This window comes from Vipera ursinii (assembly GCF_947247035.1).
Source record: "Vipera ursinii genome assembly, chromosome: Z".
NCBI classification, from domain to species: domain Eukaryota; kingdom Metazoa; phylum Chordata; class Lepidosauria; order Squamata; family Viperidae; genus Vipera; species Vipera ursinii.
The window spans coordinates 68,851,382-68,973,604 of record NC_139517.1 but is presented as its reverse complement, the minus strand read 5'-3'; the positions used below and the strand labels follow the sequence as shown (position 1 = coordinate 68,973,604).

Genomic DNA, 122,223 nt, shown 5'->3' with positions numbered 1-122,223 from the left:
GGTCATGCCACAGCATTTCAATCTGATTGAGGTCAGGACTCTGACTGGGCCACTCCAGAAGGCGTATTCTGTTCTGTTGAAGCCATTGTTTTGTTGAATTACTTGTATGCTTTGGATCATTGTCCTGTTGCATCACCCATCCTCTGCGGAGCTTCAGTTGGCGGACAGATGGTCGTACGTTTTCCTGCAAAATGTCCTGATAAACTCTGGAATTCATTTTCCCATCAATGACAACAATCCGTCCAGGCCCTGAGGAAGCAAAGCAGCCCCAAACCATGATGCTCCCTCCGCCATGTTTTACAGTGGGGATGAGGTTTTGATGTTGGTGTGCTGTGCCTTTTTTTCTCCACACATAGTGTTGTGTGTTTTTCCCAAACAATTCAATTTTGGTTTCATCTGTCCACAGTATATTTTGCTGTGGAACATCCAGGTGCTCTTTTGCAAACTTCAAATGTGCTGCAATATTTTTTTTTGAACAGCAATGGCTTCCTCCGTGGTGTCCTCCCATGTACTCCATTCTTGTTTAATGTTTTCCTTATTGTAGATGTGTCAACAAAAATGTTAGCATGTGCCAGAGATTTCTGTAGGTCTTTAGCTGACACTCTAGGATTCTTCTTTACCTCATTAAGCATTATGTGCTGTGCTCTTGCAGTCATTTTTACAGGACGACCACGCCTAGGGAGAGTAGCAACAGTGCTAAACTTTCTCCATTTGTAGACAGTCTGTCTTACCGTGGACACATGAACATCAAGGCTTTTGGAGATACTTTTGTAACCCTTTCCAGCTTCATGCAAGTCAACAATTCTTGATCGTAGGTCTTCTGAGAGCTCTTCTGAGAGCCACGGTTCACATCAGACAGTGCTTCTTGAGACCAGTAAACCCAAAACAGGTGTGTGTTTTTAAAGGGCAGGACAGCTGTCAGCAACACATCCAATATCATCACACTGATTGGAGTCAAGGTTGGCTCACTCCTGGCTCCAATTAGCTCTTGGAGAAGTCATTAGGCTAGGGGTTCACATACTTTTTCCACCCTGCACTGTGAATGTTTACATGTTACGTTCAATTAAAACATGACAACAGCTAATGTTTGTGTAGTATTATTTTAAGCAGACTGTGTTTTTCTATTGTTGTGACTTACATGACGTTTAGAGTGCATTTTATGGCCAATTCATGTAAAACTCCACATAATCCCAAAGGGTTCACATACTTTTTCTTGCAACTGTATACATACAATAGATAGGTAAGTTTTTTTAAGCCCAGTTTATTAATGTAATGAAATAGACCTAAGGAAAAAATTAATTTCAGTAAGGCTTGATAAACACAAACTGTAAAAGTGACAATGTTGCAAGCCACTGAGCACCATATGCTCATCTGGGCTAACATTTCATTCTTGCTTACTGAACCAGATTTAGCGCTTTGATACAATGAACCATGTATGGTGAAGAACAATAATTTAGTTTAAGGCCAACGAGATGTGCCATAGAATTTAAAAGATGCTGTGCTAATATGTATGAGCATATATAAACATTGAGCTTATGGAGTTGATCATATATTTATTTAAAATGACGCAACACTGAAAAACATAGTTACAGATGTCTTTTTGATACACAATACATGATATTTTGGGGAATTGTTGAATATATATTGGATAAATGCATACCGTGAAAATATCTTAATTCAGAAATGTATTTATTCATCTAGCCATTTTGAAAATACAAAATCTACCACTATAGTTTCCTTATCAGAATAATTTCAACTTACCTATAGTAGATAGATAATGTAGATGTGAACAAGCCATGCCTTCAATTGTGTTTCAACTGCTTTGAAAATGAGTTTGGTAGCTTTTTTGTAATGCTTGAAATGATAATTTTGCATTACAAATGCATATTTTACTATTCAATATTTTGGTAATAGTGCAGCTAGTTTCCTTTTGTAACAGAATTCTTTACTGTAATACCTGATAATAAGAGCAATGTCTGAATGAACAATTTTACATGAAATGACTATAAGTAGGTAAGATATTCGCTAATGCATAAAATCAGTGACAGCCAACCTTCAAAAGTGATAGTGATTCTAATGCATATTACACTCCCTTTTTAATAACTCTAGTAGTCTCCTAAGCTTAACAAATACAAATGTTCTCCAGTTTTTCCTGATTTCATGTCAAATGTTTGTTATTTATGTCACCAATCACTTGTGCTACAGGTTAGTTTCTTAGGATTTTTATGTGCTATGTATGCATACAACACATATGTACATACATACGGAAGAAAGTAACATGGAAAATTTTTGTGGCAGATTTCCCCCCCCCAAACACATTGAAAATAGAATACTTTGATTTCAGTACTACAGGATTACTAATGAAGTCTTCTGCAGTGCATCAACTCAATTCAATACAGTTAGTGCAGAGGAGTTAAGGTTTGGTATTGAGGAGCCTACTCATTTGGATGGGGAAAGATCAAGTTACAGGATCACCATAGCTCTGACAAAGTACAAACAAACCTGTTGCCATATATATGTGAACAAATAAGTACTTTTTCCACATACTGTTTCAGAATATGCTAGCTTTTAATTTCTTGCAATCATGCTCATTTGATAAACTTCAGTTGAATTTTGTCTGAAGTGATAGCTCAACTATGGACTCCTGTATGTTGTAGATGTTCAAACTGAGCTTTCTAGAAGAGGGTGTTGCCTCTGGAGATGGGAATTACTCAAAACGGCTGGTGAAATTTTCAGGGAACAGTCCCTTGTATGTGGATACATCTTTGTATTGAAGCCAATCACATTCCTTAATGCCTGTTAACCAACCTGCTTCCTGAAAGAAAAATAAAACTTTAGTTTTCTAATTATATTTCCATAAGAGCTTCTCATATGTACTGTGTGCATGTAAAAATTATCTTTAGCAATCCTTTTAAAAAAGAGTTAAGTTTAGCAATGCTCCTCCATCTATATTGTGAATGAAAATAAGCTTTTACAGTATGGCCTGTAGTAATTTTAATATACTTTGTTTTTTCACTACAAAACCCTTCTAAAATACTTACTCCTATGAATAAAAATATTCCTGACAGCATTTCAGTTTGCAGTAAAAAGCAAATTTACTTAAAAACTTAATAAAGCCTCTCTGCTGTTACCTGATCTGCTTCTGCTGCTGATGGGATTACCAATACAATATCGCCTCGTTGCAACATAAGTTCATCACTGTTGGCTGCCTCAAAATCATGTAGAGCTTCAACCTAAGAACAGAAACAAGTGTCTATGGATTAATTATATGTGTATAGATATTTTATTTCATCTAATGTTACAAGGCACAATATATCTAAGTACTGTACTGGCTAAGTAAAATATTTCTTTTGTTTCCCTTCTTTGCTATTGAAACAGAATGCTCCAAAAGAATGGACACATCCTAAGCAACCAAGAGTGGCTGTTCATATGTCTCCATATAGGTCCTTTTAATGTTTTTTGGCAACATTTCATGTGTGAGGAAGCTTGAAAAACAAAACTTATAACATTTTGTGGCTACTGTAAGTAAAGGCTATGCAAGTGTTTCTCAACCTTGCCAACCTCAATATGGGAGGCCTTCAACTCCTAGAATTCCTCAGCTCATGCTAGCTGGAGAGTTCTGGGAATTGAAATTCACCCATCTTAAAATTGCCAAGTTTGAGAGATCTTGGTTATATTACAATAAAAAGCTAATAGCTGGTTTTGAGCATGCTACTGAAAATTGCAAAATTTCAAGACAGGAAAGTCTAGTTATAATTACACATTGATCAACAACAATTGTATTGGTACTGAAGCCTGAAGGCTGCATTAAGCCATTGGTATTCATCCCTGGACTTTATCTACATTCTGTGCTACAGTATAGCACGCACGCACATACACATGCACACAGACATGGAATTAATAAATCCTGAAAAAACCTTATAGAGGAAGCCAGGAGGCATGTCATCTGCTGCTGCAGGTTGTTTCTCAGAAGATTCAGGCTGTACTTCTATTATATTTGTTGGCTCACTTATATCATCCGTAGTTTCAAGTGTGGGTACTTCAGTGTTCTGATTACCAACTTCTTCCACAGATTGAGTAACTTGTATCTCATGATCGTCTCCATCTTCATTGTTTGATGCAGGCTCTATAACTACTGAAGGGATGTTACTAAGGTTGTCCTTTGAAGAAAAAAAAGGAAGGTGAAGGGAGGAAGAAAGAAAGGAATATTTTAAATAAAAATATCAATTACTGATACTTAGAAAATGTTCTGGACTTTTAGAGCAACCACTCAAATTCAAACACAGAATGAATTTTTTAAAAAGATGGATACAAGGTGCTTTCCCTATGTGATCCTACCGCTCACTTACCTTTCAAAAATCTCCAGAGCTTGGGTTAGTGAAGGAAGGAAAACTGTTCCATTCCTGGGCCATATGGCATGATCCCAGAAGTGGCCACCATTTTCTGAGTAGCTGCATTGAATTATGATCACTCTGAAAATGGAGGCTACTGACAGGATTCTGCCACATGGCCCAGGAATGAAGAGGCTACTCTGTTTCTTTAACATAAGTTCTGGAAAGGACTAATGCAGAGCTTTCTGCAGTTACATTAGGGAAGCAGAGCAGACCTTTATATTCCTGGCCACAGGATGTGATGCTTTAAGCAGTCATTTTCTGGACAGCTGCATTGAACTGTGGACCCTGAGGAGTGGGAAGGAGAGCATGGAATGTCTCAGTGGGTGAGGAAGGCCCTGTCAGGTCTGGAGAAGAGCCTGCACTAGGCTTTTCAGGGCCTTTCTGGGGAAGGATGAGGGGTTGTAAGTGAGGCAATCACATGGATACTTCATGTAACAGCCATCAAAACCACAATGAACAGGTCCCTTATGGTTGTCTTGCAAGTTTTCCCTGTTACTGGGTGGGTGATTTTTCTTCCTCTGGATTTAAGGAGGAAGCCTGACTACTTTAAAGGAAATATTTGGTTTATTGGCCAATGAAGTGCTTGAATTTTTTAACTCTTTACTGGAACCAGAACCTATTATTGATGGCAAAGAAATCACTCTGGAAACAACTGAGATAGATTCACTGGATTTATAAATGCAATAAATGAATAATCATTTAAAAATGGAAAAAGACATTGTGGATTCCCCTTTCAAATTGGATGTGTAAGAGATTTATTGGTATTTCATAAAAACTACAATTGGACTTGAAAGATTATAAGAATTTTTAAAGAAGAAGAAAAGATACTGGAAGAAAACAAGTTAGAATTTTATTTATGGAACTTAAATATAATTGGGAAGAAGAAGAAAAAGATATAAAATTGTCTGATTATGGTTAAAGAACTAATTCTTATTTCTGGTGATATTGAATCTGGGTTGGAAATGTCTGGTGGAATACTATTACTTTCTGATATCACAAAAAGGTGATTATGTTTGATAAATGTTTAATAGTTTTTAATTTCTTTTTTTTGCAATGTTTAATCATTAAGAGAGATGAGGGCAATTCACACTAAATGGAACAGAAGGCTATATAATTACGTTATTAGGTACTTGTGTGAATTTTTTATGAGAATCTAAGAGATGTAATTGTGTTTTTGAGATTTGATAAGTTGTAAATGAAGCCACTTTTGGATTTTTTGGTGACAAACTAATATAAACATAATTTTTATTTTAGTATTTGGTATTTAGAATTGTATGAGATTATAGATGTAATGTAGACTAAGAATTAGATGTATTTTTTATCTGTATCTATATCAAAGAAAGTCAGAAGCCATTCTTTTTCTTTTTTCTTTACTTTTTTCATTCATTTATATTTCGTCTTTCATCTGATTCTTTTTTTCTATTTTATTGCTTGCTTACTTTTTATTGATGTTTTCAAAAGATACAGTGGGATGGGGGTGGGGAGAGAATTGTACTTCAGTGCTTGCAAGGTTCTGTCACTGTAGCTTTTCAATAAATATAATTAACTCATTTGGCTGTGATTTCTATATTATCTTGCAAGGCCAATAAATAGTTTGATTCTTGCAAGATTGATATTAGCCTTGCTAGGTAGTCTAGGCAAGAAACTTAATCAGAAGTACCAGGTCCATATTTATTGTATGGTTGTAAGATTACATTAACAGACTTTCAAGTCTGAAAGTACCTGTTCACTTTTACTTTCCTAAAAACTATCTAATTTTCATGCTTTCAGCAACCTCAGACTCCAATTTCATTTATCAGATTATTGTGTAAACTGCAGGGTTTTTTCTTGACTCACAAGGTCATTCCCACATATTACAAATACTCAGCTTTGTATAATAAAGATGAGATCTAATAATATAGGATTCACAGGATTTTACTAGTTTGGGGCTAAAACCCCACATATCTGCTTAATAGAAAGTTTATTTAATATTATAATTTTTGCTAAGACAAAGATTTCAACTCTATAAAATACACAGTTTTAAATAGTACATTATGTTTGCTGCTTTGAAGATTTTGTTAGAATGTGAATGGAAATATAGGAGATAGAACAGTAATATTAATTTTTTGGTTCTTAACACAGGATTTTTAAGGTAATATTTCTGAAACACACATATCACAATCATTATACATAGAAGCATTATTGTAAATTAACCTGAAATATTACTTTTACCTTATAGACTTGTTACCTTATACTATTGATTTTTAAAAAAACGGCCCTAAAGAATTTTTGTTACCTTGCTAAAATAAATGTGTGTCATGTTGGACTTGAAAAATATTCTGAAATCTAAACAACACAATTTAAAATAATACAGGCTATAAACTTGATTTTTTTTAAAAAAAAAATCACAATTATTAGCTGATTTAATTTTTAAAAACCTTCAGTTTTAAAACACATTATTACACCATCATGCATAAATTCAGGCTAGAGTTTAACAGTCCTAATTGCACAATTATTCTAAAACTACTGGAGTGATTACAGAGGAATGTCGAAGAGAATTCTCAACACCTCAATTCTCAATACCTCACTCAATAGTTCCCAGAATTCTTGAGGCAGGCCATGATCAAATTTGGGGATTTGTGGCAGAGTTAAAACCATGAATTTTCAAAATTATGCTGGAAGGGAAAGAGGGAAAAAAGGTTTGTCCTTTGGTAGTACCTGGATGTCTTCTGCTTTTCCTTCAATGTAATCTATGCTGCTTTCAATAACTGCTATTTCATCAGTAACAGCAACTTCACCACCTTCATTTGTAGAAGTGGCATCAACACACTCAGTTTCAGTAGGATTTTCAATTACTGAGTCCATCTGCAACTAATAAGAAAGGTAAAACTTTTTGTTATTCACATAGATCCTTTTTAATAATATATCCAATCCTATAATAAATAAAAGAGCTTTTAAAAGAAAGTGCAGACAAAATCCTGGGAGAAAGGTTTACCTATGATTTTCAGTGGAAATATGTCTTTTGCCATCAGTATACTAAGAGGATGCCTCTCAGTGCCAGTTGCTGGAAGCTATAGCATATATTTCTCCTTTGCAACACTAAGGTACGATTTGCTAGATAGTCTTCTGGAGATTTATTGATTCATTTATTTACACATATATACACATTTCAATTTATCCTACAATCCTGGTATTTCCTGGTGATTCAAATATTAACCACAACCAACTCTGCTTACATGATGTGCAAATAAGGAGATATCCTATGCAGTTATCATAAGCAACTGATGTTGAATTGTAACATGCTATGGATTAAAAACAAAAGAATGGTGAGCAAATTAGGAAGCAAAGGATATTTCATATTGTGAAATGATTTTGATGATTTATGGTAATGCAAGAAAAATACCATTTCTTTAATTCTCAGAGTTGCTGTTTATGTATAAATCCCAGCAACTATGAAGTATAAAACAAAAATAAAAGAAAAACTTTACACATGTTTATAAACAAGTGGGTTTGATTATGTGGTTTTGCCTACCATCCTGACTTCTTTACCCTACCCAATGCCCCTGATGCTTAGAATGAGATTTGAACATTGGTCTTGGTGGGACAGGTCCAATCCTCTCATCAAATAGTAAAGACCCAAGTGAAGATTTTCCCTACTGGTTGTATCTATAATAATTAGTGATAATCAATTCTAAAATCACTTCAGAATATGATAGCGAACCAAGTAGATGAAATGAGAAGTGTAAATAAATGAAAACAATTACATGGATTAGCATGACGGTACATAGAATGCCAATTACTCACCACAGTTTCAGCTGTGGAGTTATCAGCCTCCAGAGCCTGTGCTTCTGGCTTGGTATCAGAGGCAGCCATATTGATGTCTTCCTCTGCCTGAATTTCCAGAGGTGGAGCTTCTGCTTCAGCCTTTAATTAGGAAAAGCAGATAAAGCTTAATGTCTGGATTCACACTATCTGATGAATCCTAAACCTGGAATAATCAAATATAATTGCAGTGCTGATCATCATGTTCTGTTCTAACAATCAAATCATACATAATAGAGGAGTACAGAGATGGTGCTGAAGAAAATACACAACAGTTAATGAAATATGAGCTTAGCCCAGAAAACAGAAAATTGTAAGAAAGAAACTTTATATTGCTCCACCTTAATTCTATTTGATATAGTTTTTATCTATTTTTATCAATAGAGTTCTAGTATTTCTATTTCCTATTTGAAAGGAGAGACAACTATAGTGCGATTGAAAATGAGTGTGTAGTGTTTTTTCCTTCAAATCCAAAACAGTGTTGGAGGACATGGGAATGTACAAAGCAGTTGCTCAATTTCTGAAAAAGGGATAAATGATTTTCAGGAGTGCTGTAAACATTAGCAAATAGTAAATATTGATGGTAGTGACTTAACAGGTTCTTTCATATTAATATAACTGCTTTGTCAGATATTCTGGAATACAAGCAGGCAGGGTTTTTTAGAAGAACTTAATGGCTACTCTGAATTTTGACAACTGCTGGGATAACGCTGATTAGTTATTGCAAGGGTCATGAAAGCATATAAAGAAATAAGGATGTTTGTGAAATTGTGCAGTAGGGCCCAAATAAAATAACTTTTTCTGTGAAACACTAAGAAACATAACAGAATATTCTTAGATTAAAACAAAAAATAAAGTTCAGTGGAGCATAATGCTCACTGGAATAGCAGTTTAATGTGCTTATAAGTAAAGAAGCAATGTTTCTTGACTACAAGTCTAATGGGTAAGCTCAAAAGCTTTTGAAGTACTATAGTCAATGCAAAAACCTCATAGGAAGCTGACACAAGACTAGGGATACATTCAACCATCTCTTTAAAAAAATCAGCAGCTGAGAAAAATGAGAAACTATTTCAGTAAAAACATGAACAAAATAAATTATTGCTAAATAAATCCAAAAAGTCAAACAGATAAGGGAAACTCAAAACTCCATATATGTAGATGGCATATTCATGAAAATCTATATTTCTTGCTGAAGTAAAATTAAAAATTCGACAACATTTACAATTATTCATCTTCAGGACAGAACATTTTGGTTGCAATATTTCAGACAATTTACCCTCTGATAGATTCTCCAAATGGTGTATTTAGAAATTAAGATGCTGGATTTCTCCCAATATATCATGAGATGATCTGGTCAAAATGAAATATGATGAAGTTCTTGGGCTCAAAGAAAAAGGGACACAAATCCAGGATTAGGTGGCAGAGCTACCAGGAAGAATTAGAAGGCCATCCACGCTGGTAATTGTCAAAAGAACAATGAGCAGTAGAAACAATGAAAATAAATATAGAATGATGAGGAAGCACAGAAATTGGAAGACATTTACTGTCTCCACTGAAATAGAAGAAAACAGTTGATGGCCCACGTTGCAAAGAGATTCAGTCTTAGCCGATCCTCTCGATGGACATCTGGAAACTACAGCTGGATATCACTCCCAATCATGGGGCAATGAGCCCATATCAGCATCCACTTGGATGTGCACCTGAATAACCAGAAATTTTATTGCCAGATGCAGTTCCATAGTCATATAGGTTTTGGCAAGAGAGTAATAATTTGGTAATACATTGGTTATTCAGATATCATAACTTAATTCCAGTATTCTGAAAAACATACAGTTCATATTTATCAAGTTAATACCAAAATATTTTATTTTTATCTCAATCCTGAAACCCATTTTAACACTGATTCTAATTGATCGTATATCATGATGTTTTTGTTAGTATCTTTGGTTTTTTGTTTATTAATCCTAAAATCAGCCTTGTAAGCCGCCCTGAGTCTTCGGAGAAGGGCGGGATATAAATGGAATTTTTATATATATATATATAGTAGGAATCCTTGTTGTGGGGTCTTTTGGGGAGATCGTACACAGTGTTGTTAAATTTCCATTTACAATAATTTGTGCTTTCTGTAACATTTATCAATTTTTCTCATTTTAAAAAGTTCTCATGAAAATTGAAAGCTTCTAGAACTGTAAGTAAAAAGGGATAACCAACATTATCTTTGCATCTAAAAAGATTAATGCAACTTGTTTTTCATTATGCTGTTCCAAATACTCTATAAGGTCAAAAGCTGTGTTCACGTTACTTTTTAGTTGTCATTTAGGTAAAAATCCATGATGGTTTTAATAAATAAATCTTGTAAAATTATTTTCAATCTATTTATCCAATATTGTTGTAATCTGTCTTTGCATGTCTATGAATCATAGGAAATTTTATTTTTTGATGTCACACTGGTTTTTTTTCCAGGGAAATGTCTTTTATAGAAACATGAGTAGTACTGATGGAAAGTTTTTCAACAGCCATGTTATTTGATAAACCATATCTCGTTCTTGGAGCTTCAGCCAACCATTTCCATGGTTTATTTATAAATTTAAAATTCTTTTGTTTGGTATAATTCAATTTAGGTTCCATTTCTTTTACTGTAGATAGATAACTGCTGCTGTACCGGTAAGAGTTTAATTTGACATGAAATTCAAGTCTTTGATGGCAATTGCGGGTGTTTTCTCTTGTGCCTTCTTCCTCAGTTTACTACAGTATTGTACAAAATAGCCCCTAATAACAGCTTTATTTGTATTCAAAATTGTTTTTAGTGCTATTCCTTTGTTTTTCTCAAAAATACTATTACAGAAATTATTACATAAAAAATGGGGTTGTATGTAGCTTTGGGGGTGGGGGGGTTGTCATAAGTTTAAACAGCGGTTAAGTGACTGGTCATATATGAAGGACTATCTGTATAAAGAAGTGACTTCCAACCTCATCACAACAAGTATAAAGAAATTTAATAATTTTTCGTTTCCTATGCAGTTGCAGGGAGATACCTCTTAATTTCATATCTCATTCCTCATTTATAAGCAAATTCATAAACATAAACTTTTCACTCCAGGTGTCAGCAAAAAGTCCATAAAGTGTTTGATATCTCTTCAATTCTTCTTCATACCATCATACAGATTTATTCAAGGCTTTAATAAGCCTCTTTTGTAGATACAACAACAAAACATTTTCCAGATTATTTTCTTGGTTTATCATTTATTGTTGTCTTTTTAATTTACATTTTAAAACTTTTACCAGGTTTTATTTGGATATCCTTTTCCAAATGATTCTTTTGGCATTCATTTGTACTTTCATTATTGTCTTGTCAGATAAAATGTGTTCCATATCTGTCATTCCTTCACTGACATCTTTTAGATATAGTCCATCCATAAAAGCAGACGTTATTGCTGGAATTACTGGTATTGTAGTTACCGGTACTAACTTCTGGGTCTATTCTTCAAATATTTTCTTTAATATTACTGTTATAATGTTATGTGTCATTTTGTAAGTTCCAGTATTAACTCACACTAAGAAGAGGCTTGTATTTTTTTTCCTGCTTAGAATCTTTAGTCTCCTCTAGTATCAAGTTTTTAAAATTATCACTTCTCTATGTTATTATGCAGGATAGCCAAAATTTCACAATAAAAGTAAATATTCCAAATTTATCTGGACTAACCCGTTTATAACTTTCTTAGATTAAAATTTTATTTAGCTTTTTACTAAATACTTTAAGCTATTAGGCTTAAAATTAAGTTTCTTTGTTGAACACATCCTATGAACATTTTTTAAACTTCTTGTTCTGAAAGTCTCTAATAACTTTAAGATGGCTATTTCCAAAAATGATTAGAAAGTGAGTTTAATACAAGTTGATACAAAAAGCAACAACTTACCATACTATCTGTAACATCCTGACTTGGCTGCATTGAAAACAGGGAGGTGTCCTGAGAACATACATATACGTAGAAAAGATAAATCCAGAAGATTATTTAAGCATCAGCATTTAAAAACCTACTAAAATTTATGTACAAAAACTATGACAAAACTATTCCCCAAAACATACAATTCTAATTTTGTCTTCTTATTTAATTTAACATTTTCCCAGCATTTGATAATCGACATCATTTTTTTATGGTTCTTGGTGAGTTTAGCAAGCTTCTAGTATGGAAGCTGGGAGCTGAGATTTGCAAAAACATTCCTTCCAGAATTAAACTGACTTTGTAATCAAATGTGGCACTCTAAATTAATACTATAAAGCTTGTTGTAGGACATTAAAACTTTTCTATTATATTTTTTTATTAAACAGCAGCTTTAATTCAATGCCATTCATTATTATAGCATTTTTACATTAATGTTTCTTGGGTAGTACTTTGAGTTGCTTTTTCATTTATAAGGCATCTATTAAATATAATACTGCATTTCATATGTCAATGATCATTGACTTCAGTACACGTAGTCCTTGATTTACAGTATGACTAATCATTCAGTGACTATTCAAAGTTACAGTGGACCTCCCCAGGACTACATTCGACTCAGATTTGAAGTTCCAATGGCCACCTTCTCCTATGGTCACATGATCATATTTTGGGCACATGGTTTGAATTTATGGCCATTTGCAATATCCTGCAATCATGGGACTGCAATTTACATTTATTTTTACAGAAACTAGTGTTTGTATCAAAAAAAGGTTTCCAGCAAAAAAAAATTCCCATTGCAGACAGCACATTTTGCTAACAACTATGGTGTTTGCTTAACAATGGTAGCATTCACTTTATGATTACCATGTTCAATTTATGACTGCTGCAAAAAAGTTGTACAAGCAGGCATGGTCATGTGGTCACTTACTTAATGATTGGCACAATTTATAACTGTAATTCCAGGCTCAATTATGGTCATAAGTTAAAGATTACTTATAGGGTCTTCATATGATCCTAGGCTGAGTATCTTTAATCAAATTGCAGTTTTTATGAATAATGTTAAGGGCAATAATAGCTGACTGGTTTGCATAACCTGATACAGCATCTTAGCTAAGATTTGGAATCTGATGTAGTCCAATTTGGAGGCCTTAAATTTAAAGATGTAGTAACAGCTTATAAGGCAACAAGATAGCCAAATTTTTGTTTAACAAGACACCAAGCTCCACAATACCTCTCAGCTTGACTGTGATAGCCAACTAATGCACATTAATTTAACAAAGAATAGTAGTGTTAAATAGGGGGGAACACATTAAATATTTGTATTTCCAGTGTTTTTATGGAAGCAAATTTAAAGCAAAGATTTTAAAAATTCAACCATATCAGAGGTATGTAATATTTGGATTTGATGTGAGCATTTGCAATGATTCCGACTTCTTAAAGAAGTGGTATCTTTTCCTGGATCAGCAGGGCAGCCACACAGACTTAGGGCAATAGATATTTGAGACAGTGGCATGAAGGCAGACCACTGTTGCTTCTCTACTGTTTCTTAACCCAGATAACGTTTTTTTGAGACTGTCCAGGAAAGTCCAGGAAAAGGCAGGGCCTTAATGAACTCCTAACAGGTGCAGTTGAATTCAGCCATCTCTCTGCTGGACTCATGCCTTTGCTGGTCAGCTACGTCCTGGGAAATGGCATGTCACTGGGTCCAACAGTGGCTTATGCTTCTTTGAGGGAGAAGGTGGTGCAACCTGCCTTGAAGAGGCAGTACTGTGCTTTTTTCTCAAGAGGCCATCTTTGGACCCAATTGTATGAGAAATTTTTCACCCAGTCCAATCTCTCTTTTGGGGGAAAATTTGTTGAGAGAGTCATTGGCGCTCAGTTTCAAAGCATTCTGAATGAAATGGTTTATCTGTAGTCTTTTTAATGTAGGTACAGCCTGGTGTACAGTATTGATACAGAATGTCATGCTTGCTGATGACCTTTGGGGGGCTCAGGATGAAAGTGATGGAACAATTCCACTTCTGGATCTCTCAGAGGTTCCAATATCATCAATCAGGGTGTCCTTCTAGACAGGCTTTGGGGGTTGGCAGTGAGAAGCACTGTTTTGCAATGTTCTCCTTTCTCTGCAGCTGGCTCCAGTCAGTGTTATAGGGAGAGATCAAGCCCTTAGACCCTGCACTGTGAGGTGCCTCAGAGGTCTCTCACTTCTCCTCTTTAACATTTACATGAAATTGTTCACTGAGGTCATTTGATGGCACAGGATAGATATCTTCATTCCTGGTAGGGCAAAGGATTCTATTGCAGTGCTGACCAAGTGCCTGGAGTCTGTCTGGATAAGGAAAAACTAACATCAACCCTGTGAAGATAGAATATTTGTGGTCCCACCCTCCCCCAGGGTTTGGTGATATTCATGTTTTACTCTGATAAGGTAGCGCTGTCTTGGTTGAACTTCTGTGCAATTTGAGGGCGTCCTAGACTCACAGGTCCTGCTCAATAAGCAATTGGCAGCCATATGTAGATTCATCTTGAGTCCAAATTGTATCCTTTCATGGACTGGGAAGCCTTATATCTTAGTCATTTCCTGTTTGTGTTGCTCCAATATATTTACATGGGGCTGCCCTTGACGACTACCAAAGAGCAGCAATTGGTCTAGAACATGGGCACACATAGTGCTGGGTGCTTCAAGATTTCCCTATGTTACACCTGTGTTGCCCAACAGTTTCCTTCCAGGTGAAATTAAAGACTCTGATATCACTTTTATAGCCCTACATGGCACAGGAACTGTTTGTGAGATAGCTTGTCCCTGACAGTATCTGCTGATAAAACAGGATAAGCACTCTCCAGGTGTGTTCCCTGAAATCTTTCTATCTAGGAGGACATCAGAAAGGCACTTTTCCATGGCTTCGCCTACTTTATAGTACACCCTCTTTCCAGGAGGCCCCAACCTTTTTAGTCTTCTGGGAGTCCATCAAGATCTGACTTTTTACTCTGGGATAGAATAAGGATGCCTTGGGTTGGTTGTTGAGGCAAAGACAATCACTGAGGTGCTAAGTTTTTGTTTTATTTTTTTAAAAAAATGGATCTAGGGTTTTATTGTTGTTGTGAGCTCCCAAAGATGTGTTTTAAGATGAATGGCTATAAAAATATTTTAGATAAATAGATATATAAATAAAACAAAGTTACTCCTTACCTGTGCAAATCCATTAAAAGCATTGCTTGATGCCTAGGCCAAATTAGAAGAATAGATTTTAATATCAAAGTTTTGTTTGTACATGGCCCAAACATAAACATCTTTTAAAGTGAAGGGAAAGAATGACAATAAAATAAAAAATAAAAAGAAAGCACAATGAAACACATTGATAATTGGAAAAGATGCCAGCAACATAAAACTGTCTAAAAGCAATATTCCAAAACAAGATGTAGTATAAAATAAGATGGCATATTCAACAGTCAACTTCTTTGTGGTCAACCTAGCATAATTACATGCTTGAATTATGCCATGAATGCATGACTACACAGATTAGCAAAGGAAAGATAAGGACTATTCATAAAATACAAGGTTAAATAAAGGTAAATATCACCTCCTAGGGAATCTCTCTTTTCTAAACTATGCTATATAATAGGGTAGGTACCTCTTCTTTATCAGCCTCAATTTCTTGGTATAACACTCCATATCTCCGGTTAGCAATTTCATCTTCAGATAAATCTGAGCTGTTGGCCTCATTTTCTTTGGGACTAGTGAAGTTTCCGGTGCTAGCCTTTCCAGAGTTTCCCATTTGGAACAGAATTAATGGGCTATTTATCTTGTTTGATCCACAGGTGCTAATGTTTGTCTCTTCCCCGGATGATCCTTGCTGTAAAGATGCTTCCTTATTCTGCTGACTGGTCATTGCACAAGCAGTCCCCCAGCTATTGTTTAATTCTCCTAAATCTTGCATGAAACCTGGCCATAGGTTGTCCAAGTTTCCATCTAGAGAGTCTTGTGTGGGAGGAAAGGGACAGGAATCATAGCTATTTGACTGGCTGAAAAAGGAATCAGAACTAAATGTAGGATCCCAGCTGTCATCCCAGGGTTCTGTCTCCAACACCTTGGGTAAACCAAAGTTAGCTTCTTCAGGCACACAAAACATTTCCCTATCTGCCAATTCACCTTCCATACTCTCTAACTCAGAACTACTGAAATATGCATTAGTTGGATTCTTAAACCTATGCTGCAAAGTCATATCCTTGTCAAGGGATATAAAGGTAGCTTGACATTCAATATCTTTATTCTCTTGAGAGATATTGAGGCCACAGTCTTCATTTTTTTTGCAAAGCTCTTCTGCCTCTTTTGCTTCAAAATCATTCCCAAGATTTCCAATCTCAAATTTATCTTTGACTTGGAGGTTAAGAATTCCTGTAATACTTGTCATATCACTTTCCTGTGTGCCTTTTATGGCCCTCTTACCCTCACATATTTCTTCAGGATCCTGATTCAGTGAACACGAAGCATTTTCCATTTCAAGTCTATTATGTTCTAGAGCTGTAGAGCTGCTCATGTTCTTGAAATCTCTTTCAACTATCTCCTTAACCATATCAGCCCTATTAAATTCTATATCAAATTTCTGGGGACAACTATCAGTTTCACGTTGCCCATTGGTGCATTCTAAATCTTGTCTAATTTCTACCTCAGTCTTTTTTACAGCATCATTATCCAGTTGTCCTAAGGCTTTAAGACATTCAATTTCATCTAAAGATTTACGGAATTCCTTGAGTTTAGCACCTCTGATGTCTACCTTTTCACATGGGTCCGTATTTGTCCAGAAAGAGTCTTCTAAGCCCAGATTCGCCTCTTTTGTCATTTCCACACTAAATGGCTCTGCATCCGAAAAGCTGTCAATTTTCACTGAAGACTTCTCAGACAAAGTTTCGCTCACTAAAAGCTGGTTATTCTTCACCAGATCAGTGCCATCATCTCCACTATGACTAATGTCCAGGCATGGTCTTAAGAAAGTGGCTTCACGTTCATTTGCATAAGCTGTCCATGATGCACCATCTTCATGCTCGCCTACAGGAGGCAAAATAGGAGTAGCTAGCATATCAGATGATTCTGCTGAGATTTCCTCTGCCTGAAGAAAAGGCATAGGACCATCAGCAGTTCTTTCCTGGCCCTCACTGGCTGCCTTCTTGAAGGAATCTGGCTCTAGGCCCACATTGAGTGAACCTAAATCAGTTTGGGGCTTGTTAAGATCTTCTGCTGACCCACTGTCTGGATTTTCCTCCATGACCAGGTTATACAGGGAAAGACTTTTTGGAGAGTCAGGCTTTAAATAGGTAGGAAAGTAAAGAAAAAAAACAAGATGAGCAAGATAAAGATGATCTCAGGGAGAAAAAACATATAGAACTCAAACTTAACTGACTCAATTAAGGAATTAATACAATTTATAATATCTGTAAGGGAAATCTACATTTGAAGAAAGCAACTGCTTACCGGCTGCACCATCTCATTATTGGTCTGTGAGGAGAGAATATTTGAAAAAAAGATAAGAGAAAATGGAGAGGATATTTCACCATGTTACTGAAAAGAAATATGTTAAATGAAGTGAAAGACTCAGAGTGCATCCAAAAACACCAACTAGCTGTCAGAAGACACAATGAAAATGCCTTAATTTCACAATACATGAACAGAACCATATTTTCAACTGGGAAGCTATGAGCATTCCAGTTCAATCCAAATCCAAAAATGCTGAGAAATTCCTAGAAGCTTGGTACTCAAAAAAAATCAGTCATCAACAGGCACATAGAAATAAACAACATTTACACACTAGTCAAAAGATTTTAAAAAGCTAAAAAGGAAACAAAAAGACCAGAACATGTCTTACCAGCAATCAATCACCCAATAACAGGATAAACCCAGTATTAATTCCAGACAAACAATCAAGCAGGAAACAATACCTTAAGGAACTATCAAGTCAGTCAAACAATCAAGCAGAAAACAGACCAAACAAGGAACTACCAACCAGAAAACAACACCCCCACCATTACTAACAGAGTAATCTACTGTATATAAACAAAGCAAACCCTTCACCCTTTTTATATTGAAGATGCTACTTAGTTGGGAAACAAATGTCTGCAAAGAATCAACTGAGCTCAAAGAACATCAAGAAGGTATTACAAATTGAGACAATGGAGCAGCAAAGCCAGGACACAGTCCATGTTAGAGAGAGGGATAATGAGCATCAGCCTTGCTCTGTTCAACCAGTAAAATGACTTTTTAAGCAATGGTGGGATTTAAATATGTGAACAACCGGTTCTCTGTGTGGATGCTGCTTCTGGAAGTCCATTCTGGGCCTGGGCAACAAAAAATTAGCTACTGGTTCTGCCAAAGTGGTGCGAACCAGCTGAATCCCACCACTGCTTTTATGGCATTTCTAGATTTGGTGTGTGTGTGTGTGTGTGTGTGTGTGTGTGTGTGTGTGTGTGTGTAACAGAATAATTAAAATGTTTCAAGTTTTTGTTTCATGGTCAGTCTGAAATGCAGATAAAGATGGTTTCCATTGGGTAGAGACTATTCAGTGAACTAAAGCAATAAAACCAATTAATCTAATAACATGATCTTCCTTTGAATTACGTTTGTTTAATATTCATTTACAAATTTATGGTACAGGGCATCTGTATCAGTAATTTATGGATAATATTAATGTAACCAAAGAGTCTGCATCTTTCCATCAGTGTGGAATTCATTAAATTGTTTTCTGTAATTCTTAATAAATTCACAATAAATTCACAAGCAACAGTTGAATTTCCATGTCAGCATAATTTCTGTCAGTATTAAAATTGGTATCTACAAAAAAATTATTACAATACTCAGAGCTCTTTAATATTAAAGCAGTTTATATTCTTAAATTTTGTTATCACATATTAGTGGAATAATTTATAGTTTAAGAAGGTGATGTAAATATTATTTATAGATTATCAACAGATACTATTTTGCCTCTATTAAATAATCCTGTGTGGCATATTTAATTTCTTGTTAAAGCAAGATAATTTCAAAATGTTGAGGCTACTACAAAAATACAGAAGGTGTCCTCGTAGATTTCTCAAATTAAATTAAAATCTGAGTACAGAAAGCAACTTTTAACTGTTATTTATTCCTTCCTTCCTTATTTCTTTCCATAACTTGTCTCGCAAAATGTAGTCAACTTTTTTGAATTGACATATTTTGAACATTGAAGTTACCACTGAAATGCAAAACAATAATAAGATAAAAAGAAATAAAAGCCAACCATACCGTCCACAGATCCCAGGGTAGCGTCTGAGAAGGGGAAAGAAGGACAATGTTCAAAACCTCATTTGTACATCTTTTTTATGTGCTGTAAAGTATAATTAGATAATAATGTGATTATACATGTGCTTAACCAAAGTTGGCAAAGGAGTAGTTATAGATTAGAGCAATGGATCTGGATGCATACTAGCCCACCCCACACCATATTCCAAACATTTATATTTGTTTTATCCACTGAAAAGGAATTCCAACTTTTATCTCTTAAAAGTGTAATTCTCCAACAGGTTTGCCGTTAAACCCACCACTTGTGGCAAACCACTAGTTCTCAAAAGCATAATCTACCAGACTGAACAATCACATTCCTTATTTTTAATCATTTTTTTTAAAATTAAGAAAATAAAATAATAGCAACAAACAAAAAAGGAAAAGAATACACAGGCATACATAAAATGAAATTTACGCTACAGGTAGTCCTTGACTTATAACAACAACTGAGCCCCAAATTTCTGTGGCTAAACAAGGCAGTTGTTAAGTGGGCTTTGCTTCATTTTATAAAATTTCTGCCCCAGTCATTAAGTAAATCACTGCAATTATTAAGCAAATCATGGGGTTGTTAAGTGAATCTGGTTTCTTTGCTTGTTGGAAACCATCCAGGAAGATTACAAGTGAAACTCGAAAAATTAGAATATCGTGCAAAAGTTCATTTATTTCAGTAATGCAACTTAAAAGGGGAAACTAATATATGAGATAGACTCATTACATGCAAAGCAAGATAGTTCAAGCCGTGATTTGTCATAATTGTGATGATTATGGCATACAGCTCATGAAAACCCCAAATCCACAATCTCAGAAAATTAGAATATCGTGAAAAGGTGCAATATTCTAGGCTCAAACTGTCCCACTCTAATCAGCTAATTAAGCCATAACACCTGCAAAGGGTTCCTGAGCCTTTAAATGGTCTCTCAGTCTGGTTCAGTAGGAATCACAATCATGGGGAAGACTGCTGACCTGACAGTTGTGCAGAAAACCATCATTGACACCCTCCATAAGGAGGGAAAGCCTCAAAAGGTAATTGCAAAAGAAGTTGGATGTTCCCAAAGTGCTGTATCAAAGCACATTAATAGAAAGTTATGTGGAAGGGGAAAGTGTGGAAGAAAAAGGTGCACAAGCAGCAGGGATGACCGCAGCCTGGAGAGGATTGTCAGGAAAAGGCCATTCAAAAGTGTTGGGGACTTTCACAAGGAGTGGACTGAGGCTAGAGTCAGAGCATCAAGAGCCACCACACACAGACGGATCCTGGACATGGGCTTCAAATTTTGTATTCCTCTTGTCAAGCTGCTCCTGAACAACAAACAATGTCAGAAGCGTCTTACCTGGGCTAAAGAAAAACAGACCTGGTCTGTTGCTCAGTGGTCCAAAGTCCTCTTTTCTGATGAGAGCAACTTTTGCAACTTTTGATTTAAGGTGCTGATACTTACCTTTAAAGCCCTACATGGCTTAGGCCCGGGATACTTGCAGGACCGTCTGCTACCGGGGACGACTTCCCATCGCCCAGTGCGCTCACACAGAGAGGGCCTCGTCAGGGTGCCGTCGGCCAGACAATGTCGGCTGGCGACCCCCAGGGGGAGGGCCTTCTCTGTGGAAGCACCAGCCCTTTGGAACCAGCTTCCCCTTGAGCTTCGGATGGCCCCGGACCTCCGGTCCTTTCGCCGCGACCTCAAAACTTTTCTCTTCCATCAGGCTGACCTGGATTGATGATGGGTTTTTAAATATGTTTTAATTTTTAACTGTAGTTAATTTATTTTGGGGCTGTTATTTAATTCATTTTTTAATTTTTGTATTGTTTTTTATTGTTGTAAGCCGCCCTGAGTCCTTTGGGAGATAGGGCGGCATATAAGTCCCAAAAATAAATAAATAAATAAATCTCATTTGGAAACCAAGGACCCAGAGTCTGAAGGAAGAATGGAGAGCCACACACTGCAAGATGCTTGAAGTCCAGTGTGAAGTTTCCACAGTCTGTGTTGATTTGGGGAGCCATGTCATCTGCTGGTGTTGGTCCACTGTGCTTCATTAAGTCCAGGGTCAATGCAGTCATCTACCAGGAGATTTTGGAGCACTTCATGCATCCTTCCGCAGACGAGCTTTATAGGGATGCTGACTTCATTTTCCAACAGGACTTGGCACCTGCCCACACTGCTAAAAGCACCAAAACCTGGTTCAACGACCGTGGGATTGCTGTGCTTGATTGGCCAGCAAGCTCGCCTGACCTGAACCCCATAGAGAATCTATGGGGCATTGCCAAGAGAAAGATGAGAGACATGAGACCCAACAATGCAGAAGAGCTGAAGGCCGCTATTGAAGCATCCTGGTCTTCCATAACACCTCAGCAGTGCCACAGGCTGATAGCTTCCATGCCACGCCGCATTGAGGCAGTAATTGCTGCAAAAGGGGCCCAAACCAAGTACTGAGTACATATGCATGCTTATACTTTTCAGAGGCCCGATATTGTTCTATGTATACTCCTTGTTTTATTGATTGCATGTAATATTCTAATTTTCTGAGATTGTGGATTTGGGGTTTTCATGAGCTATACACCATAATCATCACAATTATGACAAATCATGGCTTGAACTATCTTGCTTTGCATGTAATGAGTCTATCTCATATATTAGTTTCCCCTTTTAAGTTGCATTACTGAAATAAATGAACTTTTGCACGATATTGTAATTTTTCGAGTTTCACCTGTATATGATGCAACTCTCAGAAATACATGCCAAGCAACCCAATTTCGATCATGTGATCATGGGGATGCCACAACAGTCATGTGCAGTGGCATAGCGTGGGGGGTGCAGGGGGGGCCGGCCGCACCGGGCGCAACATCTGGGGGGGCACGCTCACACTCGCAGGTCTCTGCCCCTGCCTGGCTGGCTCACTCTCTCTCACTGCAGTGCTGGCTGTGCGAATCCGATCCGAGCCACCATGTCGCCGCCCACCGCCAGGCGTGTGGTGCAGTGCTTGCCTTGCCCCGGGTGCTGACAACCCACGCTACGCCACTGATTAAGTATGAAAACTGGTCATAAGTCACTTTTTTCATCACTTTTGTAACTTCAAACAGACACTAAATGAATGGTTTTATGTCAAGAATTGTCTGTATCGCAAAAGTTGAAATAAAAATCTGATGGCTAAAAATAGATTGTAAAAACGTTTAAAACAAAAACAAAAAAGATAAAGAAAAAAATTGTAAGAAAAAAGCATTTTAATCTCCTCCCCCTTCCCTTCTTCCTCTCCCCCCCCTTAGCTCTAATTGTTACTTAAATATTTTCTATCATACTTTGGTCATCTGTGATTATTGCTCATTTCTATTTGGGCCATTTAGATTTTTTAAAAAAATATTTTCTCTTTTTCTTCAAAAACAGTGTCTAAGTGCCCTAGGTTTTCTTGTTATATGGTATGTTTTATTTAAGGAAACTATTCCTGCTTGAATTTTTAGATTTCTTCTGTGAATATATAGTCGGTTTTTCTGTTGCCACACATTCTTCAATTTTAGTTTCTCAATCCTATCACAGTTTCATTTCTAATGTGTACTCTGTATACTTACTTACAGAGTACAAGATAATCATAGTGTATGTAACCAAGGACATCTATCATAAAAACAACCTTTTCAAGAACAGCTCTTTCTATTTGGGATCATGTCAGGGTAAAGTATTCTTTTCCTGGATAATATGAAATATTTCATTTACTAAAAATCAATTTATATATGCAAATTAATGATATTAATAACTGTGGCCTGTTTTAATTCTGCCATGATATCTTTAAACTTCTCAAATACTTCTTTACTGATCTCAAGTATAAGGGGAGGTTTGACAGTATAAGACCATTTACTATAACAAGCTTCAGCTTATTTATAGTGCCAGCTCAAATTGCACTCAATGTTTCTCCTCCCTGTCCCATATATCAAGTTTGAAGGCCTTTGCTAATTGACACACCTCATTCTCCCTTTGGCCTTCTTGGTCCTCAAGGTCTTCAATATAAAGTATACAGATACATGAAATAGAAAAATGGCTGGTTTTAAAAGGGAAGCTATCTTATTGCACTGAATATTTTTTTAGTTTGCTTCCCTAGTAGGTCTATGCTTGCTTTTTAATGATTTATAATGTTATGAAGATTTTGTAGTTTTCAATTTTCTGTAAGCTATTTTCCGCTTTCATTTTATACCAAAATATAAACTATAACATCTCAAATCAATAAAACTAAAAAATAAAATAAAATAGTTATTGGCCAGGTGGGAAATCGTAATTCAGTATAAACTTTTATATGCAGAGGTGACTTTTTTAAAAAAGTATTATTTTGAAATTGTAATCTATTACCATTCATGTGTACGAATGGTATATCTTGTTTTAGTTCTCTACAAACTTTTCTATTACATCAATTTGCATAAGCCAAATTGGCATTATAGAGTAGAGAGCAAGACTGGTGTAGTACCTACGCAATCAGACTAGAAATTTGTAAGTCCTAATCCAGTCTTAGGCACAAAGCTCTAGAAAGGAGACAATGGCAAACCACTTCTGAAATTTTACCAAGAAAACTGCAGAGATTTGTACCCAGGGAGTTACCAGGAGTCAAAACCTAATTTGATAGTATGCATGCATGCAGGTGCACAAGCCCACATCCACACCTACACAAAATATACATAATATAAGCAGAAAAAATTGCAATCATTTTTTAAAAAAATATCAGATGTAAGTAGAGAATAAGATCTTTGGTCAAACCTATAGAAGTCTACTTTCTTACATGATTTGTGAAACAATGTACAATAGTGCATTTTTAAATGTCAGTGGCTCCAGGTCCCAGAAACAAATATTTAATTTAAACGTATTGTTAATGACAGGTGTTTTGTTAAGACTTCTTTTAACACTTGTAGGATTGAAATATTAGCTGTCCATTAATAAAATATAAAAGTGAAGTGCTTTGAGAAACCTGGAACTTGGATTGACTAAATAGTTAATCTGCTATGTTTCCAAATAGCCCTACATGGCCTAATCTCACATTACTCAATACTTTCTGTTACTCACTTCATTTCAGATGTATGTTGCTAAACATTAAGAAAAGTTCTGAATTCTGTAATCAGCATACATTTTGTAAACTGGCTAAAATTTTGCATATTTTTCATTGTTGATTTTAAGCCTATTTTGCATAATTTTGTCTGCTTCTGCAAGACATCACCTAAGCCATTGCCAATCACTGCAAATTATATTAGCCAACCATATCAAAATTTTCCTTTTAATTATTACATTTCTTTATAGCCCTTAACATAAGAGTCAGCCAGTTGCTTTTAATAAATTAAAACTGCATTTGTAGGTTCCCACAGGATTGTGGTATAAAAAACTCTGATTATAGGGCCCATAATATCATTATCACACATACATACACACACATATATTAATAATACCTGAGACATTGGGGAATGGGCTACCACAGTAGATGCATTATCAGGCTTGAAAGGATCAAAGTCCAAATCTAACAAAGACTCTTCTTTTTTAGCATCAGGAGCTTCATTCTGTTGGAATTACAACATCTTTTAAACATTATGTTTAGTTGGAATGTACAAATAATTTACCTCATTAAATATACGTCAGGGCAAATAATAAGGAAAGAGATTGGAATCCAGTGACATAAGTCAGTTCAGAACATAGAAAGTTGCCATGGATATAACAGGAAATGGATAGGACAGCAAACTTTTTCCGAATTAGCTTTCAATTGTTTCATGCAAACCATTTTGAGAGGAATTCATGAATGATTTTATTAGCCCCAAGCTCAGATTCAGTTAATACTTCATCAAGTGTGTATTTTCCTTTAAATAAATACAATCTGTTAGGACTAAGGATCATGGACATTTACATAAACAGTGCTCATCTTGAACAAATTTTAATCATGCTTATCCAAACCCAGAGTGTTTGTGGGATTCACTACCAAACTTCACCAGGTTTTTGTGAGCATTAACTAGAGGTTTCATCCCTAAATGTATAAAACAGTTTCAAATTAATGGAAAATATTTTGTCAGTGATTAGAACCATGTTTCCCAGCCTGTATGCACCATATATTCAACAAACCAGTAAGCTTTTCAGAAATGAAAGTAATGAAAGTAATCATGGACTTTTATTTGGATATTCCATATCCCTATGGAACCAACTCCCCCTTGAGCTTCGGATGGCCCCGGATCTCCGGTCCTTTCGCCACGGCCTCAAAACACTCCTTTTCCATCAGGCTGGCCTGGACTGACAGGGATTTTAATTATGTTTTTAATTTTTAACATAATTTTAATTTTAATTTATTCTACTGGGGCTATTAATTTAATTTCTTTTTAACTTTTGTATTATTGTATTTTATTGTTGTTAGCCGCCCTGAGTCCTTCGGGAGATAGGGCAGCATATAAGTCCCAATAATTAATAAATAAATAAATAATAAATAAATAAATAAATAAATAAATAAATAAATAAATAAATAAATATTCGAGCTGGAGGTTGACACTATTCTTATCATCTCCATTCAAAAAATGTTTCCAGGGTTCCCAGTCAACGTTGCCAATGCCTTTTGTTTGGGATGAACAAGTTGTACAAGTTGAATACATGATGCTGGAGAAGACTGATATCATTCAATCTTGACTCACCTGTGAAGGAGTTGTCACATTTATTTCTGGAACGAAGTTATCATCAAATAAACTGATGATATTTTCTTGTTGCATGTCTGCCGTTGGTGTGAGTTTTGGCAGTGGTGGGACAGGAGGTCCTTTCCTCAGCTGAAAGAAAAATATGTTTGAAAGATTAAATGATATATCAAAAGTATACAACACAGTAATAATTATTTTTTCAGTGTTTCAGAACTAGGACTAGCAGTTTCTATATCATTTAGGTGTAAAACATTACTGTCTTCAAGCTTTCTTCAAATGACATTGTTTCTTGGTTCACAGAATGTCACAGCAAATAAAATACATATTTTTTCTGGTAATAATCATAGATGGAAACTTTAATGTGCATTTTTACCTTCCTTTTATTTCCCAAATTGGGAAGGGTTCTTTTGCAATTCTTCAATTACTATCTGAAGCATTGATGCACACTCTCTTTGTTTTATTTATTTGGTTTTTATTATTCTATCATATCTAATGGTGTGTTTGTTTTATACAGGTAGTACTTTATTTATGACCACAATTCAGCCCAAAATTTCATTGACAAGCAAGACAATTGTTAATGTTTTTTGCCCCATTTTACAACCTTTTTACTACTGTTGTTAAATCATGCAGAAAACCATGCAGTTATTAAGTAAGTCTGGCTTTCTTCATTGACTTTGCTTCTCAGAAGCCAGCTGGGAAGGTTACAAATTATGGTCACATGACCCTGAGATAGTGCCATAAATACATGCCAGTTACTAAGCACCTGATCACATGATCATGGAAACCAGTCATAAATATTTTTTTCAGTACTGTTGTAAGTTCAAGTGGTTGCTACACAAATGCTTGTAAGTCAAGGTGTACCTGTGTAGCATAAAAGATGAATAGCATAGCATAGCACAGCATAGCATAGCATAGCATAGCATAGAATAGAAACTGTATTGTCACTTTAAATATACACTAATCAGCATACATTAAAATGAAATTTCATTGCATTAAGCTCTCAAAAAAAAATGCCATTATGCATATACCCACAAACACACACATATATGACACAGAGAAACATCAGTTTAGTTCAGAGGTCCCCAACCTTTTGGGCACCAGGGACTAGTTCCATGGAGAAAGGTCTTTCTACGGACTGGAGAATACATCCTACAGATGGGACTTTGCTTGTTTGTGTAGACCAGTTGCTGGCATGTTGCAGCCTCATACCAGTCAATGGACCGGGGGTTGCAGACCCCTGGTCTGGTTCAAATGTATACATATACATGGCCAGAAAAAAAAGTGAATTTACAAGACAGATGGCATAAGGAACAATGCTGTTACTGCTATAAATACTTTGAAACCTCCTCACAGAGAGGAGCAACAGAAACAGACTGTGAAGTGGGTACGTGGGGTCTCTAACACATGTGGGGTATGTTTGAGCTCTAAGCACATTGCAGTTATAAACAATATTCTGAATAAAGGGAAGTGAGCTTCCTATAATCTTCTCAGCTGTCCTTACCACTCTCTGTATGGACCTTCTATCTGAGGCACTGTTACCATCAAACCAAACGATGATGCAGTTTGTTAAAATGCTCTCAATTGTGCCTCTGTAAAAAGTGGCCAGGACAGAAGGAGAAAGATGTGCTGTCCTCATCCAATGCAAATATGCAAACATTGGTTTGCATGCTTCACTGAAGATAATATATGAAGAGACCAAGACTTTTCAGATTGTTAGTTATCTGCACCCCTAGGTACTTAATACTATTGGCCATCTCCACAGTGGCAGCCTTGATACAAAGTGGAGTATGACTATGCTAGCTCTTTCTAAAATCAACAATGATCTCCTTTGTTATATTAACATTCAAAGCCAAGTTATTTTTATCACACCAGTCCACCAAAGCCTTCACCTCTTCCCTATAAGAGCCTTGGTGGAGCAGTGGGCTAATGCCTCCTTAAGTAACACCAGCTGCCTGCAATTAGTGCAGGTTCGCATCCCACCAGGCTCAAGGTTGACTCAGCCTTCCATCCTTCCGAGGTAGGTAAAATGAGGACCCAGATTGTTGGGGGCAATTAAGCTGACTTTGTAATAATGCCGCTTGGGGTGTGTGTGAAAGCCCTAATAAGCAGGCATATACATAGAATGAAGGCTACTGCTAAGCTTGTAAGCTGCCCTGAGTCTTCAGAGAAGGGTGTGATATAAATGGAATTAAAATAAAAAAAATAAAAAAATAAGAATCCTCATTATCATCCCAGATAAGACCCATCCCTGCCATGTCATCTGCATACTTTATGATATGATTAGTAGCTGACTTAGCACAGCAGTCATGGGTCATCAAGGTGAACAGTAACAAACTCAAAACACAGCCCTGTGGGGACTTGTACTCAAAAAGATGGAATTGGAAACTTTTCTTCCGACTCACAAAAAATAGGGTCTAACAATAAGAAGTCAAGTATCCAGTTAGGTAAGGAAGTATTAAAACCTAATAGGCCCAGTTTATTCACCAAATGCTGAGGAATTGCTGTGTTGAATGCTGAACTAAAATAATCAAACAGCATTTGCAAGTGAGTATTCATCTCTTCCAGGTGCACCAAACTAAGATGAAGCACACAAGAAAGTGCATCATTTACAGAGCAGTTCTTCCAATAAGCAAACGGTAATAAGTCAAATGTAGGGGGAAGGCATGAAACAATATCTCTCAAAACACTTCATCATAACGGAAGTGAGTGCAACTGGACTGTAATCATTAAGGCATATAATAGTAGTAAATAGTATCAAATTACACAACAAATACTTTAAAATATCAAAATTGTATTCATGTATCTCTGAATGATTGGAAGTTCTGCTAAATAGCTCCAATTTCACTATACTCTTCAAAATGGGCAGAACTGGTTTGTGCTGACAGCAGAGAATTTCACATCATAAAGCTCCCAAGTTTGAAAAAACACTGCTGAACTCTTTCTCAGGAACAATTTGGGTGTTGGCACAGGACTGCAGAGCAAAGGGGAATGAAAAAGAGTTTTCTATAACACAAAGATGGTCCATTAACTACAGTAGTTGCCAAGGAATATACGCTCACAGATGGCGTTCATCTTGCAGTACTGCACCAATGAGGCAGACAGAAATTGGGCTATCGTTAGGGGTAACGCTTTCTATCTTATAGCAATAGCACTTAGACTTATATACTGCTTCACAGTGCTTTACAGGCTTCTCTAAGAGGTTTACAGAGTTAGCATATTGTCCCCAACAATTTGGGTCCTCATTTTCCCAACCTTGAAAAGATGGAAGGCTGAGCCAATCTTGAGCCAGTCAGGATCAAACTCCTTATGCCAACACTGGATTTCCCATCTGGACAATTCATGGCACACAGAAGAGTTAGCTATCTGCTGAATTCCTACCAGCATGTTGAGGGACTACCCTCTTCTGGCACTATATCTTCAAAGCAAGGCTGGCTTTAGCAGAAAGCCAGGCACGCACTGGTCTAGGGTGCCAAAACTTAAAGATACACATGCTGCCCCTCCTTTTAAATCATTTTTAAAATGAAAGTCTTTATTATGACTGAAGGAAATGCCAGCAGTCAGTGTGGGCACCACATAGCCTTGAGTCAACTATCCTTTTTTGTGCAGGTATTTTCTTCTCTTTTTTGCAGGCATGATTTGCTTACAGGGATAGAAATCTCCTGGAAACCAAACATGAGTCTTCCATGAAGTTAATATTACAATTGGTAAGGAGAAAGCAGAACCTCACCTAACAGTGTGGAATAGGGATGAACAGCTGCAGAGCATTTTTTTATTGAAAAGTTTTACAATACATTTTAAACATAAATTGACCCCACCTCCCCCAAAAACCCGCCCTTCCCACCCCCTCCCCCCAACTTCCCCCCACCTCCCCATAAAAACTCTGCCCTACACTCCCCCTACCCGCCGACTTCCCAGAGCTGAATACAGGGTACTGCATCTAACAAACCTAAGCTAGAATATGCTAACTATCTATGAATACACTTTAAGTCGCACTTTAACTCCCATTAAGCATAACCAAGTAATAGTACATCTTATTAAATTCTAATATTCATATGCTAAATAATCAATCCATCTTATCCATTCTGAAATGTATCTTTGTTGTGATTGATCTTTCAAAGAGCCTTGGTGGAGCAGTGGGCTAATGCCTCCTTAAGTAACACCAGCTGCCTGCAATTAGTGCAGGTTCGCATCCCACCAGGCTCAAGGTTGACTCAGCCTTCCATTCTTCCGAGGTAGGTAAAATGAGGACCCAGATTGTTGGGGGCAATTAAGCTGACTTTGTAATAATGCCGCTTGGGGTGTGTGTGAAAGCCCTAATAAGCAGGCATATACATAGAATGAAGGCTACTGCTAAGCTTGTAAGCCGCCCTGAGTCTTCGGAGAAGGGCGGGATATAAATGGAATTAAAATAAATAAAAAATAAATAAATATGCTGAAATTTTTGCCATTTCTGCTAGGTTCGAAACTTTTAGAGTCCACTCTTCTATAGTAGGCAGATCCTCCTTCTTCCAATATTGCGATACCAAAAGTCTTGCTGCCGTTATTAAATTCAACATCAATTTAGTTTCTATAACAGTACAATCTGTAATAATACCCAACAGAAATAACTGCAGGGAAAACCTTATCTTTTTCTTAAATATCTTCTGCATGTTCCACCAAATTTTAATCCAAAAAGCTTTAACTTTTTTACAAGTCCACCATATATGATAATACATTGCATCGTCACCACCACACCTCCAACATTTGGCCTGGCAGTTTGGATACATACTTGCTAATTTTTTAGGATCTAAATGCCATCTATAAAACATTTTATAAAAGTTCTCTCTTAAATTTTGTGCTTGTGTAAATTTAACATTTCTGACCCAGATTTTTCCCCAAGTATCCATCATTATTGGCTCCTCAATATTCTGGGCCCATTTTATCATACAGTCTTTAACAAGTTCCATTTCTGAATCTATTTCTATCAATGCATTATATATCCTTCTTATATGTGCTTGACTTTGATCTCTAATTTGTTTTACCAAATTTTCATCAGTTGTTGTAATACCAATTTTCCGATCTTCTTTCCCAGAGCGTTTTTCCCCATTGATACCATGCCATTAATATTTTATCCATCCTGGAATGGTGAAATCCTTAGCAGGACAACTTTTACACATTTTCTAGATCAATTTTTGGATTACGAAATCTTTGAAAATTTTTGGATTACGAAATCTTTGAAAATTTCCTTTTAAGTATTTTTACAGTCAGTTATTCTGTTTAGATAAGCACATATTGAGTGTAAGAGAGATAACACTGGCTCTCATAATGTTACTATAAGTAGCATTTCCTATAGGTAAAAGTGGCCTCTGTTTGGCTGGCAAGGAAGAAGAAATGGGAAGACATAAAAGAAAAATTATTCTGGGAAGAAGAAGTGAGAAAAATAATGGCTAGCAATCAAAGGTGAATCTATGTAGCATTGGCTATTAAAATTTTGTTGATCTCAGGAGAGCCTGAGTCAGGATTCTTGAAATCATCATGAGTGAAGAGGAGCCCACAGATCCACTGAAGGAAGAATGGACTTGCCATGGAATATTTCTATCCAACACAAATAAAGCATGTGTCAATAAACCAGAAGCTACAGAGACTTCTGTTGTGGACAATAACAGTCTTCTGTACTAAGAATCTGAAAAGCAATTTAGTGTTTGTGCATTTTGGATATTCTAATCTATGAAGGGTAATTTAGTTGCTCATCTGCATATTTAGCCAAAATTTCTCCAATAGCCACTAGGACATAAAGCTGACACAGATTAGTAAAATACCAATGACAAAGGAATAAAATCACATTCAGCTACAGGAGAAGAAATTATATCCCTTTTATATCAGTAGGATAAAAATAGACATGCTAAGTTTGCTGCTTGGACCGATAGCAGAGGCAACTGGAAGCTTTTAGCTCAAAATATTTCACCATAGCAAACTTACATTGTGATTATGCATGCCAAAATATTGTCTGAATTGTTACCTGTGAAGGAGATTTGGGGCGTGCAGGTGCTGGAGAACTTGGGGTTGCCAATGTATGATTTGCATTAGCTTCAGGACTAAGTGGTGGGGAAGCCTCTTCAGGTGGTGATGGAGTTTTTGCAATGCGGAGTGGACCAGAATCGCTAGAAGAATGCAAAATGTTAATATATGTATAAAGAAAATAAAAACATTTAACTTATTTATGTTATCTATAAAATACAATAAATCCTAGAAACCAATACTATATTTGCTTAGATTTTGATCTTTTAGGCTCCTTGTTTCCCGAATTCTGTTCTAGCTTAATATTATGAACATCTACAAAGATACACCTACTTTCTCATTTTTCATGAGCTGACATGTGAGGAATCAACATTCAGATTACATCTCTGAGCATAATCTTTGATTATACAGTATAGCACTGCTTACTTTCACTTCTGAATATCAACATCACCAGATTTTATTAGAAAATATCATATCTCTATATGTCTCCATACTACCATTTATATTTCATGTCCTATTTTTAATATACATTTCATTATGAAGCACATATTATAGCCCTTGGCTTTTAAGCTAATAATAAGAAATATATTTGAAGATGAAAACCATTGAGTTAGTCACTTAATTAGTCAAGTGTCACTGGACTATAGTTTCATTGTTAAAGAGCCAAATATTTAAGTATCATTTTGCTATCTAAAACCCCCTAAGATTTATAATTTATAAAAATACTAATGTTACATTTTGAAGGTACATGCAGCTATTATATTCTAAAAGCATCACACTCAATAAGAAGAAACATGGTTTTCAACATCTTTGTGAAGCACTAGAGTAATACATGATTGTTCAGATTTCAATCATGTTTTCTGTACTAAAGCAGAACAATATCATTTTTAAAATACAAAAAACCTTGGTGTTCACTCACCACCTTTTTCTATGGAAAAAGAAGAAATGTAAAAGAGCAAGTTTTAATAAAAGAAAGAAGAAAATGTTATCTTTTTTCTTATCTCTAATTTTGAAGGAAGTTACACCTATAAGAGACTTCATAGGATTTATAAATATTTCTTGTGCAAACATGCCTGGTGCAAAAGAGATGTGCTTTCAGAAAGTACAACACAGTTCTGAACTCATTCACCTTCAAGCCTTTCAATGATTTACTTAGAAGCTGCTTTAATGCCGTTTCCTTGTTAAAAATATTTGAATGGTTTCCCAATCCCAGGCAATCAAGATTTATATAAGCCACTCTTCACCTAGCCTGCCAATAGAATAGACTTTATTTCCCATAATCACAAGCCAGTCTGAACAATCCCCATAGTCATGCTGGTAGGCATCAAAGTAGTTGAAGACCAGCCCATCTTGGTTGAGGAAATATGATGCAGCCAGTTAAATAGTATCAATTCACTGTAATTCAGCAAACCAGTCATGACACAAAAGAAATCCATAATGAATGTATCCTGCAGAGTTCCCAATATTTATTTATTTATTTATTTATTTGTTTGTTTGTTTTTATATACCGCCCTTCTCCTGAGGGACTCGGGGCGGTGTACAGAGCAAGGTAGGTATACAATTAAACAGTAGTAAAAACAAATGAAACCCCAAGAGCTATCAGGCCAGGCCGGACTGCTGGAACAAGTTTTTAAGTCGCGCCGGAAGGTGCGAAGGTCGGGGGCCATCCGGATTTCGGTAGGCAAGCAGTTCCAGAGGGTTGGCGCACCCACTGAGAATGCCCTCCCCCTGGGGGCCATCAGCCGGCATTCTTTGACCGGTGGCACCCTGAGGAGGCCCTCTCTGTGGGAGCGCACAGGACGGAGGGGTGTTGACGTTGGCAGAAGGTGCTCCCATAGGTAATCCGGACCCATGCCATGTAGGGCTTTGTATGTCATCATTAGCACCTTGAATTTCACTCGGAAGGCAACCGGAAGCCAGTGCAGCTCACAGAGGAAAGGTGTGATATGGGAGTAACGGGAGGCTCCCAAGAGTGTTTGTGCAGCTGCACTCTGCACCAGTTGAAGCTTCCGAGTGGCTCTCAAGGGCAGCCCCATGTAGAGAGCGTTACAGTAGTCAAGGCGAGAGGTCACAAGTGCATGGGTGACTGTATGTAAGGCATCGAGGTCCAGATAAGGTCGTAGTTGGCGCACCAGTCGAACCCGAGTGAAGGCCCCCCTGGTCACAGCTCCTATGTGCTCTTCCAAGGATAGCTGTGAGTCTAGGAGGACACGCAGGTTGCGGGCCCTGTCAACCGGGGGTAATAACTCACCCCCGATGTTAAGGGAAGGGATGCTCTGAGTATCCTGGCATGCCGGTATGTACAGCCATTCAGTCTTGTCCAGGTTGAGTTGAAGCCTGTTCCTCCCCATCCATTCCCAAACCGCTTCCAGGCAACGGGACATCACGTCGAGGGCATCACTGATGTTGTTTGGGGTTGAGATGAAAAGCTGGGTGTCATCAACATACTGATGGTACCCTACTCCAAAACCACGAATGATCTCACCTAGCGGTTTCATGTAGATGTTGAACAGGAGAGGCGAGAGAACCGACCCCTGAGGGACTCCACAAACGAGAGGCCTCGGAGTCAACCTCTGTCCTCCTGCCAACACCGACTGCAAGCGTCCCAGGAGAAAGGAGGAGAACCACCGTAGAACCGTGCCTCCCACTCCTAATCCCCTGAGGCGCCGCAGCAAGATACCATGGTCAATGGTATCGAAAGCCGCCGAAAGGTCTAATAAGACTAGGACAGAGGAATGGTCCCTGTCCCGGGCCCTCCAGAGATCATTCATCAGAGCGACCAATGCCGTCTCCGTGCTGTAGCCCGGCCTGAAGCCCGATTGGCATGGGTCTAGATAATCCGCTTCATCCAGGACCTGAGGAAGCTGATGCGCCACCACACTCTCAACAACCTTCGCAAGGAAGCGAAGGTTGGAGACTGGACGAAAGTTGTTCAATGAAGCTGGGTCCAAGGTGGGCTTCTTGAGGAGAGGTCTCACCACCGCCTCCTTCAAGGAGGCGGGGAAGTGGCCCTCACTCAGAGAAGCAGAGATGACCGCCTGAAACCAGCCTCATGTCCCCTCTCGAGCTGCATAAGCCAGCCAGGAAGGGCACGGGTCCAGTAAGCATGTGGAGGAGCTCAACCTCCTCATAATCCTGTCCACTTCCTTTGGAGTCACAGGATCAAATTCCTCCCAGATGACGTCGACAAGACTGCCCATGTCCTGTTCCTCAGACTCTGCCCAGTTGGAGTCCAGGCCGGTTTGAATCCGAGCGATTTTATCCAACAGATATTGACCGAATTCCTTGGCTCGACCCTGTAAGGGTTCCTCCCTCACCTCTTGGTTCAGAAGGGAGCGAGTCACTCTGAACAGGGCAGCCGGGCGATTATCTGCGGACGTGATGAGGGTGGAGAAGTAATTGGATCTCGCCACCCTTATCGCTGCGAGATAAGACCTGGTGTGGATTCTTAGTCACAACCGGTCGGATTTGGATCAACTGGATCTCCAACGGCTCTCTAGGCCCCGTCTCCGACGCTTCATCTCCCGGAGCTCCACGGTGAACCATGGGGCTCGCTGGGATCTGTACCGGGTCAGGGGCCGCAGGGGTACAACTCGGTCAAGTGCTTCTGTGGCTGCCGTTTCCCAGGCTTCCACTAAGGCATCCGCCGAGCTGTGAGCAGGGAGTGCAGGTGGGTTCCCAAGCGCTGCCTGGAACCTATCAGGGTCCATTAGGCGCCTGGGGTGGTACCATCTGGTTGGCTCTGCGCACCCACGGCGGGGGGTGGCAAAGCAGAAGTCTAGCCGTAGGAGGTGATGATCGGTCCATGACAGGGGCATAACGGTTGGGGAGCCCCCACCAATATCATCACGCCACCGTCCAGATAAGAACACCAAGTCGGGGGTGTGGCCTCCCTCATGAGTCGGTCCTGAAATTATTTGCGACAGGTCCATGGCCGTCATGGAAGCCATGAACTCCCGAGCTATTTCGGACGATCCTCCTAGGGACGGTAGGTTGAAGTCGCCCAAAACCATGAGTTTGGGGAATTCAACCACCAACCCCGAGAGGACATCGAGTAGCTTAGGCAGGGCTGCCGCTGCGCGATTGGGTGGAAGGTACGCCAGCAGCAGGCCCAACTGCGCCCCAGGACCGTATCTCAGAAAGAGAGACTCACACCCGACTATCTGAGGGACGGTGGTCTCCCGCGGGCTAAGGGTCTCCCTGATGATTACTGCCACTCCTCCGCCCCTACCATGGGCCCGAGGCTGGTGCAGTACCTGGAAACCAGGCGGGCAGAGGTCAATATGTCTAATGAAACTACTGCAAACACTTTTCTTGGGGAGAAATTTGCAAGATAGTTCCCATTTTGAACCTGCCCTTAATCTTGTTAAATATTCTACTGCTAGTTGTGCATTATATCATTTAATAATATCATACTTAGACATATAAAGAAATAGAAAACCAAACGATTAAGAAAACATTTCCGTTTTTTAATTAATTTCCTTTGTGTTTTTTTGAAGACATTCACCTCCTCACCCCACTTGCAGATTTGGAGAAGGAAGGAAAAGAATTAACTATTTACTAATAGTTAAAGTTATGATATCAATGAAACTGGTCTAACTTTAGATATTCTCACAGCATATCAATAAATAAAATAACATATGAAAGGACAAATTGTTTCAGTACTGGTAAAATTTCATTGAGGAAATAAAAGCTTGTCTCTAGCTAGCACCTATAAATAACTACATTTTGCCTTGAGTAGGTAGACACATTGTATTCCTTTTAAACCTTGTCTAATGCAGACCGTTAATGCCAAGTTTCTTCTGATTCAGCTTTGATTCCTAGCGATTTCATGAATACATTCATCCAGTTTTCTTGGCAGCTTTACCAAAATGTCATTTTCCAGATGATTTCTGGCCTCCCAATCTACAGTTGATATTGATCAGAGCCTAGATACCCCCCATCCCTGTAATCATATGACTAACCACAGTCCTTACCAGGATCTTTCAGTTCTTAAGACTAATTGAACAAACCGAGGGAACTATAAAATTACTGTCTTAATTAGATGGCTATATTGCATGAATTACAAAATGATCATCTCAAGAACTGCAGTCACAGGTAAGTTATTAGTTCTTTTTTTATTATGAATGAGTTTTATATCTAAGGAATATCTGGTTGCTATCAAATGACCAAAGAAAGGAGCATTATCCCTCTAGGAGCCGTATCTCTCTAAGAAGTCCAGATTATAAAGATGGATTAGGGTAGAAGATTGAGCCTCCATTGACAGAATAACTTAGAACAACTGTCTAAGGAAGGAAATTTGCTGAAATTACTGTTGATAGGAGCCATGCCTAGAATTTTGGCTGTGTGATTCCCACCAAACTCTAGAAGCCTTCCTGTCCAGGCACAAACTCCACATTTGGAAATCAGAGACCACAATCAGGAGAAAATATAACCTCAGTGAAAGAAAGCAGTAACTGAAATGCTTCCTCAGCCTGTAGGTTACGCTCATTTCCCAGGAATATGAAAAATTGCATTTCAATATGCATTTTACAATTATCTTTTTAAGAAAACAATGCATTATTAATAAACTATCTCCAAACATAGTACACATATATAGCTTTATATTTATTTTAGTTCCTTTGAGCTGCCAAAATCTGGGGAACTGAGAAATCCAGATAACTGCATACTGAACTGCACATGTATTGGAAATTACCAGTGAAATCAGTTTGCAGTGGAACTTGCAAAGAATGGTCCCTTAATTGTCTCTAGTAAACATCCAACCTCTTTCCAGTGTAACACATAATTTACTTTTACAAAATTATATTGAATTTCTAACAACTAGTGTCCTTTTAAGGACTGATATAAAAATGAACAGTTACTACTCACTGATTTATTTTACTCTGTCTAATAATCAGGTCATATTATTTATACATTTAGCTACAGTTTGATAAAAGATTTTTACCTGGGTGCTCCAAGGATTGTGAAGGCCTTGTCAGCATGCTGCTCTCCCAATTTAGTTATCACCTCATAAAGTTTGTGGCAGAGCTGAGGAAAAAAACCACCACAACAAAACTGTCATTTTAACAAAGCTATTTTAGTAGTGATGGAGAGAACCAAAACTGTTATTTTTTTCATACAGTAGAACTAAGTTTAAACACAGTTTCAAATATGGGACATCATCACAGTCACACAAATTACAAATTACACAAATGCAAAAATTCACACTTAATACTTATAATGTACTGAACAAGAGTTTGTTGTTTGCTGGGTTAATTCAATGAAAAAAGGAAGGAGAAAAAATATTTATAAAAATCAATTAATGCTTTGTGTCATTTACATAAATCAGAATAAAGACATTTTTCAGGTTTAGCACCTTAGAGTTATGAACCTCAACTTTTGGTTAAATATGATGCTTTAATCAACTCTAAAACTTAACAAAATCTGTTATGTTATCTACAATATATAGGAAAGGCTAGAAAAAACAGCTGTCTGAGAGTCCGTAAGCATGGGGATCCCACTGGGCTCCCTCTTGCTGCTTAGTTCCCACCCCACACCTTCAACAAATCTGACTGCATGAATGGCAAAATCCAGACAACCAATAGAGTGCATTAAAGGGCTATGAATTTATATTTCTCTTTGCTGCCACATCAAATGTTCAGATATTTGTAGCACAGATACAGTAGCCCAGGCAGGGATTTGGAGCTATCTCAGAACAGCAGCAGCATAGAAAAAGAGAGAGAATGATAGGGAATGAGAGAGTGCTGGCACTATCACCTCCTCTTCTTCTAGCACTAAATTTATTGTTGCAATAATAGCCTGAATATGCACTAGAAATGGAGGCCTTGGATACCTTTCTAGGAAACTGCTGCCAATTGTCGATTCATTTTCCTCCTTCTTCTTTGTGAGGTAATAAGAGGAAAGAAAATTGGCTTAATAAAAATTTGAGCAGCAACTCCAGATGATCAGTAGATGGCAGCAAATTAGACCATGAAATTACCGTTGCCATGTAGTATTCAAATATTTACAGCCCATATAATTAGTATGGAAGATTTCACACATCTGAAATTTGAGAATAGCTTGTGCTGTGCTCATTAATGTATTTTAATGAGAAGAGAAAAAAGAGAAATACTTGGAGTGACTAAAAAGGAGAGGAGATATTTTTATGGGGTTCAATTCTTCTGATGCAGCATAGAAGGAACAGCCATATTGCACTCCGATTACCTTTCTCCCACTCATCCTGAAGTACCATATTCCAGAGGGACCTTGTTAGGTGAGCCTTTTCACCATTGGAGAGATATGCTTTTGGGGGCCAAAGCCCCAAAAACTTTACTTACTATTCAACCTCCTATATAGACATACAACTGACTTGAAGAAAAAAATTAAGGCCAACATAATAAATGTTACAGCAGTGAAATTTATTTGGAAAGATCTTCATTGCATCAGATTTAAATATGCCTTCTTCTCCAGGGTTGAAATCTGAAAATACAAAATTAAAATGGCCAGCAGAAATCAACTATGATTCCTTGTTCAGTTGCTTACCTGATATTTATAAAACTGCCTTTACAGCTATTAATACTGTGCAATATGTGTGGCATCACTTCGAAGCTGAGAATGACTCCAATTTAATATTCAAATAATTAACATTGAATCTACTAAGATAGAAAATATCTTAAAACCAGTACTTTTTTTGTAAAAAAAAAAAGGTGCCGGAACTCACACATGTCATACAACCCGCCTTGCCTACCCTACAAAGTTCCATCCAAAAAAGGTGCCGGAACTCCGTTCTGAGCGTTCTATGAGAAAAAAAGCCCTGCTTAAAACTACACAATCTAGTTAATTTGGTATTCAGTGAAGGACAAACTTGACCATTGATCAGCGCTGATATTAAGGCCTACCTTGTAGCAATAAAGGCAGTTTAGTACCAGTACTTTTCTACCCTTATTGCATTTGCAGATTGCCCCCCTGCAGCCCTACTTTGGATGACACATGCCCTGTTGGGCATAGAGAAACTCTGAAAGAGGCATGTGGAGGAATTTTGTAGCTTCTTTTGATTAAAATTGACTGGATTTGTTCCTAGTTGGGTGTTGGCCTTGTTCCAGGTTCAGAGATGATGTCTGGAGAAGAGTCCTGCCAAGTTATCTGGGAACAGTTTGAATCTGAGAAAGTGGAGAACAGTAGATAGCAGTATTCCAATATTTGAGGGGCTGCCACAAAGAAGACAGGGCCAACCTGTTCTCCAAAGCTTCAGAAGGCAAGACAAGAAACAATGGATGGAAACAAAGGAGAGAAGCAACCTGGAATTAAGGAGAATTCTAGACAAATTTCCTAAGTGGGGAAATTTCTTCATCACTGGAGATTTTTAAGAAGAGCCACTTATCTCAAACTGTATAGGGTCTCCTATTTGAGCAGGGGGTTGGACTAATAGACGTCCAAGATCCCTTCCAGATCTATTCTGACTGATTGTAAGATAAACAGCTAAACCAATCTGATGCAGCACTAACAATATATTTAAAATTATCAACTAATATCTGCAACTCCCAGGTTGAATCTAACTAATCTGTCAATCTAGATTACCCTAAATCAGAGTTCCCCAACGTTTCCGTCAGTGGAGGGGGAGAGGGGATGGTTTTGCACAAGTGGCAGGCAAGCACACATGTACATACACAGTTCCATTGCATGAGTGGTGGGCATGTACACCCGCTGCTTGCGCAAATGGAGCATGTTTGCACAAGCTCGGCCACTGCTTGTGCAAGAGGGGATGCATGCATGAGCGTGCTTGCCACTTTTGAGCCCAGTTCCGATTGGCTCAGAGCCAGGTAGTGAGCAGTGGCCCAGGGGTTGGGGACCCCTGCCCTAGATTACCAACATATATTGTGTATTTGCAAACAAAAAACTCTGTTTGTGACTATTAAACACAGAGCTTCATTTTACTAACTACATTAATCAAAAAATAGTTTATAAATTATTGATTTATTATGTCCCATCAAATCTGTATCAACTCTTAGCAAGCACACAGATTGTCTCTGTGATGATTTCAGGCCTTCTAATAGTGTGCCAATTGCCACTGTAACATAATCCAGTCATTTAGAAAAGAGAGCTATAGGTAGTCTTCAGTCTATGACCTTACCAACCATTTGAAGTTACGATGATGCCTCAAAAGCTATTTATGACCCAGATCCCTCTCCCACGAGGTCTCCACAGACTTTGGGCATGCTTTCCACCTTACTGGATCCCACACCTTTCCCTCCACCCCTCAAACACCGATTACTTTTGGAATATCTCTGGAGCTCCAAAACTTGCATTAATGTGTGGCACAGTCCCAGAAGTGGGCATCATTTTCACAGCAGCTGCAATTAATTATGCCAACTGCCTCCAGAACCATGCCATGCAGCTTGCAGGGATTCCAAGAGGGTGGAGTGGCATGTTTTCCCTCTTCAACATGAGTTCTATCCCTTAGTGTTCCTGAGGCTGCATGGCGCAGTCCCAGAAAATGGTGTTTCTGGGACCATGTCACACAGCCTAGGGAGAACAAAAGGTGGAGTGGCCTGCTCCCCTTCTCCAATATGAACACCAAAGCTCTGGAGTTCTACAAAATCAGGAGTCCTGCACTCAGTCATTCAAGTCCTAATCATCTCATGGCTGGACTATTGCAACAGTCTCTACATGGGGCTACCCTTGAAGAGCATTCAGAAGCTACAGCTGGTACAGAGTGCAGTGGCACAGGCAGTGCTTGGGGCCCCAAGGGTTGGCCAAAATAACACCACTACTCTGAGAGCTGCACTGGCTGCTGGTTTGCTTCTGGATGCAGTTTAAGGTGTTGATAATCGCAACATCTTGGTAAAGCCTTTTATGGCATAGGTCCAGGTTACTTGAGATTGGCCCATCCCAACCATGCAAGCAGAAAAGGCATACTGTAGGCCCCATCAGCTAGGATATTCTGGATGGTAGAGTCCAGGAGAAGAGCCTTCTCTGCCATCGCCCCTGCACTTTGGAACACCTCGCACCTTGGAGTGAGGTCTGCTCCAACTCTCCCAGTCTTATGCAAGAGCTCTGCCAGTTGTCTTGGGGCTCCAAATAAGAGGCTTCACGTTGGAGATGCTTGGCAGATAAATATCGGATCCCATCAGCTCATCCTACTGCCTCCCTCCCCAACTTTTAGCTATTGTATTTTATATTTTTATATTTTTGGAGTATTTTATTTATATAGTTTTATCTTTTGATATTGTAAACTGCCCAGAGTTACCCTGTAGTAAGATGGGCAGCTAATTAATTATTAAATAAATAAATGGTGAGTGAGAGATTGAAGGTTGGGGGTGTAGGCCACTTGCCTTCTGGAGAGCTGCATAAGATAAGTGCATGGTGGGTAATGGGGGTGAAAAGGAAGGCATGGGATTTGGTGGAGTGACAAAGCAGGCCTAAGGCTGTGGAGACTCTGAGGGACAGGAAGTGCAGCACAGGGTGCCTCAGGATGTAGAAAAGAGACTTCTTAAGTGAGGTGATCATGATTTGTGACCATAATGGGCAGATTCTACTACAGTCATAAGTCAAGGTCCACCTGTAATCTAGGCTGACATTTATGATTATGCTAATAAGCTCATCTTGCTTTATTGTACGACGTACAATAGGTTGTTGTTGTTGTTTGGCTTGAGAAGCATAACTCTTCTCTTAAAATCCAATTGCTGAAAGCTTACTTGTTTTATTATTATCATATCATCCAGTAAGTTCTCATTCATTCATTCATTCATTAATTTGTTCATTTGTTCATTCATTCATTCATTCTAAATGAGTGTCCATTTCAGTCATATCACTCTGGTAGCTAATAGAAAAAGAACCAAGAAAAAAACAAACAAACATAGGAATTGATATAAAAAAAGAACCAGCACAAGCAAGATACAGGGATAACCACACAATCTGGGCAACAACAAAGTCAAGGGATCAGCTTAACAAATGATGAATATTGCTTTAATAATTTTAGCATTAATCTAGTCTTCTTCAATAATTATAATTAGAGCAATAATTTTTACTCACAAAAAGAGACTGCTGCAGTTACAGATTAAATATGTACTTGTCAGCTTTATATTTTAATCCAATTCATATCTTTTTTCTATGTTACTTCTATTGTATTTCTATCTATCTATCTATCTATCTATCTATCTATCTATCTATCTATCTATCTATCTATCTATCTATCTATCTATCTATCTATCTATCTATATCATCTATATATCTATATTACTCACCAAAGCTATTTCTTTGTGAAATTTGGCTTCCAGACTGGAGATATTTTTAAATGTGTTGACGTAGAAGCCCACGCGCCTAAGTAAAAATGACAGGTAAAGATGACAAGTTTGTAAAGAAAGAAAGAAAAAGTGCTTATTGTATGTGACACAGCATATTTATTCTTATTCAAAGAATCCTGAAAATGAAAAACACATATAATTTACATATACAACTTGAATGGGCAAACAGCCTCCTTCCTTGCAAATTTCTAGTATGATACTAAGCTTAAGTTAAGCTTTCTCTAAATGCATTTATCTCCATAGGGTAGATCCCTATTGCTTGGGCTTGCTCTACACAATGGATATCAATGAAGTAACTATTGGAAGCACAAGGTTCGCTCTTTTGTTTTCATTATTTTGGCCATTGAGTTAGATCTAAGATGTCTCCAACACTTAATGAAAATACAGTTAAGATTTAGTTTCTCAACAAGCTCCACTTTTGAAGCATGGTTACATAGGGTACAAAGATGCCACTAAAAGGTCATAGAGAAACAACAATTTAATTTTTAAAAAGCTTTTGGGAAATAAAAAGATGAAGGACATAACTTTCCAAACAATATACCTTGACCATAAAGATGGTAGTTCTTCTTGCAAATCAGTGTTAAAATCTTCAAATACCTTCTGTGCTTTCTGAAACTCTTCTTCTGCCTACAACAAAGTGAAATACCTAGCAAACTTTTTTTGGGAAAAAAACAAAACAAAACAGTTCTGAACAATGCAACATATTGTTTCTGGTGGGATTTCTTTGGGTTTGTTAATCCAGAGGTTAACTATTTTTTCAGATGCTAGGGACCAAACAAAAGGGAAAAGAAAATTAAAAAATCTGCCAATGTCATGACAGCATTAAACCTAATGAGATTTTTCTTAATTTTAATACTGAGATCTAATGAGTTTCCAACTTCCTTACTTTAGATCTGAATGAATTTAAGACTTATTCATTATTGTATGAGGTCAATATTTTAATTTATTTCTTAAATAGCTGATAATTATTATAAGGGGGCATATTGGAAGCCACCTGAATGTGACTCAGAATGTGAGTAGCATGATACTGGCTTGATTACACCAAACCTAAATTCTAGGGACATCTTACAACCAAATCTTTAAAAAGAAAAGGTTACTGTTGTAAATGAGCTGACTCAGAATCACACCGAATTTGCAATTGTGCATATGTTAGTCACTTATCCCTTCTTTCTGCACCCCTGATCCCTCAAAATAACTGGATGGTAATAAAGCTTTAGAGAGAAACTTTCATTTAATACCTATGGGAACTTTTTAAAAGAAAGCTTACAGCCCTACCAAATGCGATTTTCTTTCTTTCTTTTTTGCAGGCAGAAATCATAGCTGTAAAGGAAAACATTAAGCCTTCTCTTTCCGTGTGCTACTATATTATAAACACTATTCTCTTCACAACAATAACTATTTAAAACAGGTCAGATCAAGAAATTTTGTCTTCTAAGGCTGCACAGCAAGTGATGCTTTTACTTCCATTACCAAAGTGAAGAGCATCCTAAGTCAATCATTTTGAACTCTGATACAGAAATCTTGAAGCACATCTCTATTCCCTCCCTGGCACAACTTTAATTACTTAATCACTTAGTAGGAAAGTAGAGCGAAAATAAATTGACAATTTGCAAATTTCCTCTTTCATGTAAGGGAGATCCAGTGTTCTGTAATCTTATCTGAAAATGGCAAAAAATAATAATTCATGCTATGCTAAGGTTTTCTGTCATTAATCTCTACAGGTTTTATGAAGTCGTCAATTATATTTGATTTGATATGTGATGGCATTTTGATATTACTCTAAGAACTTTATCAGTTTTCGCTAACATGTTGTCTTTTGTAAGTGTTGGATTGTAACTGTCATACTTTCCCAAGATTAAACAGAGTCCTATTAGCATTAGGATAGAAGATCACAAAAGTATTCCAGCAATGTAGGCTGGGCTGAAAAGTTGAAAAACAAATCAAAAGTTTGTTAAAACTGAAGGCAGTAACAAGCTATTTGAACCAGGAGTAAAGCTCCTTTATAATTTAATATATCCAGGAAGCATCACACACAAAATTACATCTGAATCTGTTTAAACTCAGAACTCAGCGATGTGTCATCCACATTCTGTATTGATTTTCAGTGCAATGTTGAAGAGAAAATGCTACTTTATTTCAAAATACTAATCCTAGAGGCATGATCTAGACATCATTGAGGACCCAGATTGTTGGGGGCAATTAAGCTGACTTTGTAATAATGCCGTTTGGGGTGTGTGTGAAAGCCCTAATAAGCAGGCATATACATAGAATGAAGGCCACTGCTAAGCTTGTAAGCCGCCCTGAGTCTTCGGAGAAGGGCAGGATATAAATGGAATTAAAATTTAAAAAAATTTTATCTTAATCATTGGCTATCAATGATATACTATCAATGTACTGCAACTAGTGATATTTAACCTGGTTGGCTCACACTAATCTCTTATTCAATATATGGTTTACTCAAGTGAAGGCTTGCAGTTATCCTCCTGCATTTCTGAATCAATATCCTCCAGAATTTGTCCCTTGGCCTTGACAAGCATCTGCCCAATACTAAGATAACAGTTCTTTCTACCAGTAGTGTTCCTATCTCACCAGCATCATTCCTTGCAATATTGGTGGCCCAAGCAAATGATACGACACAACTTAACAGCATTTAATGTCATTCACTCCCTGCATATCTTATAAAGATTATAATATTGTTCTATCTCTTTCTCTCTCTCACCTTGGAAATTCTCCCTTCATCTTTTCTTTTAGAACTTTGCAAGGCTTCTAGATGATGTCTTGCACTATCATAGTCCACTAGTTTCCTGCTCCGCTTTGCAATGCGATTCTGTAAATAATGACATCCAAGTCAAAAATCCAATCACAATATAATATAAGGTATCTGAAAAGGAACTTTTCTGCTTTAAAAATATTATGAGTTTTCTTCCATCACTTAAAAACTAACCAGGGTGGTGCATGTGAAGTGGAACTAAGGTGACCTAGATTCAAGTCCCTTTTTGTCATTCAGACACCTGAACTATCATTTTCTCTCTCTCCCTAACATGAAAAGTTGTTGTTATGAAATTCAAATGATAAAGAGGACCACAAATGTAGGGGTTTTTTTAAAAAAAAAATCCAGGGATATAGACTGTATTTTTCAAATTGAAAACTTGACTAAAGAAAACATACATTTTAAAAAGCTGCAGACTTTGTTTCCCAGCCTAGGCTGAACTTCTAAAACTTCATATCATATTTAACATGCAATTTAAAATTTGATGCCCCAGACTTTAATGAAAACATATGAAATCTTCTCCAAAGATGAAATAAAATAAAATAAAACCATCACTAAAGTATTCGGGTCCTAATTTTCAGCAATGTGTATAAATCAACAAAAATAAGCAAAAGAATACTTCAGCTGTTAAAATAGTACTTTTATTGCTATTACCCATTTGTTATGATTAAAATAGTATTACACATAAAACATGCACAAGAATGGAAACAATAGAATGCTCATAATATTAAAAATCAAACATTTAATTCCAAAATTAAACTCAAACAGAGCAGCAGAATGTTTTAATGAAAGGTCTAGGTGTAATAATATGTGGGAATGACCTTGGCAGATAGGAGGAAAAGCCACAGAATAGGCAATGGTCAGAGAAGAGGCAGCTGAGCCCATAGAAAGAATAGAAGCATACCAAACATTTCAGAATGGATCCTACTTAGTTTGGACTGTAAAAATTAGGGAGGAAAAGTGTATTTTCAGACTTGCAACAATTTGTTAATGTAGCCTTGCAATACAGATGGAGCTAGGATATGCTTCTTGCCTTGCTCTACCTCAAAGTGCTCATACTATAATGACAACTTACTACTTGTCAGATTAAAAAAAAACCCAAAGACATTAAACATAAAACTCAATGACCAATCTTTGTGCTTGGATCAGGTTGGTGAATACACTCATTAGCCAAATATATAATTAAAAGAAAAGAAAGAAAGAAATGTACTATTCCAAATGTTAGGAGAACATAAAGTAGTGTATGCCTTGACAAAGGTATGTAGTTAACAGGCTAAAGATTTAGTAATCCTAGCACAAAACACTAGCAAATCCCTTTATCAGTTTTGTTCCATTAATGTTCATGACAATCTAGAAAGTTTCTATGCAAAATGTTATTAGATAAATCAGAGGAAATGTATAGCAGTCCACAAATGGTTTATTTGGACTTAAAACAAGTCATCTTCCATTCACAAAACACCCCCCACCTCCAAAGAAATAAACAGTATATAAATCAGATTGTGGTTTAGCATAAAGAAATCCAGATGATTTCAGCTTTGATCTGGCTCAAGAGATAAATGTGATACACCTGGAACTGGTACAAGGGGTCCAGAAATATAAGACTGCTGTGTGTGAGTGGGGCAGAATCTCTGCTGCAATTTCCCACTCTTTGAAGTCACAAGAACTGAGTGAACCTCAGGTGCATTACTAGCCTTATTTAAGTATTTCAAAATTTAGTCACATCTTGTGCAAAGACAAAACAAAACAATAAAGCCATTTGTCTCCATCCTACCTAGAACCCCCAGTCTTATCAACATTTAATGTTAAGGGTACGTTTCTAAGGAAACGCCTTTTAGCCAAAGGGATCAATACCCATTTCTCCTTGTCTGTCTTCTGGTAATTTCTTCTGGAAGAAAGCTTTTATAGAGTATTATGATGCATGAATAGAGGCTGGCAAGTCTAAGGCTCAAATGATCTGCTTTCCAAATAGAATATTTTGCTTCTATTTCTAAGTATTTAACCTAAGACACATAGTGGCATAATATACCTTTATATCAGGAAACTGTCCCAAATATGTATCCAAAGTCAGTAGTGACCCGTCTACTAGCTTTTGGTGAAAATCTTCCCAAAGTACATCACATTTCTGTAGAGAAAGATGAAATACACTGAAAATATGGATTAAAAATATATTAACATATACAAACCCAAATAGGCATCTATATGAACCCCAAAGTCTGAAATTGAAAGAGAAACTCTGTTTATTTGAATTTTAATAACTCCCACATTTATGTACCTAACATCATCAAAACAGTAATATGGTTCACTGTTTAGGCCTGAATATATTATATATAATTGGGGAAAAAATCTCCTTTCATTTTCCTAAGGAGATCAAAGTTTATTTCCAAAGTCACTTGTTCAAGCATCAAGAGGTACACTGGTGGATGCCTAAAAGCTAAAAGGTTTTGTTGATTATTGTTGCATCAATTCTTTTTTCAGTAAAAATAAATCAAATTGTCACCTAAGAACTTCAAAATTAATGATATTTTACATTAGTTTGAACATTAGAAGATCCTGTCTCTAGAATATATCTTAATTGTCCTCAACAACTAGTCAGTGAAAAAGACATTTTGGCACTATCAATGCTTGGTTGTAAAATGATAGCTAGTCTCTATGAAAATCTGTCAGAAAGCTGATACAAACCACATAGCAACTCAGTAACTCTATACAGACATTCTTGATGCAGAACTCAGGCCCAGTTGAAATACAGAAGCAGGGTTATATTGCTGCCTTCAGTCTCTTTTTTAAAAAAAAATAAATAATTTTATTTAAAATTAAAAATTCAAATGTTAAAACTAATACAAACTAAAAACAAAGAAAAGAATAAAAATATAAGGTACAGAAATAAAAATAGAGAAATAGAAAAGAAAACAATATAGTAAAAAAAAGAAAAAATATATAAAGCAATGACTTCTCCCTTCATCACAACAAATATAAACAATTTTAGTAATTTATGACTCATCTTAAAATACAACTAATGACCTCTTCTTTCCATAGCTCAGTTCTTATGTATAAACAATTTCTTAAAGTCTCTTTGTTTCAGTCCAGATTGTCAAAAGATTCAGTCCTGGTTATCAAAAGTTAAGGATTACCAGAGATAACAACATATCTATTTTAACCTTAATCAAAAATAAACCAGCTTTGTATATTTCCCTTCTATTTTTAGCTATCTTGATCTTTAGCACGTTCACATAATGTCCTAAAACTTAATTTCTTTTCATTTTTTTCTCTTCTCACAAAGTTCTTCACATCTTTAACATTTTTTTGAAATACAATACATGAAAATAATTTCCCTTTGAGATTATTTGAGAAAGATGGGCTGTTCAAAACTGTGAAAAAACCCTCAATTAATTAATTAAATATATCTTTTAATTACTTAAATATCAGCCAGTTCCTTTTCTATGCCAGAGGAGCATCTTTTTCTTTATCATTTTGTACCCTATCATTTTTAAGTCTACTTAATTCACTTTCAATTTTCTCAGGTAAAACCTGTCCCTCTACCATAACTCTTTAAAAACATAGTCTATCTATAGAAGCAGACATTCTTAAATTTAACTTCTGAGTTCATTATTCAAAAATATTATTTAGTATGTCCAATGTTAAAATATTTTGCTTCATTCTGATTTAATAAGTCAAATTTAAATATGCTTCTCTGTTAAGGGTAATCTTTAGTAATCCTTCCAATTCCTAAATCTTTAAACTCACTGGAGACCCCTGTCCTGCAATCTCCTCATAAGGAACAACTATCTGAAGCACTTGTGGGCAATCTCAAGTCCTCTCCTTCAGAAAGGAATTGTGAAGAGCTGGTCTATTTGCTGGCTCTTTATTCTGCCGGCAGTCATCAGTTTAAGTTTTAGTAGAGCTGCTTTCAATTTGCTATTTCTTCTCTAGAAGTCACTACTGGATTCAGTCTCAACGTCTGGCAATTTAATGCAGCAATTAATACACAGGATATCTGGGGTGGAACCACAATGCCCTTTTCTTTGCTTGTAGATGCTTAGAGAATGAGCAGATCAGACTAATAAGGGATTGTTTGCAATATGGGGAAAATACTTGCATGGTATATCTGAACAAGAAACCAAAATCCAAACATGGAAGTAACACAATGGCTTAAAGATAAGAATAAGCCACATAACTGCTGTATAGAATAAAATTAAGGCTCCAGGATAGACCCAACAGTAGAGTGCAAAACTAAAGTTAATGCCATTTCTTATAAAACACAGGAAGGAAGAGTTAAAGTCTCAACAGAGATGTACTATAAATTTTCCTTCCAAAATAAAGCCTTTAGGACTGAAAGGACATGAAGGATAGTGGATGGTTCAAATCAGAAAATCTATAATGAGTCACTATAGAAAGTGGTGTATATCTGCTGAGTTATGGACACATATTAGAAAGATCATATCAAGAGGACTCTTCTCTCTTTTGCTCTAGTCAAGACAGAACTTTCAAAAATCTCTGACATTTATTCACTGATACTCCATGTGTTGAAAGCAATGTGGCAGAAGCCTGTAAATCCTCAGTAGGAGATAAGATCTTAAACTATTCAGAGATACAGAATATACAATGGTCATCAGGCAACTTTGGAGAGAAGGGAGGACTACTGGATACAGATGCAGACAAATCAACCATAATAGCTGCAGACTGTTGCTTTTTTTAAAGTGCTCTCATAGAATGAGTCACGAATGGGAAGAGTGACTGCATCAAAGCTATTTAGTAAACACTTGGCAGTGTTTATATGAGTCAGATGCTTGGCCTTCGCAAAGGCATAAAAAGCAAATATTCCATCCACCAATTTGGCATCTGCAGAATAGAGTCTCTGTGGCTAGAAAATTGTGCTTTTATGAAGGTATGAAGATCAGTGAAATATGAGGAAAAAAATCTAAACAAATGAAAGAACCAAACATAAAGAATCCAACGCGATAAATGAATATCTGATCACTGTGGGAGTTGCAGAGTAGGATTAATACTGTTCCTACTGGTTAATACTGTGCACAAAAGAGGCATCTGGCCAGAAATTGATATGCTTTGCAAAATTTCGCTAGGCTCTGGGCAGGTAGCTATTCCCAGTGCAAGAGGATAAGCCATGATGATGATGATGATGATGATGATGATGATGATGATGATGATGATGATCTATATGGGGCAATGAGTTATATAATTCCTCACTTCAGAACTTCAAGTTAAAAAGGATTCCATTATAATGTGAAACTACAAGTAGTGAAAAGGAAGTAAAAGGAATGATCAGAAGTCCTATGTGGGCAAGAAATACAGAAATACTGATCTCTTTATCCCCATGCAGACAGTACTTGGAAGTATTTGCCATTTTGAAAATAAATTTTGCTTTTAGTAGCCCCATGTTTAATCACAGTAGTGTTCAGGGTTACTAAATCAGCACTCATGTTGTCATCAATTTAAAGATTATTTGTAAATAAATCAAAATCTTGGAATTTCCTATAAGTTATCAGGGCTGAATGTCTTTTCCTGAATTAATGAGAACATTTCCTGAGCCAAACAACACTTGACTTGGGCCCTATAATAGGAAGTATCTACAAAATGCTTAAAACCTGAAACTTATCTTTAGTTTTATTTGACATCCTACTGTTATTACTCTTCCTTTTTTAAAACAATGTTTTTTAAAAAAAACTCTTCATTCCTTTCACCTTCATTTCCAAATTTAATTAGTTATTACTTCCACAACTAGTCACTAGACTTTCAACTAGTCATATTGCCTTCATAAATATAAAAATATTTATTTGTTTTCTGTATTTTGGGCAAAACAGTAGTAAGTAAATTATTTATTTACTTAGTCATTGCAGTTTCTCATCTTTTCTTTGGTATTGTCTCATTTCAGTCTCTTTTCTATTCCTTAGCTGTCAAAATAATTCTCTTCTCACTTTGTTTATGTAATGGTCCTCTTTGTATGACTGTATTTATTTGTGCTCTTGCACAATCTTCAGAGTCTTCCTAGCTTTGGAAAAAAATGTGTTGTATAGACTCTAATACAAATAGTGTACCATCTTCAATGGTACTAGATTGATCTCCAAGCCTTCAAGCAACTCAGGCTCCTATTTTCAACCAAAACCACCAAAAAAGATGAAGGAACCTGTGATCTTCAGGAATAATATTCACAGTGCCTTAAGTGATTTTATGGTACTGAATTGTATCTACTCTTCCAAAATTAGTTGAGGTGCAATAAAAATTAGGCTTTTGCAATAGCAGTTTCTGGGAACTCTTATCCTGCAGGAAATCATTTCAGTTGATTAAAAGCTTAGTTTTAGGCACTGGTTAAAACTCTTCTTTCAGAAGATCAATCATAACATTATTGGAAAGTAAATATGGCTGTATTAATTAATAATTTGTTGTCTTATGCTTTATCATTTAGTTTTATTTTAGTCTTAAATACTTTGCATTCCTTGTAACACAAATTAAGATTTAGTCAGAGCAGATTCACTGAAGTTAAAGATATTTAAGTTAGGCATTGTTTACTTATCACATGAATTTTACTACGTCTATTCTAAGCACAATTCAGTCTAAACCTTAAATTTCTTAAATAAATAAAATAAATTCTTACCTCACCAACCATTTTCACATCTTCCCGACCATACCAATCAGGTTCATATACTTCATGAAGAGACTCTGTAAGCTTTTTGGAAGCATCTTGCATGCCTAAAAGTTTTGAGCACAAAGAGTCTGTTGTTCACAACTGTAATTTCAAGGTTGGATTCCATTTGATCTGCCTTTATCAGTGTCATCTCTGAAGTTCATAAACATTCAATAAGGCTACAAAACAGGATTTTGTTAGAATTTATTATTTTGAACATTATTTCAAAAATAATAAAATGATAAAAAAATTAGTAGTGATTGATGTCAGTAACAAATGAGAATACTGAAAAATGACATGAGTTTGAATATATATAATTACTTCTTATTTAGCTGCTCTGTCTTTGCTTTATTGCCAGTATAAATGGAGTTATGCTTAGCAGAAAATTCATTTATAAAGGGTTCTTCTCTTTTTTTGCATATTTTCTGCTGACTCCAAGTTTTGTCTGGATTCCATCATGGAAGAAAACTTTAAATGTAGTTACACACATTGGATGGACAAAGGTAAATAGGTTAAGGAAATAGCTCTGTTGTTTGCTTTCTTTACAATTGCATAAATTCTAGTTCAAAACATACAGCTCAAACCTATCTGGTTTCTTTCATGTGGCATTTGATGAAAAATAGCTCTTATAGAATAGAGCTTATAGAAATAGAGTGTACTTAGATTTTCAGTAATATAAACCAAGTAGAAAAAAATCAAATTCTAAGACACAACTTATTATAGAACAATTGTCAGTTTAAAAATTGGATCATTTCATAGTTCTTTTAATCTGTTGTTTCAGAAGGTTCCCCATCTGAACGATCATTTTTAAAAACATTTTTGCTACTGTAATGCCCCCCTACTTTGATTTTTGGCTCATGTGTTACTTTTACTCCTTGAGGTTCTTCTTCAGTGGCCTCTCTCTTCTAAATCTCTCTCCATACTTGTCTAAAACAATTTTGATATCTTTCTTCACTCCATGCCCCTTGCTTTTTCAGGTCTATAAGGACAAATCTGCCTGGCTGAAAAATATAATCAGGATTGGACCTGATGAAAGATCACCAACTACTTCCATATTTTTGCCACCACACATAACTCCAGGCAAACATGATGGTCACATCATAGAGTGGGTATCTGCAACCACATACTTGTCAGAATCATAAGGAAGGATTTCAGAGTGCCTTTCATAGTGCAGGATTTCTTTCATCCCCACCTTTTCTCCCCCTTGCTAATACAAAGCGTTTATGGGTACCTTTTTATCTTCTTCTTTTTGAATATTGGAATAATATGGTATTAGACCAGTGTGATTTCATGCCTTTCTATTCAAATGTGAATCTAACTGAGTTCAAATGGAGATTCTTCCAGTGTAAAAGGATATTAGAATATCATTGATTGATTCATTCATTCTCATTTCTAAACTGCTCACCTCCCTCAAAGAGTAATTATTTACTTTTTGTAAATAATTAGAGGGACGCGGTGGCTCAGTGGGTTAGGACGCTGAGCTTGTCGATCAGAAGGTTGGCAGTTTTGCGGGTCAAATCCTGAGTGCCGCGTAACAGAGTGAGCACCTGTTACTGGTCCCAGCTTCTGCCAACCTAGCAGTTCAAAAGCACATAAAAATGCAAGTAGAAAAATAGGGACCACTACGGTGGGAAGGTAACAGCATTCTGTGTGCCTTTGGCATCTAGTCATGCCGGCCACATGACCACGGAGTCATCCTCGGACAAGCACTGGCTCTTCGGCTTTGAAACGGAGATGAGCACTGGCCCCTAGAGTCGGAAACGACTAGCACGCATGTGCAGGGGAACCTTTACCTAAATAATTACTGGGGGGAAAGACAAATAAAAGATGTCCTTCTGTTCCACTTCTTTATTTTTGCTCACTGATTATAATCAGTGCTTTTTTTGTAAAAGAAAAAGGTGCCGGAACTCACACATGTCATACAACCCGCCTTGCCTACCCTACAAGGTTCCATCCAAAAAAGGTGCCGGAACTCCGTTCTGAGCGTTCTATGACAAAAAAAGCCCTGATTATAATATATAAACAAAGTATTAGGACAAATACTTTTAAAATTTTTGCTCACTTATTAAATTCTGCCAGGTTTCCAGCTATTGTGAAGTGAGTAAAAAGTTTGGGGCTCCTGAAAGTAAAGTAAATTGCAGAAGAAATGAAGCCCATATTAGGTTGCTTTACCTCTAGTTAGCTGAAAGAATATGTTTCTAAAAAGGGAAGGAAAATAAATTCTTTGTTAAGAAAATGGGCATTAAGACAGCATGTCAGAAAAAAAAACCTCTAACAGAAGGACAAACAAACAAACAAACAATCTATTAACTTTAACATTATAACATTAACTTGTTATGTCTTGCCTTGTCCACCTAGAGAAAAAAATATCTCCATGAGCGCTTTGGTAAATTAAATGAAACTATATTCTAAACTGATGAACATTAAGCTCCTCATCTTATTCAAACTTGGGGAAGGTCAGAGGGATGAATATTTTTTAGTATTTCTGAACAATGCCAATTCAGTGGTTGGATATACTTTTATATGACCTAAATCTTGCAAAGTGAAAAATTGGAAAGTCAGAGATCCTCCCATTAGGAAATATTTACAGTACTGTGCTAAAGTGATAGGCAATTGTGTAAATATGATGTAAATTAAAAATGCTTTCAGAAATAGAAGTGTTTAATAGTTTATTTTTATCAATTAACAAAATGGAAAGTAAATGAACAGAAGAAAAATCCAAATTAAATCAATATTGTATGACCACTCTTTGCCTTCAAAACAGCATTAATTCATACACTTGCATAAAGTCAGGGATTTTGTAGGATTAGAGTCAGGTGGATTAACCAATTATATCAAGCAGGTGCTAATGATCATCAATTTCATATATAGGTTATTAACTGAAACAGTAAAAACTATGTAGGAGGTTTAAACTTGCCGCGGAACAGCCAAACTCTGCTTGGGTGAAGTTCTGGAAGACAGTTTCATGTTACAGGTCACACACCATTGCAACACTGAGCACAGAAACAAGACAAAGGGTATACAATGATACTGCATCAGCAAGGTATCTCCCAGGCAAAGATTTCAAAGTAGTCTGGGATTTCAAGGTGTGCTGTTCAAACTCTTGAATAAGCACAAAGAAATAGGCAATGTTGAGTATCATAGACATAGTGGCTGACCAGGAAATTAATGCAGCAGATAAAAGACCACATCATGTTTACTTCCCTTCAACAATGGAAGATGTCCAGCAGTGCTATCAGCACAGAATTGGCAGAAACCAGTGGGACCCAGGTACACCCATCTACTGTCTGGAGAAATCTGGCCAGAAGTGGGCCTCATGGAAGAATTGCAGCCAAAAAGCCATACCTTTGACATGGAAACAAGGCTAAATGGTTCAACTATAAACAAAATCATAGGAACTGGAGTGCAGGAGGTGCTCTGGACCGATGAGTCAAAATTTGAAAAAAATTGGCTATAGCAGGAGGCAGTTTGCTTGCTGAAGGGCTGGAGAGTGATACAATAGTGAATGTCTGCAGGCAACAGGGTAGCCTAGTGGAGGATCCTTGCAAGTTTGGGACTGCATTTCTGCAAATGGAGTTGGAGATTCAGTCAAGACCAATGGTGTCCTCAGTGTTGAGAAATACAGGTAGATACTTATCCATCATACAGTACTATCAGGAAGGTGTGTGACTGGTCCCAAATTTATTCTGCAGCAGGACAATGGCCCCAAATATATAGCCAATGTCATTCAGAACTATCTTCAGCCTAAAGGAAAACCAGAAGTCCTTGAAGTGATAATTTGGCCCCCAGGGAGGCTTGATCTCAATATCATCAAGTCTATTTGGGATAACATGAAGGGTTTGATGTAGCCTACATCCATAGAAGATCTGTGGTTAGTTCTCCAAGATGTTTGTATCTTGAAGAAACTTTTTTGAGTTCCTTCAAAAACTGTATGCAGTTGTACCTAGAACTGATGCTGTTGTGAAGGCAAAGGGTCTTCCCACCAAATATTGATTTGGTTTGGATTTCTCTTCTATACATTTACTTTCCATTTTGCTAATTGATAAAAATAAACTATTAAATCTCTATTTCTGAAAGCATTCTTAATCTACAGAATTTTTGCACAACTGCCTAACACTTTTGCACAGAACTGTATATGTGGGTTTATATTTGGGGAGACTGCTGCAGTTTAGAGCAAAAATGACCTTTCTCACTGAGCTGATTCTTATATCTCATGTGGAATAGCAGTTTCATTCTTCTATTAGTCTCAGTTTGCTTGATGGGCCATTGGCGACACCTGGAGAAAACAATATCACAAGCTTCACAAAGAAAATAGTTACATTTTACATTTAAAATTTGCAGCAAAAATCTAAAATGTATTGTTTATTACCTTTAATTGCAGCTAAATATCCTCGAAGCTCTTTTTGAAGTCTGGAACCTTCTGTCTGAAATACAAAATAGAAATAAAATAAAAACCTATAAGCAATTCAGATCCACAAAGAACTGAATTTCCATATGTGATTATTATATATATACTATATGCAGTACACAGCTGTATTAATATAGTGTATCAGTTCAGACAAATTTAATCTCTTAAAAAACTAAAATAATGAAAACGTTCTCTGGCAAGCAGCTAAAAATCCCCACATATTTACCAAGTGACTCTATTATGTAGCTAGTTTCTATAGTGTAATCCAAAAACAATTTTCTACAATATATTAGGCTTCAATGCAAGTCATTTGATGTCTATGGAGATTCTCAATCATCCACGTCACGGTTATCCCAAAAGTGCTTTTCAAAAGACAAATGGACCGTATTGGATTTTTTCCTTGAAAAATTTCACTTCTCATCCAAGAAACGGAATGTTGCCCTTTGAAACGCACTTTTGGGATAAGTTATTTGATGTTTCTGGTTTTGCTCCTTGGAACTGTGAAGGAACTGACATACCCAGAAGACCCAAAATGCATGGTTGTACTGCACTGTATTGTACTCTAGTGAAGATCCAGTGTGGGTATAGTGGTTAAACAGTGCTGGACTACTGTGTTACCCAAAAGTAAGACCTGGTCTTATATTTTTTGCCTCCAAAAGAGGTGGTAGAACTTACTTTCAGGGGATGTCTTATTTTTACCCCCTGACACCTGCCTCGTAGCGGCAGCACCAACCACCCCATCCAGCAGCAGCCCATGTGACTGCTGAACCACTTCTGTGGTCACTTGTGACAGGAGGCCACATAGCCTGCTGTGCTGTGCTGCCGCCGTGAGGTGAGGCAGGTGGGGGAGGGGGTGGAACTGCCACAAGCATCCCCTAGACCAGGGCTTTTCAACCAGTGGTACGGGTACCACCTGTGGTACATTGGCACCTGGCAGGTGGTACGCGACCATCCTAGAAAAGTGGTAGTGGGGGAGGAAAATAAGCTGAACCAGTGACAGCACCGCACAAGCCTGAGCGAGATGTGGCTAAAGCTGCAAGACTGTCAAGCTCAGCGAAAGCGCCAGGATCAGTGCTTCTTCAGGGCTGTCGGCTCAGTGGAAGTGCCAAGATTAGCGCCAGGCTCCAGCTGGAGCTCGGCACTGATCCTGGCACTTCTGAGCCCAGAAAAATTGCCGATCAGCTGGAATGTTGCAGCATCTCCAGGTTCTTGTGATTTACATTCAGATGCTTGGCAACTGATTCATATTTATGACTGTCACAGTGCCCCAGGGTCATGTGAAGTGAACAAAACCTGCTGCAACCACCCAGAAGATGGGGGGAATAAAACCCCCCACCCCACCCCCGCTGCCAATCCTCAACAGAAATGCTCACAACAGTGAAAACCTCAGACAGGAGAAAGAGCGCCACTGGGCGGCAGGCAGGTGTCTTGCTCAGCTGTGGCTTGGGGGGCACTTTTTTCAGTGCCATTGTAAGTTTGAACAATCACTAAACGAACTGTTGTAAGTCAAGGACTACCTGTACTTCATCACTTTTTTCCTTTTTTTTTGGTTATCAAGTTTTTGACACCTTGCTAGGTGACTGGTGGTACTCAGATGTTGCCATATCCTAAAAGTGGTACAATGGGTGAAAAGGTTGAAAAGCCCTGCCCTAGACACCCAAATACTTCTTGCCCAAAGGGAGACTGGATCCTTCATCTGCTTACAAAGGGGGCAGTTGGAAGCTGAGGGATTCACTCCATTTCCAACTACCTCATTTGCAAGCAGACAAAACTTGCAGTCTCTGTCATTAATGACCTACAAAGCCCTTCATGGCATGGGTCCAGAATACCTTGGGGAGCACCTGCAGCCGGCGTCAACTTCCCTCCGCCCAGTACGCTCCCACAGAGAGGGCCTCCTCAGGGTGCCGCCGGTCAAAGAATGCCGACTGGTGGCCCCCAGGGGGAGAGCGTTCTCTGTGGGTGCACCGGATTTATGGAACCATCTTCCGGTTGAGCTCCGGATGGCGCCCGATCTCCGCTCCTTCCGGCGCGACCTTAAAACCCATCTTTTTAAACAAGCGGGCCTGGCCTGATGGGACGGGTTGGGATTTTTATTAATAACTTCAATTTTAAATTTGTATTATTTATGGGCATTGTTTAATCATGTTTTAATAATTTTAATTTTAATTTTTGTATTTAATTTTTATGTATTGCCCTGTTCACCGCCCTGAGTCTCTTGAGAGAAGGGCAGTATATAAATTAAATTAATAAATAATAAATAAATAATAAATTTCTCTGTCCAGGCAAAAAGTGTTTGGGTGCCAATGGTGTGCTAGGAAACTGAGCAATTCACCATTGGCCCCTATGCACTTGCTGCTGCTTGTGCCAGCCACACCTACCCACCCCAGTCTTACTTTTGGGGTAGGGCTTATATTAGACCCACCCCCAAAAAATCAGGCTTGGGCTTATTTTCAAGGTGGGTGTTATTTTCGGGGAAACACAGTAGCACTGGAGAGATCCAAGTTCTCATCCTCTATTAGGGATGGAAATTGGAAATCATGCAAAGACATGACAGCACGGAGACGGCATTGGTCGCACTGGTGAATGATCTCTGGCGGGCTCGGGACAGGGGCTGCTCCTCTGTCCTAGTCCTTTTAGACCTCTCAGCGGCTTTTGATACCATCGACCATGGTATCCTGCTGCGACGTCTCAGGGGGTTAGGAGTGGGAGGCACAGTTCTTCAGTGGTTCTCCTCCTACCTCCTGGGACGTTCGCAGTCAGTGTTGGCAGGGGGGCAGAGATAGACCTTGAGACCTCTCACTTGTGGAGTTCCTCAGGGATCAGTTCTCTCGCCTCTCCTGTTCAACATCTACATGAAGCCGCTGGGTGAGATCATTCGTGGTTTTGAGTTGGGTATCATCAATATGCTGATGATACCCAGCTTTTTATTTCGACCCCAAACCACCCCAGTGATGCCCTCGACGTGATGTCCCGTTGCCTGGAGGTGGTCCGGGTCTAGATGGGGAGGAACAGGCTTCGACTCAACCCTGACAAGATTGAGTGGCTGTTCGTGCCGGCATCCCGGGAAATTCTGATTATTCCATCTCTGGCCATGGGGGGTGAGCTATTACCCCCCGTAGATAGGGCTCACAACTTGGGGGTCCTTCTAGATTCACAGCTCTCTTTGGAAGAGCATATTGGAGCTGTGACTAGGGGGGCCTTTGCCCAGGTTCACCTGGTGCGCCAGTTGCGACCCTATCTAGACCGGGATGCCTTGCGTACAGTCACTCATGCGCTCGTGACCTCTCGTCTAGACTACTGTAATGCTCTCTACATGGGGCTGCCCTTGAGGTCCACCCGGAGACTTCAACTGGTGCAGAATGCAGCCGCGTGAGTTGTCTTGGGGGTTTCCCGATACTCCCATGTTACACCTTTGCTCCACGAGCTGCATTGGTTACCAGTTGCTCTACGGGTGAAGTTCAAGGTGTTAGTGATGACTTACAAAGCCCTTCATGGCATGGGTCCAGATTACCTACGGCAACACCTGCGGCCGGCGTCAACTTCCCTCCGTCCAGTGCGCTCCCACAGAGAGGGCCTCCTCAGGGTGCCACCGATCAAAGAATGCTGATTGGTGGCCCCCAAGGGGAGAGCGTTCTCTGTGGGCACGCCAGATCTTTGGAACCGCTTACCGGTTGAGCTCCGGATGGCCCCCGACCTTCGCTCCTTCCGGCGCGATCTCAAAACCTTCTTTTTCGAACAAGCTGCCCTGGTCTGACGGGATGGGGTTGGGTTTTTATAAATAGTTTTAATTTTAATATGTATTAATTTTATGGGCATAATGGTTTAATGGCTTTTTAATTTTTGTATTCTGTTTTTTATTATGTATTGCCCTGTTCACCGCCCTGAGTCCTTCGGGAGAAGGGCGGTATACAAATTAAATTATTAAATTAAATTAATTAACTGTGTAAATCCTGTACTCAGCTTAGTTCTGAGAGAAAATTTTTCCTCATATGTTTGTCCAATCCAATCCAGATAGTCTTCAACTTACAACCACAACTGAGCCCAAAATTTATGTTGCTAAGTGATAATTGGCTAATTGAGTTTTGTCCCATTTTATGACTTCACTTGCCACATTTGTTAAGTGAATCACTGCAGTTGTTAAGTTAGTAACATGGTTGTTAAGTGAATCTGGCTCCCCCATTGACTTTGCTTGTCAAAATGTTGCAAAAGGTTATCACATGACCCCTCCTGGGACACAGCAACTGTTATAAATATGAACCACTTTTCGAGCATCCAAATATAAATCACATAACCATGGGGATATTGCAACGGTCATAAGTGTGAAAAATGTGCTGTTGTAACTTTGAATGGTCATTAAATTATTGTAAGTTGAGGACCACCTGTACCATTTTCTCCCATAATATTAAATTTTAACCTCAAACCCTGATACTTAGTTTGGTTGGATCTATTCCTTTGGGTCTTAAAAAAATAAAAAGTAAAGTGAATGGGTAATAAATAAAATCGACAACCAAAGAGTACTGCATGTTCTACTTAACAAATAAATTAATTACAAATATTTTGAGTATGTAATATTGCCCAACATTTACTTTCAGAGTATAATTAGTTGCAAGAAGGTGATTTGCTGTAACTTAAAGCAACGTGTGAATTTCACCATCACTTAAAGATCATGATCTAAGACTTGAAGGTCTATCATTATCTTTTCCTGATCTATTTTTTAATTTAATAAACCTTAGACTTGTTAAGTGGCTAAACTTTGTATTATATTCATGTAATAATTTTGTAGGTACTCCATGACACTGAAGTCTAAGAATGGTATCTTGCTTAGGGTTTCCAAGGGAAATAAGGATGTTTTTAGATCAGGGGTCCTAACTGCCACAGCCCACTACCAGGCTGTGGCTGATTGAGAACTGGGCCACTAAAGCAGCAAGCAAGCATGTGAAGCTTCATTTGTCCATGCGTAGGATTTTGGTGGTGCATGGAAACAATTCCTTTCCCTCACCCCGCTGCCTAAACCACCTAAGCCACTGCCACTGCTAGTCCACAGAACTAAAAAGGTTGGGGATCTTTGTTATAGATCACAAGGAGGAGTCAAGATGGTGGACAGGCAGCAAAGACTGTAAAGAGCTCCTCCAAAAGTAAAAGTTTTATTTTATTTCATTTTATTTTTATTTTAACTTTTTAACCTCTTCTAATACTGTATTTTTAACCTACCCCCTTTTAACCTTTTAAACCCATTTGTAACCCTTTGTAACCGTTTAAAACCTAGTTTTAAACATATTTTTAAACCTGTTTTAACAAAGCTGAATGGGGAAAAGAAGGAAGAGACAGCACTCTGCAGCAGGGAGCTTACCCAAGCCTTAGAAGCAGCAGAAAATGGAAGATTATATTGCAAACAGACAGTCTGTTCCAGTAAGTAACTCATTCGCAGGCACCTTATCAGATAAATTTAATTTATGTGACTCATTGGAATGGGACTTACAAGCCGAACTGGAGGGCGGACAGCGTGTGGAGCTGTCCTCCTCCCTCTCGGAGGGTGGCTCCCATCCTTGGAGCCCAGCAACAGCCTTTTTTGCTCAGGGGGGAGATGTGACAGATTTGAGGGGAGAAAATGCGACAGACTTCCTCTCCACACAATGTTTGCTTACAGCTCAAACTCTAAATGCAATATATGATCTTTTGTCAATTGTCATAAATAAGGTTGACTGCCTGAAAGAATCTTTCACAAAGTTTGTTAGGAGCCACCCAAATACTGTTGAAGAACTTGGTAGGACAACCATGGATAGACATGGGATGGCTAATTCAGAAAATGAAAGTAGAGAAGGACCTTGTCTTCCTCCCCAAAATTTGAACACACATAGAGAAAACACTCAATCAGGTAAAGGCCTAAGAGATGACCAATATAACTACAGTCTGCAAACTAACCAGGTGACTTTGCAAATTTATGACAAGAGAGTAAATAGAGGGCGTTGGAGTAATAGAAAAGCTATTAGGCTGTCCCTGAGCCAGCTGCTCCGCTGTGAATTCACTCTGATAGATCTACTACATGCAGAGTGGCTGCCAGCAAGAACGCAATGTATGAGAATTCTCCTATCGTTCAAGCAGCCCACAATTCCCTCCATGCTCTTCAGAATGAAGCCCTTTCTGAGCACCTTCTCAATATTTCCAAAGAGGGTCTTTTGCTCAGAAAAAGTGTGCCCACTCCTGAAACAGCGTCACCAAGAGGGAAATGTCGCTTTAAATCTAGGCTGCAACAGCCCTCACACTAGTAAGCCTGAGGCTGCTGCAACTGAACTGACCCTGAGAAAGCAAAGAAGCAATATACAAACTGTGTTACCCACAGCTGCAGGAACTGCTGAGGATGTGCCAGAGGAAATGTTGATTGACCTATTCAGTGCATTGCCAGAACCTGAGCAAGTTAACATCATTCAAAGATTGGATGACCTAAAAGAGGCACTGACAACAACTCAATCTACAGCAAAGTCTCTATTTAATTTGGCTCCACTAACCATGCAACCTTGTGACAATATATTTAATCAACAATCTGCCTTTACCTCAACAGTAAAAAAGGTACTGTCACACAGGCTGACAGTGGGGTAACTGCACTGACTGACCCAGCCTCTGAAAAACAACTGAAAGACAAAGGGCTTCATCACACAGTTCTCGCTAAGCTGACAAACACTAAAGATATAATCCAGCTTCCATCCTCATTTGACTTAGAAGTTCCCACAACATCTTTCCACAAGATGAATCCTCAGCTATGCCCCTCCAAAAATGGACATAAATCTACATTTATAGACTTAAGCCGGAGTACCTGCCCTTTGGGAAAAAAAATTATTCTTGGAGCAAGAGCAGAGGCACACTGGCAACCAAGATATAGAGGAGCAACAACAAGTTCTGCAACCCACGAGGAGAAATATCGAACCTCACAACAACTGTGTTTATATGGGAAGCTTAGATGATATCGACCCGGCTCCAAGGTCAAGTTGACATCTGGCATTTTTACCATCTAGCCAATCAACCAAGCCAGATCACCTTGCCTCTGAGAACCCCATACAGTTGGTGACCTGGAACATAGCTGGCTGGAAAAGGATGGTTGATAGTGGACTAATGAGCTTTCTCTCTTTCAAGAAACCTGGCTAACTGAAGTGGATGAACCAGTACAACTGCCAGGCTTTCAGGGATGGGCCTCCCCAGCCCAAAAAACAAAGAACAAAGGGAGACCCTCTGGTGGGCTATGCATTCTTATAAAGCAAGAGTTGCAATGGCAGGGAGAGAAATTATATAACGAAGATAAGTATCCGTACTTTCTAGCTGTCAAATTTGAATATGACCAGTTTGAGTTAATATTGGTAAGTGTGTATATTCCTCCAAGCACATCCCAGCACTATAATTCTGAATATTGGATGGGCTTGGAAGTTATCCTAGAAGATATATCTATACTGTACCCTCAGTCCATAGTGGTTTTATTAGGAGATCTGAATGCTAGACTGGGTCCCTCTCTGTATGAGCTTGCCCAGAAGAAGGGAATCCCAGGGGAGTTCTTTGATAACCATCCTCAGTGGCTCTCGAGAGACTGTAAAAGTAATGCCGCTGGCCTGCTCCTAGTCTCCTTAATTTTTAAGGGTACTCTCCAAATTTGGGAGGTAAGGACAAGAATTACACATACCACTCAACCAATTCAAGTAGTGTACTGGATCTCTTTTGTGTGTCTAGAGATAAGGCTGACCTCTTTTCGGAGGTCACAGTACACCTTTGTGACAATAGCGACCATCAGCTTGTAAGTGTGACATTGCAAGGCCGCTCAGATTTAAGACCATATAACATGGCTGACAGATGGCTCACCAAAAAGGTAGAGGTGACCCAAAATAAAAGGTTAATTTGGGCCAAAGTTGATACTAAGGCAATATTAGAATGCCTTAAAACAGGGAATGCTACTAAGTGGGCTAGAACAATCCAGTCATCTACTACTGACTGGATATCAGCCTTCAATGCATTCTCCAATCTTTGTAACATACTGAAGAAACACCTAACAGCTAAACCTGCTACAAAAAGAGCCCAAGTGGGTAGACCTCGCTGGTTTGATCCTGATTGCCAGCAACTGAAAAAGAAATTGAAGGCAGCCATGAGGCTTGCCCAGAGGAATCCTACTGCCCATATACAAGCTAAGATGCTGCACACAAAAAGGGAATATAAAAACACTATAACATTAAAGAAAAAAAGTTTTGCTATTTCAATCTGGTCAGAACTTGAGTTGGCTGCCAGAAGTCTAACTCAGTATTATTTTGGCACTCTGTAGCAGGTATCCTGAAGGAACGGAGATTTGCGTTTGACATACCAATCTCTGCTGAGGACTGGGAGAATTATTATCAGTGCTTGTTTGCCCCCACTGAACCGGTAAAGAAATTATTTTTAAACAGTGATTTAATAAACCCTAGAACTCTCCCTCCTTGGCCACCAGTCTCAGAAAAAGAGATACAGTCCATCATTTAAAGCTTAAAGAGCAATAAAGCCCCAGGTGAGGATTTTTTACCAGAAGAATTATTTAAGAAATTTCCCAACTGGTGGGTCCCTGTATTAGCAGGTCTTTTTACACACATAAATAACACCTGCCATATACCAGATGGGTGGAAGATGGCAATAGTTGTCCCTATATATAAAAAAGGGAATAAAAAGGATCCTAGTAATTATAGGCCCATCAGCCTGATTGACATTGTAGCAAAAATATATGCTAGGTACCTTTTGAACAGAATTGAAATCTGGGTAGAGGAAAACAACATCCTCACAGAAGAACAAGCAGGTTTTAGACAAAACAGATCTACTATTGATAACTGCTTTGTTTTGAACCATCTAATTGCCAAATATGCCTATAAGAGGAGACCACTGTTTGCTGCTTTCATAGACCTTACAGCAGCATTTGATATGGTAAATAGAGATGTACTATGGAGTAAATTGACATCTCTTAAAATATAACTCAGACTTCTGGCTTTGATTAAAGCCCTTTACACAAGTACCTGTTTGAGGGTGCGGTATGGGGTTAATGGGGCCCTGACTAACAGGATTTACACAAATAAAGGGATAAGGCAAGGGTGTATCCTGGCCCCATTATTATTTAATTTATACATCAATGACTTGCTAGGGTTAATGAAGGATACCATGGTACACATGCCGATGATCCTAAATACTTACTGTAACAGCTTGCTTTATGCTGATGATATGATTTTATTATCATACTCACAAGTAGGATTACGTAGGCTATTAAGAAGATTCAGCTCTTATTGCCAGGATAACTCCCTAATCATTAGCAAATCTAAATAAAAAATAACGGTGTTTGGAAGAAACCATCAGAGACATAAGTGGCAATTAGATGGTGAACCAATTGAACAGGTTAACACCTTTGTATATTTGGGCGTAACTTTTTCCAACACTGGATCTTGGGCCTGCCATCATCAATGGAGTACTTTTAGAGCAAAAGCCTGTTTGAATTTATTGCTCAAACTAAAGAACCATAGTTACCCAGGGTCCCTAGCCCCCATTAATCAAGGTTTATAAGGCTAAGGTTACCACAGTGCTCTTGTATGGAGCAGAAATTTGGGGTCTTTTCTTAACCACAGTCCTAAAACAAACACAGTCCCAGCATTTGAGATGTATTTTGGGTGTAGATCCAAGAACATCTGCTGCAGCAGTTAGAGCTGAATTGGAAATTCATACAATTCAGGTATTATCTAAAATTAGAGCTTATAACTACTGGTGCAAAGTTAATGAAATGGAGACTGATAGACTCCCCAAATTATGTCTACTAGAGCAAATAAAACTACAATCACAAATCTCCTGGATCACCAAACTAACAAATTTTGTAAGAAGCTGTGGCCTTCCTCTCTCTTGTGTAACAGGAGAACAATCCAAAAAAAGAGTTGCCCAAAGAATTAAGGATATAGAAGCACAAATTGATATAGCTATCCTTAGTAAGGTGGGTAACTTGAAATGGCTGGGTAAATACAAACATACTTTTCAAGTAGACAGTTATTTGAAGTCACAACTCCCAAAACACCTTAGGGAGATATTTACGAGAGCGAGATTCGAACAGCTTGACACAATGGTGAGATATGGGAGATTTCATGCTATACCGTACAATGAGCTTCTCTGCATTTGCGGAGCGGCAGAGGTAGAGGACCTGGCTCACATCCTATTTGACTGTTGCCTGTATAAGAGGGTGAGACCCAGGTATCTTGGTCTATATACCAAACAAATGACCCATTGGGTTCCCCATATCAAAATAACTTGTCTTATGTCCGGCCAGAACTTGAAAATAACATTTAACATAGCACAATACTTAAACAAAATGATCCGGTTGAGATCTGCATATGTGGGACTGATTGGGGTAGATTGTAAGGGCGACTCCGAAATATAATGTTACCATATTTTATCTATACCTTAAATTATTGTACATTATTACAATTTCATTTTAGATTGTATTTTATTACTATTTCATCTTAAATTGTATTTTATTTTAATTCCATTTTAAACTGCATTTTATCAAATTCCATTTTAAATTGCCTTTATCAAATTTTAGTAACAATTTGTTGCTGGAGCTTTGCACTTTGAAATGGCCCAAGGGCTAATCAATAAAGTTTATCATTATTATTATTATTAGATCACAACAAATATTAAGCCAAGACTTTTCCCCAGAATTTCAAAGATTTTCCCCATAATTAATGCTACATTTAAGTATGATATGAGTGAAGCTTTCAGACTACTGATGCTTGCATCTCTTAACATAATATTTACACTGATGCCTTGAAAGGTGAACAATAGAGGAAGCTGTTAGAAAAGTCCACAATTAATCTTTCTCAAACATTGCTTAAGCATATATTTCCACTGAAGTGCTTTAGTTGGCTTAATCATGCAAGGCATTCTGGAAACACCAGAAGAGCCTAATCAGAGAGCCTCCTTAAACAATTTGTTTAAGGAGGCTCTCTGATGCTCTGGTGGAGGCCTGGGAAACGGCTGCCACCAGGGCACTCGACTGCGTTGTACCCATGCGACCTCTGATTCGGCGCAGATCCCGTTGGGCCCCATGGTTCTCTGTGGAGCTCCGGGAGATGAAGCGTCGGAGACGAGGTCTAGAGAGCGGTTGGAGATCCAGCCGATCCGAATCCGACCGATTGCAGTTAAGAACCTTTATAAGGTCTTATCTTGCGGCGATAAGGACGGCGAAGTCTAACTACTTTGCCGCCCTTGTCGCATCCGCAGATAATCGCCCGGCCGCCCTGTTTAGGGTGACTCGCTCCCTCCTTAACCAGGAGGTGAGAGAGGATCCCTTGCAGGGACGAGCCGAGGAGTTTAGTCATCATCTGGCGGACAAAATCGCTCGGATCCGGACCGGCCTGGACTCTGACTGGGCAGAGTCTGATGTGGAGGAATCAGGCGGTCTTGAGCATGTTATCTGGACTGAGTTCGACCCTGTTTCCCCTGATGATGTGGACAGGATCATGGGGAGACTGAGCTCCACCACCTGTTTGTTGGATCCGTGCCCCTCCTGGCTAGCTTATGCGGCTCGGGAGGGAACACGAGGCTGGTTCCATGCAGTAATAACTGCTTCTTTGAAGGAGGGTGTCTTCCCTGCCGCCCTGAAGGAGGCGGTGGTGAGACCCCTCCTCAAGAAGCCTGCTTTGGACCCGGCTGTTTTAAACAACTATCGTCCAGTCTCCAACCTTCGCTTTCTGGCGAAGGTTGTTGAGAGTGTGGTGGCGCATCAGCTCCCTATGTTCCTGGAGGAAACTGATTATCTGGACCTGTACCAATCGGGCTTCAGGCCCGGACACAGCACGGAGACGGCATTGGTCGCACTGGTGAATGATCTCTGGAGGGCTAGGGACAGGGGCTGCTCCTCTGTCCTGGTCCTATTAGATCTCTCAGCGGCTTTTGATACCATCGAACATGGTATCCTGCTGCGACGTCTCAGGGGGTTGGGAGTGGGAGGCACCGTTTTACGGTGGTTCTCCTCCTACCTCCGGGGCCGCTCGCAGTCGGTGTTGACAGGAGGGCAGAGATCCGCCCCGAGGTCTCTCGTTTGTGGAGTTCCTCAGGGGTCGGTTCTCTCGCCTCTCCTGTTCAACATCTACATGAAGCCGCTGGGTGAGATCATTCGTGGTTTTGGGGTGGGGTATCAGTACGCTGATGATACCCAACTTTTTCTTTCCACCCCGAACCAACCCAGTGATGCCCTCTCCGTGATGTCCCGGTGCCTGGAGGCGGTTCAGGTCTGGATGGGGAGAAACAGGCTTCGTCTCAATCCCGCCAAGACTGAGTGGCTGTGCATATTGGCGTCTCGGGTTAACCATGTTATTCCACCTCTAACGATGGGGGGTGAGGTGTTGCCCCCCGTTGATAGGGCTCGCAACTTGGGCGTCCTCCTGGATTCACGGCTCAATTTTGAAGATCATATAGGAGCCGTGACCAGGGGGGCTTTTGCACAGGTTCGCCTGGTGCGCCAGTTGCGTCCCTATTTGGACCGAGACGCCCTACGCACAGTCACTCATGCGCTTGTGACCTCCCGTTTGGACTACTGTAATGCTCTCTACATGGGGCTGCCCTTGAAGACCACTCGGAGGCTTCAACTGGTGCAGAATGCGGCCGCGCGAGTTGTAATGGGGGTTTCCCGATACTCCCATGTAACACCTCTACTCCGCGAGCTGCATTGGCTTCCGGTTGCCCTCCGGGTGAAATTCAAGGTGCTGGTTATCACCTATAAAGCCCTACATGGCCTGGGTCCGGGTTATTTGAGGGAACACCTGCTGCCGGCATCAAACGCCCTTCGCCCAGTGCGCTCCCACAGGGAGGGTCTGCTCAGGGTTCCGCCGGTGAGAGATTGCCGGCGGGTGACACCCAGGGATAGGGCCTTCTCGGTGGGAGCGCCTGCCCTCTGGAACCAGCTGCCGGTGGAGCTGAGGACTGGCCCCGACCTCCGATCATTCCGCCGGGGCCTGAAGACCTGGCTCTTCGAGCTCTCGGGCCCAGACTGAGGAGGAATTTTTAATTTGGGGTTCTTTTTTAACTGACTACAGGGTTAATTTAATTTTTTTTAATTTGGTTCTTAATTTTTGTATTTTGGATTTTTAATTCCCTGTAAACCGCCCTGAGTCCTCAGGGAATAGGGCGGTATATAAATATAATTAAATAAATAAAATAAATAAATAAATATTAAGGTATTTGGCAGTTCTGTCATCTGCTGGATTAAATACAAGTATGACAGTATGATTAATGTATTTAGGGGCTGTTTTCATTTGTACCAAATTCTAACATGTAACACATTCCAGTCACAAACTTTACAAATAAATGTTTATGGCTCCATCTCATTCTTTCCTTAAGAACCATGGGAATTGTTTCACTATTCACTAAAAAAAGAATGCTAATAATAAAACAGGGGGAAAAGCTTTAGTAGCAACAATAATGATCATTACTGCACAATTGCAGCTCAAGAAGTCATTAAGAAGCTGCAGTTAAACTGGGCATTTTACAGCTCTTGAGTCACATCTGGCCCTTTGGCTGACCCTGTACAGTTCTCATGAGATCAACTGGAAATTAGAAATCAAATGTAAATACGTTTGTTGTAGGTGGTGGGAGAAGAAGCTGAACTGGGTCAAGCTTTGCGCAGCCACCATGCATTCCTTCAGTTGGCAGGTAGCTGCAGGAGGGCGAGGAGAGAAAGTGCTTTTCTGGGTCTGTGCAGTGTTTGCCTGTCACCAGGAGCAGCCTGAGATTATGGCAGCAGTCACTGTGTGAGGGGACCCAGACTTTTTGGTCAAAGTATGGGCAATTGCCCACTCCTGAATTAGACCAATATTGAGAACAAGACCAATACTGCCAGAGGAATGTAAACATTTGATGATGATGAGGAGGAGGAGGAGGAGGAGGAGGAGGAGGAGGAGGAGATGACAAAAATGCCAAATCTAATCTGAACATTTGTCTGACTATGCAAATGACCCATAATAATTGGTCAATTGTAAAAGATGACTTTATTCGGAACAGTTTACATACTGTGACAATATCTCTAACACCATCAAACCTGAAGCTCCTCATCATGTGAGGATGAATAGGTTAGCATTTAGTCCATTAGATTACATTAGATTATCTGCATTTATTTGATATAATTTGGACTAAAGGACTTTGCTGGTATAATCTGGGGTTTGTTTCTGCTAGACTATGATTGAACTTAAAGGTTTGGCAGAACCTCTGAAACTTAAGGGTTTCATCCAGATTTGAAATCAAATGTATTTTCTATTTGTGCACACTTCTCAGCCATAGTCACAAGTTTCAGTCTTGAAAGGTGATCAAGAAAAAGCATTAAGTACCTAAACACAGAATAAATTGAATACACGTTCTCAAATAATGAATTTGTTAGTCTATGGCAGGGGTGTCAAATTACCGCTCCCCCGGGCCAAATGCATCATGTGGAAGCCGAACCCACTCTATTGCTGGCAATGGCAAAACAGTCCTGATATGTTGCGTGACATCACATGATGTCGCGAGTTTGACATGTCTGATCTATGGGCTAAGATCTAGTGAAGTAATATTTTATACGATAATCAAACCAACAAAATCTTCTTACCTCTTGCCGTTTGAAGTTCTGAACATACTCTTCAAACTGTTCATCTTTTGTTTCATCAGCTTTGCCTAGTTTCTGAAGCACCTGTAAGTGAAGAACTCATTGTAACTTCGAGCAGGTCTCACCAAATATCAGTGCAGTGATTGTATTGTTTTGATGTTATTTGTGCTTTATCTCATTTTGGTAACATCTTACTATTTTTTTTCTCACCAATTTACAACGCAATACAAAACTAATGCAATAGTAGCTATGATGCTACTGTTGAAAAACACTCTCTAAGTAGAAAGTGTTTATTCAAAGCAAGAACCATTTTATCTCCCTGCATCAACAGCCTGGCAATGTTTTGTAAACTAGCAAGGGCCTTGACATATTTTTTTGAAGCAATAAATCTTTCTGTTGATGAATGATCCCAAAGGCTTTACTGCAACACAGTAGAGGAAGAGATCTGGCAGAATAATAAACCACTATGCTAGCCATGATGTTGAAGAACAAACTTTATTAAGTTTTCTGTTACATGTTATGGTTCATTATTCCTGACAGTAATCAACATTACTTCAATCTGTCTCTAATTTTAAACACACACCAATAGAGAATCAGTGAAATAAATTGGCTTGCCAGTTAATGGGGTATGAAATCTTAAACATGACAAGTGTACTTTGGGATTTATCACCCACATTAGGTTTCAAGTATATTTAATGCCATACAAATATGTACAAAATCATTATGGTGAATATTTGCATTGCTCAAAAGTATGCTGAAGGGACCAAGATGCAGGATCTCAATTAGGTAAGGCATAACATCTATGGGTAAATTTACAACAAAGTGACAATAGAAACACTTTATTAATGAACAAGTTGAAATGAAATGGAATAGTATCTGAAATAAGTACAAAGCAGAACATACATCTTTTCCCAGAAAGAGACTTCAGAGGCCTTAGGCACTGAAGAGTTTGGCTCTGCTATTCATAGAATACAATGAAGATGAGCTGCATATGAATCAAACAAAATTGAAGCATGAACTTCCTAGATGGCAGAACTCACTTTTGCACACAGTGAACAACTCCATACTTCCATTAAAACAGAAGACCATTTAAAGCTTGTTCTGCAAACTCTTATTTTAACCAATGCACCCTCACTCTGTTCTTTCTTGGCTGTTTTCCTTTTTAAGAAAAGAAGGAGCTCCTGGAGAGGAAAGCAATGGCAAATCTAGACAGCACACTAAAAAGCAGACATTATCCTGCCAACAAAAGTGCGTAGAGTCAAGGCTATGGTCTTCCCATTTGCAATGTATGGCTGTGAAAGTTGGACCATAAGAAAGGCTGAGCGCCAAAGAATTGAAGCCTTTGAACTATGGTGCTGGAGAAGACTCCTGTGAGTGTCTTGGACTGCAAAGCGATCAAACTGGTCAGTCCTAGAGGAGATCAACCCTGAAAGCTCTTTAGAAGGCCAGATCCTGAAGTTGAAACTCAAATACTTTGGCCACCTGATGAGAAGGAAGGACTCACTGGAGAAGAGCCTAATGCTGGGAAAGGTTGAGGGCAATAGAAGAAGGGGACGACAGTGAATGAGGTGGCTGGATGGAGTCAGTGAAGCAGTAGGCGTGAGCCTAAATGAACTCCAGAAGATGTTAGAGGACAGGAAGGCCTAGAGGAACATTGTCCATGGGGTCATGATGGGTCAGACACGACTTTGCAACTAACAACAAGAAGCAACTGACATGTATTTATTTATGATAGCTGCAGTATTCTGGGGTTGTATGATCACATCTACAACCTTTCTATCTGACTTCAATCAAGCAAAGTCACTTAATAACCACATTGTTCACTTAACAACTGCAGTAGTTCACTTAACTGTGGCAAAAAGGTTGTAAAATTGGGCATGACTCAATTAATGACCCCCTTTATTAGCAACATAAATTCTGGCTGCAGTGAAGGACAACCTTACAGTTTACAAGCTGTCTTGTTCTTACTATTACTATAACAAACAACACTTCTAGCCTTTTGCATAGGGTGCATTCCAAAAGTTTTTTTAACCTAGATTTCTTCTGTCTGCAGTTCCTGTTGGATCCAGGCTACTTTAAAACTCAATTTCTGGCTTCTCCCTATTATATTTGACCCTATCCTGTTCAGTAAAATAATATTAAATGTTATATAAAATGTCATTTACATAACATTTTTCACATACTCCATTGGACTGAAAAAGAAATTAAAACCAGAAAGGGACCTGTTCCAGGCATATAGTGACCACACAGCCTTCCAATTGCCTATCCCTGAGCTGTCATTTGATCTTGCAGTGATACAGGGTTGAAACTGCATAGGAACAAGTGGCTCTGTCAATTTTGACTTCAAAGTACTTTTTGTAACTGTAGCAGACTTTGCAGGGTGCTGGATTAGCTGCATATTACAGTATCTCTATCCTACATAAGAACCTGAATCATGTGTTGGATAGCAATTAGTACCTTTAATGAGGGAAGACTTAAATGCTGAATGACAGATGTTAGAATATAGAATAACTGAGTTATTTTAACAGCAACTCTTATCTCCATGGAAGAATGTAACTGACAGGCTCCTTGATAATACAGATAGTCTTCCACTTATGACCACAATTAAACCCAAAATTTCAGTTGCAAAGCGAGACAGCTATTAAGTGAGTTTTGCCCCCATTTTACTTTTATGACCTTTCCCCCCACAATTATTAAGTAAATCACTGCAGTTGTTAAGTTAATTAAGTGAATCTGCTTGTCCATTGACTTTGCTTGTCAGAAGGTTGCAAAAGGTGATTCTGGGATGCTGCAGCTGTCTTAAATATGAGCCAATTTTCCAAGCATCCCAATTTTGATCATGTGACCATGGGAATGCAGCAATGGTTGTGAGAAAAATGGTCATATGTCACTTTTTTCAGTGCTGTTGTAACTTCAAATAGCCATTAAATGAATGGTTGTAAGTCAAGGATTACCTGTAAAGCAAAGTTTCACATTTGAACTTAAATGTTTAAATTCTGAACTGCACAGAAAATAAATTATCACTGATTATGCATCAGAATTTTGCAGTTATTTTTAATATATATGAATTTAAGCATAGGCTTTCTTAAAATATAGAACTTATAATTTAGTGCCTTACAAATCTAAGTAAATAACTATGCATTTCCTCTATTGATCTATCTAGGGTAAAGCAGAAATTTATTTATCCCCTGCTTAATCTAAAGGCAAGATGAAATGCAGAGGCACATAGCTGCCAAAGTTTCATCCTTGACAATATGTATATATGCATTTTTTTATGTTTAATTCCATGAACACCAATTGTATCTGTACCAAACAACTGCAATAATTGAATCTAGCTGAGTTAATTTAAGTTGCCATTTTGAGTAACTGGCTATGATACAACAAAAGTAATATTTCAAAAAGATTGTATCACAGACTTCAGGAATTATTGTTTGTTCTCACTTCATATATTTTAAGATCCAAATATTTAACAGTATCACTGGTTAAAAATAAACTGTTTCTTTACATTTGGATTTTATGTTTTTAAAAACATGTTTATATTCTGTTGCTTATAAAATGCGAAGTTGTTTACACTAGGAGCTACATCAATAAACTGTGATGCTGACTGGAAGCATGCTTGAACAGAAAAAAGAAACTGACAAATTTACCAATAATTTTGTTTTGATTTATATCCTATATTTCAGGATGAACTCGGGACCCAATGTAAATATAATGCAAGCACAGAGCTGTTCTGTACCAGCCTACTCCCAGCCCTGCAGAAAAGGCAGGGACAACCCCTTTTACAAAACGGCAAGAGGCTGGAACTAAGCCTGCCAAATTTATTAACATAAAACAGAGCAAAGAGAGCAAAGAGAGCAAACATGAACCATGAAACAGGAGCTATTCAAACGGTTGCCTTCAGCAAACCAGCCCTCCCACACATTCCCCTTTTAAACAGTTCAGTGCGTGGCTTCTCTCTACCTCCTTCCGAGGTGCCCCATTGCCTTCCTTTGTTTACTCCTGATTGACTGCCTCCTGTGTCGGGGATCCTTGAACAGGGCCAGCTGTGGGTCATCTTCATCCACACTGTCAGGCTCACACAGCTGGGTCTGCGTCGTGACCAGATGGGAGGGGCCTGGCTGAGGGCTCTGCGGAGCCTCAATACTATCCTCAGCAAGGTCTCCAACACCCCCCTCCTCCTCCTCTGAATCATCCGATCCAACTGCCGAACCCACAGGCTGACTCTGAATCACAACAAGAGTGTTCAAAAGGGGTGCATGCATAGGGCTCCTCTTCAAAGTTGCATTTTCTGGAAGATGTGTGTATGTGGACATAAAAACAGTACTTCTGTCAGGTCTCAAATGCAACATTGAAATGTTTGTCTATTTTTTATAAATCAAGGCTGAGATGGATGAACAGTAGATGGTATTATTATTATTATTATTATTATTATTATTATTATTATTATTATTATTATTACTATTATCATCATCATCATCATCATCATCATCATCATCATCTCCTAGCTAGTGTTGCAGTTAATATTTTAGCATCTACATTAATGAATCAGTCTATAGCTTGAATACTTGGTAGAATGTTTCTCAGGTGTTAATATTACCACACTAGAACACTTATGAAATAACTGAAATTATTGATTATAATCCTTTTTTTCCATTGGACCTAGAGGTGGTTATTTATTTATTTATTTATTGGTATTTCAGTATAACATAAAACAAAAAACTCAAAAAACACTTCTCGATCTGATGGTAAAATTTAATAGCCTTGGATATCCAACCATGAAGGATAACCTAGTGAAGTAGCTACACCCAGCCTTCTAGGGCAGAGTTCCCCAACCTTTTGGGGTTGGTGGCCCAGAGTGGGGGGCAGGGGAAGAAGGGATGGTTTTCTGTGGAGGGTGAATGGATGTGTCATGAGCACTTTCATGAAGCTTTGGATGCCCACAACACGGCAATGCTCACACAAGTAGGGCTGCAAACGCCTGCAATGCTTGTGGCAATGCTTGCACGAGATGGGCCGCAAACACACGATGCTTGCAGGAACACTCGCATGAGTGGGATTGTGTGCACATGTACACCTGCGCACACTGGCCAGCCCCTCACAGGGCCCAGTGGCCTATAGCCCATGCCCTGATCGTGGGCCACAATCCACAGGCTGGGGATATAACTTCCTTCAATCATTTAGAAGTCATGTGAATAATTGGATGTGTATAGTCATACTATAAGGGATGCAGTGGCTCAGTGGGTAAGGATGCTGAGCTTGTCGATCAGAAGGTGGCAGTTTGGCGAGTCGAATCCCGAGTGCCGTGTAGCAGAGTGAGCGCCTGTTACTCATCCCAGCTTCTGCCAACCTAGCAGTTTGAAAGCACGTAAAAATGCAAGTAGAAAAATTGGGACCACTACAGTGGGAAGGTATCAGCATTCCATGTGCCTTTGGCATCTAGTCATGCCGGCCACATGACCATGGAGATGTCTTCGGGCAAGCACTGGCTCTTCGACTTTGAAACGGAGATGAGCACCGGCCCCTAGAGTCAGAAACAACTAGCACGCATGTGCAGGGGAACATTTACCTTTACCTTTATGCACCATATATTCAACAAACCAGTAAGCTTTTCAGAAATGAAAGTAATCATGGACTTTTATTTGGATATTCAAGCTGGAGGTTGACACTATTCTTATCATCTCTGCAACATATTAAAAACAATAATGACAGCTGTCATAGGCCGCTTCACGCGGCCACACTGACAGCTGTCAAAAGAAGCGCACATGCGCAGTCACACCCGCGGCCTACAAGTCTAACACGCGGCCGTTTGACAGCTGTCAAACGCCGCGCATGCGCACTAAGCCGCGAGCTGTCAAAACCGCGGCTAGCCTACAGCGGCAGCCGCGAGCTGTCAAATCTAGCGCATGCGCTTTCACGGCGGCTAGCTGTCAAAACGCCGGCCGCCCGCCAAAACCAGCTGATGGGATTCCCCCCAGCTAACGCACTTGCGCTATCACTGGGGAGACTGTCAAACTGCCAGCTGACCTATTGGTTACGGTCCCTCGGCGGGAAGAATTCCCACAGCTGATTTGCTGTCCCATTTGACAGCTGCCTATATAAAGCATGTTTGTTCTGTTCTTTTTGTCCGGGCTGAGTTAAATAAAGTTGGTCAACCGAAGACGCGTCTCCCTCGTCCTTCCTGCCGCTAATCCACCTGGCGACGAGGGTGGGATACCGGTACTAGCTGAAGTCACGGCCCAGGAGCGTTGCCGTCCGGTCAATCGCTGAAGTCACTAGCTAAGTCACCGACCGGACAAGCCAACCGCCCTGGTGCCTTAAGTACCGTGGACCCAGCATGGCAAACCTAGGACACGTGAGGGAGTTCGACGTCCGGTACCCCGAAGGATGGGAGTCGCATTGGGGCCAGGTCGAGGGGTACCTCCTCGTGAACAAAATCACGGAGGACCGCCACAAGGCCGCCGCGCTCCTATGCCTCAGCGGGCCAGCAGTATACGACATCGCCGTTGGCCTTTGCAGCCCGGACCCGGTCGCCACTGTACCGTATGCCGAGCTCACAGATCGCCTCAGCAAACACTTCATGCTGAGGCGGTCAGAGCTGTATTGGCGACTCTATTTCGCTCGACGGAAGCAGCAACCCGGTGAACCATCCACCGCCTTCATCGCAGCCGTCAGGCACGCCGCCCGCAAGTGCCATTTCCCCGACCTGGAGGACCGAATTTGCGATCAAGTCATCGCCGGTCTCCAAAACATGCGCCTGCAGAGGAAGCTTGTGGCAAGGCCCACAATGGACCTCGCAGAGCTCACTCTGGAGATAATGGCGTATGAGGACAGCCATCATGACGAACCCCAGACGTTCGGCGAAAACTCAGGCACCTCCGTCCATCAAGCTAGGGAGCTCGACCAAGGGCCACCGGAGCCCGACTCCGGGGTCGATGCAATCCTCTCCCGCTTCAATCGGATGGTCGCCGGCCGGGAAGGGAACCGCAACCAAGACCATCAGACAGCCCCCAACACGAAGAAAATGCAGACCAACACCAGGGCGAAGTGTGCAAGCTGTGGCGGAGGCCATGCAAGGGCTACCTGCAGGTTTAGGAATGCGAAGTGCCACGGCTGTGGCAAGACCGGCCACATCCGCTCAGCTTGTCGCAGCCTAAACCGGGAGACCCTCCACGACCTTGACAAGATCCCCGCAGGTAGGACTGTCCTTCCCCGCCCTCCCCAGGGGGTTGTAGGGTCCGTATTTTCCCTAACTAAATCACCCGCGAACAACATCCCCAGAGCCAAAGTTAGAGCATGGGTCAAAATCCAGGGAATCCCCTGCGAAATGGAGGTCGACTCAGGATCCTCCGTTTCCATCCTGTCAGGGGACACCCTCCAGAGAATAGCTAGCAAAACCAATCACCGCATCCCCATCCAACCCTCCAAGGTTATGCTGGCAGATTTCCAGGGCGCGCAAATAGACTTAAAGGGACAGGCCACCCTGAAGGTCGATTTTAAAAAATTTTCAGGACACTTAACAGCCCAAATAACTAAACAACCCAGAACCAGCCTCATCGGATTAGACTGGTTCGAGGCATTAGGCATTCGCCTCGAAGGGACCAACCGTATTCACACCAATTCCCTAGAAAATATCTGCAAAAATTTTGCAGATGTTTTTGATGGCTCATTGGGTAAATACAATGGAGCCCCCATCGACCTCAAGTTCAAACCGGAGATAGCACCAATTAGAATAAAAGCTAGAAAAGTCCCCTTCGCCCTAAAACAAAAAATAGACAAAGAGCTAGACCGCTTACTCAAGCTAGGAGTCCTAGAACCCACTGACAGCGGAACTTGGGAAACCCCCATCGTGACGCCTGTCAAACCTAATGGGGAAGTGAGAATATGCGCAGATTATAAAGCAACCCTGAACCGCGCGCTCAATCCCCATGCATACCCAGTCCCATCAGTAAGGGATGTTCTCTCTGAAATTGGCTCCGGCTCTATTTTTGCCAAATTGGACCTAGCACATGCTTTCCTGCAACTTCCAGTAACCAGGGAAACAGCAGACACCCAGACCATAGTGACTCACAGGGGGGCGTTCAAAGTGAACTGCCTCCAATTTGGCATCTCCGTGGCACCTGGAATATTCCAGGAAGTCATGGAATGAACCCTCAAGGGCATCCCCGGAGTCTGCCCGTACTTTGATGACGTTCTCATCGCGGGCGACTCCACCCACTCACTAGCAACCAGGCTGCACGAAGTCCTCACAAGGTTCCGGGCAGCCGGGCTAAAACTAAAAACGGGAAAAATGCTCAATAGGAGTTCCCTCTACAGACTTCCTAGGATATAGAATAGACGGCAAAGGCATTCACCCCACCAATGCAAAAATTCAAGCAATCAAAGCCGCACCCCCCAAAAAAAATAAAACGGAGCTTCAGGCATTCCTAGGGCTCCTGAACTTTTACCATTCCTTCTTGCCGGGTAAAGCCACTATAGCGGAGCCACTCCATAGGCTTTTAGATAAAGGAGCCCCCTGGCAGTGGACCTCAGTGCACAATGAGAGTTTTAAACAGCTGAAACAATTGCTCTCTAGCGATACCACCATATCGCACTACAACGAAACCAAACCTCTATGCATCGCCTGCGATGCTTCACCTTATGGCATTGGGGCAGTCCTCAGCCACTCCCTCAACGATGGCACGCAAGCTCCAATTGCATATTACTCCAGGACCCTTTCAAAACCCGAGCGCAACTATGCGCAAATAGATAAGGAAGCCCTGGCCATAGTAGCTGGAATTAAAAAATTCCATGATTATCTCTACGGCAGACCTTTTACAATCTACACGGATCACAAACCTCTCCTGGGCATATTCACATGGGACCGCCAAACCCCCCAAATTTTGTCCCCGCGCATGCTGCGCTGGACCACATTTCTATCCGCATACTCCTATCAGTTAGTATACAAGCCAGGAAAGGAGATGTCCCACGCTGACGGCCTCAGCAGGCTCCCACTACCACAAATAGACCCAGACCCAGACCCAGCTGGCCATGTCCTGGCCATACAAGAACTGTCAGAATGCCCAGTAACAGCGAAAGACATCGCACACGCCACAAGCAGGGACCCCACCCTCAGCAGGGTACTTTCCTGGGTCACATCAGGATGGCAATCTTCTTGCCCCTGCCCCCCCATCCAACCATATTTTGCAAAGCGCCACGAGCTCTCTACCCACTTAGGCTGCATCCTCTGGGGATGCAGAGTGATAGTCCCATCATGCCACAGAACAAAGGTTCTCCAAACACTTCATGACGGCCACCCGGGCATCACTAAAATGAAGGCTCTGGCACGCAGTTATGTTTGGTGGCCATCTTTAGACAAGGACATAGAACAGCATGTAGCCGGCTGCTATCTCTGCAAGCAAAGCAGACCCGCCCCACCCCACGCCCCAGTTCACAAATGGGAAATCACAACCAACCCCTGGTCCCGCATCCACCTCGATTTTGCCGGCCCATTCCAGGGTCAAACCTTTTTGATTATTGTAGATAGCTACTCCAAATGGCTGGAGGTTCTCCCGGTTTCAAGCACCACCACAAGTGCCACCATACAAGCATTAAGGGGAGTTTTTGCAACCTATGGTCTTCCAGACGTAATAATCACTGACAATGGGCCTCAATTTACCTCCCGTGATTTCCAGATCTTCACGAGGAGCAACTGTATTAGGCACGCGACATCGGCCCCATTCCACTCGTCCAGTAATGGCCTTGCAGAGGTCATGGTGAAGACCACCAAAGACTCTCTGTGCAGACTGGTCGTCGGGAACTGGCACCGTCGACTCGCCCGCTTCCTTCTCGCACACCACACCACCCCCGTATCCACCACCGGGAAATCTCCAGCAGAACTCAGATGGGGTCGCCGGCTGGTAACTCGCCTTGACAGACTGCACCCAGACAGGCCAGCAGCAGAAAAACCAAACAACCTGCCACACAAAACATTCACTCAGGGACAAAATGTCTGGGCCCGAAATTATGGGGGAAGGGATAAATGGACCCAGGGGGTAGTTCTCGATCAAACCGGCCCCTTGTCCTACACCATCAACGTTGGCGGGGGACTCACACTGCGGAGACATGCCGATCAGCTTCGACCCAGAGCACCCCCCAACACCACGCCAGAAACAGCGGCGGAAAATCCCGAACCCCCCAGCACCAGTTACCCAGAAGATATCCCTACTCCTGCCGATCTCCCACCCATCACCCCTGAGGAGGCCCCTGCAACAGAAGAAAAACCTTCACCACGCAGATCCACTCGACCGAAGAGGCCACCAGCATACCTGACGGATTTCGAATGGGCCGGAAGTTCGCCAACAAGTTCCAACACCAGTTAAAAAACTTAGTTCAAGTTATTGTTCCGTTCAACGGGGGGGAAAGGGGTGCAACATATTAAAAACAATAATGACAGCTGTCATAGGCCGCTTCACGCGGCCGCACTGACAGCTGTCAAAAGAAGCGCACATGCGCAGTCACACCCGCGGCCTACAAGTCTAACACGCGACCGTTTGACAGCTGTCAATGACAGCTGTCAAACGCCACGCATGCGCACTAAGCCGCGAGCTGTCAAAACCGCGGCTAGCCTACAGAGGCAGCCGCGAGCTGTCAAATCTAGCGCATGCGCTTTCACGGCGGCTAGCTGTCAAAATGCCGGCCGCCCGCCAAAACCAGCTGACGGGATTCCCCCCAGCTAACGTGCTTGCGCTATCACTGGGGAGACTGTCAAACTGCCAGCTGACCTATTGGTTACGGTCCCTCGGCGGGAAGAATTCCCACAGCTGATTCGCTGTCCCATTTGACAGCTGCCTATATAAAGCATGTTTGTTCTGTTCTTTTTGTCCGGGCTGAGTTAAATAAAGTTGGTCAACCGAAGACGCGTCTCCCTCGTCCTTCCTGCCGCTAATCCAATCTCCATTCAAAAAATGTTTCCAGGGTTCCCAGTCAACATTGCCAATGCCTTTTGTTTGGGATGAACAAGTTGTACAAGTTGAATACATGATGCTGGAGAAGACTGATATCATTCAATCTTGACTCACCTGTGAAGGAGTTGTCACATTTATTTCTGGAACAAAGTTATTATCAAATAATCATGCCGGCCACATGACCATGGAGATGTCCTCAGACAAGCACTGGCTCTTCGACTTTGAAACAGAGATGAGCACCGGCCCCTAAAGTTGGAAACAACTAGCACGCATGTGCAGGGGAACCTTTACCTTTACCTTTTAGTCATACTATGCAATTGCTTTGGAAAATTAATAAAGACAGATAGGACCTATATTTGCTGTTCTCAACTTTCTTCAGACTGTTTCATCATCAACAAAAAGTTAGAGGCCTATCACATAATCTGGTATCAGCTATATAAACTCAACAAGGTACTATGGCATAGGTCACAACCAAAGGTTTCAAAATTGCTGAAATCTTCAAAAACAACAATAAAAATAGGTGTTCATTGTATAAAAGAATAATTATACACTATTAATGCTATATATTCTGATATGCCATTTTTTTGGAACAGAAATTCCTACCTATCTTTTTTCCCCAATATTTAGGCTGCAGTTTTCATAGGAAATGGCTGCTCGTTGCAATTTGGAATGGGGAGGGGAAGGGGAAGCAAGTTTAGAAAGGGACTATCTAACGCTAAAAAAATAAGGCATTTTTTGTTTATTTATTGCTTAAAATATTGTTAAAAAATAAAGACCATGGAACAATAAAAAAGCCACTAGAATTGTAAGGAACCAATCCCTTGGCATTTGCAAGAAATAACTACAACCCAAATTGAGAAGTTTTTCAAAAGTTTCCCCACCTTTTACGTCAAAAACAACAAATAAAAGTCAGTGTGGGTAGATGGACTAATGAACAGTTAGTGAGCTTAGCCATTGTTTTACTCTGTCAATTAACAGATCCACCTATTCAGGTTTTGTTTTTTTTTTGAGACCTGCCAAGGTTTGCTAGGTGCTGCTCCTTGCCAGATGCTAATATCTGGGAAAATATATAAGCTTGCATTTTGGGGTTATATTACTGCAATTTCAATGGAAATCAGTAAGGTCCTTTAGAACAAACATATATAAGAATAATTAATTTATTGAATAGATTTATAGACTTTATACTTCTCTTCCAGAAGTATAAAGCATCCTTTAGAGAACCTCTCTTCCAATGTTTCCCCACAATAATATTTCTGTGAAGTAAGCTAGGCTCAGACATGATTTCATCAAAACATCTATGCTTGGGATGGAGTTGAATTTGATTTTCCTCTTCTTTAATCCAATATTTAAATCACTAGTTCACGTGGGCAGTGTTCCTAAAGTGGCATTAAGAGTCAGGTGGCATATAAATTTAATATATTATTATTATTATGGTTGATTGAACAATAAATTATATGTTTAGATTTGGCATTTTTGTCCACCTGTCAAGTCCTTCCCTATGACCTGAGATAGATAGATGTTGTTTGATGGTGTTAATGATATCATTGCAGGATGTAAGCTGCCTTTTGCAATTGACTGGTGGTGATTTTGTCAATACTGATAGAAATTTAAGTGGTGCTCCAGATGTTTTGGGATTGTACCCAAGGCACCCACTACTATTGGAACTATCTTTGCTTTCTTTTGCCATAGTAATTTTACTTCCATTTGTGGATTTTTGTATTTTGTGGTTTTCTTTGGTTCTTTCTGTTATCTTTTGCTGTCTCCAGGTATTGCAATATCCACTATTTGTCTATTTTGTGGCCCCACCAGTTTTTGATTGCAGGCAAGTGATATTTCTTTAACACTATTATTGCTACTTTGCCTTTGGTTGTAATCAGTCCATATGATCTTTTTGCAGCAGTTAAATAGTTTGCCCACAGTTTCTTCTACCTCTATGCAGAGCTGGCATTTGTCTCAGATGTTGTATTTTGATTTCAAGAATAATCTAAATGTTATCCAAATACTAACCAAAATTGCAAAATTCCAGTCACTGCTGCCATCTGCTGTTTGAAATTAGCTCTTTATGCTTCTTACTTGATACATATTTTTGGTTCAGCTACCCAGTGCATGTCCAATACCAGAAAATATAAGCATGCCCTGGATTTCAAATTCTTTGAAAGAAAGAGGATATAATTTATACATAACGTCGTATTGGTCAGATCCATTACTGAAAGACATGCTGCAAATAAATTGAAATAGTTTGTCAAGACACAAAAAAATGCAGTTTCTTATAATTTCATAACCTTTGTAAGTAAGGAATAAAGAGACCTTTAACTGAAGGCAAAGACTTCTGTTCAGGTTGGCGTGGAACAGAATCAAAAAGTTGTAAAGTTTACTTTACAAATAATAAATAATAAAGAAAATATGGGAAATATGACAGTTAGAGGGATTTGGATGCCTCCTTACCCTACAAATATGCCAGATGGTTTATCAAAGACCATAGGTAACACACATGGATTCCTATTCATTTTAAAGTTTCCATACTGAACCACTGAAAACCTCAGATTATAAATCTACATTCATTTATTTAGGAGCAGGACTGCCTCAAGCAGGTTTGCAAGTGGTACCCATCACAAACATGTTATGACATGGACCACCAAATTAAAATTTAAAAATATTTTGAATACAAACCATGTCCACTTGCTTACATCAGGTCTTTTCCAAAATAAATGTTGTTTATCAGTTTAGAGAAGCCATATATATTGCACAATCTGATGCTATTAGTGTAGCTAACATTTTGTGGTGCACATAATGTTGCAGTTCCTGGAAGTCCACCCTAAGCATTCTTTTTTGGGGTGGAAAAACACGTTTTGTACAAAGGCATCTTACAGCTCAGCAGTGGCCCTGTCTAGTAATACAGAACCTAGTGGGGTGTATTTTTGAACAAATATACAAAGAATCATACTAATTCATCCTATCATTGTCCAACCAATAAGGGACATTTTTCATTATATTAATTCTCAGTGAGAGTAAGGTAAAAAAAATGACCAATGAGCTTCTTTATTATCCAAACAAGTTCAGGAAACTTTAAATTGACCAAGCATGATGACCAATTAAATGTCAAGTTAAAAAAGGTTTCAAGTTTAAATGCCAGACATGATGCATCTCATCAACATCTGATCAACCTCAGATCCTCCAGCTTTGCAGTCTTTTCAGGATAAATTAAAGAAATCCTTAACACAGCATTTTCCAAATTTGCCTCTCATATTGTTCAAAACTCCTTCAGTATCTTTTGTAGGACAATTTATCTTTGGACACCCATTCTTAAAATTCTAATTCTTGCCCATCTCTTTTGGAGGTAAACTCAAGCTCTCTATCAGCCAATCTTTTTTGCATAATACTTGTATTCTGTATGACTGACTGATAGTGTAAAATGTATTATTTCTAGCCCATTCCTAATGCCTAATTTCCTGCAAAATACAAAATACCAAAAGCCATATTTCCACTATATATATGGCACAAGAAGTCCATGGAAACTATCTACAAAATGTACAAAATTTTGATAAACTCTCAGTCCCCAGTGCCTTAAAACTGGGGAGTACAATCTGAGAGTTTGGCTACATTTTTAAACATAATGAGCTTACTGAAACAGAATTCCAGATAATTTCCCCCAGGCTTTCCAGGGCAACAACATTAGTTTTTATGGCATTCAGCAATTTCTTTTTCCTTAGAGAAGAACTAATGGCCTTCTGCTGCTGGTTTCATACAGATACAAATAAGAAACAAAGTAGTTTCTTTTCTATATTAAATTCCATAAATTGCTTATCAGAAAAACTGTATAGATATTTGAAATGTGTCTTTTTGTTTGTTTTTATTATTCTCTTAGATATTGTCTTATTCTTGTACATTCCGGTTCTCTAGCTTTTCCATGGATTGTATACTGCTTTGGGACCTTATGCGGAAAGTTAAGTTTATAATTAAACTGAAAAAAAGATGCAGAACAGACCACTTTTCATTTCTGTTGATAAAATCCACAAGCTTGGTAACAGTTCAGCTGATTATTATAACTATGTCTATAAAAAAAGAATAAATAGACATAATCATATGCCAAGAACATTATTTGGACCTACTAATTTACATTATACCTCAATTTTAAGATGACTTTCCTATGATTCAGATTGCACAGTATGATCGATGGAGCCAACTGAAAATTAAGTAAGCCTAGTTAGTTTTAACTTTGAATTTTGGTGGTTTAGTATTTGTACAAATCCGTCCTATTTGTTTAGTTGTTGTTTAATGTTATTTTTTAAAAAAACAACAGTTAATTTAATAAACAGGTTAAATATTTTGCATAAACACAGAGAGATGCAAACTGTCTGAAGTAGTCAAGCTTAGGAAAATAATCTTTCAATTTACTTTATTACAGCTAAGATATTATAACAGAAGCTTGGATATCTGTCAAAATCTCTCTTTCCTCAACTGATACCTAACATAGATAGAGCTAGTTTGAGGTTCTCTCTCACTCTTTCTGTTTACCAATACCCAAGATATATTTTCTGTTTAAAAAAAAGGATTGTGTGTGGCAGATGAAATAGACCTTGATATGATCCATAAGTTTGACTATGGAATGCCCTATGAGAACTACTGCATCTTTGATAGCTTGCTGAGATTTTGCTTGGATGAAGTCCTCTGGCAAACGATGAGGTCAGGCCTGCTGCTGTAGCAGTAGAAGGAAATGGTGCTCTTAAAATTCTGTAGGAGAAGAGATGATGTGTCTGCAAAGGTAAATGAGAGGCAAACTCCTTGACAGACAGTGGGAGCAGGAATTGTCAGACAATACAATAACATCCAGTCAAGTCCAGTTCTTTATTTGTTTACACCTAATGTACAGAATATTGCCAGACTAAAGATATAACCTTTGAATCTAATAGCTATACCATGAGAGACATGGCTACCCTTCTTATCAGTCAACAGAAGTGCTGATTTACCACCAGCTTACCAGGTACTTAGGAGCCAAGGACACAGCAGCACAAGAAAAAAACAACTAATGACTTAATGGCCAACCACCAATAGCCTAATTAACCACTAAAAGTCACACAGAACCAGACACCATACAAATATAGCACAGTGTACACATTCTGGAGGGACAGAAGTTCCCTCCAGGATGAACCCAAAAGCCTGAAAGAATAAATCTTTGGTCCCAGTGACCAACAAGTTAGATCTTCCTTCCTCTCCCATGTAGCTTGGAACTGCACAGTCTATTAATTTGGGCTTTTCTTGGGAATGTATTGCCTTTTTCCTGGGAAACTGTGATGTTTTGCCAAAATTTCACCCTCCTCCTTCATCAGGTGCACATTCCATCACAGAAACATGCTTCTACTTTCTTCCATCTTTTCATCATGATAATTTATTTAACAGCCTAATTTTCAGGAGTATGGTAAAGTTTTCTATGAGAAACACAATATTCTGGATCAAGCTGTCATATAATGATTTTTCCCCTTGCTAAGATCCCTGTGCTGGTCTGTATATGTGGATATTATCACTGATAACAGTGATACACAATATTCTGGATCAAGCTGTCATATAATGATTTTTCCCCTTGCTAAGATCCCTGTGCTGGTCTGTATATGTGGATATTATCACTGATAACAGCTCTTGCCAGATAGCAGAACTCATGAAAATATATTTTATCATCCAGAAATACCTTTATTTGCATGCAGAGTAGATTACAGCAGCTGAGGTGAATTAGATAATAATGCACGATATTTCCAAGGTCAAAAGACAGTATCGACTCACAGTGTCTGCACATGTGTCTGCCGGTTATGGAGGAGCATGTGTATCTGCCGGTTATGGAGGAGGAGAGTCCCCAGGGAGAAGAAGGAGGAAGTCCATCCCAGTAATGGGAGGGGTGTAAGGCACATGATCAGGAGAAGGAGGAAATATGTCATAGGGAAGGAGGAGTTGGCTGACCAGGTCAAGATAGCATATTATAATTTCCCCAAACAACCATGTGGTGGCAGCACACAGAACCTACAATACCTCACCTTATTTGTCTATCTGGATTAGCCCTGTCTGCTCTGATTGGCTTTTATTATCAAGCCCCGAAAGACTTCTTGTGTTCTACCAAATAAAACGTGTTGTTCAACCTTGAGGCTTCTGCATGAAATGAATGACTCTGCCCTAATAAGCATTTATTCTTTATTAATTGTTCAAACTTGGACTTGATATGGAAAAATATACAAATGTCATTTAAAATGTTAATCCATCTGTACATTGATTGCTGGTAACAATAAATCACAATATAATGATACTAAATGCTGTTCATTTCTTAAAACTATAAGGACAATACATGTCATGTACTGTGTAGAAAAGGAGAAGGAAAATTAGCAAGATTAAATGTAGCAGCTATAGCAAACAGCTTGGAGCAGATGTATTAAGCCTTCTGGATATATGTGTGGGTGTCTGTTTATGGAACAGGAAGCAGGTCTGAGGGAAGTAAATGTCCATACTGCCCTTCCAAATATTAAAAATAAAGATGGCTTGGACATTTTGCTGCACTGCACAGAGGAGGAGAATAGGCTGTCATTGCTTTATTGGCAGAGATATCATCTGTTGAGCATCTTGTGGAATCAGCAAAAACACTAATAGGCAAAAAGTGCAGTGTGACTCACTGTCATTTTGCAAATCAAAGGTCACAAATAAATATTTTATGAAGGGCTGCTCATGCAGAGCAGTTACAGTCTGGGGCCTAAGGATCCTTCTACCAAATTAATTTTTCTTAAATTTGTAACTAGAAATCCCAGTCTGAGAAAATAACTCAGTTTTAAATTTCTAGTTCTCAATGGCTAAGAAGATGAAAATTTAAGAAAACAGAGGGGCTAATTCTGGCTCCACAAGATCAAGCCTTAAGAACAAATGCACACAAAGCAAGAATAAAGAAGATAGCAACAGATAGAAAGTGCCACCTCTGCAAAGAAGCTAAAGAAATGGTGAACCACCTGGTTATAAGAAGATCACAGAGACTGATTACACACAGCAAAGTAGAAACAGTGGCGCATTAGAAGATATGGAAGAAATAATATTTGTCTGCAAGCAAAAACTGGTGGGACTATAAAATAGAGAAAGTAATGAAAAATAAACTAAATTGCTCTGGAACTTTAGAATTCAAACAGATAGGGACTTGCCAGATAGCACACAAGATTTACTAAGAATATGTTGATAAGAAGAACAAAAAAGTCTGCATAATGGATGTGGCAGTACTTGAAGACAACAGAATAGAAGAGAAAACTGGAGAAAATAACAAAATACAAAGATCTGGAAATAGAAATAGAACTACTGTGGCAAAAGAAAGCAAAGGCAGTACCACTAGTGATTGGGACCTTTGGTGCAATTGCAAAACAACTGATGCACCACTTGAACACCATTGCCATTGACAAATTCACTATCCATCAATTGCAAAAGGCAGCTTTATTCGGAACAGCTTACATTCTACAACAGTACCTTTAACACCATTAAATATCACTTCCGGCCATTAGTTATATCTTAAGTCCCACCATGTTTAATTCCACTATTTGTTTTTTCTAGTTCTCTGAAATATTCATACAAATTAAATAAACAACAGAATTGTGTACAACCCTGGCACATTCTTTTCTGCAATTCAGAACAATTTAGTTATTCTGTACATATATGATTCTAATTATTGACTCATGGCCATCATGCAAATTCTTCAGTAGGAAGATGAGGCAGCCTTGTACCTCAGATTGTTCTTAAAGATAGTCTAAAGTTGTGTGGTCTACAAAATTGAAAGTTTTAGTGTGGTCAATGGAACAAAAACAGATATTTTTGGAATTCACCTGCCTTTTCTATTATTCATCAGACATCAGCAGTGTGATCCTGAATGCCTGTTTTTCTCCAGATTCTAGCTAGCATATCTAGCAAGTTATTATTCTATATACTGTTAAAATCCAAATACAACAGTGTCTTACTAGCACTTAAGCACTTAATGCTATCACTTGGTCTTGCATTTTTTGACACAGGAATATAATTTGGTATTTTCTGGTTCATTCTGCCATTGTACTTATTTATAAAATGCCTCTTTAACTGCATTATTTTGTAATGTTTTCAAAACAATTCTATCATCATTTCAGTAGCTACTGAAGCTTGGTTTCTAGTAACATTTTTTTAACATTTTATTAATTTTCTAATTTTATATTTAAGTATTTAAATATTTAAGTATTTAAAATATGGCGGCTGAGTTAATCGATAATGCAATGACATACAAGTATCTTTAGTACAAGTCTCAAACTACCACATTACATTTTCCTCTCTTTTCCCCTTAGTATTTACTGTCTCATGTTTAAACTAATATGATTCTTATTATATCAATTAAATAAAAATAACATTCTTACATTTATAAATAATTTTTAGCTTATACATATGCTGATTATTTTAACATTCAGTCTTTATAGACAAATCAATGTCCTAATTAGTTTTTCCCAATTTTTATCTTCCTATTAATATTTAAATTTAACATTTAATATTTATAATTTCCAAGTTTTAAGCAACCAAAGTTCTCTTTATCACAATTCATCCCAAAATCTAATATTTAGGATACATATCTTATCTATTTGAATATATTCTATTTCTCACCATCTTGCTTCATCTATTTAATAATACAGTATAACATTCTTATTTCTATTTCTATTTCTTATTTCTATTAATTTCCAAATGTCTTAAATTTAGTAACCAAAGTTCCTCTTGTTTCAGCATCAAAAATTTCCCCTTTTTCTCTTAATGTCTACTATCTCATTGTTAAGCTAGTACAGTTCTTATTATATCAGCTAAGTAAAAACATGTTTATTACAGTTATCAATAGTTTTTTAGCTTATATATATCTTAATTACTGGGATAGAATTTCCCTTCTCTCTCTCCACAGAGGGGAAAATACTTTGGACAGCTTAGACAAGTTAGAAAAAATAGTTAGGATTGAAGAGAGGTTCAGATCTCAGCCAGTCTCATCTGCGCTGCTTTACAGGTGCCTGGTGGTAAGTTTGACTTCGGCTGTCTGCAGCCTAGTGATGGGCCATATTTCTATGGCCAGTCTTTCATCCGCCGGTTTGGAGGGCTGCCCCAGATTGAGCGGAAAGGCTACTGCTCTCCCATGATCAAGCTGGGATCCTCTCCTTGCTTGTCATCCCTACAGGGCAACTTTTGACCCTTTCCAGGGTCCCCCAGCAGTCTGAAATCGGACATGGAAGATGGAGCTCACCTTCTAATGGTCGTGGTTGCTGTGGTGGCAAACTGGAAGTCTGGTTTCTAGTAATATATTTTTTTTGTTCATTTAATTTGATTTTTTAAAAATATCTACCTCTAATTTAAAGATAAAACTATATATAATCCATTATGGTGTCATTTTGTATAGTTCTTCTATACCCTTTTTATGTTCAAATTTTGGCATTATTCCAGACACTGTGATTGAGGGGCTGCCACAAAGAAGTGGGGGTCATGTTATTCTCCAAAGCACCAAAGGGCAGGACAAGAAACAATGGTTGGAAATTGATCAAGGAGAAAAGCAACCTAGAATTAAGGAGAAACTTCCTGATAGTGAGGACAATTAACCAGTGGAACAACTTGCCTCTAAAAATCATGGGTGCTCCCCCACTGGAGATTTTTAAGAAGAGGCTAGACAGTCTGAGATGGTATAGGTTCTCCCGCTTGAGCAGAGGGCTGGACTAGAAAACCTCCAAGGTCCCTTCCAGCTCTATTCTATTCATCTTCAACCTTTATCATAGTATTTCTTTAATTACTATGACTGTTTGTTAAATGTGTTTTGACAACATATTGCAAGTTGCCTTAGAACTGTTCTACTTTCTTTCTATCTGCAGTTGGACCTGGATCACTATAATATTGTTTGGCTTGTCATGAAACTGAATTGTAATCTTTGTCACTTTCTACATTGTAGAAAGCACCCACTGACTCCCTTTTTAAAACAATAATGGCTATTCCATTTCTTGTATGTTTTTGTTTTTGTTTTGTTTTTTGTCCTTGGCAGAATATCTGGTGCTTCTCTAATGTGAAGTAACCCATACCAGTCCATTTCAGATTGCGGATTTCCTGAGTATCAATATTTAATCCTAATATTTCTGCTCTGAAAACACTAATCAGGTTTTGTATTTATTTATTTAGTTACATTTATATACCGCCCTTTCCCTGAGGACTCAGGGCGGTTTACAGGGAATTAAAAAATCCACCATACAAAAGTTAAAAACCAAATTAAAAAAATATTAAATTGACCCTGTACACTTAAAACCCCAATTAAAAATTTCTCCTCAGCCTGGGCCCGAGAGCTCAAAGAGCCAGGTCTTCAGGCCCCGGCGGAATGATCGGAGGTCATTCCCGTATTCCACATACCAATGGTATATTCCTTCTTTCTCTGGCCATATCAAATCTGCATATCCTTTCAACTTTCTTTCAATCACATATCAAACACTGAACTTTTAATACTTGCCTTAAACCCTTTCTTATTAGCTTCGAGGGTAGTTTCCATTATAAACTGTCCATTCTCCAGTGGTATGTTGACCTTATCCTGGTTATGAATATCCATTTCGTTTTCTTGGAAGAACACTGGAGTAGCTTGCCATGTTATTCTCCAAATGACTAGTTATACTTAAGATTAATTTCCTTTCTCTACAATTCCAAAACAATTCATTTATGACGCTTCATATTAATTTATAAAAGGCATACTATCCTTGTCCAACTTTGCTCTCCAAATGTTCAGCATAATGACATCTAGATTGCCATGATTGAAGCCACTAGATTACAGAAGTCCCACATATAAGACTGGTTTCATGCAAGCAAACATTTTGCATTTACCTTTAACTAATTTATAGGGGGTTTTTATGTGGATGTGTTACTCCTCAGATACAATCTGGTGGATTAGTAGAAAGACCCAACTGCTTACTGAACTGCCTAGCTGGATCTATGTATATAAATACAAATTTAAGTCTCTCTCTCTCTTTTTCTCTCTATACTTTTGTTATACAACATGTTGTACAATGACCTAGTTTTCCTGATTAAAGAGAAAGGATATCAAGAATATATAATAGGTAAAATGTAATAATAATTTTCAACATTTTTCCATACTGAAAAATCAAACTGATAAATTTTGAAAGTAATGTGAGGTCTTAAGAGTATATACACAATAACTTTACTAAAAATCCAATTGCTTTTAAAGTATGCATGGTATTTCAGTCCTACATAATAGAAGATAGGTGAATCAGATATGAGGATGTCTGTCATGGGTGATAGTTGTCTGCACACATTCACAAAAGCTAAACAGATGTTTGCTATATTAAAGGTCAGAATACTTTTCTTCTCTGATAAGGTATTAATCACATGAAATTAAGGATAATTTGGGTAGGTTCAATTAAACTAAATTTCAGCAGAATTTGGGATGAGTCCTCTTTTGTTCTAGGCTTCAGTATTTAAAGCCCTTCCTTAATAACCTTCTAGCTTCAGTGATATCAAGATAACAAAGGAAATCAAAGGAGAGGCCACATGTATACATTTAAAGTTTTATGCAGCACTTTCAGTAAAGGATGGCCATATTTAATTTTGAATGTCCACATATAGTCTGAGTGCAAGCAACTCATTTATAAGTTGCAAGTATCTAGGCCAGACATGTCAAACACAAGGCCCAGGGGCCAGATCTGGCCCTTGAAGTGATTTCATACGGCCCATGAAGCTATCCTGGAAACAGTGAGGGAATGGCCCCCACTGCCTTGGCCCTGGCCCAGAGACCCTCCTTCTGCCAGAGACCCTCATATCTGTCCAATTCCTGCCCAGGCCCCCATAGGCACCCTTGATGTGAACGATGTAGAGCTGGCCATGCCCACCCAGTAGGCCATACGCACTCTAGCCATGCCCACCCAGTAGGCCATGCCCACCCAGACCATATCCACCTGGCCCCCTGAAGGCAACCACAATGCTGATGTGGCCCTCAATGAAATTGAGTTTGACACCCCTGATCTAGGCTTTAATTCACAGGATAATTTGAGTCAGAAAAATTTTTCAACATTAAGGACTACTCTCATAAGGGTAAAAAGAGGAGAGAAAATTCACTTTAAGTCTTAGTTGTCAACTGCTATGTAGTGTATGTATTGTTTCAAAGACTATGAATGTCCAAAATTATTAAATTATTAAATTAATGCATGTAACACTTCCACAAACATAACCATTTTATGACACTCCCTCCACCCCCAATGGCTGCAATGAATCCATTTATTTTAGCAAATGAATATTTGTATTTTTACAAGTATGTGTTCAATTTAAGCAATAAAACATCATCTACCTACTTCACCTCACAGCTTTTTAAAATATCAAAGAGAAACATGCAGCACAGAAAGGAAGGACAATTAGGTGATAGCAGAATAAATATATAAATTAAATGTACTTCTGTCAGAAACTTCGGAAATAACCTCCGATGAACAGAAACTAACAAATGTGTCAAACTCAACAAGGGAAAATAGGGGGGGGGGAAATCCCCGTAACATTTTATATTAAATGTCATCTTTTCAGGCTGAATACAAGAAAGATAGCTGGTTTGGTGTAGAAGTTAAGGTGCTGGCCTAAAAGTTAGGAGTCTGTGACTTCTAGTTTTACCTTATGCATAAAGCTGGCTGAGTGACTTTGGGCCAGTAGCTCTCTCTCAGTCCAACCCACCTGTCAGGGTTGTTGTTGTGGGGAATATAGGAGGAGGAAGGAGTTTTAGGTATGCCTTGAGTTATTTATAAAAGAAAGAGACAGTATAAAAATCTAATAAATAAATCAAACAAAAAATGGCACTTTCAAGAACATATGGACAAGAGGTCTTGACAAAAAATGCTACTATTAAAAAAATAACTGTCCACAGCAATATGAAGTCACACCTGCAAATTCTTTTAGTTGATGTTGGCCTGAGTTCTTTCCAAGAACTAGGATTACATGATGTATCAGCATAGTGTATGTGTGGATCCAAGAAATGTGGTCATTTGTAATTGACTGGTGAATGTCAATGTAGAGATTATCTAAATACTGTCAAAGATTTTAAACACTCAATATAGGATATATAAGTGTGGGTACCTATTATGTCGTGGGCTCTGATGAGCAGGAATGAAGACACGCAGTTGAGTACATAGAAACTCATTCTTTATTTAAGCAGAAACGGTACTGAAGTTTTGGAGTCACCCTGCCTCTGGTAGCAACCAATCAGATTGAAACCATGTTTGCCGCCCAAAGTTGACCAACTGCAGGACCGGAGACATCCTGTCTGGGTTGCTGGAGAACCGTTAGTTAGTTAGTTCTCCAGCAATGCACGTGGTGATATTCCAGAAACCCAGTACATAACACCCCTCCCTCCTAAGATCAGGCTATAATACCCTTAACAATAGTCAAGGCTTATCAATCACCCCCAACACCCAAATACTAAAATAATACTTAACAATAATAAATGTGATGCTTTGTTAAGTCAAGGTAGTTAGAAAGACATTACATGACCTTTACAGACGTGCCTTGTAGAGTGGACTACAAAGATATTAAAGAATAGCTTGTCAATGCAGTATAACTACAAAAAGATAAAACAACGTTTCAATGAACATGCTTGCCAGCAGTTACAATTTACCCCCAATTTCTGTAGGTAGTGGTACATTGTCATACATTACACATCACTTTATTTTACAACATAGTCTGTAAGATATGCTGGGGGTTTGTGTGGTCTGGAGGAATGCCTTGGAGTTCCAGTCACTTTGTGGTCTACCAGCTTACCCAGTGGGCTGGGTAGACCAATTCCCCTTGTGCTCCTGTGTCCAGAGGAGTTGAATTGCTCTGGCTGGCCTCTCCAGGTTGGCCCACCCCAGAGTCTGACTGTTTAGCAGAGTAGGCACAGCGGTCGCTGAGATTCAGCTGGTTCGCCTGGTCAGGGGTCCCATGTTGCACTTCTGAGCTGCCATGTTCCTCATCTGAATCAAGTTCCACTGAGAAAGGAAAACCCTGGTGGTTCTGTGTGATCTGGCTTGGATGCCAGCTTGAGGACCTCGGGAGGGACTTGTGTCATAGTCCTCACTTAGTGACCATTCTGGAAATCTTTTCCTAAGTTGGTCAATGTGCCTTCTGACCAGTTGCCCTCCCTCCAACCCCACTTTATAAGATAGGGGTCTGGATTCTTTGATCACCTGACCAGGAACCCACAAGTTGCCAGGCCCATAGTTCCTGGCCCAAACCCAATCACCTATGTGTAGCCCCCTTGGGGGTTTTGGTTTAGAGGCTTCGGATGCCACTCTGTCTGGATGCAACCTGTCCAGTTTAGTAATTAAGCGCCTTCCCTAATGAAGCTCAGCAGGACTTTTACCTGTAGCTGTGCAGGGTGTAGTGTGTTGACAGAGCAAGAAATCTGCCAGTCTATGATGCCAGTCACCTGTGATCAGGGCTTTTTTTTTGTCATTGAACGCTCAGAACGGAGTTCTGGCACCTTTTTTGGATGGAACCTTGTAGGGTAGGCAAGGCGGGTTGTATGACATATGTGAGTTCCGGCACCTTTTTCTTTTACAAAAAAAGCACTGCCTGTGATGATGCGCTTGAGTGCCTCCTTTGCTGTCCTCACCATGCGTTCGGCTTGTCCATTCATAGAGGGGTGAAATGGTGCAGTTGTAGCATGTCTGATGAGGTTAGCTCTGAGAAAAGCCTGAAACTCAGCAGTTGTGAATTGAGTTCCATTATCAGAAACCAAAACATCAGGCATCTCAGCACCTGGATGGTCCTAGCAGTAGTCATATTGGGGACTGGAACTACTTCCAGCCATTTTGAGTGGCTATCCACTACTACCATAAAAAGCTGTCCTTGAAAAGGCCCAGCGTATTCTATATAAACCCTGGACCAGGGGGTATGTGTTTCCTCCCACCTATGAACTGGGGCCTGAGGCATTTCAGGCCTAGACCTCTGGCAGGTATAGCAACCATGGACTTGATCCTCCACAACCTTATCCAGGCCAGGCCACCAAAGGTAGCTTCTAGCTAAGGCTTTCATCCGTACAATGCCTGGATGGCCTTCATATATGGAATGTAAGACTCTATCCCTCAATGATGTGGGGATAATGACTCTGTTGCCCCACAATATGCAGCCCTTATATGCAGACAATTCATGTCTTCTGACAAAATAACTTTGGAAATCAGGGCCTGGACTTTTTTCCAACCAGCCCATGTATACCCATGACAGTACTCTGCTCAGAATTTTATCTGTAGCAGTCTCAGCAGCAATATCCCCAGCATGGATGGGAAACTCAGGCAAGTCCTGAATGGACAATATTTTAGCAGCAGGAGCTAGATCAGGATCCATTAGTGGCAGTGGTAGTCTGTTGAGGCCATCTGCATGGCCCATTTCCTTCCCAGGTTTGTGAATTAACTTAAATTTGTATGCAGACAAAAATATAGACCATCTCAGCATTTTTGGAGATAGTATGTGGGGAGTTTGCTTATCTGTTGTGAATAGGCCCAAAAGGGGTTTGTGGTCAGTGAAGACCGTGACATCCCTGCCATATAAATAATCATGAAATTTTTTGACTCCAGCCACTATGGCTAAGGCTTCTTTATCAATTTGTGCATAATTACGCTCAGCTGCAGATAAGGTTCTAGAATAGAATGTAATAGGAACTTGTTTCCCATTCTTCTCTATGTGACTTAAGACTGCCCCCACACTGTAGGGAGATGCATCACATGCAAGACATACAGGTTTAGACTCAATGTAATGAGTTACAGCGGACTTTTCTGAAAGACGGGCCTTGAGATCCTGGAAACCTTTTGCATGTAAGTCATTCCACTTCCAAGGGGCTTTTTTTATCAAGTAGCCTGTGGAGGGGCTCAGCTATTGCAGCCTTATGAGGTAGAAATGTGTGATAAAAATTCAGGAGGCCTAAAAATGCTTGCAGCTTTGCTTTTGATTTTGGCCTAGGAGCCATTTTGATGGCCTTAACTTTCAACTCAGCAGGGTGAATCCCACTAGCATTGATACGGAATCCCAAGAATTCCGTTGAAGAAACCCCAGTACTACATTTGTTTTTCTTTAACTTGAGGCCCACATCGTGAAGCCTTTGTAACACAGCCCTGAGCCTGTTGTCCAATACTTCTGGGGATTCCCCAGCAATGAGAACATCATCAAAATAAGGACAGACACCCTGAATACCTTTAAGTGTGCGTTCCATAATCCCTTAGAAGATACCCAAACTGCAAGCGTTTGACTTTGAATGCCCCTCTATGAGTCACTATTGTTTGAGCCGTGGCTGTGGCCTCGTCTACTGGCAGTTGCTGATACACCTGCACTAAATCAAGTTTAGCAAAAATGGTTCCCCCTTGCAAAGAGGCTAGAATATGGCTGACTATCGGGACCGGTTATGCATGTTGATTTAAGGCTTTATTTAACGTGCATTTGTAGTCTGCGCAAATGCGAACCTCCCCGTTGGGCTTTAGTGGGGTGACAATAGGAGTTTCCCACTCCCCCCATCAACAGGCTGCAATACACCCTGCTCTACTAACATCGATTTCAGAATCGATTTTGTGTTTTAAGGCGAAAGGAACCCTGTGAGGCTTAACCCTTATCGGTACAATGTTAGGATCTAATTTAAAGGAAATTGGTGACCCAGTATAAGTTCCCAGTTTTGACTCGAAAACATCCACGATACCTCACAAACAGCCATGAGGTCTGCAGTTTGTGTCCGGTTAATGCCTGTTATTTGAATGCCCAAAGCCTCAAACCAATCAAGTCCTATAAGACTTGTTCTTTGGCCCTCTACTACTATGACATCCAGTTGCCCCCAAAACCCTTTAAATTTCACCAATAAGGTGGCTTCACCCTTAACTTTAACCTGAGCATTCTGAAAATCTGTGAAAATAATATCTGAGGGTCTTAGTTTAGCCCACTGTTTGCTGTGTCTGCACACAAGTTTGAATGTGTCACGCGAGATGATTGAGACCACTGAGCCAGAGTCCAATTCCATTTTGCATGGAATTCCTTGTAGCTCCACTGAGAGCTTAAGTTTAGGCTTAAGCCTTAAGGGGACGACAAGCCCTGGTGCGACAAACGCTTCTCCGGCTCTTGAAGAACCCCACACTGACTGTACCCAGGGCCCCAGTACCTTTCCTAGTCGGTTCCTCCGACTGGTGCTTGGGTAGCCTGTCTCTCTGGCAAGCTCTGCACACCACCGCGATGTGGCCGGTCCTTCCGCAAGCTCTACACGTGGCCGAACGGAATCTGCAATTTGCATGGGAGTGGTTGCCTCCATACCCCTTACATCTAGGTAAGAGAACTGCCTTGTAATTGTTCTCTCTTTGCTGATTGCTGTGGTTTTGCGTGCTTGGGTGTCTCTGGAGCTTGTTTATTTCGGGTTCTTCATCTTCTGATGATTCTCTGCCGCATTTGGTGACCTTGTGATGGACGGAATCTTCTGTCTTTGGAGATTTGGTGGGCTGTACTGTTTGTACTGCACCTCCGGCTGCTTCGTCAGCCATGACCTTGTCTTGTGCTTCGGTGAATGTGAGATTTGGTCTGGCAAACAATCTCTGCTGCAGGGTTCTGTCTCTCAGGCCACAGATGAGTCAGTCTCTCAGACGCTCCTCTAAATTCATAAACTTGCAGAGACAAGCGGCCTGCCTTAGGCCTGTGATAAACTCTGATGCTGTCTCACCGGGAAGCTGCACTCGTTGGTCGAATTTAAAATGCCATGCCATCTCCGACATTTTTGGCTGAAAATGCCCGGTCAGCTTCTTCTTAAGGTCAGCAAATGATACTGCTTCAATGGGCATTGGCGCGAAGAGGTTTTCCGCTAGATCAAAAGTCGCTGGCTCACACATGCACAGCAACATCACAGCTTTTAGGCCTTCCTCTGCAATCTGGTTAGCTCATAGGCAATTGTGAGAGGTAAGACGGCCAATCTTCTGGATGTTTAATGTCAAAATCTCTGAGTTTGCCGAACTTTGGCATCTTTCCTCAAATCCTGCGCTGTTGCTGGATCCTGCTTCTTAGCTCAGGGAACGCATCCTCTGAGCATGCGGCCGCTAGTGTAGCTTACTAGCTGGCTAGAGGGGGGGGAAGATGCCTCTTCCCTCCAGCGAGTAATGCCGTCCCCTCATGACTTCAGCCCTTAGGCGATGAAGCAGGATCCCATCCTCGTTGCCACTATTATGTCATGGGCTCTGATGAGCAGGAATGAAGACACGCAGTTGAGTACAGAAAAACTCATTCTTTATTTAAGCAGAAACTGTAATGAGGATTTGGAGTCACCCTGCCTCAATATATAGTCAGACCCTCTGGTAGCAACCAATCAGATTGAACCCATGTTTGCCACCCAAAGTTGACCAATTGCAGGATCGGAGACATCCTGTCTGGGTTGCTGGAGAACCGTTAGTTCTCCAGCAACGCATGTGGTGATATTCCAAAAACCCAGTACATAACAGTACCAATATAGCACCCACTGTTCCTATAACTATTGGGACTACCACAGCTAGTTAATGTCTTACTCTTTCAATTTTGAATACTTTATGATCTTGTCCAATTCTTTGTCTTCTACTCTATTGTCCCCATGTATTCTTATTATTGTTGGTTGCAGAGTCAGCCATTTTTATCAACCTAACAACCTGGGATAGGCAGAGGTGGATGTTTGATTGTATTAATGGTACTATTACAGGATGTAAGCTGTTCCGCGTAAAGCCACTTTTTGCAATTAACTGATGGTTAATTTGCCAATGCTGATAGTGTTCAGCTAGTGCTCCAGTTGGTTTGGGATTGCATCCAAGGTGCCTATTATTATTGGTATTACCTTTGTTTTCTTTTGCCACAATCATTCTATTTCTATTTGCAGATCTTTGTATTTGGTTGTCTTCTCCAGTTCCTTCTCTTCTATTCTGCTGTCTTCTATATTGCCATGTCAATTATCCAGACTTTTCTGTCTTTCTTATCAACAATTGTTAGGTCTGGAGTGTTATGCACCCTCTCTTAGTTTCTTAATTTCCTATTATTTTCTCTGTTGTTATTATTATGCTCACCACACAGTCAGGAAATGTTTATAGAGTCTGGTATTTTTATCCATCTATTCAGTCTTTTCCAAGATTGGACTTGGCATTTCTATCTACCTATCAAGTCCTTCCTAAGGACCTGCGATTATTATTTATAATTAAGTTACAGTATGATGCTAAAATAAGCTAGCCATTTTAACATACAGCACTAACACTGAATATTCCCAATGACCATCGAATACATACATACTTGATGTATATATACTCTAATCTTGTTACATTTCCTAATCTTTGAGAACCATAAACACTTATGTTATATAATTTGTGTCAGAACAAATATGTTAAAGTGCCATGATACTGTGTTTGTTAAAAAATGCACAGCTACTTTTCAGTTTTTTATATTTTGGGATGTAGCCATCTGTGCTGCCTACAATCTTACATAAAAATATGTTTTCTACCTTTGTTCTATTATTAGTGTTGCTTTGCAACTTAGGTCTAATGTGAATCTCTGTGCTTCGTATCTCACATTAACTGTCTGATAAACATACATACAATTCTGAATGGATTATTTGATTCAAAAAAGACTTGACTCTGAACTGATATCAGATCTTCAAACTATTTTGAAATATTGTGTCAAGTCAGGGATGGTATGATATATAATATCATCTATCAGTGATACCTTAACAACATTTGCATTCTTTTTAAAAAAAATATATAAGACTACTTTTTCTGCATTAGTTCAGGATAACTTCTTATATAACTCTTTGCCAGAAAATCTGAATGTTAATGTCAAGCTATGAATCGTACTGCCATTACAACCGCTGCATGCTTCTAGCCTGCCAACAGAGTAGGGATGGAGATGGGGAGAGCTTAAGATTCACAGGTATTCTTATCATCTTGAGAAAGCTGGAGCTGTGGAAGAGTTGTTTTGGTGAACTAAAGTTTTTTCTCATAACAATTACTGAGAGATGTATTGGACAATGTGACTTGAAAATGTCACAGCGGAGAGGAGGAGATTCATTCTTGTAATTACTTGTTTCTCACTTTTTCTTCAGAACTAGCTTTCACTTTGAACCTGCCATAATGATTCTGCTCAATAAAAGTCACATTAGAGTAATTAATGACTGGTGTTTTCCTTAGTTGGGCTTTTCAGCCAGGGGTTGACACTAAGCTAGCTCTCTAAACAATTCTAATTCCATTGAGAGGTACTGAGCCCCTACGCCCCTTTGGAAGCCTCCAGAGGAGTGCTGAAGACTCAGGGGAAGATGCCTGAAATGGAGAAACTGGCTGGAGCTGGCTTGGAATTGATCAGTGGAACTCCAGCTGGAGCTGAGGGCAGCTTCATAACTCCACCAGCCTCAACCCAGCCTAAGCAGCAAGTTGAATGGAGAGAGCCAACGTCGAATGGGGGAAGTGGCAGCATTCAACCGGCCCAAGTTGGAGAGGTGGAGAAAAGAGCTGCGGAGAGCTGTTGAAGCTGAGTTCTAGTCATACTGCCCCTAGCCCAAAGAAGCCAAGTGGATGGAATGCTGGAGATGTGAACCCTCAGAGGGAATGGCACCCAGGGAGCACTACCTGCCAAGGTGCGGCAGCCAGTCGGTAGAGCACCTGAGCAGTTCAGCAGCCTGGAGGTCTGTGGAGGAGGGTCAGTCCCACAACTGGATGCCAGACCACAAGGGAATTCAGCCCCAATCCTGAGACTGATGCCAATCCTTTCACCCCACCATTCAGTGGGAGCAGCAGCTGCGGTGATGGGGGAAGAGAGTTATCCTGCTGCCTGGGCTACCTTCTCCACCAGAACCCAGTCTGTAGGTGAAGAGCCTACAGCCTGCCAATAGCACCTGGGGAAGAGAAACCTCAGCTGAATCAGCCCTTGAGCTTGACAATGAAATGCCAAGTGGCATTCGAGAAATTGAAGGGGCTGTTCGCTGCTGAACCTACGTTAAAACAGCCAAACCATGAGGAACCTTTTGTGATCCAGGTGGATACCAGCGATGTGGCTGTAAGGGCTGTCCTCCTTCAATGAAACACCAAGGAGGATTTACAAGCATGCAAGTACAGGGGGCCCAAGCAAATGATTTCAGTTCGGGGGGGTGTCCAGTTTATCGGCAAATTCTGGAGGGAGTTTGTGAGAATGATTGGGTCCTCTCAGGGGCTTTCTTTTGCTTTCCATATGAGTACTAATGGATCTGTGGAAAGAGCCAATGCTATAGTGCAGCAGTACCTGTGTTGCTATGTCAACTATCAGCAGATGAATTGGGCAGAGTTGCTACCATTTGCAGAAGTGGCATACAACAATGCAGTACACAGCAGCACTGGTTTCACTGCATTTAAGTTGGCCACAGGAGTGGAGTTTGTGCTAATACCAGAATGCCCCAGGAGCCCCCATCCTTGAGCATCCTGAGTGATAGGGTGAATTTGTTCTATCGAGTCTGGGATGGCTTTAACTAAGGTAGCTGAGAGTCAGAAAAAACAAGCAGATAAGAAACGAGCTCCCCAGGAGGCTTTCCATGTAGGGGATAAAGTGTACCTGTCTACAAAATACCTTAGGGCTGAAACAAAGTTGCAAAAGGTTAGGGCCAAAGTACATAGGTCCATCCCCCATAGTTAAATTTATTAACCCAGTAATGGGTGAACTGAAATTGACAAGGTGGTTGGGGAAAGTGCATCCTGTATTCCATTGCAGCTTCTTAAACCATACAAGGAATCCATGCTGAGACTAGTTGGAATGGCAACTCCTGCCCTGATCGTGGTGGAAGGGGAAACGTACTACGAAGTAAAGTGAATACTCGACTCCAGAATCCACAAAGTATTTGATTCAATGGAAGGGTTACCCCATGACAGAATCTAGATGGGTGAAAGTGCAGCACATCAGCGCAGATTGCTTGGTCAAGCAATTCCATGCAAAGTACCCCAGAAGCCAGGACCGGTGCGAGGGAAGGATTAGCAGGCATTAATGTATATTATTTTGTTTTCTAGGTTCCCTTTCTTTCCAAGAGGGGCGGCCTGTCAAGCTATGAACCCTACTGCCTTTAAGACTGCTGTGTGCCTCTAGTTTACCAACAGAGTGGAGAGGGAGATGGAGAGAGATTTGGATTCACAGATGTTCTTATCATTGTGAGAAAGCTGGAGCTATAGAAGAGTTGGTTTGGTAAGCTAAAGTTTCTTTTCATAATAGTTACTGGGAGATTATTGGACAATGTGACTTGAAACTGTCACAGAGAGGAGGAGATTCATTCTTTTAATTACTTGTTTCCCACTTTTTCTTCAGACCTAGCTTTCAATTTGAGCCTGCCATAATGATTCTGCTCAATAAAAGTCACATTAGAGTAATTAATGACTCTGACGTTTTCCTTAGCTGAGCTTTTCAGCCAGAAATTGACAGTTAGATTCTATTCTTTCCACTTTGCTACCTCTGTCTTAAAAGAAAATCACAAGGAATATTTCCAGATTTATTACAGTGAAACTCTTTATCTAGCTGAAATGCTGGAGGGTTAATGTCCCCTAAACGGACTATCATTCCTGATATTTTTATCTCAATTTTAAGGGGTGGGAAAGAAACCTTAGGTACTTTGATATTACTTTATCATAGCCCATGAATAAATAAAATCTTGAATAGGTTCAAAATAGATTCCCAGTATGCTGACAACTCCTTTTGCTGCAGTTTGGATTTGGAGAAAACCCTGCTAACTGGGATCCTGGTATTGAAGACCAACATATATGATGAAAGGCAGTGGTAGAAATCTTTCTAAAATAATAAAGCTGCAAGATGGAAAAGGAAAGATATCTATCAGTTTTTAGTATTTATATGTTCCATGAAATAATTCAGTAACAACTAGATTTACATTCCATAGATTTGAACTAGGTGTATAAGTGCATTCAATTTAGCTTGAATTCCTCCTTTAATATTTGGTATGGATTGTTGTTCTGTATCATGATTGCTGTGTGCAGAACTTTGGATATAACTTTATGGGAATGCAGCACATAAATAAAGGAGCTTATTTTTAAGCTGGTATATTGGAACTATGCTGCATTTACATAAAGTTTAATATCTAATACTACATTAGTAGGCAACAGATGAATATATATAAATGCAATATAATTTTTTTCCAGAAATTAAGCATTTGTTGCAGTAGTTCCTTAAATAATCAAGGTTAACACAGGACTAATATAGGTATGACTAATCTGTATATGTAATTGATAGATATAGCATACAAATCAGTCTTACTAAGCATGAGAATGAAACTATTTTGTACCTTTTTTCCACAAAATTTCTTCACAAAGTTTATTTTATATTTTGGGCCAATCTCTTTGTAAAGTATACTCTGCTTCACTCACATCCATTTAGGAATGCTCATATTGCCAAAATATAAGAAATTCAACCAAACATATTTTAAATCTTCCCAGAACTGAGCAAAATCTTTAAGGGAGTTGGGCAATGACTACTTTAGGTGCAGTTTCTCGTCTTCTACATTGGCAGGCAAACCTGTGCATTGGCTCCTTTTACTTGCCCTAAAGAATAGAATACAGAATAACACAGTTGGGAAGGGACTTTGGAGTCTTCTAATCCATCCCTCTGCTCCAGGAGGACATCCTATACTATTTCGGACAAATAGCTCTCCAATCTTTTTCTTAAAAACATCCAATGATGAACCAACAACAACTTTGGAGTCCAGCCATTCCACTGATTAATTGTTCTCACTGTCAGGAAATTTGTCTTTATTTCTAGGTTGAATCTCTCTTTGATAAGCTTCTGTTATTTCTTGTCCTGCCCTCAGATGCATTTGAAGAATACCGTCAGTTATTAGTGAGGAAGGTGCTACTTATTCTATACCTGTGAATTTGATTTTTCTTGTTTAAGTGTAAGTCCTTACTTTTCTCATCACTGAATTGCATTTGTTGGATAGATCCTAGTGTTCAAGTCTGTCGAAATATTACCGTAACTTGAGTCTATCTTCTAAACTGTTGGCTATTTCCCCACAGCTTAGTGTTGTCTGCAAATCTGATGAGCTCCCCTTCTATCCCCTCATCTAAATAATTTATGGAGATATAGAAAAGTACTGGGCCTAAGACAGAACCTTGAGGTACCCCACTGCATGATGTAGTTCCATTGAGAACTAGATTATGAGTATGGTTGGTCAGCTGTCTAGTGGTGTTACCCAACATATTTATATCTTACCAAGGAATAGATTGTGGTGTACTTTATCAAATGATTTACTGACATCTAAGTAAACTATGTCCATAGTATTTCCATAGTATTTCACTTTAATGAAGTATCACTTTGTTAAAGAATGAAGCAAAGTTGGTCTGGTATGATCTACTTTTGATAAAAAAGCATATTGGCTTAGTTTAGCTTGTTTCTAGGTGTTCACAGATTTGTGGCTTATTTATTTCCAGGATCTTCACAGGTATTGATGTCAGACTGATTGATCTATAATTTCCTAGACTCATTTTTACCCTTTTTGAAGATGGGAACCACATCAGCTCTTTTCCAGTCCTCTAGTAGTTCTTTGGTACTCCAGGATCTTTGAAAAATATGGTTCAGTGGTTCTGGATCACATTTGCCAGCTCCTTCAGAACCTGGGATGTAATCTATCTGATCATGGAAATTTTAACTCATCTAGAGTACAGATTTTCTCTTACCATGTTTTTGGCTATCTTGACTTGTATTCCGAATCTGTCTTTTATAGTACTTTTGATAGATTGGACTATTTTTCCTTTTGTGTAAAATAGAATGAATTAAACTAGTAAAGAATGAATTAAACTAGTCTGGGTTCTAGTTAAGGTATCAGGATAGAAGCTAGGAGACTATGAGTTCTAGATCTATCTTAAGTATAACAGATGGGTTACCTTGGGCCAATCACAGTCTCTCAGCCCTAGGAAGAATGTAATGGCAACCACTTCTGAAATATTGCCAAGAAAACAGCAGGTACTGTTCCACGCAGTTGTCAATAGTCACCCTACCTCAAAGGCACAGACACCCAAACCCAGGATAAGGGAGTATATAAATACCATTGTTTCCTGCCAAATGAAACAACTGGAAATAATGACCATAAACTAAAATACATATTATAAAATTAGCTCACCATTCAAGGTTGCAGCATGGGAATGTTCTTATTGTTGTCCGGTGAAGCAATCCCACCTAGCTTAAAGATATTCTATTCCATTCCGTTTCCCAACCAGTTGTTTTGGAAGGTAGGTCTGTCAGCATATCATGACCACATTTTTCTTTTTGAAACATTTTCTTTTTCTAAGAATGTTTGTATGTCTGCACACCCTACCTCTGATGCTGATGATGTGGATGTTGTCAGTTCAGACTATTTAAGCTATGCCACTCATGAATGAACATTACGAACAGGCAGAATGAGATCTTATGTCTGTGTACCCTTGAAGACCACTCGGAGGCTCCAACTGGTACAGAATGCAGCCGCGAGAGTTGTGTTGGGAGTTTCCCGACACTCCCATGTCACACCTCTGCTCCGTGAGCTGCATTGGCTTCCAGTTGTCTTCTGGGTGAGATTCAAGGTGTTAGTAATGACCTACAAAGCCCTACATGGCATGGGTCCGGAATACCTTGGGGAGCACCTGCGGCCGGCGTCAACTTCCCTCTGCCCAGTACGCTCCCACAGAGAGGGCCTCCTCAGGGTGCCACCGGTCAAAGAATGCCGACTGGTGGCCCCCAGGGGGAGGGCGTTCTCTGTGGGTGCGCCGGATTTATGGAACCATCTTCCGGTCGAGCTCCGGATGGCGCCTGATCTCCGCTCCTTCCGGCGCGATCTTAAAACCTACCTCTTTGAACAAGCTGGCCTGGCCTGATGGGATGGGGTCGGGTTTTATAAACTGATCTTAACCTTTTAATCTGTATTAATTTATTACGGGCATTGCTATTTAATTACTTTTTAATTTTTGTATCTGGCTTTTTATTATGTATTGCCCTGTTCACCACCCTGAGTCCTTCGGGAGAAGGGCGGTATACAAATTAAATTAATAAATAATAAATAATATGGAAAGGCGTGTTGGCAGGGTCTTCTAGACTTGGCATTTGATGCTTGTGAAAAGAAAGTCTGTAACACAGAAATACTGGATTCATAGTACAAAAGGGTAGATGGTCTTTTAATGTTGTAAAGAAAAAAGCTAGTAGAAATGATGTTTTCAAATCTCTTCGCATGCTTTTGCAAAAGAATAATTTCCAGCTAAAGGGGAGACAAGGGGAATCTATCTGCATTTGGTCTCATTTTCTAGTACTCTGACTTTCTCCTTCCTTCAAAGAGTTTACTGGTCTAGGTTTTCTTTTTTAAAAAATAAGGGTGGTGGATGTTAATTGTGTGGATTTGATTGCTTTTTATGTTATAAACCACCTTAGAAACATTAACTATATTGTATAAACATAAATGCATCATTGATTTGGAACAGATTGTGATGTTTAACTGGCTTAATGCCCAGCCAATGCGGGAACTGGGTACAGGGTGCAGCTTCAGCATCTCATTAAGCTGAATGCTTAAACATCTCAAGAAGAGGTCATCTTCTCAGGCAGGTCTGTTTCTATTTCAAACAATGTTGTTAAACATTTAACTAAAATCTGGTTTCAATCAATGATCATCAGTTTTTTTGGTTAAATGGAGAACAATTCTATTCCATTTTCTACATAATAGTTTTACAGATCTTTGAAGATTGTAATAATTTCTTGATTCCTCTTTCCCAAAATAAACCTGTCTAATTCATTTAATTATTAATTAAACCACTCCTCTCTTTTTTTTTCCAATTTAGGCACTGCCAGATTGTCAAATGACTCTGGGTAATTCATAATATAGCAAAACAGAACAAAAAATAACCAAACAGAAAATGAATAAACAAGTTGGAAATTTAACAATTCAACTAAAAAAAATAGTTACAAAACAAATCCTAAACAAGCTCCATCCATTCTAATCTCAATGACTTAATTTTTGGATATCCTACTCATGACAACATATGCACCTATACCTAACCACCTGTACATGCAGCCATAATGTGGTTTGTTTGGTTTTAAAGTTAGATTATCACAGTTAGCATTATGTGAGTACTTGGTTGTTATAATTCAGTCAACAAATCATGATTATCTTAGCCTGGTCTATAAAACCAGCAAATAAGTTGCATTCCCACTAAAGTTTGCTATTAATAGATCAGTGAAAACAACGTCACATTAAATTTCCATTGATTTCCATAGGTCTTGGATCCAACCAACCATCATTTGAATCAAATGCAGGAATGTTTATATTTGTTTATGTATTTATTTACTGGTAACAGCCTTCCAGCCTTCTCTAAAGATGTCAATAATGTGGGGGTCTATATGATTAAAGTAACCAAAGTTCACTGGCCAATCTAGAATATATTTGGCTTGATTTTCCTTATTTATGGAGCATCTGTACCTAAATCAAATTTCAGATCCAATATGAAAAGAGCATTAACTATGTACTTAATATATTGAAGAGTTTGGAGTTTAAAAGGATTACTTTGTGGAGCTCACACATAAGAATTCAAACTATCTATTTGAAGAGTAATCATAACTGTCTTGGTGATAACTGTGAGGCAAGGAGAGGATTTTAACACTCTCATGTTGTGCGGTTTGATAGCTTTTAAACAAGCACCATTTTTGAAAGATATGTATTTGACAGATTTCAAAATGTATTCCAATAACTCTGCAGAATTATTCAGATACCATATACTTGAGCAATTTAATTCAGACCTACAGGAAACTATCCTGTCTTACTAAGAGGAAAAAGCACTGCTTTTAAATATGGCAAGACATGAAAAGATGATTTCCCTGAATTTAAGCCCAAATCGCACACATTCTTCCATCTCATGTTGCTACCTGAACCTTCCACCCCACTTGTATCATCTCTCATTTGTCTCTATTGGTCCTTCCTCCCTAAGAATTAGTACTGACCTCCAGATTCAGCTGCAAATCATCAGGAACCTGAGAAATGTGGATCTTGTTTCCTTTTAACATATATTAAACCACCAGAACTCTGAATCTTGAATAAAAACCTGGCAAGAATTTCTGATAAAACACTGGAATAGGGGGTGTTTGGTAGTCATTGTGGATTAGTGACAAAAGCCATTTGGAGAAGGCCACTCTGATCAATGCTGCTTTAGTCTTCAGATGAATGCAGTCAGGAGATCAAATAACTTTAAGCTTGGGCAGTTATTAAAAGAAACACAATCCTCTTATAGTCTGATGAAATGTGGGCACATAAAGGTGGGGCTTAAGGAGAACCGAATCTTTATTTATGCAGACAGAACTAGAGTCCAAATCCTCCTCCCAAGCTGCAGGTTATCAAGAGGCTTATGATCCTTTGATAGCAACTCCAGTAAGACCAAGTCCAGAAAGTAGAATGTAATCATACACCTCTAGGGGCATTATTATTCAACGAAAAGGATCAGAACTCCAGTATTTTGTATGGAGCAAACAAACAGCTCACAGATTATATAGGGTTTTTTTCATTAGCCAAGGGCCAAAAATCTGGAGCCACTATCTCTTGGCAAACAGTTTTTGACCCTGAGCAAGCTAATCCCAAATGCAAAACCCAGATATTAAAGCAAGGTCCACCCCTTGGCCCAGGCAAAACAGCACAGCACCTGCAACTGTTTGACTTTCTGGGGTAGGAAATAATCCATAACTCTTGGATTAATGACAGAAGAACAGGTATAAAGCAGTCTGAATATAACTCTGACCTGCATCCTTCCTCTAATTAAAAGGGCTTCATGAAGATGTAATTATTCAATGGGCCAAGGGATATTATATAACACCATTGATTAGGGCAGCTTGCCAACAGAAGAGGGAGGGAAAAAACATCACGGTAATTATAGACGAGGTATTAACCAAAAGTTCCTTGGGGAGGAAGACAGCTTTCTGCGCTTCACCATCTATTTACCAAGATTTATTTATGCTCCGGTCACGAATACAGGGCGCACTTCAAGCACACAAATGGAGCAAGAAATCAAATCCACACCGGTGCTGCAGCTCCCCAGCCCACCGATCCCGAATTCAACCATTTTCCCAAAGGGCGCTATTCTGTACTCGAGCAGGGACCGCCGTTTTGTTAGTACATGGCACTCTCTCTTTTTTTTCTCTCTTTCTCTTTTCGGAAGGACAAGCAACGCTGCCTTTAATTGCCCTGCAAGACACTAAGGCAAATGGGGAAAGAAACGTCAGATGGCCTTGAATATTTCCTTTTAGTTTCCCGCGGGGAGGGATTCGATACAGTACGTAAAATACTCGCGCCCTTCTGATTAATTCAGACACTTGGTCCTCGCTCGGCCTACCGGCCTTCCACCCTATCTCATAAGGGCTCCAATCAGTACAGGTAGGTAATGCCCTCTGTGCAAGCGAATTGGGCAAGGGCGGCAGTTTAGCTATGGAAAACCTGACGTTGATCCACGCCGGCACCCGCCGCCGCTGCCTTGCCCGAAATCGCGACGGAAAAGCTCAGCATTTGCATTTGCAACGCCATTGCAGCGCTGGATGTCTTTTGGCTCGGCTTGGTTGTGCAGCTGTTCTTAGATGGATCCGCGGGGTGCTGATCTCCGCCTCCCGCATTTACTGAAGGATCTGCTGCAACCTCCCCCCCTCTTCCCCTCGCACTTCTACGCTTCCTCTCCAACGTCGTGGTCTTGGAAATCCCAAAGCGCACAGACTCTGTTTTTTCTCTAACAGTTGATGCGTCTTCCCTTACCTTTTCCTGCGCCCTGTTCAGTCTCTTTTGGACATTTTTCGCAAAGACGCCCGTTTTCATGTCAGCCATGGTGGCTGGTTCAGGGAATCCTGCCGCGGAGGCAATTCAAGAACACAATTGGAGGAGAGAAACGAGGCCGACTAGCAGAAGGCAAGAGCGATGGGGGAGAGCGAGCGAGCGAACGAGAGAGAGAGAGAGAAGGGGGGAGAGGGAGGGAGGGAGGGGCATAGGGAAGAAAGGTGGGGGGTACTTAAAGACAGAGCTGGCGTCGAGAAAACTCGGATATGGGATCCACACACGACACATTCCGACAAACAGGGAAAAGATTCCAGCGGCGATTCTAAATAAACTTGCAAAGAATCAGGTTGGAAGGCTAAGCTTTTAAGCATACTTCTTAAAAATTAGCTGCAGCAGTGTGGTAAAGCCTAACCCATCTTGTCGGTTCTTTTATTCCTCCCGCCACCACCAGCACCCCCAAAAAACCCTGCGTAAAACCACGAGGAATTCCATGGGATTACAATTTTGAGATTAGACCGACGGGTATTTTTTTTAAGTCCTGGAAGAAAGTTATCTTCCATATTGCTGCCTACAGGCATAGTAGCAATTGAGCCTTATCTTTATTTTATTACAGAATTACACGGAAATTAGTTCCAGGAAAAAGTTTGGAGGAGTCCGCTGTTTTCACCTGTGTAGAATTAAAGCGTGGAGGCGAAAAGCAATCTACCTTGGCTGAAATCGGGATCTCTCCGTCCATTTGCTTAGTCTTGAGGGATAGTGGGAACTGAAGTCCAACAAAGCTGAGGAAACTCAGGTTGCCCACTCCTGGACTAAAATAGCCCCGCGTGTGTCTTTTTCTCCAGTCTTTATTAATTATATTTACAAGTGCATGTTTAAAATCAAGTGAAGTCAAATCATTGAAGTAATATGCGTCGACGTCTATGATTCTGCAGGATATGTCCTGGATAACTCTGTCATTAAACTTCCCCCCACCCCCGAAAACTCCTTAGTGAAACCCTACGGAAAGTTGGTATAGAAATCCAATATTCCAGAAAGCTAAAGCACTGTTAGAAAGCAAGGCACTAGAGCTTCCAGCTGCATATTTATGTTTGCTTCTGGCTCCAAATGATCCCAACCATCAGTCTTAGCAAATAAAAGCTCCGTGATATGAGAACTGTGCTCTCGATTCTGTAAAGAAGCAAGTGTCCTTCGGTAGCCGTTCTGCATGTGTTCTCAACATTTCAAAAGTCCCAAATATCGAAAATCTCAACTCCACATAGTTGGTGAGGTAGCTGTCCAAGGTACTGATCTATGATGCTTGCAACATGAAACACAATTACAGTTCAATTTGGATTTTGAGGTGCCAGTTACCTACAAAGAAGTAAAGTCCCCTGAATTTTATGGATTTATTGATCAATAGGCATATAATATATGGCTACCCTAATATGGGGTTTTCTTGTGCAACCTCTTTTCTAGGAATTTTAGGCCAAATCTTGAGAGTTAAATAAATAAAAGAAGTTAGAAAGTAACAAATGATGCAAGGTGATCCAATTAAAATGGCAGAATGTGAACAGATGGCTAGGATTTTTTAAGAGTTGATGAAAACATACTGCTGTCAGAACATACTGCTGTCAGAACAGTTTTAGTTTATACTGATGCTTCAATCCCAGTTGGACTTTGCAGGATTATAAGTGAGAAATGAAGTACTACTTTTAAGTTTTACAATTAGACTTGCATTATATTTTGTCCAGTGAGGGTTAAGCTCTCTTTTGTTTTCCTGTTACAGAGAGCATAATACTAATACTAGATGAGAATTGTTTATCACATCGGCTCATCTATTCAAGTGAGTTTCCCTCTTGAGGTGATTGAGTGCCATGAGCAATCTGATATTTTACAATAATATGTAAGGCTATTAGATTACATAATTTTATAGTTCTGCTGAAACATTAATCATGGATGAAATATAATGTAAACCAGTATTTGTTCTGAGAAATGTCCTTTATAATTTAGGATGGAATAAAATTACTGATTATTATAATTCTAAAAGTATCATGGCAAAAATGTAAGAATTAACATTACTCTTTGTTTCTTTTAAGCTTATAGCAAATTCTGAAAACTTTATTTCCTGAAGGATTAATACTCTTTTTATCAATTTTCTAGTTAGTCTGTTGAGACATAAATAGTGATAGAAAGGTCATATATCAGCAGACAACTTTGTGCTATGTACTTAAATTCTCCCTTGCACTCACACACCAGAATCTAAATAAGTTTGTAAATAGGCTCATCAGTTAAATTGGACCCTTAGTGATTAATCAATCCATCTTTTGTGACACCTCAAACACACATTTTTAAATGCTTTGAAAATAAAAAGGATATTTAGATTAAAAAGGCATAATCACCAAGCCAAAGACTGCATATTTTAATGAACATAAACTGTTATGATTGAAATATGTAAGTAAGCTGTTGCGGAGTCACATTTTTGCCCCTTCCACTTGCAGTGCTACAGTGACTGCAAGCTTGAGGTGACCATGATGCTTTAATGCCTGCTTGCAGTACAGATTCTGTTTACATAGCATGGAGCTAGACTACCTATGGAACTGTTTGACCCGTTACAATGGCCCATCCCACCATTCAGATAGAGAACCTATGTTGCAGATACCATTAATTAAAGAACTTCAACTGATGGGGCCCAAGAAGAAAGTTTTCTCTGCTGTTGCCTCCAGCCTATGAAATATCCTCTCCCCTTGCAGGTGAGGCAGGTCTCCTCTTTCCTGGCCTTCCCAAAAGGAGTCAAAACATGGCTCTGAAGCCTTGCATTGGTTACTCAGATAGCATGCAGCTCATGGCTAATGCCCTGAAAGCCCTTCAATTAATTTTAATAGTGTTCAGTCAGTTTGCCTTTCTAAATTTTAACTTTTATATACAATTTTAGTATTTTAGTATTTTATTGTACAACACCAAGTCCCTCTCTGAGGGAGATGGACAGTGCAATTTATGTGATAAATAAATAAATAACGAATGCAGTCCTGAATTTATATTAGCATGGGCACAATTCACATATTTAATTCTTTAAAAGTGAAGAATCATGGTCTCATTTGTGAATGCTTAATCTATGTTTGAATCTATGGTAAATCTGCTATTACAGGTCTTAGGATCATGGAGTATTTTATCCCTTAGTGATTTATCTTTCACGGAATACAATATGGCCAAAGTTTGAAATGCAAAATCCAGTCTATAGATATAAAAGGGCTCTTGCAGACAATGTCCATGTTGTGGCATAAGGGATTCCTACACCAATAATCAGCTTTACTCACTAGTCTTTTGCTAGTGTGAGTGACAGTTCCCAAAAGGTGCAAGTGTGATTGAAGTTCCCACAACCTAATAGCCTAAAGCAGGGGTAGGCAACCTCGGCTCTTTTATGACTCATGGACTTCAACTCCCAGAATTCTTGAGTCAGCATAGCTGACTCAGGAATTCTGGGAGTTGAAGTCCATGAGTCATAAAAGAGCCGAGGTTGCCTACCCCTGGCCTAAAGGTACCAAATTGGGGGATTCTGCACTACATAATCCCACACCATACTCAGTAGTGGTGGTGGTGTGGGACTCTCTGTTCATTTTCCTGGAATTTTTCCCATCCCTTTAACCTTCCAATTTTCAATGTTCCACTGACAAAGGCGTTTACATCCTCACTATACAATTTCATGTTAGCAGTGAATCTTAATGTTAAAGTTCTTTATCTCCATAACCATCAAAACAGTGATTATTGTCAACTAATGACTCGTTTTGCACAGAAGAGGTTTTATTAAAAATATATGGTTATATTTCTGTGCTCTTATTTGCCATGCTCTGTGCTATGTTCTTTTTATCATTTTTGCCTAAATACTTCATGAGTCATTTTTTAATTTTTTTACAGTGGAAGTAGTGTCAGTGTGGATGAATATTTTTTTTTTAAATTTGTCTTCTGAAGCCAGATTAACTATAAAAACAGGTAATAATTATCTCTAGCCCTCTCTCTCTTTAATGGAAGGAATGTACATAGCTGAAATATCTTTAAAGGCAATTTTAAAATGGGAAAAAAACTGAGTTTCTTATCTGGAACAAGTTTCAATTTGTTTAAATGTAGGATTTTTGCAAATTTCAAATAGGAATAACATTTGCTACTGTTCAGGCCAGTTATAAGTACTTAGTAGTAGATCTCATTGAACTCAATGGGACATGCTGATAGAGATTTAGAGGCTTCTCACCCCCTCAAAAAAACCCACATTAAAAATAATGCCAAGATAGACTTTTGTCCTCTGTTATCATATGCAACAATGGATTAGGACTGCTGGTTATAATTGTGTCGTAAGATGACGATAAGTGCAGTCATCCTTGTTGGGCAGAGTAAAATAAAATACAGTGCTTTTCTTATACATCTGAAACACATTCTCCTTGTTCTTCATTTTCAACTAGAAATGTATGTTCCTTTTTATCAATTTTTTTAAATTTTATTCAGAACATTAAAATTACAAACTCCCCCCAAAAAGGAATACACACACACTAGACAAAAAGAGGTGCATAAAAAGGAAAAAAAGTCAATATACTCATAGATTGCCTCCCCTCAATTGAATATTGTTAAATATATTTTAAAAATAATAGTTCCTCCCTTGTGAAACAGGCCCACAATTTGCACCATAGACTTTGAGGAAAGGGAGTCTCACCAATAGCTTCCATCATGATGCACACATGGGGGGAAGGGTTAATTCCATGCGAAGGAGGGAGTTTTGCAAGCTCTTTAGTAGCACAACATAGTGGATTATAGAGGTAGCAGTTAATTACACTATAGCAGGGGTCGGCAACCTGAAAAAGCAAAAGAGCCACTGGGAACCGGTTCCATCACACATAAAAAAAAGTGGGAGCCGCATGCGTGCATCCACACATGCGCATGCGCAAAAAACCGTTTTGCGCATGTGCAAAACGTTGTTTCTTGCACGTGCGTGCGCGGGGTTGCCACTTTATGTGTGATGGAACCGGTTGCGCGGCGGCAACGGCCCGTTTACAGAGCTGACATTAATCTGGCACCCAGTCAAACGGTCAAAGCGGGACGAGATCGGGCTTTTGCCCTTCGGCTGAAGGCGAGGCGCTCGCCTCTAGTTGCAGACCTGGCAAACGGGGGATAGCCAGAAGTTGCGCGGGGCCCGCTACGAGTTGCTTCAAGGGAGTCGCTTCGGGGAAAGGCAGCTTTTTTCCCCTGGCTCCGCAAACGAAAAGCGCCATGCGCCTGAGTCTCAGAGCACACCTGAAGGGGAAGTGAGAATCCAGGCGACAGGGATTTCTCACAACCAGGTCGCAAGGGGTTTTGCCCTCGTTGCCTGTGGATGTGCAGGACAAGTCCCAGCCACGCTCAAAAAAAAAATCCTCCTTAGCCAAGCGCCTCGGGAAACTGCATCGGCGGCAAAGATGGGCGAAGACGAGAGACGTTTCTCCTCACGTAAAACGCCTAGTGACCTTTGGAGAGGTGTGTGCGTACCTCTGCGCAAATGACCGAAAGCGGCAGCTTTGCAGACGGGCCGCGGCATCTTTCCCAAGAAGCGGCGCCGCTACCCATTCCGAGAGGTGCGCGCACCTCTCCGAATGACCGTAGGTGCATGCGCACCTCCCCAAACCTTTGGAGAGGTGCGCGCGTATCTCCGCGTGAACGGGAAGCGGTGCCGCTACCCATTCTGAGAGGTGTGCGTGCACCTCTCCGAACGACCGTAGGTGCGCGTGCACCTCCCCAAACCTTTGGAGAGGTGCGTGCGTACCTCCGCGTGAACGGACAGCGGCGCTGCTTCTTGGGAAAGCTGCCGCAGCCCCTGCAAAGCTGCCGAAAGCGGCAGCTTTGCCGATGGGCTGCGGCAGCTTTCCCAAGAAGCGCCGCCGCTGCCCATTCGGAGAGGTGCGTGCGCACCTCTCCAAACGGGCGGTGCCACTCTCCATTTGGAGAGGTGCGTGCGCACCACTGCCTGTTCGAAGAGGTGCGCGCGCACCGGGCAGCTGGGAGCCGCAGGAGACGGCTCAAAGAGCCGTATGCGGCTCCGGAGCCGTGGGTTGCTGACCCGTGCACTATAGGTTAATAGTCAGCATGGAGCATGAATGGAATAACTTCAAGATACAAAGTTTCCATTTGGTTCTTTGAACATGCTGCAATTCCATCCTATTCTTGTCAAATGAGAGCAAAATCTAAATTGATTACTTGTAATATAAATCAAGCTGATTTTCAGAAGAATACAGAATATGCCTTTTGGAGACTGAATCTAAAGCACTGCTTGACAAAGACTTTATCACCTCTTACGTTTATTGTTGTTTTTCAGATACCCATATTTTCATTATTGTAAAGGTGAACAGCTATATTTACGTAGGATTTGTAGTTTGATACTTAACAGTCCAAATATTGCACATATGAATTTTTGTGCTTGTTCCAGAAATTCAGCAGAATAATTTATTGAAAGTCTAGGGATGTAAAAATGGGATTGCATGCAGCCTGTAGATTGTGAATCTACCTATTTATTAGGGGCAAACAGCACAAGATTTGAAGCCAAAAAGAAACCTTGGAGCAGATATGGACATGATGCCTCCTTAAAGAAGCTGCATCTTTTCCTGGGCTTGTATGGTAGCTGCATGATTCTGTGAAAATATTTTTGGAGTTCCAACAATACATGATAGAGATGCTTCCGAGTACACACAGATATACTGCTGGTGCTTTTTCAACTGAAACATCTATTTTCATGATTGTGTGGTGACTATGCAATCTCAGAAGAAAAATTACAGCTTAAGGAGGTACTGACAGATACTATATACATACCCATGCTATCTGAGGATCCTATTTTTTTCTTTATATTATACTTTCATTTTCATATTATGGCTTTCTTCCAAATATTAAATCTCCCTTTTTATAATTACTTCAGTTAGTTTAAGATGCATCATCAGACCATAAGAAATGCCATAGAATGATTTGTTGCACCAATCACCTTACCCTGTTTTTAGATTTGATTTCCTACCCCATTTTGATATATCCAAATTAGTGAAACAGTCTCTATTTACCTATAAAATGCATGTAGATAGATACACACGTGTGTGCATAATGGTGAGAGTTTGTTTCATTTTTCACAATAATGGATTATGTTCTGGGTTTCTTTTTCTCTCCCACCACCAAATGATTTGAAAGATAGCATATTTAAAATTTGGCCAAGATGTCATCCTTGTGAAAAAGTATGGGTCAATCTGAAATTCATGTCACATATAATGTAGTATTGCAAAAAATTCTCCAAAAATAGTAGTCAATTTTTACAACACAGTATTATAATGTGCTTATAGTTATACGGTATTTATAAGGACACATATTACAATATGGCAAAATAAACTGGATAATTTTTTTTGTGACATCCAAGAACTATTTTAATGAGCAGTGTATGTCTCCTCATACAATTCTATATAGAAGCCATGTGGGTGCTATGGAAACAGATATTGCTGGAATCATACATATCATAAAGATTAAAGATAGCTTTAGATATATTAAAAAAACTGCCCCTACATTATTGTTGAGCACGATTTGCAAGTTTGGATATGACAGAAAGGAACATGAAAGAATCTTCAAACTGGGATGATGTAACCCAGATGACAGCATGCACATGATTGCATATAATTAAAGCCTGCCAGATTCATTCACTAGGAGAATGCTAAATCTCTGATTAATGCAGATGAGATAAAATAAACCACCATGTATCTCTGTAATTGCTGTAGCATGAACTGTCAAACTCTGGAGACTATTGTAAACATTTAACTAAAATGGTTTGTTACTGCATCATTATGAGCAAAACGTCAATTTGAATGACATGATTTATACGAATACTGGTTTTTTTAGATATACAGCAGATATCTAGCATGTTTGAATGGAAAATCCAAGACCTCTTAATACAAAAAATACACAGCCACCTAACATGTATGTTAAGGGCATATTTTCAATTGAAATTACTTGAACATTTTGGCCCCAACAAGCCAAAATTCTCAAATAATTCATGCCTCACACTCCTATTTGAACTATTGCCATATTCTCTATCTTAAGTTCCCCTTAGAGATCATTAGGAAGCTGCAGCTGGTTCAGAATGCAGGTTTGAATAGGCAGGTTTGAATTGTTACACTTCCCTGGAACAGTATTGCCTGGAGATTTGACTTCCCCAACATTTATTGGGATTTAACACGGTTTAGAAGCAAAGGTACCAGGCTAGAAAATGAGAGATCATGAGTTCTAGTCCTGCCTTAGCCATGAAAGCCAGATAGGTGACCTTTTAGCTCAACCCACCTCACAGGTTTGTTCTTGTGTGAAAAATAGGAGGAAGGTGTGTTAGACATATTCACCACCTTACGTTATTTAAAATAATAATAGTAGAACTAATAAAGGTAGAATAAATAAATAATAAAACCTAGTCATTTCAACAGAATCTTGAGAGATAAATAAGAACTGGTATTTGGTGAAGCAGTAGGCTAATGCCTTCTTAAGTAACACCAGCTGCCTGCAATTAGTGCAGGTTCGCATCCCACCAGGCTCAAGGTTGACTCAGCCTTCCATCCTTCTGAGGTAGGTAAAATGAGGACCCAGATTGTTGGGGGCAATTAAGCTGACTTTGTAATAATGCCGATTGGGGTGTGTGTGAAAGTCCTAATAAGCAGGCATATACATAGAATGAAGGCTACTGCTAAGCTTGTAAGCCACCCTGAGTCTTCGGAGAAGGGCGGGATATAAATGGAATTAAAATAAATAAAAAAATAAATGTGGGTTATGAGACCATGACATAAAAGTACAGTTGACCTTTGTTATTCACAACTTTTTTTGGAATTTGCTTACACGCTAGACCTTATTTGCAAATATCCATATTGACAGCATTTTTGTGGTCATTATTAGCTATTTACAGAGTAATGGAAAAATTGAGTCGCCCAAACTGCACGTTCCGTTTGAGGTTTAGTATTGTATTAATTAGTCCAGGGTTTGTGGCAATTTTATAAAACATAACTGCCACAAATGAGAATTAACTTAAAAATTTTAAAATTAGTTGATTATATATTCTCTATTGTTATTAAATGTTGTTGCTTTAATATCATTTATAGGATTGTAAGCTTCTTGAAGTCATTTGAAAATTGGAGTGGTATACAAGCCCAGGAAAAACTAAACAAGATTGGGAAACACTATAACAGCAGTGAACAATAGATTAGCAATACTTCAATCACTTTTTACCTTCTACCATTAGCCACACTCAGCAACCCATGTTCTCGCTCCATACCTGAAATACTTCCAGGATGCTCAAAACTACCCATTTGCTATTCAAAGGCAGTTACTTTGAATTTTGAAGAGCATAGGGGAATCTCCATTTGAAATAGGATATTTAAATTTAAAAGGGGCCATGTTTTGCATACCACCTGACACCCCATATGATCTCCTGATAGTGTGCCATACATATTTAATCTATCACAGTACTCCCAAATTGTCTGCACCCACTCTCATACAGAGAGAAATCCCATTAATTTCAGTGTTCTACTTGGATCAAATGGATTCAAGGCATTATTTGTGGTCATGCAGGAAAAATACACCCACAAAATAAATAAAACCTTAGAAAGATGCTCTATACCAGATGTGACTAATCAACCTGGTTCATCACTTGGTGCCTATAGTTCTTTTCATCAGCTACAGATTGATTACAATTCAGATTAGGATCTTTTACATTAAAGCATCTCCCTGCTCACTGAACTAGGTCCTTTCCCCATATCATTTCAATGACTC

At 39.4% G+C, this 122,223-nt stretch overlaps 1 protein-coding gene across 1 annotated transcript; it reads right to left on the bottom strand.

Annotated features, from left to right (window-relative positions):
- Positions 1-1,201: 1,201 nt before the first annotated feature.
- Positions 1,202-112,503, bottom strand: AMPH (amphiphysin; the record flags this gene model as incomplete). Its single annotated transcript, XM_083377580.1, has 22 exons — positions 1,202-2,815; positions 3,132-3,233; positions 3,918-4,190; positions 7,092-7,244; positions 8,178-8,297; positions 12,113-12,163; positions 15,327-15,359; positions 15,769-17,439; positions 17,607-17,630; positions 19,407-19,430; positions 24,850-24,957; positions 26,068-26,196; positions 32,066-32,207; positions 38,009-38,091; positions 43,287-43,362; positions 43,888-43,973; positions 46,066-46,173; positions 48,143-48,238; positions 52,724-52,818; positions 57,123-57,177; positions 71,770-71,850; positions 112,435-112,503. The coding sequence occupies 22 exons, from the start codon at positions 112,501-112,503 to the stop codon at positions 2,708-2,710; spliced, it is 3,687 nt and encodes a 1,228-aa protein (XP_083233706.1). The 3' UTR covers positions 1,202-2,707.
- Between the last annotated feature and the right edge of the window lie 9,720 nt (positions 112,504-122,223).